The sequence below is a fragment of the Gavia stellata genome, chromosome Z (assembly GCF_030936135.1).
Source record: "Gavia stellata isolate bGavSte3 chromosome Z, bGavSte3.hap2, whole genome shotgun sequence".
Taxonomy (NCBI): Eukaryota; Metazoa; Chordata; class Aves; order Gaviiformes; family Gaviidae; genus Gavia; species Gavia stellata.
In genome coordinates, this window is record NC_082637.1 from 81,082,306 (window position 1) to 81,205,127 (window position 122,822).

At 40.1% G+C, this 122,822-nt stretch overlaps 6 protein-coding genes across 8 annotated transcripts; 4 read left to right on the top strand and 2 right to left on the bottom strand.

Annotated features, from left to right (window-relative positions):
• Positions 1 to 4,079: 4,079 nt before the first annotated feature.
• Positions 4,080 to 21,915, bottom strand: RAD17 (RAD17 checkpoint clamp loader component). Of its 2 annotated transcripts, XM_059833610.1 has the most exons (16): positions 21,848 to 21,915; positions 20,235 to 20,513; positions 18,563 to 18,646; positions 17,707 to 17,863; positions 17,093 to 17,229; positions 15,903 to 15,955; positions 15,684 to 15,809; positions 15,529 to 15,598; positions 14,794 to 14,905; positions 12,256 to 12,450; positions 10,990 to 11,075; positions 10,266 to 10,412; positions 9,606 to 9,752; positions 8,727 to 8,847; positions 7,353 to 7,410; positions 4,080 to 4,927 (listed from the first exon to the last, which is right to left on the bottom strand). In XM_059833610.1, the coding sequence occupies exons 1-16, from the start codon at positions 21,887 to 21,889 to the stop codon at positions 4,660 to 4,662; spliced, it is 2,082 nt and encodes a 693-aa protein (XP_059689593.1). In that variant the 5' UTR covers positions 21,890 to 21,915; the 3' UTR covers positions 4,080 to 4,659. The 2 variants fall into 2 exon arrangements, with proteins under 2 accessions (XP_059689593.1, XP_059689595.1); XM_059833612.1 differs by lacking the exon at positions 21,848 to 21,915 and having other exon boundaries at positions 20,233 to 20,250.
• Positions 21,916 to 22,208: 293 nt separating this feature from the next.
• On the top strand, positions 22,209 to 24,772 carry AK6 (adenylate kinase 6). The gene is made up of 5 exons (XM_059833923.1): positions 22,209 to 22,274; positions 22,782 to 22,874; positions 23,219 to 23,277; positions 23,364 to 23,509; positions 23,659 to 24,772. The coding sequence occupies exons 1-5, from the start codon at positions 22,247 to 22,249 to the stop codon at positions 23,846 to 23,848; spliced, it is 516 nt and encodes a 171-aa protein (XP_059689906.1). The 5' UTR covers positions 22,209 to 22,246; the 3' UTR covers positions 23,849 to 24,772.
• Positions 24,773 to 25,645: 873 nt separating this feature from the next.
• CCDC125 (coiled-coil domain containing 125) lies at positions 25,646 to 46,242 on the top strand. 2 transcript variants are annotated; one of them, XM_059833968.1, is made up of 12 exons: positions 25,646 to 26,086; positions 27,630 to 27,688; positions 29,061 to 29,147; positions 30,032 to 30,109; positions 30,839 to 30,924; positions 33,021 to 33,103; positions 41,827 to 41,942; positions 42,509 to 42,616; positions 44,148 to 44,319; positions 45,656 to 45,789; positions 45,907 to 45,945; positions 46,098 to 46,156. In XM_059833968.1, exons 1-12 carry the CDS (start codon positions 25,816 to 25,818, stop codon positions 46,128 to 46,130), a joined length of 1,266 nt encoding a protein of 421 aa, XP_059689951.1. In that variant the 5' UTR covers positions 25,646 to 25,815; the 3' UTR covers positions 46,131 to 46,156. The 2 variants fall into 2 exon arrangements, with proteins under 2 accessions (XP_059689951.1, XP_059689950.1); XM_059833967.1 differs by having other exon boundaries at positions 45,907 to 46,242.
• Positions 46,243 to 54,679: 8,437 nt separating this feature from the next.
• ZFYVE16 (zinc finger FYVE-type containing 16) lies at positions 54,680 to 82,564 on the top strand. Its single transcript, XM_059833489.1, has 17 exons — positions 54,680 to 54,749; positions 54,939 to 57,118; positions 62,310 to 62,406; positions 63,235 to 63,411; positions 64,251 to 64,402; positions 67,539 to 67,914; positions 68,434 to 68,556; positions 68,651 to 68,806; positions 70,556 to 70,777; positions 72,556 to 72,638; positions 75,174 to 75,278; positions 76,161 to 76,311; positions 77,487 to 77,567; positions 78,147 to 78,309; positions 79,177 to 79,282; positions 79,694 to 79,858; positions 80,754 to 82,564. The coding sequence occupies exons 1-17, from the start codon at positions 54,680 to 54,682 to the stop codon at positions 80,913 to 80,915; spliced, it is 4,569 nt and encodes a 1,522-aa protein (XP_059689472.1). The 3' UTR covers positions 80,916 to 82,564.
• A 356-nt stretch (positions 82,565 to 82,920) lies between these two features.
• On the top strand, positions 82,921 to 96,608 carry FAM151B (family with sequence similarity 151 member B). The gene is made up of 5 exons (XM_059833684.1): positions 82,921 to 82,950; positions 85,006 to 85,171; positions 89,011 to 89,228; positions 90,897 to 91,032; positions 93,215 to 96,608. The coding sequence occupies exons 1-5, from the start codon at positions 82,932 to 82,934 to the stop codon at positions 93,363 to 93,365; spliced, it is 690 nt and encodes a 229-aa protein (XP_059689667.1). The 5' UTR covers positions 82,921 to 82,931; the 3' UTR covers positions 93,366 to 96,608.
• A 7,272-nt stretch (positions 96,609 to 103,880) lies between these two features.
• Positions 103,881 to 105,437, bottom strand: ANKRD34B (ankyrin repeat domain 34B). The gene has a single exon (XM_009815947.2). It carries the CDS (start codon positions 105,435 to 105,437, stop codon positions 103,881 to 103,883), a length of 1,557 nt encoding a protein of 518 aa, XP_009814249.1.
• Positions 105,438 to 122,822: the final 17,385 nt, after the last annotated feature.

The following is a 122,822-nucleotide window of genomic DNA, read 5'->3' on the forward strand; positions in this document are numbered from 1 at the left end:
CCCCAGCCAGAGGACAAGAACAGACTGTGCTCCTGTGACGCAGCCGTGTCCCCAGATCCCCGGGGCAGCTGTGTGCTCCACAGCTCCCGGGTGCTGGAGGAGACCTCAGGGGATGGAGACAGACGTCCAGGACTCCCCATCACATCCCCAAACTGGCAGCTGTGGGGTAAGCGGTAGCCTGTGCGTATATGGAATTCGCTGTCATGCCGCCGTGTAAAGTCCCATGTATCAGCCTGGCATCCACGGCCTTTGTACATGTGCATTTATTTGGAAACCCCTATTCGTTTTGGTTACTTTCTTTTTACACAGACACATTTGTTCAGTATACCCTGTTGAATTAATCACAGTGTAGACTTCTCTGCCGGAATACAAATGTACATACACATTTACACTCCATAAAAAGAAAAGAACACTATATTTTACTTTTTTGGCCCTTCTAACACATTAACAAATAGATAGTTTTGGGAAAACCCCAAATTTTTACCTGGAAATGGGAAAGATATCGCATATACTTTGCTGCTTTCCCTTTTATTGTTGGTGAAAGGGGGACAGCGGTCTTCTGCTGTCCTTAAATACATAATTAATGTCTTTCAAGCCATAAGACTACATGCTTTTTACGTTTGAGATTACTTGATCCTTCTGGTGCAGAATCTGTACCAATGAGAGGGTCAAATAACAGTGAAGTGTTCTGTTGAATAATTTTGTTCAGAAGCACTCCTCATCAGTCCAATTTTTTTCAGTTATTGTTGTCAGAGTGAGTTGAATTAGACCCACAGTGAAAGCTGGAACTTTCCCCCTAAAACATTACAGCTCAGCATTTAGCTGCAGATGTTTATATACAGTCGTTTGTGCACATTGACCACTGTTTTGTTGTTACTTTCCTCCAGGAAATAAAGTCATGTCAGGAGCAGAAGAAATACCTGATCCTTCCTGTAATTCCAAGTCTACCTGGAGCTGCACCTCCTTAGGAGTGTGTATATGAAAAATACTTACGCTTTGTGAACAAAGATTAATGAGTCAGGAAGAGGAGAACAACGTTACGCCTAACCTTGCTGTGTAAAATACGCAAAACTGTTGAAGCAGCTTTTTAATGGGTCTGGCACTCTTCAATTTTAGCACAGTGCTGTCGTGTTTGTCAACTCTGACTCCAAAGAAACCTCAGACATTTGTAACAAACTCAGTTCTGCTGACATTTGCTGTAGTGGAAGAGTTGTTCATTTCAGGGCCAATGGGAATGGGTCCAGTCTAAAGAAATCTACGTCCAGGCGATGAAGGAAAGCAACATGGAGCTGCGCTGAGACCTTGCCTTGATTCCAAAATGCTTTGACAGGCGTTGCACTGATAGGCAGAGAGAAGCTGATGTAAACGTAGGTAAATAAATAAGCATACAAAAACGTATACACAACAAAATAAATAAGCATATACAGGCACATAAAGTGCCAGCTCATTGCCTCTGACAGATTTGCTTACCTAAGGTCCCCCCCCCAGCAACCGCTGTACCTAGTATTATCCAGCACCTCCGACTGGCATGGAAATTGTCCTGTAATCACGGATGATGATTCTTCCCGAGTTGTATATGTGTTTGTCACAGTTGCTCTGATTATAGCAGCAGACTGTATCTAATCGCGTCTTTAAGCTCAGCGACTGTCTCTTGCTGATTGCAAAAGGAAATCAATTCCCTCTATCCAGTAACTGCTCACCACAGCTCTCGAAAACCTTACCAAAGTACTGAGAATTTTTTTGTTGTAGTTTTTAGCCATTTTTCTAGTATCCTGATACTGCCAGTGGTTTCACGAGCTCTTTTTCTAATACACGGGCAGGGAGTTCCCTGGACATTTGCCTATGAAGGGAGAAATGTTTGTGCCTAAGACCTCTTCGCCGTAAAAACATATTGGATCCATCTCCAACTCACTGCATTCCAGTAAGAGAACTACTGCCCTGTAAGATGCAATTGTGCAATTTGAACACAGATGCGTTCACACAAAACGTGCAACACATGTACTTCTGCTGCTGGAGCAGTGCGTCTCACCAGGCTGGCTCCCCTCTGGCATCCATTTGAAACTGAGACTATACAAAGGTGAGGATGTCAGGCGATTGGTGTTAGTAACGGGTTTTGCTGGCAGCGGGGAGAAGAGAACTACTCATGGTTCACTGGATCAAGATGAAGAGGAAATTCCTCTTGAATGCCCCACACAACTCTGACACAAAACAGTGGCATTTGCTGACAAGGGTTTTCCTGTTCAGGCCCCCAGTTAGCAGAATTTTTTAGTTCATCTCTGGAGAACTGTGCTGTCAGACAAGGTGGAAAATGTTCTTCTAAAGAACTGTTCCTCAGAGGAGGGGAAGGCTGAGAAGGCCATGGCAACCAAAGGTGTGTCTTCCCAGCTGGGCAAGGGCCGATGTTGGCATAGGCAGGTGCATCCAGCACTGCGCCTACTCCGTCTGCCTCACGTGTTAGTGAGCTACCATCTGCACTGAGCACACTCTGAATTGCAACTACACATAGAGAGGGTGTGTTAGATGGGTTCAAGCATCAGCCATGGGGGTTTCCCAAAGGCCATCATAGCTGTTGAAATTCTTTGACACACCAAAAAAATACATGTATCTTTCCTTCTTGAGAGACTCCTAAATCACTCCCATCACTCCCATTTGAAGGGCCCTTCTTGTCTTTCCCCTGCCTTGTAATTGGAATAACACTGCTGAGGGAGCCAAAACTGACTCTTCCACTCCCTAGAGAGAGGTAGGAGGGGGGGCTGTAGCACTGACACTCATTCTTGTGCCTGCCTGCAGCTACACAAGCTTAACAGCTGTCAGCACTCCCCTTTGGCTTACCTGGGGATGGATTTAACATGAATTTGGCATTGGCTTTAATTGGGTGCTCACTAGCACTTCAATAATTCGGGGCTTCCATCCTCTTCACACATCTTGCACGCCCCTGCAATTCAGAGGCAAGAGCACAGACGTTTGAGCACAAGAGATTATTAAAGAGAATAATGCATTTTTTTTGGTGTTTTCACGTGAAAGAGGTTTTACACAAATTACTATGAACACTGTGTTGATAGGGGTAAGTCTCTACTATTACAATTTGTAATTAACAAGGCGAGTATTTAATACTGCCCTAGTAAGGGCAAGGCCAACAGTAACGCAAAGCAATTGATGTGAAAGAAACTCTGTTATTACTAGTATTATATGATACTACTGTAAGGAAAGCTGAAAAGATATAAAGAAGTAGCTTGGAGTTTCGCTTGCAAAGTAAAAAAAAAAAAAAAAAAAAAAAAAAAATCGGTACTTCACGCCTTAACATCATTTGCACTGGAGGCCCCACCCCAGGAGCACAGGAGGGGTCAGACGACATTTCAGTGATACACAACTGCAGGAGGCCCGAGTGAAGTGAGTGACCAGCTAAACTGAGTGGTGGTCACCCCATCCAAAGCACCCTGGAGAGGGGGAAAAGTGTTAAGGGGCATCAACAGCCAAAAACATTTTGACTTTGCTCTAATGAGTATAGCTGTAACAGAATTTAAGAATTAACCGAGAAATTTCCCTCTTCAAAATTAAGCAATAGCTATAGATGTAAGACTACACCTGTCCCTTGAGAGAGGACAAATCTGGACTTTTTAATAGCAGCATTAATTCCAAGGTTATGGTAGATGAACACGTATTTTCTTCTACTAAACTTCGGAGGTAAGCAATACAGAAATGCAAAGTTATACATCACACACTCAAAGATGTTTGGTCTGGGTTTTTTCTCACTCCTGTGGTATCACTAGCCACTGCAATGTATTAGATTTATTTGCATGGACCAATCCCAGTTACAGAGAAACGCTGAAGTATTAAACAGTCTATTCAGACAACCACAACACACTTCTTGCGTGTCAGTTACCAAACAGAGGATTATCTTCTCCCCCAGTACAAATGCAACTTTAGAGGAAAAACTGCACACTACACCATTAACTTCCTACAGAAAACAAAAGACAAGAAGGACTTGCGCTTGATTGTTGTATTTTCCCCTAAGTTATGAAAATATCTTTCAAAAAAGAATCCAAAATACATGTTGTACAACATGTATTCAACTTACAAACAGGTAAAAATCTGTGGCAGAGTACGAAACAGTAGGAGTTTTATTTACATCATCAGTATGGGATATCAAACTTCTTACATGTACACTTCAGTCTCTTCTTTCAGAAGGGCCAAGCTTCCAAACAACAATTTTTTTGAAGGTATGAATTTTAATAAAACCTTCAAATGCTGACAACTTATCAAATGTGTACTCAGAAAACACACTGTACAACTGCAAAGTAAATTAAAATGTGTAAAAAATAAAAATAAATTAAGAGTGACACTGCTTATCTACAACCTCTGTCAAACTCATTTCAGTCATCATTTATTATTCTCTTTTTATCAGTATAGATTATTTCATGGCTCAGGAGAGGCAAGCAATAGCTTGTAATTTAGTATTCAGCTCAGGTCTGATCCTGCAAAGTTAAGAGGAAGGTAAGGAGAGCTGTCTTGATGCTGACACAGCATGCTTAGACCTGGCCTCCTAGCCCACCGAAGTAGCTAAAGCAGTACTTTTGTGCAAACCTCACTCTCGTCAGCAAAGGCCTCTGTAGCATATTAATCTGTTCAGGCAAGTCAGTGGTTGGTATTTTGTTGTACTCAGTCACTATCATATTCCTCTATTTTTAATTCGTCTTCCTCCATGATTGCTTGAGCTGCAACAGGCTGAGGCTGACTGCAAGGTAGTTCACTTCCACTACACTGGCTAGAAGAGAGAGGGAATTCATCCGATTCATTCTCATTCGTTCTGTTTTTCTCCATCTGTGCAGCCGTCTCCGTAGCATGCACATCGGCACGGTCCCCCTCAGAGCTAACAAATAAGTCTGGTATCCCAGGATCTTTGTCAGTAAGTGTTTCAAGCTTTAACCTGTAAAATTATCATTGCAACAGTAAGTTACCACAGAAAAAACCCAAACATCTGCTCTCTCACATAGAAGCTGCAATAGAAAAGACTGCCCGTATACCACACAAGTCACCCCCCCGCCCCCCCCCCCCCGCCCTTCACTGATGCTCAACAGCTTTCACATTTTCTGGCAGTAATACCCACCACCATCAATCACAGTTAATTCAAGCTATCTGCATTCTGTGCTTACATCACCACCTTCAGTATTACGTTTTTACAGCTCTGGCCCCATCTTCCAGGTAGAGATACTTGTGCCCAGAACTTAACACCGTACAGCAGCGTATATGACATCCTACAGAAGACACAGGAGCTCCTCTTGGGGAAGCGACTGCCCTACACAGCCTCAACCCACAGCAACAGCAAAATACCGTATCACGTTTGTGCTCCGTCACTCCCCATCACACATTGTTACTTGAATTTTCTTGCTTATCATGGCAGTGGTTTTGCTCAGCTTTTCCTCACACACGTGAACTGCTAACAATTAAGTTACTGACAACAGCCCATGGTACGTTAGACCCTTTCCAAGCACAACCGAAATCCTTTAGGACAGGAAGCAATTTAACTTGAAACAGGCAAATTTAATTAAAAAAAAAAAGGAGTGGAAAGGAAATCTTTTTATATTTTGTAATTTCTTACACTATTTGGACTTCTCAAGCTTTCTAGTATCTCTGTATCAGTATGTTCCCAATATTCCTTCATTATTTTTCCCACTTTACAAGGGAATAATAAAAACTTAACACAGTTACTGACAAAAACTCATCCTGACACCAATTCCACCTAATCAAATACCATGTACTCTCTCCGATGCCAGTTTTCTTACTACAGTACCATTCCCATCGCATTAATAAATATAACGGAAAACAAATAAAATATCCTTATTTCCATTGAAACAGCTACACATAAGTTATTTAATAACACAAATTTTGTGCTTAATAACAAAAAATAAATGATTTTCAGTTAGAATTCCTGAAGGAAGCAAACGCTTACTGAAATACCTACATTTCTCTATACTTCCTTTCCAAAATAGTGAACATATGAAAAATGATTACCATGTTTTCAGGAGAAAGCTAGCCCTCAGATAGAACTCTGAATGACACACACCCAACTTATTAATGCAGATACAAAACATTTATCAATATTTAAAGGTATGCTGCAGACAAAACTCATGGCATTAGGAAGTCTACAATTAATTTCTACAGTTGCAAACATTTTGGCTTAGACTAGGGAGATCGCAAAGAAACACACCACTTTCCTTTCTTCCTGACTAGCAACCAAAATGGCTTTTAATACAAATGTTGGGGAACTGGGTGGTTCTTGGGTAATAGAGCCTTTACCTTACAGGCCAGTATTTCACAGTTAAACTCAGGTAGCAATAAGACAAGAGATAACTATGAGATGCTTTGTCGGATGCCCTAACAGACTCTCTGTCTTGGTTAAGAGATGAAAGAGTTAGTCTCATTCCAGCTAACTGTGATCTTGATCCTTTATTAGAAAAAGACCATCACAATTAAAACTTTTTTTTCTTTCAGAGATATCAAAGTTATAGAAATGTAACGGAGGCTCCACTAGTATGAATGATGCCTAGGATTCAGACGGCTCACTGGAGTCATACCATAGCATGTCATGCCACGTCACCCCATAAGCACTACACAGTCTGTAAGTAGAGCACTGCAGACTTGCAGTTGCAATAAACAGTATTTTTTCAGTATTTAAGACAGAGGAAGTTCCGTAGTTTTATTTAAAAAAATGCATTCTCAACAAAGGTTTACTCTAAGTAGTCTGATAGGCAAAAATGCCACACAAAATAAAAATCAGTGCTGCTACCCGGTTTCAGGGCAAGCGCTTGTTCAGACACTTTGTAGTTCCATAGATATGCAACTGCTTCAAAGGAAATAAGAGTAACTCCCCATTGTACTTTCTTTCTTATGCCTCTAACGAACATGCACGTGAACACAGCATGTTCTATCAAACTTCCAGATTAATATTTTATGTCATGATAAACAATAGACAAAATGCGCTACATTCTTTGCCATCAATTCAGTTTTATTCTCATGCAAATGTTTTTGATTGCAAAAAAAAAATATTTTATTCAGATCATGCACTGGAGAAACATAGATATGTCTAGGACAGAGCTAATAATTGATACAATGGAAAAGAAAGCTAGACAAGGATTAAAAGCAAGACTATAGTTAAAATGTTGCTACTAACACTGTTATGATTAATAGATTTGAACTAGAAAAAGCTTTAATAGGCAAAATACAAAATTATAATGCTGCAAGTGAGGGAAAATGTCACACCATAGATGTACACTGAAGATGTTTCTCTATGCCTCAATATATTAAGAAAGAAAGTCTTACTTTCTTTAACAAAAAAAAGAAGTCAAGTTTACCTCCCAAAATGTCTTTTCAGCGGTAACCTCCCAACGTCTTGGATAAACGCAATCTGAGCTAAGAACAAAGAATCACCAGTATCACATTGGGTAGACCATAACACACATACAATTAAACATACTGAAAAATAAATAATTCCTAAGTTTAGTCAAGTATTCCTGTATATATCTGCAATATTTTGGATACCAAAACACTGTGCGCATGTGTATGTATTTTTTTTCCCCAAAGTGTTTAACACATTACTATAACATATTTACAGATTGCCTAGACATAAAAAACCCCTGACATTCATCAACTGTGTATTTATGAAGTAGAGTTACTATTCCACAGCCTAGAAAATTAACTCATCCTCATGTCATGGCCGTAGTTAAGACATGACGCCTTAATGTAGCATAAGCAACCCAGCTGTCTCAACAGTAATTTTTGCATTATATACCATGCAAAGTAAATTTTCTGCATGAACTGCCTGCTATGGGATTACCTCAGGTTACACATTTTTTTAATGCACTGCAAACTTGGATTTCGTTTACTTTGTCTGGGAAAGGCTTTTTAAAGCCTTTTAAGTCTGTTGATGTTACTGGAAAGGGATCAGTAAGCAATGAAGGTCTAGTTAATATTGCCTGCTAGGTTTCCAAAAGTCTTCTCACCAAATCCTCTAGTAGATTTAAAAGAAGCCCTAAGCCTAAAAATAACAACTTAATTAGTAAAGTTTGATAAATTATTGACGAATAGGAAATGGGGAGAGGGCTGTGAGGTAACGGTTAACTCTTGCAATGGAAAAAAGTCGCCAATACAGTTCTGCAGAGATCTGTGCTAGGACCTGGGCTATCCAGTATATTCTTAAACGTAACCCTGTGAAAAAAGGGGATGAAGAGTGAGATAAGCAGGTTTGTCGATGCCACCCAATTATTAGACAAGCTACTAAGGATGTGGACAGACAGAAAAACTGTGCAAGGACCTTAAGAGACTGAGTGAGAGGGCAACATGATGAAATTCCGAAGTACACAGACACCAGAAATCCATGCAGTAAAAAAAGTGAAAAATTATTTCAAATACTCCAACGTGAGGACCCCATCCTACAGATTTATAAAGCATCACATAAGCCTCACTTCTGCCAAGAGAGAGACTTATTTTAATTCTTTCAGTTACGTAAGTTTTAAAAATGTTCTTGATGTTGTTCCAAACCTAACAGGACAGCTTTAATTTTGACTGTTACTAGAAACATTTTTGGATATCAGCTATATGCATTTACCCCAAGTATTTTTTTTACTGAGGCAAAAGCACAGATAGTACTGACAATTTGAGTTACAAAATTTTTCAGTACGCTTTAATGACAAAAGAGAGTCCAAAATCAAGAGTTACACCCATCTTACCTTGGTTTCTCATTGGATTTGCTAACATAGCAAGATAAGGCAATAGCTCTGTCTGAAGACACTCTGGTGGCAAACAGAAGCTCGAAAAGAGAGATTTTGCAGCAAGGCAGTTTTCTTGATACTGTAAGAGTTGGGAAAAAAAGAAACACAAGTAAAAAACCTGGTAAATCATTATTAATGTAGCTATTCTGTACCGTAAAAGACAGACTTTCTTCTTGCCTGCTGGATGACTACACACAAGTTACTGAAAAATGAGACCAGAAAAAAAAAGGTAAGCATTTAGAGTTAACATCTACAGATCATAAAAATGGTAAATTCCTTCATTTTTGCCTTTTGCTAGGCATTAAAATTTTCAGAAAAATGCTTATCCCTTCCTTATAGAATTCGCCACCTATCCAGGCCAATATTTTTTGCCAGATAAAGCAAGGGAAGTATTAGTTCGAATTTAAAAAATTGCCAAGAGCTTTGGTATCTCAAGAACAAGCGATTTCTGATAAACAAATGAAACATAACAGCAGTAATTTTTTAAACTTACACAACAGTTTAGTGTGATTTCAACTGCACAAAAACTTAAACTTGCTTTTAGGAATACTTTATAGTATTTCAACACTAATTGTGTCTCCATTAACTTAGGATTAAGACTCTCCCACCAGTATGCCAACTTGGACACAGGAATCAGACTTTGTCAGAGGCCTCCGATTTATTTTTCCATTAAAGGAATAATACAAATATAACTTTTCAAGCGAGTGCTTTTTACAAGTAGCTTGTATCAAAAGAGGGTATTTGACAAGTTTAGCACTGTAAGCAAACCTCATCTATACTACGCAATTGTCATATCTTACCAAAAAAAAAAAAAAAAAAAAAAAATCAAGCATTCACCTTCTTATTGATAAAGAACCACTGGGGTTTATGTAAAGGCCGGAACCCCATCCCTCCTTGGTGGTGGGCAAAGGCTCTGGACGTATTTGAATGTATCACGCCTCGGGTAGCCACAGATGCACTGTATTTTTCCATCACAGGCCGTGTCTAAGAGAGAAATCGGGTATTATGTGAGCTCAAGGTCTCTGCACAGCGTATCTCATTTGAACTAAAACACACTCTGTAATTGCAGTGACAGGACACCCCCAGAATAGGTTTATATTACTGCAAAACTTTTACTCAAAGCAGCTGAATGAAAAAGCTAGCTCAATTACTTCAGGGAAAAGGCATACAGACTCCAACACACTTTTAGCATAAATACATTCTACTTAAAAATACTTTAAAGAATATTTTACAAACACTGTAACCCAGTATAATAAAATACTGACAGAAGCCGGACAAAAAGTTGGACTTGCATCTCTTCTACAGTTGATGTACTTTAGCGTTCATTAACAATTCACTGTCACCTATACTGTAAGTTTGAAGTTATATAGCTTAATTCTTATTGAATTCTAAGAAAATTGCCTTCTACCATTCATAAACACTTAAGAGAAAAATTTAGAAGCTCGGTGTCAGAGCATTAAAAAAAAAATTATGTGCGTATAAAAAGATGACACTTACACTCCAGCTACTACAAAGGACATCAGCAGTGCTCAAATATTCACTGGCTCTCACTACATCATCTATATCAGGAAAAAAGTCTACATAGTTCTGGTGAAGGTATAAATTAAACATGCTTCCAGACATATGCGATTTTTCCACAATATCCTGTTTGGAAAAGAAAAAAGTTCAAGTTTTACACAGTACAGAAGGAAAAGCATCCTATAGAAGTTACAATACATTAAGATGGTTAGGGAGCTGGCACACATGATCTACGAAGTGATGCTTATATACGAAAGGGACGTTGATTTGCTCTCAGAGAAGGCTAACAGAGGGGATGGAGGGGCAGAAGCCATTGCTGTCTTCAACCCTCTTAATGGGCAGTAACAGGAAGGTGAACTTGGATGCCTCTTGGCAATGCACAGCGAAAGGTTGAGAGGTAACAATCACAGGCTGCGTCAAGGGAAACTCCACCTTCCACTACAAGTCTGTCAGTGAGGTGAGAGAATCTCTATCCCTGGAGATACTCAAAACTTGACAGCTCAAGAGCCTAGGAACCTAATCTACCTTTGAAGTTAGCCTCCAGAGGTCCCTTCCAGATTAATTACTCTGTAACTTAGACAGATTGAGTACACATGTATTAAGATCAGTGACAAAACCACTGTGCTTGAGAATTTGCATCAATCACTTAGTTTGTTTCGCTTTTTCAAACCAAACTGGAATCAAGTAGTTATTGCAGATGTACCTCAGGCTGAATAAGCAAGGTGTCTCGACGGTATTCTGCTAAGTGAGCAGGCAGCTGAGGAAATTCTAATTCTGACGCTGGTTCTCCTACAAAGGATGTTACAATCTTTAGTCTTTTAGTATCAGAAATGTTGTTACATTTCTGCACATAACCAAAAAAGCAGAAGAAAAAGATACACTTTTCAGACTAATACTCAAAATTAGAATAAAAATTAGATAGGAGCAAGAACAGAGATGCGCAACTGCATGAATAGTAGTTTTCACCTACATCGAGCAGCATTTTTAGCAACTGTCACCTCTACCAGCAACTAGATTACACCATTTTCAGTTCCCAGAAAGCTTTTGATACAGGCATATGTACTTAGTTATATAGTCAATATTATACAGTCAACAACACGTAATTAGTTACATTACACTTCATATAACAAATTTCATCTAATTATTTTCATACTCCCTCATCTCACTATTTCTCCTCAGTTGATCTTGGAACTGATATTGTGAATTATTCCTGAAATGCCAATGGCATTATGGATGCTGATTTAGCTGAGTGCAGATAGCATTAGTTTAGTAGGTACCAAATGCTTATCAATTCTAGTTTTTGCATGTTAAAAAACCAGTACTGTAACCACACACAGGGAGCAGACAGAACCTGAGTGTATAAAAAGTAGAACTTTCAGTAGTAGTAAGGCGGAGAGTATTTGGGAGAGGTGGAAAGGGAGACAAGCTATGACAGAGAAGCAGAAGAGGTTTTCAGGTCAGAACAGAAAGGAGAAAGCACAGATGTCTGTTAAAGGGACACAAAGAGTTGAGATAAACAGGAGGGAGGAAAAGACAGGAGGAGTCAAACCCATATACACAAGTAAAGGAGGCAGCAGCTATGAGGCTGCAGGGCTGCTCTGTAACCTTTAGAAATACAGACTAGTACAGAACATAACCATACAACAATGTCTAATTCTGCACAAAAGCAAATTTCCTTTTGTACAAACCAACAAATGTGGTGGTTATCTGTTTAGCTTTGTCTGCATGGCAGCACACGGACCTAATGCAACTAGAGTTAGGTAATTTCATTACGTACACGTAGTACATCTTAATGAAATGTTTACTTACCTAATAGATACAGACAGCTTTAACACAAACTTTTATTACTGTTTTTAAAGACCAAACATACGAATTAGAGCTTGTCCTAAGCCTTACTTTAGCAAATCTAGATATTAGAAGCTGACATGCTTTGTCCATTGAAAAGAAGAATAAGTCAAAGTTTTCTTACTTTTGCAGTAAATTATTTTCCCCAGAGCATGGAAAAGAAAGATGGAAGCATCTTTGCCACCAATAGCTTGTATCTCCTGGTCTTCTGAAGTACCAGATTTACTTTTCTTTCTTACTTTAGATGCTGCTGCTGCTTCACCTTTTAGCATGGAGCTCCTTTTCTTCCTTGACCAAAACTCTTTCTCCAATGAGCAGTCTATCAATAAAAGCAAAAATACCATGAGGATAAAAAAAAAAGTTTTCTATTCTATTACTACTGCTAATGTTCTAAACAAACAAATAATAATAAAAAGGTTATATAAATAGGGGCACTGAGAGAAAACTCATTTATTAGGAAGACAATCCCATCACATAAAAGAGCATGCTTCACTCCTTAAACCACAGCTAAGGTGCCAAGTACTTTTTTGAATAATAAATATGTCTTTAAATAAACCTAGCATTCTTGCTTATTCATTCTAACTCTGATGCATCCCCAACTTGCCTGTCTTAAAAATTTCTTCTTCATAACGTACAAGTGCAAATATAAGTAAGTAATATTTCAGTTACATTCTGTTCACTTATCAATTTATCTTCTACTTTCATTATGTGTATAATACCCTCACTGAAATATAAGATGGCAAAGAAAACCTTTCATTTAGGTGATTCTTCCAACAGTCTACGAATTTCCACAACGTTTTGAGCTCCAAGGAATAAAATCCTTCTATTCTGATTTAAAACTCAAAAATTTTCACCCACAATTTGATTTACTGGCAGGTGAATGTTTCTTATCGAGCTGAGAGAACTTATCCTTTAAGTATTTATCTTTCTTTTCTCCCACAATTACCATGGATCCATTTTACCCATTAATACTACTAACAAAGTTAATGTATCGCTTGTGTTTACGCATATACACAAGTGAAGAAAGAAATTATATGTATGTAAAAACTAATACTGCATTCTCAGGAGATCAACAAGGAGGTGAGGGGTCTCCAAAATTTACAACATATCACTGGCTGCCAATCATTTACCTATCTGAAATACCTGAACAACTAAAAAACTTCTATTCAACATGAAGGCATGTCTTCTCAATCCGTTACAGAAAATGCAAGAAGAGAATGTTCAGTGTGGTATGACTTGAGTACATGATTCTGAGATGTCATGTACAGAAGCTGTCAAGCCATATGCCTTTTTTTTCCTCCCAAGTTCTCTTTATAAAATCTCTCATGTTTTTACATTTCCAAGGTAATTTATTAAAAATTACACAAACTAGTCATTTTAAGACCATTTCGATTTTCTACAATATGTAGAAGCTACTTAGCATCTGGCAGTGAGCTACTGCAAACTGTTCTCAGGTATCACCACTACTACTATTTATTAACTTAATGGCATTATCATCAAAATGGTTTTACTGAGAGGAATGTTATGTTTTTCTGATTAACATAGAACAATACAAATTTAGTATACTAGAAGACAACATAAGAATTTAGGTTTAACTTGCAAACATGGAAACTAGAAACTTCATTCTCTCCCTCATGTAATTTAACAAACACAGCTAAATTAATTTCAACATACTCTAAAACTCAAACTACAACACTTCCTCTTACAACAAGGACTTGAAACTACATTTAACCCTGTATTCATTCCATGAGCACATTTTCTGTTTGCAAGGTGGGTGGGAGAGAAAATGAGTAAAAGCAACAAGATCATTAATAGCTTTACAACATACAGCAGAAGACAACTGTTGAATTCACTTCCTTATTTCTAGGTTGAATATAAATGCTGGCACCATCCAATGGTTCTTAGAAGGAGTACTGCTTTTAAAAATCACAGATGAAGAAACCAATGTATGTGAGTTACACAACAACTGTTGACTTCCAATGCTTATAAAAAGACATGACAGTAAGTGTCCTGTTTTCTTTCAATGTTGGAACATTTTAAATAATCCCAAACTAAGTCTGATTTAAGCATTATCCAATCAAGTACTCTGAAGACTACTAAAACACTGGCCTTCAAAGTTATTCTATCATAGACTCAATAACTTCACAGTACGTCACACCACCTCACAGCTTTTCAATTTACCAACAGCCGTAGGAACTCCAAAGCAAAATCAATCATTAAAGAAAAGCTGTATGCAAAGTCAATGGGCTATTTCAGAAATGCTTTAAGGGTAGAGATAAGGACATGGAGAAGTACAAAGAAGGAAGTAATGAAAATATCCCTTTCACATTAAGGTTGCATCACAAAAGCTTTGATCAGTAAACACACACCAATAGCAAAGATACCAAGAAGGAAAGAAGGCATTTCATTAATTTACATCAACACAAACGTAGCAGATGTTATCCAGTTTTAAGACCACATATAACAGTCATCAAATGGAACATTTTCAGCTTAAAAAAAAAAAAACCAAAAAACAAACTTTGTGCCTTTTACTCCTGCTCCAGAGCAGCACGTCAAAAATGTTTTGCACAGCTCACCTAGCTGGGCTGCTAGAGTGAACAGAATACCTTTGCAGCAGAAATGGTCAAAACGTCATTCATTTAGTAAAATCATAGGTGTTTACCTTTCATAGAAGAAAACTGAAGACTGTTTATTGCACTTCTTATATCACCTGAACAACCTCTGCAAAGCAACTCCAGAGAAGTTCTATCAAGAGCATAGTTCTTTTCTCTGTGCTACAAGGAAAAGCAACATTCAAAGTAATAAGAAAAAGTAGGAAAAGGAGCATTTTAGTATTAGTCTGGCTGAGGGGACCCACCTCTGGTACACACCATAAACAGAATATATGAGCACCCACCACGTGCTCAAACCCTGTAATACTGCTAACTTTGAAACAGTTAATCCACTTAAGCACATTGCCACATTTTATATAGCAATATCAAAGAGAATAATGCACCTAGCTCTTTGCAAGGTGTCACTCAGTATTAGACTTGGTTGTAATCAAAATAGTTCAGGAATAATACAGGATTTAAGTTCCTGACTTCTATGGCCTTGCAGGATACCATGAAAATTACTTCTACAGCTATTATTTGTTTCATATATACAGTTTCTGTAATAGGCAAAAGAATTTTCAGAAGTAACTTCGAAGACTTAGAACAAGGATCAAGTGGAACTGATCTTAAAAACAAGACCTCGTTCCAGTTTATTCCTTGTCTTCTGTTGGGGGGGGATTGGTGGGGGTTTTTTGGGGGGTCTGCTATCAAAGATCAAGCAAATACAAATAATATATTTCAGATACAGAAGTCTGAAATCTTTTGGTACTTGCACTGCACAGAAGTTACCAATTTTGACAACTTACCATACTAGCTTCTGTTGCAGCTATTCGATTAAGAACTTTCATCATATTTGTTGGTGCAACAGGCTTGAAACTGTTGAATTTCATTTAAAAAAAATTAATTAGTTTCTGACTTCTTATTTATTTCAATCAAATTTTAATGAGATAAAAGATCTCACCTAATATTGGATATACACAACTCCTCTAGAATTTCCGTTGGAAATAGTAACCTCTGGTTGCTGTCTCCACTGAAGTTATCTGAGATTATAAATATAAGGGGACATCTACTTGTACGAACAAATCTCCTGAATTGAAAAATAAGCAAGTATAACAAGAATCAAACTCTAGTTTGCTGCAAGTGGCTAAAGCTAATAATTAAAAACTCATTTGCAACTGACCTGAGAATTTCATGTAGACTGCTAGGGTCTCGATAGAATTGGTTAGGTATGTCCTATTCAAAACAAATGAACTGCCGTCATTACATTCAGATATACATACTCTCTCCCACAGAGTGATTGTTATGACACACTACATTGCTACACATTTTTTCTTCCTAGTTAGCTTGCTTTCAACTAAATTTGAATGTGGCTAACACTGAAGATAACCAGAGGGGAAAAAAAACAAAAGAAAAAAAAACCCAACACATAGTATTTCTTTCTTTCATTACGGAAAGCAATTATCTGAAAAGAAACATTTTCTTACTGTCCTTGTTTCTTAAGAAACCGCGTTGGGTGATTACATTGCCTGCTAGACAGAGTTTTACTCAGAGGATAAACACTCAAGGTAGCAGCTCCACTGAGGAGAAGGGCAGGATATACTACTTGAGATATGAGAGGACCTGCAAAAGGAAGTGACTTTATGAAGAGAAGTCACAGAAAACTATGCTTTGTAAATTCTACAGTACATCACATCACTCAGCGAGAGTTTTTATCTCATCTATTCTTTTTCTTGAAAGTTTACAGACAACTTGACTATCGTAACCTATAAAATTCCTCTGTCAGAAAAAAATGAAAAGCTCAGAAAGAAAATGCTATTGAAACACACTCTTGAGGAAGTAAAAATGAAGTCTTCTCCTGTACCTCCTGTTATGACTTACAAACCCTCAGAGTTCACATCTCTGCCCTAAATAACACCCCCTGCATAAGACCAGGGAATGCTAAATTTCAAATGCTTTCCAATTGTATTAATTCTCACATATCTTCCACACTCTCCTGCATCCTTAAGTAACAAGAATAGTTGGGGTTTTTTACCCTCTTCCTGTTCATATGGATATATATTTCTAGAAAGCTAATCATACAGAAACATAGGTATGACTTTTCAACACTGTTTTGATGTACTTTTTGATACTCTTACTTATTTCTGTACGTAAACCAGTCTCCAATTTCTGCCTATTAGCTTGTATAGTTTAACCACAGGTAGAATTTGGTTCTAGCCTGCTGTAGAGACTCAAGAAGTAATAAAGAACTCATCTGCAGTAAAGCAGATTAACTTTTGGCAACAGCAATCCACCAGCTGAATCTAGTTAGCACGTCAATATCATAATAAAAGGTATTGTTTTCAAAACAAGATTTCACAAGTTTTCACTTACTTCAATAAGAATAAGCTTTTTATCATTTTCTGAGGACTCCCCAAGCATCTGAAGTTTGTTATACTTATTTGCTCTTAATAGAAAGTCTTGAAAGAGAGCTGCTTGGGCCTGACTCGGAAACGTATGAAAAATTGAGTCTGAAAAAGAAAACTAATTAAAAATATGTATTCTATATTATACCAAGAAGAATATAAATACCCACAAGAACTAGTAGCCACCCATGCTATTTTCTGACAGTAGCCACTGAACAGCAGCAGCCAAGCCCTTTGGCAAACACGTTACAAACACAAGAGAATTTTTAAAGGCTACAATACAAATGAGGACCTAGACCAAACCAAACTTACCTATTTTTATTTAATTGGCTCAAATGATAGCCAGGCTATTACATAGCTCTCTGTACTGATTTCAACTGCAAATTATTTTGGAGTTAACACTGTAAAAACCTAAACCCCTTTTCAGGTAAAAGCAGAAGAAAGATTCTTATTAAACAATAAGGATCTGACTTACATGGATGTGGATCTGACTTCATATGTGACCAAGGCACAAAACAATAAAAAAAATACAGAATACAAAAATCACAAAAGTAACTCAAAGAAAAAAATCAAAATACTTACCATGACCAAATATATTTCTTAAGTCTTCTTTTGTAAAGTCTAAAGATATCGGATTGGTCCATTCTTGCACCTGAACGCCAAGATCTTTTGCCAATATTTGTACAGTTGCAGTCTTTCCACAACCAGGAGGACCAGTCAGCAGTAAAACAGAGCCACCCTGCCACAGGGGAAAAAAATAAATCCCAAACATGATAAATAAAGACTGAAAGTTGGCTGAAGATGAATATTGGTTGAATTTCTTCTACAGTTTCTCTAGTAATGAGTCTCTTTTCCCAGTAAAAAATGAGTTAAGTATTTTGTGTTATTAATTTACCTGTTGAGTATTCAGATAGAAAGAGCTAGACCAGAACTCTGAAAGCCTTGCTCTCAGTGTTTAACGTAGCTGTTCAGTTAACTGCACACTGTGTAGACTACCAAGATAATACATACTGAACTAGAGAATCAGGTCTGAAAAACACTAGGCAAGACTGGTAAATGATGCATAACAATGCCTCTTATCAATCAAGAGGTTAAAAACATCCTATTACATCAAGTCAGTGCATCTGGAAATTTGCCAAAATACTTAAAATTAATCTGTGGGAGATAAAATGCAATTACAAGCACACACTGAAGAGGTATGAACTGACTAGATGCTAGAAAATAGTATTTCTGAGCAAAACCAGAACCCACCTCTTAGCAGCATAAGCCCTAAACAAATGTACAAGCTCTAATCTATGTTCTTAACAGACTTCTTATAATGCAATAGATATATAATCACTACCTATAAGTAATGGGGTTTGTCTGAAATTAAAATAAAATTGAATCCAGCTTGTTTGTATGGTTTTATATCTCTAGCTGCTAATTTTAGCAAGATTACCTGCTTTGGCTGCCTCTGAAATATGTGCATTTTTAACCAGGTTTCAACTTCTTCAATTTTCTTCTTTTGCACAGCAAGGTCACTCTAAAACAACATTAAACTACATGAAATGCATATATACACCTCTTGGTTTCTAAGACTGTAATGATGAGTTTCAAGAACAGAATATAGCTGACTAAAACATGTATATTCCAGTTACATATGTTTATGCTATGTAGAAATAAGGGCAACAGTTCAGGCTAATCATGTTAGTCTGTTCCCTCAACCAATGAATTTTCCATTGCTTGCAGTTGGGAAATAATGAATTATTTACTTTAGAAATAATAGCAACATTACAATCTTGCCTGTTTGTGTTAGTATGCTTTATAGCTATTGCTGGTACTTTTTAGGCTGTTCTGACTCTAATACTACACAGATTTTTGGACCTTCTGCAGATCTCATACAGCTGACTTACCTTCTAGCCTTGTAACTCAAATCCCCTCCAGAGACGAGCTATTAAATATTTAAACATAAAATACAAGTACTACAATAACTTAGTTAAATCAACAAGCTAGGACACAGTTAACACACACGCTGTTACCTTTGAAACACACTGTGAAAAAGCTGTTCCACTAACAGAACCAGTGAAGACAGGTTTACTAGAGATTTGAGTCCTTTCTCCTTGAAGCCCTAAAATATCACAGTACCCCACACCCGCAAAGTCATACCTAAGATGCATGAAGCAAGCAAGAGATGATTAATTGCAGTTTGTGCTAAGTACTGTGAACATGTTAAGAGACCAGCTAACTGCTGTCCAGCAACATGCAAGATAATTTCTGTTATCTCTCCCCTCACTACAAGAAGGACACTGAGGTTCTGGAGCGTGTCCAGAGAAGGGCGACGAAGCTGATGAGGGGTCTGGAGCACAAGTCTGATGAGGAGTGGCTGAGGGAACTGGGGTTGTTCAGTCTGGAGAAGAGGAGGCTGAGGGGAGACCTCATCGCTCTCTACAATTACCTGAAAGGGGGTTGCAGAGAGGTGGGTGTTGGCCTCTTCTCCCAAGTGACAAAACAAGAGCAAATGGCCTCAAGTTGTGCCAGGGGAGGATCAGACTGGATATTAGGAAAAATTTCTTTACTGAGAGAGTGGTGAAACACTGGAATAAACTGCCCAGGGAGGTGGTGGAGTCACCATCACTGGAGGTGTTCAAGGAACGTGTGGACGAGGCATTGTGGGACATGGTTTAATGGGCATGGTGGTGTTTGTTGGTTGATGGTTGGACTTGATGATCTTACAGGTCTTTTCCAACCTTAGTGATTCTGTGATTCTGTAATGAGGGAACTAACTCAGTTCCCTCTCTTTTCTTTAGCTGTGGATTTTCCTAGTACTTGCAGCTGTCAGATCTGGCTGAAATTCAGTAACTGGTTCAAAAGTTTAGGAGTGGATGGACAGGAAACAACAGCTCATCAGTAGCTTTGTCTCTTCAGGAAGCCTGGGGAAAAAAATGCATCTCCTACAAATAAACATCTCATTAAAATCTTACCTACAGACAGACAATAAATCAAATTAGTACTTCACTGCCCTAATAAAAGAGAATATACTTAGAACCTGACCAATACAGACTATGAACAGAAGCACAAGATGCTACACTATAACATTACCATTACGTTAACACTTAGAATAAATCTCACACCTGAGTTTCAGGTTTGTATCTGTCTACCCACGGCTCATCTTGAGATTGGCTCCAGTTTTGTCTGGACTTGTTACAAGGCAGATCTACTGAAGATGACTTTGCTCTTTTTCTGGGCAGAGCTTTGGGTTTGCTACTTTCTGGCACAGAAGACAGGTCTTTCTTCTTCTGCTGCCGGTTTCTTCCAGAGTTGCCTTCTAGTGGCTTCACAGGAACTGCACTAGAAGAAATATTTGTGTTTCCAAAGAAGTCATCAAATGAACGTGCCAACCAATCTGTTACCTGGTAAAATACAAACGTTCTGCTATTAATGTAGCACTCTCCTCTCCTTAATTGGGTACAGTTCTCTCTAGAAAATGGGAGGTTTTTTATCAAGGGTATATAAGAATATCTCATAGATTTAAAGAACTTCATTAGCATTGAAAGGCATACTACTAGTTAGCAACAAACATGGGCACTTATGGTTTTTGAATGTATCAATTACACGCTTCTTCAGTATGAAGAAAAAACTATACTTCACACATTGTGATAGAGCATTTTGCGGCAGATTGGCAAATCAGAACAAGTTGAAAATTCTACAAATACACATTCGAAGTAAAGAAATAAATTCGAAACAGAGGTAAGAATGAAAAAATAACATAAACTTATTTACACCATTTTTACACTAAGGTATGTTCATGTTGTGTCTGCATAGTTTTCAGAATATGGCTTATTTCTTTTAGCATTTAGAAAGCAGCCATTTGTGTTTAAAAGATAGAAATAGGCAACAGAAAAGTTATTTACGCAGCACAGTAAAATCAAGTATTATTTGTTTGCTGTGTGAGGAAGCTTGGAGTGCTCTAGAATCAGACTGTCACATGTATGAGAAGTCTGTCTGACAGTGACAAGGAACAAAACTGCTAATAGCATCAATATTTAATTTTGGATTTGACAAGTACCCTGCTAGGACAGGTGTACAAACTTATACCCCAGAGCCACTTTTCAGCCTATCTATGGTCCCAAAATAATATCCCAGTGGTCACATGCTCTCCACTGCTAACAACTGCATGATAAGCTCTTAACATAGGAACCATAACAGGCTACACACTGAAAAACAGTTCTATGAAAATGGGAGTAACAGAATAGACATGTCATCTCCAAGAAGGCCCATGAATACTCTACAGGTTACAGGCCTTATAAATTCATGCAACAGACCATCACCAGACAAGAGATTATTTGAGAGTAAGAGACATTAGCAACTGGGAAAGAGGATTTGTCTCTGCATGTTTGCTTTTAACATTATTCTGGCAAAAACTATTTTTAGTTGAATTCGCATATTTATCATCGGGCCGGGTATCACCGTGTGAGGGGGTTTCCTTTTTACACATTGCACTAGTAAGTAAGGAGATAAACACCTCACACACAGAAAAAAACGCAACTGAAGAGGAACTGCCAACACAGAGACCAAGGAGTTAATTATCGGGCCTAAAAATATTGCTAGTCGGAGCTGCCGGACTCATCCCGGAAGCTGCAGAAACCTGCCTCAGAGCAGGCTTCCGGCGGCAGCGGCGCCCAGGAACCCCTCACGCCGGCGGGCCCCGAGCCCCTACCCCCGCCCCCCCCGTTCCGCGGCCTACCTCCGCCGGCGCCGCCTGCCTTCCCGAGGAGCTTCCAGACATCCTCAGCCCGGGCGGGGCCCATCCGCCGGGCGGTCCCGCTGCGACAATCGGGCGTGAGGGAAGAGCCCCGCTCCCGAGGCGGCCGGCGCCGAGGCAGCACCCGGGCGGGCTGAGGCAGCAGCGGGACGCCGTGAGCCGAGCCCAGCCGGGCCGAGCCCCTTCGCACTAGGCCGCCGAGCGCCTGAGGGGCCCTTCTCCTCCGCCGGCTCTTAGCTGTCCGCGGCGCGCCTACCTGCGTGCCCGCCCGCTGGCCCCGCGGGCAGGGCGAGTGACGCCATCGGCGTGCGGCGGCGGCGGCGGAGGCCCCTGCGCACGTGTCTCCTAGGCGACCAGCGGCTGCCGCCGGCGGCGCGGAGGATGAAGCGGCCCAACATTTTGCTCACCGGTGCGCGGCGGTGGTAGCGGCGGGCCGGGTCCCGGGTCCCGGGTCGGCTGGAAGCGGGAGGACGCCGGTGGTGTCCGGGCCACTTGGCCCCGGCGGGGCTTGCCGGGGGTGCGGGCGGGGACGGCGGCGGGGCCCTGTTCACAGTCCGGGGTGATGTGGGGTGTGAGGTCCCTGTGGAGACGCTGCCGGGCTGTTCTGCTTGAAAACTTCGGCGTTTTCCGTATTACTTAGGGTTTTTAAATGAAGTAAGGTTTACTTTTGCATCATCCCGATTAGAATAACACATCTGCACAAAGTGAGAGTTTTCTCCATAGATTTGGGGTTGTTTTAATCACTAGACATTGCTCGTATTTGTTTTTCTTTGTCATGCCGCCAGTTTCTCCCTTTTTCATCTACGAACTTGCCAACATTGACTGACAAATGCTTCCTTTTTGACTGCTTAGAAGGTTATTTGAAGAGGACATGCTTACTGTTCTTTAACTGTTTTACATGGGGTTTTCTCTTTAGGTACTCCAGGCGTTGGGAAAACCACACTTGGAAAAGAACTTGCGTCAAGAGCTGGGATGACCTATATTAATGTGGGTGACATGGCAAGAGAAGGTGGGCCCTCTTAACAAAGTAGTCCATCAAAGTACTTAAGATATTTTTGTTTTGTGTAACTATGTGCTTGTAGTGCATGTATTATGTATTAAATGGAAAGGCAATTAATTTGTTTCAACAGAAATGTTTTTGGTGGTATGAGTTCAAAAAGCATTTGTGTAACAGTAGCATACTTTGTATTAAGCAATAAATAACAAAATTATCCTGGCATGGATTTGTACACAAAGTGTTCCTTGCTCTGAACACTATCTTTTGTTTGCATCCTCCTGAAGTAAGCATAACAATATAAATAATTTTCATAACTGCTGTTACTTCACAAACTTCCACAAATTATTTTGCTGCAGGAGAACTGTATGAAGGTTTTGATGAGGAATATGATTGTCCGATTTTGGATGAAGACAGGGTGAGTCCAACTTCAAGACCTAGCATTTTTGTATTTTGAATTTCTGTAATTTCAGATAAACTTGCCTATCTTCATTTCTTTTGTAGGTAATTGATGAACTAGAAGATAAAATGAGTGAGGGTGGAGTTATTGTCGATTATCATGGCTGTGATTTTTTCCCTGAACGGTGGTTTCATATAGTATTTGTACTTCGTACAGAAAATTCGTTTTTGTATGACAGACTTGAAAGCAGGTATGTCAGTGGAGTAAATAAGGAGTAAAATATGGTAGCGTGACTTCAACTGAGATTTTTCTAGGGTACAAATTACTGATTCTCTATAGAATATTTCATATTTCTCTGCATACCTAAGACTGTCTCTCGGTACGGTTCTTGTTTTCTAGGGGCTACAAGGGGAAAAAGCTGCAAGACAACATTCAGTGTGAAATTTTTCAGACGCTTTATGAGGAAGCTATGTTGTCATATAGAGAGGAAATTGTACACCAGTTAACCAGCAACACTCCAGAAGACCTGGAGAGAAATTTGGATCAGATTATGCAATGGATTGAGCAATGGATGAAGGACAACAATTGACATTTGGTGAAAAAGTAACTCTGCTGGATTGCTTCCTGGGAGGGTTTAATAAGTGACATTCATAACTCTTGTATGATAAATTAAAATTAATTTTATTGTAATTTGATGCGGCTGGGGACTCGACAAAGGTTCAGAATAGCCAGGTTACAAGGCTTTGGAACAGCCTCTGAAGCACTCTGGGAGAGGCACACAGGAGAACTGACACAAGTGAAAATTCAGCAGTGAACGAAAGGATGAAAATAACACAGTTGCCTTTAGTAGGAGAAATTAGGTTCAATAATTGAGAATTTTTTGGAGCTTATTTATGATTAAACCTTCCCCCCTCCCGCCCCCAAGAAAACTAAATTCCTGATAACTGATGTCGGTTGAGGAGCTTTTGATTTCTAAAGGGTAAAACAGTGTCCTGAGAAGGAGTTAGCCTGTTTCTGATTTGTTAGACTGAAACCTGCTATACTCCACTGTATTCTTGAATGTGGGGATGCTAATGTAGGGTGAGGGATGTATGATATTGTTTCAAGGCTGGTGCTTTATTTTGGAAGGAGTAGAAGTGATGTAGTAAGAGAGATGTTTTAAAATAATCAGACCGAACTTTGGGTATTATGGCGTACGGAAACGTCAGCTATGTCTGCACTGGTGTGAAATATTAAGCAATAAGTTTTCTTTCTCCTTTTTCTCCCAGTATTCTCCATCACCCATCCCAATCATGGAACATATTTATCACTGTAAGTTTATCAAGGAAATACATGATTTGGCAGGATAATGAACCTGCAGTGATTCAGAACATGGTTACACTTAAAATACTGGCAGCCATCTGTTCTAATTGCTTGAAAAGCCTGGGTCCCAGGACAGCATGGCTGTGCAAGGTAGAAATAACCCTTCTTCTCTGAAAAGGTGGCTTGTAAAGCCTTGTGAAAGATTCCGTAGAAAGCGCTTGCTAACAAACTTCTTTTATACACGAGTTTGAATACTAAAACTCTATTTGATTGGAAATTTCTATTGTAAAGAGTATTATGGTTACATATTTAAGATTCTTTTTTTTATTCCAAATATGGTATAGACTTTTTGCGAGATTTACAGAGGAATACTCCATCAGTATAAACCAAAATGGTGAGAAAGCTGGTGTTTCCTTGCAGAATCGGGACCAAATGCTGTGGAAACGCAAGCGTATGTGTATTGCTCTTTAACAGCTGTGGTCAGGATTATTGCTCAAGTGGGAAACGAGGTGGAGGCTGATGTTGTCCGGACACTTCCATGCCAGACACCAATTCTTGAGAACGTGTGGAATGACCGCCTCTTGTAAAGTAAAATCACGTTTCTGAAAGCTGCTTGGGATTTCTGTAAATGCTGCTGTGCTTGGAGGGGGCTGTAGGCAGAACACAGACCTCGATTAAAAAAAAAAAACCAAACCCCAACGCCCCGCTCCACTTGTCGCTCAGTCCCCGCACTGCCAGCAGCCTCCTGGGGCGCTGCCGGCTCGCTTTCCGGGTGCCGGCAGCGCTCCAGCCCGCCCCGGGGCGGGCCCGGCAGCGCCGAGGCCGGGCTGGCGGGTGGCTCGGGGGCTCCGGGCGGGGGAACGGGAGCGGGAGGGGCGGCGGGGGTCAGCGGGCGCGGATCCGCGGGAGCGCGGGTGGGTGGCGGTGCCGCTGCGGGTCACCGAGGCGCTTCCACCCGCGCCGCCGCCGCCCGCCGTGCCCCGCCGGCAGCGGGGGGGTTTCGCTGCTTCAGTGTCTTACCGTGCGGCGGGAGCGGTGTTTCCCGGCAGCCCGAACACGTACTGGAAGCGGCCAGGCACCAACAGCTTCAGATTTTTCACTTTAGTGTTGTTTTGCTGCTTTAATTACGGAGTTTTTCTGTTTTTCTAGATAAAATATTGTTTTGGGGGCGGCATTGTTCATATTGCCAGTAAGAGAAGTGCACTCAATTAAAAAAAAACAAACAGAACCGCAAACAAAACCCAGGAGGAGAAGATGGAGGAAGCAGAAGAGGATGACATGATACGTGGAGACTTGGGAAACGGACTTGGGAGAAGACCTGGAGGTGTTTATGAAGGGGAAAATTTGCAAAACACGTATTCATTTAGATCTCAGAAGGGATCTGGAAAGGTATGCAGTTCTTTCTTGTCAGCAAAGAGAGTGGAAGAAAGTGATGCTGCAGCTCTTCCCAGTTCAAAACGGAACAGTTGTTACGACGGATCATCCAAAAAGCCTACTACTAGTTCCACGCAACAAAATAGCTGTGGTAAGAGTAATTTAGAAGTTCATTATTCACTATGAGAAAAATACCTGTTAGCAAAACTGAGCAATTCAGCTGCTTCACAAGGCGTCATCAGGTTTAATTGAAACCGTTTGCCAAAACACTCTGGAACCTCAGAAGGACTGCAAGAAGTGTGTGTGCGCTGCACGCCTGCTGGCATCCAAAGCGGCCTCAAAGGTTGGTTGGTGCAGCCTGCAAGTCTGCTGTTAGTGCCGCTGGAGGAGATGCTCAATGCCATTGAGGCAGCAGAGGAGTCTCTGTTCCTAGATCTTCCTCCCAAAACATTAATAGCAGAATTGCTTTTCAGTGAATGAGGTTGTGGCCTTTCTTAGTGTAGAATGACCACTTCTAAAGTGTTTAGTTTTGCATTTGAAAGTGACATTTTAGCAGAGAGCATCCTGTGATGGGGGACAACTTTGGTTTTCTCTAAATACATGCATGAAATTGAATGGAATTGTTTGGATTCATGGTTTAAGTGTGCCTTCCCAGAGATTGTAACTAAAGCTTATGGCTAAATCTTCAAAACCCTGTTTGCTATTTAGCTGAAATTTGTGAATTCGTATGGTTTTGAGGTTAAGCAGTTGTTTTTAGAACCTGCACATCTCCGTTCTCCCGGTGTGGCATTCAATTTTTTTGTGAAAACACCACTGTTGTGAACAAAATCAAATAAAGGCAGTGCTGTTCATTACAGTTTAGCTGCTTTGCCTTACATTTTTAGCCATTTTAAGTATTTTGACTGAAGTATTTCCGTGTAACTTACTTATTTATCTCTTTTAGAACAAGCCCCCGCTATCCTCTCCACACACCACAGTACGCTAAGCCATGTAATTATTCTTTATTGGTTTCAGCATCTTCAGTGAGATGTTATGAGAGCAGCATAATTCCTATTGGTTTCATTGCCCTGCTGGTCTCTGTATGATGCTTGTCGTAGATCTAGGTCTTTCACACAGCAATATCCATGAAAGCATGAGTGAAGTCCACATGAACCTGACTTTGATTTAGTAGGAGGCTACATCTTAACATACCTCTGCAATGCTCAGTTTAAGAAAAACAGTACCAGTAGTAACCACTTGTGTAGAGGAATAGTGGGATACTCCAGCAACATACTTTGTCACGGTCTCTTGAAAATTGCCCCTACTTATAAATAGTGCTAGCTGTCGCTGAGTTGTTGTTGAAAAGTTACAATCTGAAAAGAATCAAAAAAAAAAAGGCGTTATTTTTTGAATCAAGATGGCAATGTTGCTGTGGGGTTTTTTTAAAAAGGAAATTCTAAAATAATTATCCTTATTTTAGGTCTCTTTAGAACTGACCTTTTTTCCCCATTTAACTTCTTTAACTGTGAAACAATGTATCTGAGCTTAGTATTTAGGGATTTCTTAAACCTGCTTATTAGCTCTGGAAGACAAAAACCGCAAAGATGAAAATTCACCTTTGCACATTACTGGTTTTCAGGGTAAATCAAATTCTCACATTTTCTTTTGAAATACTGTAGTATCTCATCGTTTAGTATCTCCTGTCAATCCTACAGAACCTAGTACTGATGTGTCAAAAGAAGAACTAAAGCAACAACTTCGGAAAGCTCTAGAGGTTAGTAACTGTGCAAGTGTGCTGCTCTTGAAATCTGCATTTAATGTATTTAATGTATTAATGTATTTAATGTAGCAAAGTAAAGCACAGTGTTAGTTTAGTTGAGGATCTTGTCCGGAGTCTTGGATGGATTCAGGCTCTCAAAATTAGAGCAGTAGTTGGCAGCCTCATTAAATTTTATGCCAGAGTGTGAGGTGCAGTTTATACTCTGGATTTTTTGGCGGGGGGAGGGAGAAGTATTTTTTAAAATGTAGAGAATATTGAAAGGATTGTACTCCTTTTTTAGCAGGTTTTCTTTTTTTATTAAGCTTTGGCCCTGAAAATCTGCAGTCTTTGGGTTTTTAATCTGCATTTTTGTTGAAAGGTAGTTAACTACTACATTTTAATTTTACAGCGGTTAAATGTGTTGATGAGTTGGCATCAGTCCAGGCTGAAAGAGCAGGGTGATCTCAGGTGTAAAAATACACACTTCATCTACACTGTGTTCTTTTACCTCAGGATAGCCCGTGGTAGGTCATTTTCAAGCTGCCTTAGCACGAAGAACCTTCAGTGTGCAGCAAGTTAAAATATGAAGGAACCTTACTCATTTTCAATTAGACAAAACTGATAAATTGCCACTGCTCTGAGATACAATTTCAGTATCAATCACTGAAGTAATAGAACTGGAAGAACTGTGAAAAAAGTTTTGTTTGACCACAAGCAAACAACTGAGTGACCTACACAGGGGTTAAGGAAAGATAAGTACATGAAGCAGTACATTTTCTTTTAGCGCTTGGAAATTGAAAAACTGTTTTCTTCTGAAGGGGGGAATGTTGCATAAAGACATGATTGGCACATACCTGGAGCAGGAATCTGTTTTCTTCTTGCTGTTTTGTTCTGGACAAGTAGTGGTTTTGATCTAACAGTCCTAACATGATATCTGCGCTCTAGAGTATGGATATTTTTTATCCTATATAGTACATTATATTAATGTAAATTTATATTTTAGTATCTGTTTCTAATATCTACTATATTTTGTATCTGCTGCATGTGTTTGCATGCATGTATATTTGCTATTCTGTTCTGCTTACTTATTTTAAAGCTCCAAAGTGTTGGTATATACAACTTCTTTAGCAATGAAGAACTGCAGTATTTAGTGGTTTATTTTCCGAATACACTGGAAGAGAACAGAAAGAATGATAAATACAAGTATTCTTCTTTAAGGATTTTGTGCTAACATGCACTGTTTACATTTCTTTATTGTAAGCAAACTATTAGTCAGAAAAGAACCATATTTGTTTTTTGAAGAGAGCAAATTTACATTGCTGTTACAGTCGATTTTTAACAGGATTACCTTGCTTTTACTCAGTGTATGTATTTTATTTTGCTTCAGGAAGTTGAAATTTTGAAAGTTGAGCTTGAAGTGTCTCAAAGACAGCTTGAAGGAAAAGATGAAGCCCTAAGAATTCTGCAGAGCATGGTGAGAGTTGTTCAGAAATCATTTAGGTACTTAGTGGTAAAGGAAAGAAAACAAGCAATCTTGCCACTCCTCATCAAAACCCCCCAAACCTTAAGTTCTTCCCAGGGCTATAATTTAAAGCATTAAGTCTGCAAGTGTGTACAGACTCGGCTTCTGTTATTTACTACTTGTTCTGCATGGAACCATTGTCGTTATTTAAGAAGATTTTACTGTTGTAGCAAATTCTTATAATTTTATCTTTGAGGATCCTTGAAGTTTTAGCTATTTAACTTAAAGAATAAGGCCTTCTTTCCAGTCCTTTGAAGTAAAGATTTTGCCAGTGCTTGAAATTCTGCTGCAAAGCAGAGATATTTTCAGTTGACTACTCCATCTGTTGTCTTAGAGGAAAGTATGCGTTAAACATTAGGCCAGTCTTTTGTTCACAGTTTATAATACTTTTATTCACTATCACAATGAATTATGTTGAAATCGATTCCTGTTGCCTGCTTGCATAACCCATTTATAGTTCTGCAGTTTCTACCCTCAGACATTCTTGGGAAGTTACACCTCGATTAAAGTATAAGTGTGTTGTAACCAAGTGTTTTAAGAGTCGATTTTGTGGACAAGCCCTAAAGATGACATGATCTCATTTTAAATGATGCTACATTTTTCAATAGAAAAGATTATGGGATTGAAACACAAGTTTGTTATGCAACATAGCTATTTAGTGACTTGAAATTAGAACCCACTGGGACTTACAAGCAAGTTGCTAGTGATTGTAATTCTGCACACTCTGGTTTAACTAAGAATATGAACTTCTCTTGATGTAAAACTGAAAATTCAGCTAAAGCCAAATTAAGTAAACTTAATTGCCGTATTTGACAGAGTTGTGCTTTTTTTTGCAGGCAGTGTTTAATAAAGCCACTAGTCATACAAAAGCAATGCTTCAAAAAACTGAGGAAGAAAAGAGAACTTTAGAAAAGGTAAGGGTGCGTGTTTCCTTCACACCTGTGCAAAAACATACCAGTCCATTGCTATTAATAAGGGGTTATCAGACTGTTTATTTAAATCAGTACAAATCTGCCATTAGTTCCAGTTTTTTTTGAAAGTATTCTTATTCCTTTTTAGTAGAAAGGGAAAATGTTAATGTATCACTCTCTTGATTTAAATGTTTTCACGGTATAGTGTGTACAAATAATACCTGAAAGTTACTAGAGTTCTTTCTGTACTTTCAGTTGGTCTTTGTTGTGAGTTTCACAGGCATTCATAGTGAGTTGCAGTATTATTAGTTATTAAGCTGGAACTTCCCAATGAGTCTAAGAAATGGGTGCCCAATTTTCATAGGGAAGATGGGGAGGAGGAGGAAGGTAGCATTCAACTACTTTGTTAAACTTAGTTTTATGCTTTGTTTCTCTTCCTATGTGACTTTTCCACAGAACAGTAAGGGGACAGGGAAATGTGGCTGTGGGTTTGTTTTTGTTATAAGCCACTACAAGCATTGGTTCATGCAACACAGTCTGGAATCCATAGATTAGTAATACAGAAACTTTTTGGTGTCTGGCACCAAATGTATTTTTAACAGTATCATAGATTGTCATCATCGTTGGTCACCTAGACCTCTGCCAGTGCCAAACTCAGCATCAGCAGTTCCACTTCTTCCTTTCATTGGGAGGCTTGCGATGAACAGCTGCTGGTTTGTTTTGTCTCCGCAGGAAATAAATATTTTGCAATGGGAAATTGAATTTGATCAGGATAGATTTAAAAACATAGAAGACACATGGACAGAAAAGTATGACAGGTATTTGACTTACACTGTGTATCTTTGGGGGTTTTTCTAATCGCATTGAATGCTATATGTCATCTTTCTTGTGTTCCAAGTTTGCTTCATCGGGTTTTCTAAGGGCTTTGTGTTTTCCTAATTTCCTTCCAGATTTCAGAAGATATATTTAATTTTCATGCTAGTCACATTTGTATCTGTTAGTTAAAACTACCAAAATTATTAAGTCTCAATTCTTTAGTATGTATATAGGCTAGCTTTGCTAGGCTGAGTTTTCATTTTCATCCTATTACGTTATTATGTTAGCCAGCTGGAGCCAGACTGTCCTTACTTACTTTAAATGTAAATGAGGCATAGAAAATGTGCATACATGTGGAAATATCATGTGCTGGTTAATCATTGTTTTATTTTCTTCCATCGTACGTAAGTACAGGTAAAGTGGAATGCTTTTGAGAGAGGCTGATCAACTGGTTCTTTGTTTAAGTAAGAGTTACTCTGGACGGACAGCAGGTGTGACTAGGCAAGCAGAAGATGCCAGAGGCACTGAACTAATAACACAATAGCAGACCTTGAAAAATGTGACCAGCAGGCTCACTTATTTAAATGTAGAAATGCTATCTCTCAAGTCTACTCATCAGAGTTACAATTATTTCAGTGGAGGTTTTTATTTGACATTTTCAAACTTAGAATCAAAAGATAAGCCAAAAGTTTACAAACTATGTGTTTGGTTAAGATCTTGTGGCTTGTTCACCTGTTAACTTGGTTATACTTGTCAAGGGATACCTCTTGAAAAATCCTTTGGCTTTCCTGATTTAGAAGATTGGAAGTATAGCCAGGTAGTTTGGAGCAACAAAGCTAGTGTTAACTGTTGAAAGCTAGAGACGTGACTTCAGAAAACTGCAAACCAGGAGCTCAGTCCACTTTGCAAAAAAGGTTTTCTGATATCTGAGACAGCAGGATGAGAAAAATGTGTATTTCCCTTTGTTTATTCAAGTTAAATAATTCAGGGTACTATTTCGTTTTAAACAAAACCGTGAATTTACAGTATGCAGCATTTACTGACAGCTGAAGAGATGCACCAATTAAATTGTATTGCTTTAACATTTAGGTCTTTAGATTGCCACTTTTCTATTCAAGAAGGGAATACTTAAATACTTCAAGGAAAAATGCATTATAAATGCATATTGTATGTTCTCAAGTTGCAACACTTGAAAGTACAGCTGTTCTTGAGAACAGTATAAAGAATACAGGAAGTTTACTTTCTAAAATTAAGACCAGAGCCATGCTGTCACACGTCCAATAACAATTTTGTTCTTTCAAGGAAGCAAGAGATTTCTAGCAAGTGTTTCAGAGGGTCACAATTACGAATTTCTTTGAATTTCTAATGGTAATGTGGTACATAAACTCACCTCTTGTTAAACTCCAAAGTTGTTGGCACCATCTACTTAGACGTGAATGATTTTTTTCAATTTTCTTTTTTAACATTCACTTTAACATACTTGGATGTGTTTAAATTGGTTATGTGAGGGTGTGGTTTCATCAACAAGGTGAGCCTGTTTGAACAGCGTGTGTTATCTGGGTTGCAGAGAAACCTCTGTATGGGTGCAGAGATTCTTGATTTGCTCCCTGCAGAGCCACCTGCAGCCCGGATAATGAGGAGTGACTCCACAGGCGCCAGCCTGGCTTAGCCTGCTTTCTCAGCCTTGGTTCAGTGCCAGTCAGACCAAGCCTACGTACAGAACTTTCTTCAGAGAGTTAGTTAGGAGTAGTTTTAGGTTGCTTTATTGGCCCCTGGCTAGCAGATTTGGATCTAACAACATACTACATATTATTGGTACAGATATTGTTATGGAAAAGTTTTACAATCTTTTTTTCCATAAAAAAATTTTACAAGCAAGGAAACTGCTTGTATAATACTGCATGTATAATATCTTGTCAAACAAAACACTCAACTCTTTTCAGGTTTGTTTTTTTTCTTCAGTCTTTTCAGTAATCCTAATTTTAATTTGCAGAAATATTAGATACATTGTTTTAGCAGGCTAATTTTTTTTTACATTTAAGTGCCCATTTTAAATTTTTTTTTAAAAGATAATACAGCCCTTTTCTAACTTCTACAGGATATATTGTGAAAATGCAGCTCTTAAGGAAGCATTGAAACTGAGAACAGAAGAAATTAAAACTCTTAAAGCTGAAAATGCAAGTAAGCCACCAACAGCTATTCCTTTTCACATACTGTTTCTCAGGAATAATTCAGGATTTAGCTATGAAGGAAGCTTTCTGTGGGGATAAGTCGCTTGCTACTGGCAGCTGGTATTAGTGGATATGCAGAAACCCTCTTTAAACATACAAGCTGTGTTTTTCTTCTCACATTGTCACATGAACTGAAAAAAGCCCATGAAATGATAGGAAAAGTCAGGTAAGCATAGCTTAAAGAGTAGATCAGGTGTGAAAGAAGTATACCTATCTTATCTCATGTGGTGACACCCTGGGTGTGGACGGAGACAACCAGTCACTGCTCCCAGTCGTGTCCTGGAAGGAGGCAACGGCAGCCAGGGGAGCCACCAAAACGTCCTGCCACAATGACAGTGGGCGTCAGAGACTTTCACTTTTAACATACCACTTAAAGATTCCCATAGCATTACTGAAAATTGTAACGAAGAAAACTCTCAAAACCAAATGATAGTTTAGAAAGCTGACGTTGGTTTATTGCAGCGCTGGGTGCATGGGGGATTTCTCCTCCTAACATGCACACCCAGTTAAAATCGTGACAAGTATTTAAAAGAGTTAACAAAGTTAGTTACGCCTACTGGTTCTACCCCTTAGCTAACTATTGGTTAGTATCTTCCTTACTTCATCTTAAAGTTATAGTTCTCTTCTAATTCACCAGGCATGCTCAGAGGGTAGGGGGCTTAACTGGGTGGGGGCTTTTCTAGCTAGGAGGTGTGTTCTTTAGCATTATAATCAGATTATAATGAGACAGGTTAACTCTAGGGCACTATTGTGGCAGTCCATTCTATTTTTCTAAGATTTGTCCTTGTGTTAATCGTTATTACTAGTTAGTAAAGAGTTAGTGAAGACAGTCTTTAATACGTCTGAGTGCCAGGTACATTTGTTATAAACTATCTTCTTTACATTCTTCTAATTCTTCTTACTTGTTTTTAACACTTGTTTTTGACCTTGTTTTTCAAGATGTTCTGTAACATTTCCCCCCTTTGAGACTTATGGATGTATTTTATAATTTCCATAAGTCTCAATCCTTCTTACTTGGATTTCACCAACTAAACAGAAGGTGCTTAATGTTGTCACACATTCTCAAATCTATCCCGTCCTCTTACAACCTGGAAAAAGAAACAGAATATAAAATATTTCAATTCTAACCTGATTATGCATGCTATAATACTATTAATACTATAATACTATCAATATTCACGTAATAATACTATTAATACTATGATACTATCAATATTCTTAATAATTTCTAAGAGCCTTATTGAAGCAATTCTACAGAGAAATCAGTTATCTTATGCATAGTCAATACAGAATCTTCTCAGTGGTTTAGATATTAGTTCACTCTGAAGTTCTGGTATTATCATTATATCAGTTCAGTGATGCAGTTAGGGTCATTAATTGCTCGTATATGATCACAGTTTAGGTTTGGCAACTTTGGCTGGGTTTTTTTTGTTTTGGTGTTTTTTTTCTTTTTGTTTGTGGGGGGTTTTTTTAATTCTTTGGTATCAATCCCTCCTTTTGAAGTAATTAGATTTTTACTACTTGCATATGTTTCTTTCAGTGGTTCTTTTAGTACAGCCTATGCAGATTCTTATAATAATCACAATCACATAAATTACCCCCTCCAACAAGGTAGCTAACCATCTTTTTAGAGACCACCCACCTAATTCTTGGAGAATTTTGTTAAACCAATTATTTTCAGCTACCTCTCTCATCGCTCTACTGTCTTTTGCTACTTTTCTCATTTTGTCTAATTGTTCTTGGAGGTTTCCAGTGATATTTGGGATGTGGATACAGCAGTGTTCTTTGTATAACTTAAGATATGCACACACTCCTTGTTCTTTGACTAATAGCAAGTCTATGGCCAGTCTATCTTGTAATGTCATTTTAGTGTTAGTTTGGATTTGTTTGTTGATAATTTGGAATCCTTTCTGAGTGGCTCTTGATAAGGCTTCCACCTGCCAAGTTAGATTTTCTATTAACATTTGATTTTCTAAAGCCATCAGCCCTGGTAATAGAAAACTTTGGAGTCCCCACATAAATTGTACTGCTGCAGAAGGCTCCGTCCAAATATCAGGGTCCTTTTCTGTCTCGGTATGTCTTTTGATTCGTCCCCAATATTGAGCTTTGATTGCACTATTTTTCCATATAGGACATAAGGTCAGTAATCCTAAAGTTACTTGTCTAGTTATTGTACTAAGTTGTAGCCGGGTAGTCCAATATCCATCTGATGTAACCCAGGTAGTGTAGCCTGGGGATGGAACATCTTGTTTACAATCATTAGTTGAAAAATTGTGGTTTTTACAACGTTTTATCATTGTCAAGGTAGAATTTAGGATTGATATTTCATTATAATTTAGAACATTGGGGCACATCCAATTGGTTCGGCTAACATAAGTAGCCTTCGTTCCCCAATTAAAGCACCAATCCACATTCCCTATATATTTCCAATGTCCTTCCAAAGGTCTAGTCCAAGTTTTGAGTTTTGTTCTAAGGTTAGTACGTTCTGGAATGGTGGTTACATTAGATACTCTATTATTAGTAACACAGAGTTTTGGTACTCCTGTGGCCTGGCGGCCAGATGCTGCCAATGCTATTTGCAGAAGCTGGGCATCTAAGGGATGTGATCCCTTGGGACATTGTTTGGTTTTTTTTCGAGCCTCTCCCAAATACTGTTCTGTTGTCCTCCGATCTCCGAAAAGTAGCATCTTGTAAAACATCGCTTCCTCTCTGTCTTTGTCTAAATAATAAGAGACATTGGCCTGCTTAAAGGCTCCTGTGATGTTGTCATTTTCCTCTAGTAAAGATAAATTTACCGGTATAGTGCCCCACGGGATGGGTTGACTGGCCAAGTGAGGGATCGGGATGCATGCTGTAACACTGGTAAGATTACGTATTTTGCCAAACCCTTGTATCAAAGTTACAATTAGGTTTTCATCTGAATCTATGTTGACCTCTCCATCTGTATCGACTTCTACACTTCCTGACATCACTGCAAGAGATATAACGCAGAACTTCATGATTCCCAAGTTAATTTTAAACGTAAAGGCCCCTCTTGTTTGACTGTCCATTCTGGTGATGTGGCTGGCTGGATCCTGCTGCATTGTATCCATAGTGTGAATCCTTCGAGCTTGACAGCAGTATATGTAGTGAGTAAAATCTGGAGAGGTCCTTTCCACTTCTCTTTCAACGGCTCGTCTGACCACGTCCTCAGATATATCCAGTCTCCGGGTTGGTATTGATGCACGGGCACGTCCGGGGATAGTGGCGCGCTCACAGTGACGTACCTGCGGAGAGAGGACAGAACCCTTACCAGCGAGATAACATATTCTTTCAGGTAATGTTTTCTTACAATTTCAGGATTAACTCCTGTTTCTGTCACCTGACAAGGTTTACTGTGTATCACCTCAAAAGGACTAACGTTTTCTTTAGTTCTAGGCTGGATACGTAGCCGTAGCAAAGCCAAGGGTAAAGCATCCAGCCACTTGGCAAATTTTACTTATCTGTCTTTTTAGGCTTTGATTCATTCTTTCTACTTTCCCACTTGACTGAGGTCTCCATGGGGTATGGACATCCCATTTTACACCTAATGTTTTAGCTAAACTTCGAACAGCTTCCGCTATAAAGTGTGGGCTCCTATCCAAAGATAGTCATATAGGTACCCCAAATCTCAGTATTATTTCCTTAAATAACACTTTTGCTAATTCTTTTGCCATGTTGGTGCAACAAGGGAAAGTTTCTGGCCAGCCTGAAAAAGTTTCTAACATTACTAAAAGATACCAGTGTCCATTTTGCTGCGGTAATTTACCAATAGTCCCCTAATAGAGGACTTTTTCCTCTCTTTGTCACCCCTAGTAAAGGTCTTCGGGGTAAGTGAGGATTGTTCTTCAGGCATAATTCACATTTCTTCATTATGCTTTTGACTATTCCAGTCATTCGCACACTTAGCACTTCTGTTTTTAATGCTTCAACCATTGTTTCAATTCCCCAATGAGTTTCTTGGTGTTTCTTATCAGCCACTTCACACATAATTTCCTGCGTAATTACTACTTGATGTGAAGGAGTCACCCACCACCCTTCTTGGGTTTTATTTGCCAATTGGTTGTCTTCTGGTATATACAGCGGACTCTTAGGTCACAACCTCTGGACCTTTTCTGGCAAAGCTAGCAATATTTGACCTTCAGCTGCTTCTCTCACAGCTTTATCTGCCATACGGTTTCCTATATGCGTTAGGCTGTTTCCAAATTGATGTGCCTTGCAATGCATAATTGCCACTAATCAAGGTAGATTAATTGCCTGTAATAATTGTTGGATCGTTGGCCCATATTTGATTGGGGATCCTTGAGATGGTAAGAGTCCCCTTTCTTTCCAAATAGCTCCCATGAGCATGGACCACTCCAAAGGCAAATTTTGAATCTGTCCATATATTAACAGTTTCATCTTTTGAAAGTTCTAGTGCTCTCAGCAAGGCTATGAGCTCTGCTTTCTGGGCCGAAATGTTGGATGGCAGAGCTTTTGCCTCAATTACTTCCTTACCAGTTACCACTGCGTAACCTGTTTTTTGTGTTCTGTTCCACATAAAGCTGCTACCATCTATGAAGAGGTCCCAGTCTGCATTTTCTATTGGCATGTCTTTCAGGTCAGCTCTGCTGGAATATGTCTGTTCTACTGTTTGCAAACAGTCATGCGTTAATTCTTCTCCACCAGGATCAGTAGATAGGAAGGTTGCTGGATTCAGGATGGTAGTTACTTACAGCTCCACTTGTTCCAGAAGAACGGCTTGATATTTCAGTATCCGGTTTGGTGACAACCAGTGTCTTCCTTTTTTTCTAGCACTGCCGTAACTGCATGAGGCACAAATACAGTTAGTTTTTGACTGAGCATCAATTTTCGGGCCTCTTAGATCAGTAATACTGTAGCCACCACTGCTCAGAAGCATGCTGGCCATCCTCTGCTAACATTGTCTAGTCATTTTGAAAAATACCCACTGGTCTTCTCCGTGATCCCAGTCTCTGGGCCAATACCCCTAGGGCAATACGCAGTCTTTCATGCACAAATAATTCAAATATTTTTTCCAAATTCAGAAGGCCTGGGGCTGGAGCATTCATTAAAGCTTGTTTCAATTTTGTAAATGCATCTCTGCACTCCTGAGTCCAAACAAGGAGGTTTCCCTCCCCTTGTACAGCTTTATATAGGGGTTTGGCAGTGAGTCCAAAATTTATTATCCATAGGCAACACTATCCGGCCATTATGGGAAATGCTCTGAGCTCTTGTTTCAATTTAGGTTCGGGAATCTGACAAATGGCCTCTTTTATTTCAGTTCCAAGACTACGTTGGCCCTTGGAAATAGTGAAGCCCAAATATGTTACTTCCTGCTGGGTGATCTGTGCCTTTTTCTGGGATACCTTGTATCCTGCCAACCCCAAAAAGTTTAGGAGGTCTATTGTCACTTGTATGGAATCCTCCTTGTCACTTGTTGCTAGCAGTGTGTCATCTATGTACTGCAGAAGGTGATATTTTTATTCATCTTTTGCCAAATCTTCTAATTCTTTGGCTAATTGATTTCCAAAGATTGTAGGGCTATTCTTAAATCCTTGTGGTAATGCTGTCCAGCACAAGTGAGTTTTTCTACTGGTCTTAGGGCTTTCCCGCTCAAAAGCGAACAGTTCCTGACTCTCAGCTGCTAGCGGAAGGCAAAAGAACGCATCTTTCAAGTCCAACACAGTAAACCATTTGTGTGTTTCCTTCAGGGTGGTCAAGAGAGTATACGGGTTTGCCACTACCGGGTGAACATCCTGTACAATTTGATTTATAGCCCTTAAGTCCTGGACCAATCTATACCCTTTTGAATGCGGCTCTTTAGTTGGTAAGATCAGAGTGTTGTATTCTGATTGACATTCTTTTAATAATCCAAAATTTACAAATTGTTCTATTGATGGTTCTAATCCTTTTCTTGCTTCTAATTTAATTGGGTACTGTTTCGGTCTTACCGATCTGGCGTCTGGTTTCAACTGGGTGATTACCGGTTCTGCCGCTCGGGATTGTCCTGGTGTTCCTGAAGTCTGTACAAGAGGTGTTACAGAATTTTCAACTTCTTCTGGTATCTCCTGGTATCTCGGCTTCCTTCTGTAACACAAAAAACTTGAGGATCCAAAGCTTTATTTTCAAGAATATGAATTTGGATTTTTCCTTTTTCAAAAGTAATCTGTGCATTCAATTTACTTAATATGTCTTGTCCTAATAGCGGCACAGGGCAATTAGGAATATAGACAAATTGGTGGGTTAACACCCTTTTCACAATTTTAAATTTCAAAGGCTGGAAAAACGGCCAATTTTCTTTCCGTCCTGTGGCACCAATAATTAATGTGCTTTGATTACTCAAATTGGCTTTGCATGTATTCAATACTGAATAAAAGGCCCCCGTATCTACTAAAAATTTTACTTTCTCATTCCCCAACTTTACTATAACCAGGGGTTCTGCTGAGGAGGGTTTCTGAATCTTCCCCCAGTCTCCCTCAGTCTGAATCTAATGTCATCATGTTAACAGCCTGCCCCGGCATTTCCTCCAGGCCTTGTCCTCTTAACTGTGGACGCTCCCTTCTCCAGTGTCCTTTCTGCTTACAGAAAGCACACTGATCTTTCTCCAAGGATGTTCCGGCCCTTTGTGCTTTACAGGGAAACCTTCCCCCTTTCTAAAATCTGTTGTCACAGAGGCACTACCACCATACCCCTCGCTTCTGTGCATCACATATTTAAGAATTATCATTAAAATCCAAATTCATCACACAATCTTTACAAACTTCACTCACAGCAGCAAAAAGAATTACCCACACCAAAATCAAAACCACAATTACAACAACAGAAATCCACATTCATCCCACTCTCTAACATTGTCCAGGCCATGTTTTGCCCGTTACCTCTCCCAATTACTATCCTTACCTCTCAAATTCCTCCTCCTGTTGCTCTTCTTCCCATTTCTCTTTATATTTGCTGCATCGCCTGCCGATGCTACCTGCTGAACAACAATGCTTAGGTGCTTTCTTATTTTCTGCCTCTAGTACCAATACACCACTTTCACTTACAATCAAGTCACATTCCTTATGTATATCATAATTATTCCGCAACGCAAAGAACAAATTCACATATGATATCTCATCCCATTTTCCTTCGTGTCGACAGAACAGCATTAATTGCAACACAGTATTGTAGCTTATACTTCCGATCACGCCCAAACCTGCTCCAGTAGCTTAGTATACACCCCAGAGGAGAGCACTTAAGAATTCCCCCTTCAGTAGATTGTCCAGCTCCCATTATGTAAAATTACCACGTACGTGTGCTCAAGCCAAACCAAAATCCGGATTCTGGGTGTCCCCGTAGTACCGTACGGATTACACAAGATTACACAGTAGTGCACTCCCGATATTAATACCAGCAGCTCAACAATGCATACTAAATTCAGATACAGCTTATTTGCAAGCAACCAATACCAATATTAATATCAAATACAAATACCAATGTCGTTAGTCTCCCAGAGAGCTGTCGCAGAAACTTACCTGACCAGGGAATCGGAGGGCCTCCCCGAAAATACTCCGGTGCGTGCTGGAGTCCTCACAGTTCCTCTGGTCCCTCGAGATTCTGGAGAGCAGGTCTCATTTGGGGTGCCAAAATCCGTTACTGAAAATAGTAACGAAGAAAACTCTCCAAACCAAATGATAGTTTAGAAAGCTGACACTGGTTTATTGCAGCGCTGGGTGCACAGGGGATTTCTCCTCCTAGCATGCACACCCAGTTGAAATCATGACAGGTATTTAAACAGTTAACAAAGTTAGTTATGCCTACTAGTCCCACCCCTTAGCTAACTATTGGTTAGTATCTTTCTTACTTCATCTTAAAGTTACAGTTCTCTTTTAATTCACCACGCATGCTCAGAGAGTAGGGGGCTTAACTGGGTTGGGGGCTTTTCTAGCTAGGAGGTGTGTTCTTTAGCATTATAATGAGATTATAATGAGACAAGTTAACTCTAGGGCACTATTTTGGCATTCCATTCCATTTTTCTAAGATTTGTCCTTGTGTTAATCGTTATTGCTAGTTAGTAGAGAGTCAGTGGAGACAGTCTTTATCTCTAATATGTCTAAGTGCCATGTACAGTTGTTAGGAAGGATCTCCTTTACATTCTTCTAATTCTTCTTGTTTTTAACACTTGTTTTTGACCTTGTTTTTCAAGATGTTCTGTAACAATAGCACAAACTTTGAGATATTCAGCTTGTCAGCTTTATAGTGGAGGTTTTCAAACTGCAAGTTGTGCAGGCGCCTGGCTGGCTCAGATGGCTCAAGCCCCTTTCCCTTATTTTTTGTTTCCAAAAAGCTTTAAAAAGCTGACATACATCATTATTTTCCCAATATGTGCTATTCTAAAAGAGCAGCTGCCTTAGTTCTAAGTGTACAAAGAGATGAGCCCTTAGTACTGAGGCAGAATAATATATGAGATGCTATCTCTCTAAGTGTGTCATTACCACTGGAAAACCACTGAAGGAAAGACAACTGGGATCTGAGTTTCTAAATCTACATAGTCTCATCACATTCCCAAACTGGTGCTTAAACTATAGAACTGCTTAATTTGGGTATAGTTAAACCCAGAAATTAAGAAATCAGAGAAGCAGATTTTTTAATCACTTTCCTTGGTTTATTTCATAGTCCTGAATCAGCAGTGCTTGGAATTCCTTGCAATGCTAGATGTGAAACAACAGAAGATTGTTCAGGAGAACATGTCCTTGAATAAAAGTGACATTACAGATTTTACAGGTCTTGAAGTAAGTATGACTTATATGTTTTTCAAAATGGCTGGTTCAAAGATATGTTTATATTCAAAATATATAGATAGATTTTGCTTACTGATTATTTAACTGTTTCTTTGGACCCATTTTTAGCTCATGACAATATGCCCTTGCGTGCCTGTTAATCAGTTTTCTAATTTGTGGTGTGTCGTGATTCCCATCTTGCAAAGAAAAAGTAGACAGAAGGAGCATCAGGCTATGTTTCTCAAGCCAGCATGCTTATTTTTTAATTCCTAACATCTTAATTCTTAACTCCTATGCCTACTGCTTTATTTTATTGAGAAAAAAAAAACTTCTAATGAGGTCTGCAGGGAGTAGCATACACAGGCCAACAATTTTTGCCTTTAGGTTATCTTGCATATGTCTCACACGTGTGGTTGTGAGGCAAAAGCAATCATGCTTAAAGCTCTTGTAGCTTGCTTCCCCTCACCCTTACACTCCCTTTGTAGTTTCAGGATTTTTTTTGCTAGTCATCCGGCATCTCTTGGATTGCGTTGTGTATGCAGATAGATATTTAACTGGTCGTTTGTTTTGGATTTTAGCTGGCAGTTCTTGGAGCCTGCACCTGCAATACTTCTGGAGGGCAACCTTGTCCCTGTGCTAAAATGGCAGCTGTAACTCGAAAGCAACTTCTTCATCTCAGGCAAGAGGTAATGCTGCTTGGTAGATATGAACAAGCAGAGGAGTGTTTGTGCTCAAAACCAAGTAAAGGCAGAAACACTCTATTGCAGCTTACACAAACGAATGTGTCTTAAAACAAGAACGCATCTCTCAAATAATGTAATGTTTGTTTGTAATGCTTGTAATGCCTTAACTTTTGCTGATATAAAACTGTAGAATCATAGAATCGTTTAGGTTGGAAAAGACCTTTAAGATCATCACGTCCAACTGTAAACCTAACCCTGCTAAGTCCACCACTAAACCATGTCCCTAAGCACCTCATCCACACATCTTTTAAATACCTCCAGGGATGGTGACTCAACCACCTCCCTGGGCAGCCTCTTCCAGTATCTGACAACCCTTTCAGTGAAGAAATTTTTCCTAGTATCCAATCTAAACCTCCCTTGGTGCAACTTGAGGCCGTTTCCTCTTGTCCTGTCACTCATCACTTGGGAGAAGAGACCAACACTTAACTGGCTACACCCCTCTTTCAGGTAATTGTAGAGAGCAATGAGGTCTCCCCTCAGCCTCCTCTTCTGCAGACTGAACAACCCCAGTTCCCTCAGCCGCTTCTCATAAGGCTTGTGCTCCAGACCCCTCACCAGCTTCGTCGCTCTTTGGACACGCTCCAGCACCTCCATGTCTTTCTTCTAGTGAGGGGCCCAAATTGTAATTATGATATAAATCAGATTTACTAGTAAAAAAAAATAAAATCTCTTTCTCATTCTTTTTCCTTCCACTCATATTTTTTTATCTAAAAAAAGGAAAAAACATTCCAAGTGTACACACTCTATAAATGTATGCACGCTGTGAGTGTGGACTGCCACTGACCCTTTTCCTTCCTTCCTGGTAGTGCATTCCACCCCTCCGTCGTGTTGACATCAGCACTCACAAGCCTGCTCACCCAGCTAGGTCAGGAAGCTGCTTTTGCAGAAAACTCTATATTTACATCACGCTTAAATCAATAATGTGATTTTCAAACTCTTAAGGTTTTTAATTTAGTGAAATTCTTTAGTTTAGAAATTTTATTTCTAATTTGTATTTGACTCTGCAAATGTGGTAACCATCCTCGTGGTCCCACTGCAGAAGTTTCAGCTGATTTGTGGATTTGGAAAAGAGGTAGTCATGTCCGTTTTGTACCACAGTTATTATCGCCAGCAGAGATAACATTCTATTGCTCCTTTTGCTCCTGGCCCAACCGGCATGGGACATTAATGCCCTCCTCAAGTTGTTCTGCATGCGCAGAGACAAATAGGCACTGCTGGCAGCTTGTCTGTGTAGATGGGTGGTGATGTGTGCATGTGTGGAAGAGGAAGGATAAGGACTTCAATACATGTTTCAAAATTTATTTCTTAATGTGGCAAGAAAGCACTTTGGTTGGTTTCTACTACTTCCTCAATTATATTTATTTAAAAGTTGTCTGTGTTAATAGTGTCAGTCTGTCTCTTAATATACATTTTAAATCTGCTATTGCTTCCAAATTGCTTAATATACTTTAAATTTTCTCTGAATTAAAACTAGATTGAAAATCTGAAGAAGAGTAAAGATGAAGCTTATATAATGGCAGATGCCTTCAGAATTGCATTTGAGCAGCAGCTAATGCAGAGGAAGGACCAAGCCCTGAGGCTTGCAGAAGTGATAAAGATTAAGAAGGAAACGAAATTTATAAACTGGAGACGTCTGAAAGATGATGGTAACTGGACATGCTATATATCTGTAATGGTTGAATAGAAAAGAAGTTAGCTGACAAGTGACACAGGCAGACTTTCTTACTGTGTTAAATGTATGGTTGTGGTTTAATTGCTGACTGAGGTTTTGGAAGAGTTGAGAAAAAAGGAACAAAGTTATGTCAAAACTGTAAATACGTTAAATGGTGTGTCATGTAGCTGAAGGATTTCTACTGGAAGTTTCACATGTATAATATAGGGTGTCTGTGTATAAGTGGGCTAGATAAGTACTGCTGTAGGTCATTGGAGCTATCAGTCTAGGCTTCTAATGTAACCTTTTTTTATTACAAGTTCATGAACTGTATTATCTGAGTAAAACCATGCTAGAATAAATAAGCTGTTATCCAGGATGACAATAACATTCTGCATATTGAAGATGTTTGTTATGAAAACAGCACAACAAAGCTAGTATCTGGTAAGTTTAGCCTGGCCATTTTAGATGCTACCAGCAATTTAATGTGCTGAGTTTTTCTCAAATGATCTCTATATAAGAGTTAGGGAAGGAGGAGAAATGTAAAAAATACATACTGAGCTTTCACTGAGATACTAAATACAGTACAGTTTTTTATTATGTATGGGTATCTACGTCAGTATTTATTACTCTGTAAAAGAGGAAGAATTCTTATTATCCTTTTCTTCTTCAAGAAAAAGGATAAGGAGAAGTATTTAAGTGCTTATGTCATGGTTAAAACCATATCAGAATTTAGGAACCTCACTTCAAGATATATTTGTGTTAGCCATTGACCTGGAGGTGCCAGGCTTAGAAGTTTGGTGGGTCTTCTAGATTCCTTCAGCGGCCTCAGGACGTAATACTAAAACAGCATACATCTTGAATGTCTGTTTCCCCTATACCAATGTCATTGTTTCCAGCTCTATATCCTGATACATATGTTTCATAATTTTAATGTATTATAATCTTTTTAGAAAGCTTTTAAACAGCTTGCGTCAAAAAAACTTTTTTTTTCCAGGCTACCTACTGTTTAAAAGCAAATTACTACAAGTTATTGTTTAATTAGAGTGTTAAAGTATATTTTCCACACAGCAGAAAGAATTTCATTTTCAATTTGCCCATATATATGACGAAAGGTCTATTTAGCCTTTAAGTGATGCTAAAGGTGGTGCTGCACCTGGTCTGCCATGGTGCAAGCGGTCTGCCATGTTATGCACAGTGGGAGAGTCTGTAGCTCGCATTGCCCTTTTGGAGGAGATCGTTCAGAATCCAGTTCTACGCATGCTCATTTTATCCCAAAATAGTTTTTCTCTTCCTAAGTTCCACAGTTCATGCACTTTTGTTTTCCTTAGGACGTGTCATGTTGCAAGGGAACAAGAGTAATCTGGGGCAAAAACTGTCTAGCCTGCTCTCATCAGATGTGGACTGCAGGAAGGTGGAAGAGCTAGAGAATCCTCATGAAATCCTGAAGATGTTAATAGATTTGGTTAGTATTTCGTTAAACTATTCATCGTGGGTCCTTAGGGGAGCAAATATAACCATCGATTTACATAGACCGCCTTGTTCTTCACTCATAAACTAGTTTCTTTCTCTTTTAAATAAGGTAAACGACAAAGAGGAGGCTCTGGCCCATCAAAGAAAGGTTAGTTACATGCTGGCTCGTGCAATGGAGATGAAAGAGGATGTTTTGGAACAGGATAAAGGAAATGGCATGCTGGGGAGTTGTCAGTACAAAGCCCAGGGGTCACTGGGCCCCGTACACCCCTGCTGCCAAAACCTCTGTTCTCAAAACAGGATGTCTTCAGTTCCCAGTTCAAAAACATCTGAAAATCCAGTAAAAATGCTTCAAAAATCACACTCCTGGCCATCAGAGACTACACGTTGTGAAGAAAATAAACCGCGTGGAAAAGTGGACGAAACTGTAGTGATCTCTATATAGCCATCGGCTAGAATAAATTTATTTTTAAAAAAGGATTGTGTGGAAATGCCTAAAAACGTGCTGTGATTACATCACTGGGGGCCAAACTAGGACAATGCGTTAGCTGATACCATCTCTATTGATACTGTAACAGCGCGGTAACCACTGCTTTGTCGGAACAGCCCGACTTAATCAATGTAACGGTGATTTCCGAACGGTGATTTCCAACAATTCCCATTTCCAGCCCTCAGCTGCCTGAGCCCTCGCTTTTGCCAGCCCCTTCCCTGACCACACGTTATCTGCTGACGCGACTGACGGAGTAAGACTCACGTCACCGCGCAGGGTGACGCCCGCAGCCCGGTGCGGAGCGAGGATGGCAGCCGTGGTGGCGCCCTCTGCCGGCGGGGCGCGGGAGCGTGCGTGGGGAGACGGCGGCAGCCACACCGCCCGCTCCGCCCCCCCCCCCGCCGGCTGGGGCGCGGAGCGCTGCTGCTGCGCAGGGGCGGGGCCGAGGCGGCTGAGAGGGCGGGGCGCCGCTGCGCATGCGCCGAGCGGCGGCTGGGTGCGCAAACAAGGGGCGCTGCCGCCGCTGTCCCGCAGCCGGTGGCGGGGGTGGGGGGGAGCAGTGGCCTCTGAGGAGAACTGCCGGCGGCGGCGGGGGTGTCGCCGCCCGCCCCGCTGCGGGAGCGCGGCGTCGGGTCGTGCGCGGCCCCCTCGTCCGGCGGTCCGGGAGGGCAGCTCTGCCCCGCCGCCTGGGGGTGAGGATGTGGGAATGGGGCTGTCGGGAGCCGCGGTGGGGCCGGGGCGCGGAGGGGGACGCGCGGTCCGACGGCGGTCGCGAGTGTCCTGCCGCCGGACGGCCTCCTCCCGCCCGCAGTCGCGGCCTCCTGGGCCGTCCTCCCTGGCAGGGAGCCCGGGGCTGCCCACGGAGCTGCGAGGCGGGGCGGGGGTCGCCGGCCGCCGTGTGCCGGCGCCTCCCGAGGCTCCCGGCCGGGGCTACGCGGCGGGGTCGGGGTGGGGGGGTGGGCCGCGCCGGGGCAGAGGCAGGAGCTGCTGCGGGTCGGGGGGGCGCGGGGCGTTGCACGGACGGGATTTCTTCGGAGGCGGTCGGCGCGGCTGTGACGTGCCTGTGTGCCCCTGCCCCCAAGGCGGATGGTCTCGTGTTAGCGCTCCCCTTGCCTTGCGCGGTCAGCTGTGTTTGGTAGGTGCTAACTGCTTTTGTCTCACCTGATCTGGCACAGATGCCTGTCTCGAATGAGGAAAGTGTCCTTAGCTGGCATTGAGCACTGAAGTTTATTCCAGGCCTGAAGAAGGGCTTGTGTACTTCAGAACTGATAAGATTGTCGTGAGTCAGAGTAGTTTTGCGCAGTAAGGATTTTACAGGCTCAGTAGCACCAGGGAATGCAGCCTTTGGAAATGGAAGATGGTAATGAAACAAAAGCAAACCCTTGTGGGTTTTTAGCATACAGTTTGCTACTTGCACTGTGGCAACTAACTGCAGTTACAGCACTTCATGCCGTGTAGCACGTGTTCGATTGCTTAGGTGGATTAATTGCCCCTAGAGGTTTAGCGGTATTACTGATGTTTTTGCTTACTTCTGTTCCATTTATGTTGATACAGAGTATAATGGGCATGCTTACACCATACGCTTACGGGCATTAAATGTTTTAAGACATGCTTCTGCATAAACTGGGAAACGTTTTCAGTCTGTATTTAAAAACAAGCTATAATGGCAGAGAACTGGTTATTAGTACATTCTGGAGAAATGAGTAGAGCACAGAAAAGGATCCGGTTGATTGCCAGCACTAGATGCTGTTAGCATCTGGTGTTGTATTGCTGAGGTTGTCTAATACGAATATCTGGTTATTAATAATGCAAATCAGAGGAGAGTATTGAGGGAACACTGATTTCTGTTGAGGGAAGATCTTTCAGACCTAATGTGATAATCATATTCTCATGACTCATTTTCTGATGCTGAGTAATAAATGCTGGTACAACTAATGATGATGGCATTGTGGGCAGTATGTGAGAGATGCGTTTGTTCAGTTGAGCAAGTGGATTCTTCAGCTGTGGGCCTGGCTGCTGATGGTACTGCTGATGTGCTGGAGCACTGCTGAAAATCGGTGATTGTTGACAGGCAGTTTTTTCTGTGTGGTATCGATACTATTTGTTGTTCAGAAGAGCAGTAACAAATTACTGTGGATGATTGAAAGAAAATCTTCGGGAGCTGAAGATGTCGGGATAGAGTTGTCTGATTGGTGTTGGTGATAATATAATGCTGTTGATAGTTTCATTCTTCTGAAGAAATTGTGTTGAACTAACAGAATGTTGCTCTTTAAGCAAGGCAGTTTAGTTTTTTGCTGTGTGCCATGTAAGCTTTTCCTTATGTGTCTGAAAACTTCTGTAACTTTTATCTTCAAACCCTGATTCAGCTAGTAAATTTGCAGTGGCAGCAGTCGCTGCAGTTTTTGGGTTGGATAATATGTTGTCTTACTCAGCAAGAACAATTTTAGTTTTTATTTGATAACATCTAAGTTTTTCACAAAGCATTTGCTCAGTTGTAATGAACTTCCCTGTTAAGTTGATTGCTGATGAACTCCATGTGCAGTTGTACCCTTAATTTTTTTTCTTGCCTGTAGGGCCTGAAGCCTATGGATAGGTGTATGCCCTAGGGATGTTGGAGGGGGTGAGGAGGAGAAAGCTGGTAATTAAATACCCTTAAGGTGGGAGAAGAGGCATACTGTGCTTGATGCAACGCTTCACTTCTATAGCACTGTGAACTTAGATAGTTCTTAATGGTTGTGTTTCTATCAGAGGCTTTGTTCTAGTTATGGTAGTTGCTGGGTGGTAAGCTGGAAAAAACTACTTAAATCCTGCTGTGAGGATAAAAGCTTCAATATAGCTTTCTGCTCAGATGAAATATAATAATTAAACACAATGATGGAGTTGAAATCATGTAACTTTGCAGTGAGCAAAAAGACTTTCCTGATAACCTAAAATTAAGATGGCTACTGTGGTCAGCTTTCTGGAGTGAAGACCTGTGTGCATAGGTGTGTTTCTTTATCTCTGAACCTAATCTTCTGTTGTTTTAGCATGCTCCATATAAAAGCAGGCCTGGATTCTGCAGTGATAATTAGCTGTGACTAGCTGGAGACCTGGTAGTGCCTATATATATTAACACTACAGAGGGTGTTTTTCAGGGATTCTTAAACATCCAAAGGGAGCTTGTCATAAGACGTTAAACTGGTTAGCTGGTAATAATTAAAACATATCCATTTTATTTTACAAGTTATCACCACTGAAAACTACTAACTATTTAGAGAGACTGTATTTGAAAAAAAGAAATGACAGTCCATCCTGTACCTTGGACATTCTCTATCCTAGCAGACTTCTGTCATCTTCTTGTGGTGGGTTGACCCTGGCTGGACACCAGGTGCCCATCAAAGCTGCTCTATCACTCCCCTTCCTCAGCTGGACAGGGGAGAGAAAATGTAACGAAAGGCTCGTGGGTCGAGATAAGGACGGGGAGATCACTCACCATTACCATCACAGGCAAAACAGCCTTGACTTGGGGAAATTAGTTTAATTTATTACCAACCAAAATCAGAGTGGGATAATGAGAAATAACACCAAATCTTAAAAACACCTTCCCCCCACCCCTCCCTTCTTCCCGGGCTCAACTTCATTCTCTATTTTTTTTTCTCTACCTCCTCCCCGCAAGTGGTGCAGGGGGACAGGAATGGGGGTTGTGGTCAGTTCATCACACGCTGTTTCTGCTGCTCCTTCCTCCTCAGGGGGACAACTCCTCGCGCTCTTCCCCTGCTCCAGCGTGGGGTCCCTCCCATGGGATACAGTCCTCCACAAACTTCTCCAGCGTGGGTCCTTCCCATGGGCTGCAGTTCTTCACGAACTGCTCCAGCATGGGTCCTTCCCACGGGGTGCAGTCCTTCAGGAACAGGCTGCTCCAGCGTGGGTCCCCCGCGGGGTCACAAGTCCTGCCAGAAAACCTGCTCCAGCTTGGGCTCCTCTCTCCACGGGGCCACAGGTCCTGCCAGGAGCCTGCTCCAGCGCAGGCTCTCTGTGGGGTCACAGCCTCTTTCGGGCATCCCCGTGCTCCAGCGTGGGCTCCTCCAGGGGCTGCAGGTGGATTATCTGCTCCACCACGGACCACTGTGTGCTACAGGGCACAGCCTGCCTCACCGTGGTCTTCACCAGGGGCGGCCGGGGAACCTCTGCTCCGGCACCTGGAGCACCTCCTCCCCTCCTTCTTCCCTGACCTTGGTGTCTGCAGGGCTGTTTCTCTCACACATTCTCACTCCTCTCTTCTACGGCTGCAACTGCGCAGTTGGTTTTCCCCCTTCTTAAATATGTTCTCACAGAGGTGCTACCACCGTCGCTGATGGGCTCGGCCTTGGCCATCGGCGGCTCCGTCTTGGAGCCGGCTGGCGTTGGCTCTATCAGACATCGGGGAAGCTTCTAGCAGTTTCTCACAGAAGCCACCCCTGCAGTCCCTCCGCTACCAAAACCTTGCCGTGCAAACCCAGTACGCTTCTCCTTTAAATAAGAGTGTGCTGAGAAGTCCCTAGGGGAACATTGGTTTTGAACTGTGGAATATGTGTGTATTATATAGAAGTGATTTATAAAGGGTATGAAACAGTGGCCTGTGAAGTGTTTTTAAATGCACTGACACATGTGCACTCGTTGCACAGTCATCCAAATCACAGTATTTGCTTCCCTTAGGTAACAGTTTTTATGTAGTAGAATTACTGCCTCTGTTTCTTAAGATACTGTCTTTATGCAATTTAAAGTGTAGTATTAGGAGTTTGCCAGAGACCAAGCCTTGTCTGACTGGGCAAATAACGTAAGCAAACCTTTGCTGTTCTCTTTTTTTCCATTTAAGCTTACCTCTTGGAGGCTGTAGAAGGTGAAGAAGGGCATTTGACCAGATATCAATGTGATATAAATACTAACTGTTCAGAATCCTTCACAAGATGGCCCCAGAATAGCTCACTTCAGTACTGTTTGTGTCGGTTGTTCTAGGTACTGGCTTCCTGGGTTCACCATGGTGACTGCTGCCTGACGTAGCAATTGAGAGTTGTTAGTTTTCCACTAAATATATGTGGGTAAGATAATAAAGAATGCTGGTCTTGAAATCAGGGTACAAGTAAAAACTTTGAAAGCTAAGATACTTAAAGTGAGCCTGTTTAGAAACATACCAAATGTTAACCTAGAGAAGTAGCAAGTACTTTTAGTGTGCTTTTTTGTAATATATCAACAAAAAGTATTATTCTGTCTTAAAGCTGAAGAATACTTAATCAACAAAATAAAGAATTGACTGTTAACTGGCATAAAATATTGATATTTGCTAACCCATGTACTTGAAAACCCTTGTGATCTCAGTGTGTTCTGCTAGCTGCTGCTTAAGGAAGTGAGATGTACATAAGGATGAATGGTGTGACAAGAATTGATGACCTGTAATGGTGTAAAATGTTCAGAATGTGACCTGTGTCTATTGATCAATATGTCATCTTTGGTGTATCTCTGGCTGAAGAAGTAGTATGTGAGCACCTCAGCACTTCTCTTGATGTCAGGCCTTGTAGTTTACTCGTACGGTAGACAGTCAGATGTCTTAAGGAAATAACAGACCTAATTCGCTAAATTCGGCACAGTAATCTGTGAAAGTAAATCTCTAAAACTAAATATGAAAGACTTTTTTATAACGGCTTCTGGTGTCATCGAGATACCTGAACAAAATTCATTTCAGAGGACATCTTTGTCTAATTTATTGGTGGTAGGTGTTTGTTTCCTTCATGAACAATTAGGGTTTTTTAAATCAGCAATAATTTTTTTTAAAAACTAGTCAAAATTCTGATTGCAGTAAATTGGGAGATTAACTTGCAGGGCTGTAACTCTGCGAACAGTGTTTCGTGTAGATAATTAAGAGTGAAGCAACCAGATGTACAGATCCTTGCCAGGACCTTGTGCTAGGTTAGTGTTCGTTCCACTTTGGAGACCTGTTTTGGTGGAGAAAGAAGCAAAAAAAATAACTTTGTTCTCCCTCTAAAGTACATGACTTTGTATCTTTTTAGGTCTTCAACCTGGCATCTTGTGGGATGAGGTGAGAGTGGGTGCCAGTACAAACGAAGGCTTGGGAAATGTGTGGCTGGAGAGTGGTGAAGGGCCTGTGACCACCACCCTTCTTGGTCACAGCTGTTAGCCTGCACTTTAGTTGTAACTTAACTTGTACCTGAGTGGTAAAGTTGTATAATATATCCCTACAGAGAATAAAAATCAGTATTATGTATTCTTGATTACCAGTTTTCTCATCATCCTTCAATATATCTAGTTTATATATCTGTTAGACTAATTTTTGACCATCAGTTTTTTTGCTGTCCACAAATACATGCTTTAAGGATGGGATGTGTACTTCATTGTCTCTTAATGAATCACCAAAAGCTGTTAACCTTGTAAAGAGCTCTTAACTGAAATAACTTCCATTTCAAGTTGTAATCTCCCACTTGCCAGGAGGTTGTGAAATGAGGTGATTGTTACAGGCAAGAGCTGTATTCAAATGAGTGTAAGAGAAATGGCATTAAGTATGTACTTGTTGCTATTCGATGCTCATTAGATAGCTGTGTGAGACTTGATGTATGGTACAGTGTGCTCAAGACCGCTGGAGTGACTAATTCATGGCCATGGATATCAATACAGTGGTATATTCAGATTTGTTTATTTTTTGCTTATATATGGGCACAAAGTGCTGCATTAAGTTATGATGCATACTATTTGTTTCACCTTTCTTGTGTTTTGCAGGTCTCTGTTTGAACTATATATTAGCTTTAAAAAGTATTCCTGTCACATGCATATTAATGTGGTAGTAAGTGAATGCACCTGCCCTGAGCTATTCAGTGAGAGGAAACTGTACACCTCAGTGGAGTAAGTTAAGGCATAGAATCTAGATCTGTAGCTGCAGTGTGGCGTAAGTGATCCGAGAGGATTTAGTTATTTCTTTGGGCTCTAAGCTTTGAGAAGAGACAGTACTAGATGGTCAGAGTACATTGAATGGGGTAGGGTGTGAAGTCAGCCAATACAGAGACTAAATGCACTGGTAAGAGTAGAAGGAAAACTAGACAGACCTCCACAGGTCTAGTTTCCAGACATTAGACTAAAGTGATCAGAGTCCCTTCACTTTACTTAAGGGAAGTCTAAATAACATCTTGATTATATGTTCTAGGTAATTGCGCAGTGTGGGCGTTCAGACACAAAGAAGACGTGGAATTAGAAAGCACTTCAGAGTGACCAAAAAGGCATAATGTTAAGTGGCTGGAAATCTTAATTAAACAAATGAAACAGGATGTTTTGCAATAGGGAATGTGATTAATAAATTGCTTTCTGATGAATTGGTAAGTCTCTAAAAAGAGATTTATTTTTTTTTAAATGATTTTGTTTGGGTCCTAGAGAAAGTTAATGAGTTAATGGTTTTTGTGTTTTGAGTAGAATAGAGACGATGAACTGAATTACCATGCTGCGGTTTTTTTTTTCTCCTGGCCTTGGAGGAAGGTTTAAGAGGAGGATTTAAAGGCAGCTCATTGGTCATTGTGGGGGAGGAGTACTGACCTCAACCTGCTTAAACACACTGCAGCTCTGTGTTAAGACGACTGTGTCATACTACACTGCTTCAGCTGGTTATCTGCCTTATAGTCCTGATATATTTTAGGTTTTAGTCTATGTTTAGTCTTACCTGAAACATTTGGTCATAGCTGAAAGTAAATTGAGGTTGATGGGTTGGATAGCTTGGGAGCTGAAAGAATCTGTTTTGTTAAGTGTCACATTCACAAGCTCAGTGTTGAACTGATTGTCAGGTTTGGACTCCTAAAGGCGGCTTTTTTTCTTGCTGGCACTTCTGCCGAGAGAAGGATACTTTTTGTGCTTCCTTCTGCAGTTTAAAGCACAATGTCTGGGATTATGCAAGTATCACTTATTTGAAGAATTCACTTGTGTTGCAAGGGTTAATGATGGCATATTTTGGTTTTTTGCAGGCGAACTGCATGGTGTAAGATATATAGGATCTTATAGTTTGACCCCCCTAGTATCCCTTCTGGTTTTGAACTTCCTGACATTATAATGCCATAGTATGTGCTTTCAGATGTATTTGGTTTCAATAAGGCATCCTCAATTTCCTGATTTAAGACGAATTTTTGAGCATATTGTGCGTAGTGTACTGAGTATACTGTAGAGCGTATTCGGAGTACGTGAAGGCTGACAGTCTGCAGCCCTGTTTGTACTTAGATTTTGTTTACTTGGAGAGAGGAGAAGGTGTTACTAAAAAGAAAAAAATACTCATAGAGGTTGCCTTCTAATAATTACACTTTGTAAACAGCAAAATGCTGTGAATGAAACGCTGTATTTTTCTTTTTAGGTTTAAGAAGGCTAAAGTGTCACTAGAACTGTAACTAGAATGGACAGTTACTTTAAAGCTGCAGTCTGTGACTTGGACAAACTACTTGATGAATTTGAACAGAATACAGGTTAGTTCCTGCGCTGCGTTCTTCTCCAGTATAATAACATTAGTCAAATGACTGTTACCATGGAATTTGAAAGTAATGTGTGCTAAATAAAAGCTTATATTGATAAACAGATGGGATTTAAAGGGAATGCGCTGTGGAAAGAGAGGGGGTTTATAAACTTTGCTTTTTATCTCTTTTTGCTTAAAATAGATGAATATGACTGCTACAGAACACCTCAAAATCCATCTGACACAAAACACCATTCGCTTTCTTCAGTTCTGGATTGCTTACATGTATACCCAACACCAAAGCTGCAAGAGGATGCTAACAGTTTGACTTCATCAGAAGAAATCTCTCTAGCTAGCCACACTGGAACAAGTCAAGCACTTCTGAGTTACTCGCCACAAAATGAGAAGAGTGTTGCTGGACCTGATCTTTTGTCCACTGTGGACAGTGGTTCCTTAAATGAAATTCAGGCTTCAAACCTGGGAAGGTGTAGTATACCTGTGTGTGATCTTGTTAATGACACAGGTAACTTAATCCATTCAGTGGCTGGTCATGAAGCTACTCAGAAGTTGCAGCCAGATGACTTCTGGTACACTGAAGGTTCAATTGGCTTGGGCATATCTTGCATACCTGTTCCTACTAGTGTGTCATCAGCTGGTTGCAGTGGTGTTTCAAGTACAGAGCACAGTGATGGGGACTCAATACTACAAGATTCAGGACATGTTAAATCAGAGGAGATTAATCATTTAGCTTTAAAATCAGACAGTTACGCTGCAGCAAAGATCTCAGATCCATGTGATGATCGACACAGGACGGAATCTGTGAAGTGCAGTGAAGTATTTGATCAGCTCAAACAAACGGCTTGCCTTAATACTGCGTGTGTCCCTGTAACATCACAAGATTCAAATGCATATAGTCCCAAAGATGAGAAAGCTTGCGAAAAAAGCCCTTGTGAACCACAAGATGAAAGTACATGCTCTGCAGTAAGTGAAGAGATGTATGGAAGAAGTGCCACAGAAAAGGTAGACTCAAAAGATGAGAGTAATGTTGAATCCATGCCTTCAGATCTGCCAAAGAGGCCTCAGTTGCACGACAGCTTTGCAACATTACCTGGAAATTGTATTTTATCAGCCTCCTCAGGTCAAACAGGAGCTAAAGTAGAACCGGAAGAGAAAATCGCAGAAGAGAATGTAGGCAGTGAAGAACTTAAGAGCAATGAAATACTAAACAGTGTTTCAACTTCATGTATTTCAGTTGAGGATGTCCAGACCTCACTGTCGTGTCTTCCACGTCCTGTATCTATATGTGGTTCATTAGTTGCAACAGAAGAAAAAGTTAATCCTCCACCTCGAAATGAAATGGTGGAGGTTATTAGTGATATTTTAACTGTTCACGCTGAAAACTCTAAAACTGATTTCTCCGGTAGGGAATCATGCGAAAACACTGACTTGTGTGAACAGGAAGGATATATAGCTAAAATCCATGAGAGTATTGTGGAACAAAGTACAGATGGAGAGAAGTATGGTACTGAGAATGTAATTAATGGCAGTGATTCTGAGCAAATCAAAGCCTTTGCTACTGCTTTTCTAGAATACGAAGCTGAGCCATATGGTGTTGGTATAGACTCTTATTACAGTGAAAGTATGAGCCCAGTTATGGCTGACTTTACTGTTGAAGAGAGTGTTCTTAAAAGTGATACACTAATAAGCGATGCTGAGCTTGATGATTTCTTGTATGGACAAAGTCTTCAGTCCAATGTGTTGAAGTCTTCAGACAATGATAGTAACTTAATGGAAGCTGATGCAAATGAAGGGAATTTAACAAATGTGAACAACCTGGATTTCACAGAGGTCACTGAAGAACATATGCAAGCAAAACTGGAGGAGATAATGAGCATTAATAGTAATCTCAAAGGATCTCTTGCTGCTGATGAATTGGAGTCTGCAACGGAAGAGAGTATGTCTCGTATTCAGGACATGACTGAGGGCGGTAGCAAAGCAGTAGTTTCTAATGTTCATACTGAAGGTGCAAGACCAAAGCAGTTGCTTGGCCTTTCCCAAGGAGCTGCTGGTCAGAGACAATTGAATAGAACAGATGTACTTGAGAGAGAAAACCAGGAAGCCAGTTCTGCTACCCCAGAAGTTGCCCTCTCAGGCACCAACATAAATGTTGGTAAAAATTCTGACCCTGGGCACTCTGGGGAAAGCAGCTCTGAAGCTGGAGGAAATCAAACATCTGAAAATCTCGAATCGCTTAAAATACCTGCAACTCTCTCATGGAAACAACCATTGTGGGTTCCTGATTCAGAGGCACCCAACTGCATGAACTGCCAAGTCAAGTTCACATTTACAAAAAGACGACACCACTGTCGTGCATGCGGAAAGGTGAGTTATTGGAGAGGAATCCTGTGTTACTGAAAGCAAATTAATTCTGACTTACAGATAACCAAAATACAGAAGGGAAAGAATATTGACAGAATTTTTGTAGGCGCGAAGTATTTTATTTGGAAAAAAATTTTTTTTTCCTTCATAGAAACTTAAACTGTTGGAAGAGACTGAGTGATTAAGAAACGTATGACCTATTTTGTGAAAATAATTAAAGGGAAGTACAGAGAATGTTCTTATTTTAGCTTCCATTACTGGCTAGACTAATGTCATACAACAAGGAAGATGAGACAGTGGACTACTTCATAGTAGTCATAGTGAATCAGCTTTTCACTCAGCTTTTAAGTTAAGCTTAAGTATTTAAGCTTAAAAAAATTGAGATGATGATTGGAGTTCAGGTAAGTGGTTATACTAGCTGTAAAACACTGTCCATGAATCTGGAAGGATTTCATTCTTTCAGGAGCTGTAACAGCAGTACCAATGCAAAGGATTTATAGCTTAAATCTGACAGTGTGTTTAGTTGTTATGATTTTCCAGGGGAGTCATCTCAGGGGAAAAGTATGTTACTTTTGTGGGGTGAATGGTACTCATCAACTGAGCAAGTAATCTGTAGAACTTGTTTCAGCCTGTGGTCTTCTGCAGTGAGTGAATAATGTCAAAGCTTATTCTTAATCCAGAATTGCCTTGTGAGCTACTGTAGTTTATACTTGTACTAGTGCATAAATGGAAATAACTGACAATACTAATGAACTTACTTTTCAGTGTTCCTCTGTAAGCTTTATGGTTGAGGAGATAGAGCAAAGACTAATGTCACTGCTTACTAACTTTTTGCATTCCCAGTGTTGAGAGGCATCTGGAGAGGCTTGTGATTTCCCCCCCCGCTCCCCCAGGATGCCTCTTCTAGCACTGTGCATTGAAAGCATAGTACCCATTTACTTCAACTGCAGTTAAGTGTGAACTAAAATGTAGGTCTGAATTTGGGTGCCAAGAAAATTAAGAACTCATTGTGACAATCTGCAAGTCTTTGAACTTAATCACTTGGCAGAATATCCTGTTGAAGTTTTGTAACAGTTTAAAACACAGTTCTCCAGAGTGGGTTTCGTTTTAGTCATAAGACTGACTTCAAGTTCCTGTTTACATTCCCTGTGAAGTTTCTTGCACCTTGTCTAGAGATGGGGATAAAAGCATCCTTCACTACACAGTCCTGTTTACAATCACAAGCTATTAGTGTTGCTAATCTTGTGTGTTAACAGAGAAGCTTTTGGCAGAAAAATAGTGTAATTAGAGGGAGCATCACAATGCATGTTCATTGGGAGAATGAGTGAAGGCAGTATAGGTAATCCAAGCTTTACCGATACTGGAGTGCTGTGCACTTGTAACTGTCATAGCTTTTCTGAATGTGCAACAGCTTAATTTTTGCCTTGTAAGACTTTTTGTTTGTTTTCTTTTAAGACAAAACGTTACTGTTAAAAAACCAAAATATTCCTTGTGGACATGTTGTGGGTTGTTGTGTTTTCACCACTTGGACATAAGGAGACACTGGTAGGAATTCACAGTGGACTTTGTGGACTACTCTGGAAGACAATGGTACAGTTTTCATGTGGTCCTTTTTGTAAACAATGAAAATGGCAACACTTGTGAGCGGTCCCTGCTTTCTCTTCCCATCTGCAGCATTTGTGAGGCCAAACAACTTCGCAGGTTCTTTATTTAGGTGTTTGTCACTTGTTGTGCTACCCTTCCTCTTCCTAACTCAACCAGAATACATTTCTTTGCTCAGCAGCCTCATCTTCATGTCCTTTCCCCTGTTACATTACCTGTCCCTTACTTTGTCTTCACCGCTTGTCTCCTGTGCATTAGGATTAAGCTGCCTCTGTTGTGGAGGAATACCAGTTGCAGAGTACTGCTTAGTATTTGAAGCCCTAAGGTGGATTGTAACTGATGAGCAATTAATCTTCATCAGATACATTCTTAACATCTTTACTGAGCATGTGCATTTTCAGTTGAGGTAGATTACCTGTGACACTAATGCAGAAGCAATTGGAATACTTTCTTTTTTGAGCTCATATTGCACCAATCAAGTATTACTGGTTTTTACAGTGAATTTTCCTACTTAAAGGAGTTCATTTGTAATAACTTAATTTTTTTTTACTCTGTCACTGCTGTTTGGTTTTTTCCTCCTTAATCCACTTTGTTTTTCCTGGAGATAATGAGTAGCAGAAGACTTTTAGTGTTCTTTCCACTTACTTAACTCTGGTCGGGGTAGAAGGCTTCTATCAGACTGAGGTTTCAAAAGATGCCTTTTGTAAAGGCTAATACTGACTCTAGAGTCCACATATAGCTAAAAATGGTGTGACTCTCTGAAAACTTGCAAATTACCCTTGAAAGAACATAAGGGAAAAGTGAGAAAAGCACCAGGTATTTATGGGAACTCTTGCAGAAAATAGCTTTACTAGGTACATAATTCTTTGAATGGGATTGTGCAGGTGTAGTCCAGGTTAAAGATGCACTTTTTTCCCCATCTCTGCTTACAAATAGGCAGTATATATATCCTGTTGGAGTAGAAGAGCATATTCTATTCTTTCAAAGCAGTCTTCAGCAAGCTTTTAAAATACTTTGCTGAAGGGAGCTAGTAACATGAAGACAACTATGCTTATTCTTTCTGATGAAGTTGAGGAGCCTACATGGCCAGCATAGTTCCTGAGCCAGCATTAGTAAATAGCTTGGGAAGCAGTAAGCTCCGGCTTAGGTAGTTGACTGTGAGGTAGAAGAGGCAGCTTGGAATTTCATGACTGATGGCCATTGTTATGGACACACTTGGTGCAGTGCACAGTGCTGCAAGTCACTGGATAAGGAATTGCTCTTTGCTGGTGTGAGACTAGATCATTAACTATTACCTGAATCCTAATGGCAGATTGCAACAGTTATCTTCAGAGATAATATTAAAGCAGTAAAGCAAATTTGACCCAATTCAGGGGTTCCGTCCTTGTCCCTATCACTGCTATTTAATGTAAAATAGTTATGGGATTAACAGAAGTAGGAGTGAATTTGGGAATAGGTGGCACAACCTCAAGTTCTTTTCATCACTCCAGATTAGAATTTTAATACAATATCACTTGTGTTCTCCTTGTTGCTGCTCTTTGTTGTGTAAGTATTGTGGGTTTTGTTTGGTTTTTTTTTTCCAAAGGTTTCTTCACAAAATATTAAGATACAGGCTTGAATATTAGGCTGCAGTGGGTTTAGAATCAGAGAAGTGCCGGGTCATCCACTTGGGTCACAACAACCCCATGCAGCACTCCAGGTTTGGGGAAGAGTGGCTGGAAAACTGCCCTGCAGAAAAGGACCTGGGGGTGTTGGTCGACAGCCGGCTGAATATGAGCCAGCAGTGTGCCCAGGTGGCCAAGAAGGCCAACGGCATCCTGGCTTGTATCAGAAACAGTGTGGCCAGCAGGAGCAGGGAGGGGATCGTGCCCCTGTACTCGGTGCTGGTGAGGCCGCACCTCGAATGCTGTGTTCAGTTTTGGGCCCCTCACTCCAAGAAGGACATTGAGGTGCTGGAGCGTGTCCAGAGAAGGGCGACAAAGCTGGTGAGGGGTCTGGAGCACAAGTCTGATGAGGAGTGGCTGAGGGAACTGGGGTTGTTCAGTCTGGGGAAGAGGAGGCTGAGGGGAGACCTTATCACTCTCTACAATTACCTGAAAGGGGGTTGCAGAGAGGTGGGTGTTGGTCTCTTCTCCCAAGTGACTAGCAACAGGACAAGAGGAAATGGCCTCAAGTTGTGCCAGGGAAGGTTCAGGCTGGATATTAGGAAAAATGTCTTTACTGAGAGAGAGGTGAAGCATTGGAACAGGCTGCCCAGGGAAGTGGTGCAGTCACCATCACTGGAGGTGTTCAAGGAACGTGTGGACGTGGCATTGTGGGACATGGTTTAGTGGGCATGGTGGTGTTGGGTTGATGGTTGGACTTGATGATCTTACAGGTATTTTCCAACCTTAATGATTCTGTGAAGTGTATTTCTTGGAAGAGTTTTCCAATTGCTGTGCGATTGTATACCAGCTGCTTCCAGCTGTGATCTTAAAAAAATTTAAAAAAAACCAATTTTAGTTATTTTGTGGGCACAGGGCCTTATGTGATTAGATCAGCTCACAGCAAGAAATTCTAGGTGCTGCTCTGTTTCATAGCTGAATCTGAGAGAGTATTGGCAAGAGTGGAGTGCTTAGCTGTGTAACATGGGTGTTCCTAGCCATGCGTGGAAGGCTAGTTTGTAGACATCTAAGGGTTGTTTTGGTCCAGCAGAAATACCTGACATTTCAAAAGCTTATGGTATGGATAGGTTATAGTGCAGTTCTGGGGAACAGGATAGGAAGAACCCCTCATCAAAAGCAGACTTGACAGACTTTGTAGTTTGGCCCAAGTTGTTGAGCTTTTGAGATTCTTAATCATAGCATCATAGAATGGGTTGGGTTGGAAGGGAACTTTAAAAATCTGCTAGTCCAGCCTTCCTGCTGTGGGCAGGGACACCTCCCACTAGGTCAGGTTGCTCAGAGCCCCGTCCAACCTGACCTTGAACGCTTCCAATGATGGTGTATCCACAACTTCTCTGGGCAACCTGTTCCTGTGTCTCACCACCCTAATTGTAAAAAAAAATTTCTTCCTTATAGCCGATCGAAATCTACCCTCTTTCAGTTTAAAATCATTGCCCCTTGTCCTGTCACTACAGGCCCTGGTAGAAAGTCTCTCTCCGTCTGTCTTGTAAGCCCCCTTTCTATATTGAAAAGCTGCAATAAGGTCTCCCTGGAGCCTTCTCTTCTCCAGACTGAACAAGCCCAATGCTCTCAGGCTTTCTTCATGGGAGAGGTGCTTCTGCCCTCTGACCATTTTTGTGGCCCTCCTCTGAACCTGCTCCAACAGGTCCATGTCTTTCTTGTTCTGGGGATCCCACAGCTGGATGCGGTAAAAGCCTTTTTAATAAAAGCTCTTTTAGTCTAGTACTTTCCCTTCTCCCCAAACAGAGATGTATTGGAAGATACATACACTAATGTTCCTTTTCTCCTTTCCTACTTCTAAAAATGTGTATGTATGCTTTATATAATGCAATCTGTTTTAGTAAAAGGAGTAAATAATAACAGGCACTTGAGTCAGGAAATACTGGGATTTTGTCTGTAATATTTAATTCAGTCTTTTTCTGGTTCAGGTTTTTTGTGGTGGCTGTTGCAAACGAAAATGCAAACTGCAATACATGGAAAAGGAAGCAAGAGTCTGTACTGGCTGTTATGATGATATTAATAAAGGTAAAAAGTTTTTTTTGAGTAATTGCAGTAATCGTTAAAGAAGAATAGGTAAAGCTTTCTCTTTAACCTTTGTTCTTTTTGAGGAGCTTCACTACTTTAATTGGTGTATGTTTTCCTATTTCTGAGACGGAGGGAGGAAGAGAAGAATTATACCTCTTAGTTGGATTTCCATTCTTAGTTTAAACTTTGAGTAGCAAGCTGGTTATTTTTAATTAAAATAAAAGACTGAATATAAAGTTATGCTATTGGGTCATCTGTGGCTGGAGTCTAGCAAAAATGATTCTCCCTCCACCATAGCCTTCTGTGTGTTTAAAGGCCATACCCTTGCTTGTTTTCACATGTTATTTACCGATTTCATCTAGCTTTCTGTCCTGATATTTTTACAAGTCACTTAACAGTACTACTGTAATTGAATCGTAAGATAACCTTTTCTTAACTGGAAGCTAAGCATGGGTGCTTACAGAAACATCAGGAGAAAAAATTGAGGTCCTGATTGTTAATATTTAAATAACAAGTTGAAAACATACCAGATCTTTATGGAATTGATACATGTATTGCACCAAGATATAGGGATCATATGGTTCAATGTAATCACTGCAACAATAGCAAGGTGTACAAGGAGGTCTACTTCTATGTTAGGAATGAATTAGGCAAATATGCAGGTAGAAAATCAAGAAGTCTAAATTTCTGTACAATAGTTTGCGTTCATTTTTCATAACTAGCTCACAAATTGTGCACTGCTTTTGCAAAGAATCCCGCCCATAATACCGCACTGCAAATGAAATTAAATCACCTGTGAGATCTTAAAAACTAACCACATTTTTTTAGCACAGGCATTTGAAAGGATGATGAGTCCAACTGGCCCTGTCCCCAATTCCAGTATCTCCTCTGAGTATTCTTCTGCTGCTCCACCTTTGGAGGAAGCTCAGATATGTGGTAGTGCTAGCTCTCCTTCACCTTCTGCATTGTTACCTATCTCAGTACTTAAACAACCTGGTATTGAAGGTATGCTAAATGTAGTATAATATATCTTAACACTTTAGGATCTCTTTGGAAAGAGTTGTTTATCGCATCATGAATACATACTTGGTATAGTGGTGGTTTTTGTGGGAAATGGAAACTTGTGAACTGGGGCACTGGAAACTTACTTTTACTTCCCAGTTTTGATGCCATGTATGAGCTTGACCAAGTCTGTTTTAAGTCTCTGTTTATGAAATGTGGATGTTACTTTTTTTTCATTGTCCTCTCTGTTTATACGGTAATTTTTTCTTTTTTTTTTTGTAGCTACTACTTTCATCACTTTTATATAGCTTGGGAGATCTCTGGCTTATGTTGCAACTGCCAGTCCTATAGTAAAAACAAAAAGTAGTTGTTTAGGGAAAAGTTGCTAGGGAGCAGTAGGTGTTCATTTTCTGTATAAATATGAATGATTAATGGCTAAGTAGTGTCTTTGTTCCACTTGTATTGAACATCTGACCTTCTTCAATGAAAACAAATTTTTAAACAAAGGGATAAGCTAAGTTTTTAGACTATATTTCATCTTTTAGTTGCGATATGCACTTCATTCTTAGCTTACTACAGAGGGATGATTGTGGAAGTAGCCTTCCTAATGTAAGGTGTAACTATAGCATGGCAGCTACCTCTGCAAGTATGAGATTTTTATTTTTTTTGCATGTATTTGCCTGACTGGGGACTGGCTGATGTCAAACTGTCTACTTGTGCTTGGTTCCAGTAAATAGATTCTCTATATATTTGGGGGGAGAAGGGGCTTAATTTTTATCCCTTTCAGCTATTAGAACAGTACAATAATATGAAGTCAGTGTTGTTTTCTTAACCTGTCCTAGGGCTGTGCCCCAAAGAACAGAGGAGAGTTTGGTTTGCAGACGGTATTTTACCAAATGGCGAAGTGGCAGACACAACAAAACTTTCATCTGGAGCAAAGAGGTCTTCACAGGACTTAAGTCCAGTAAACCCTGACTTACCAGAGATGCATATGGTATGAATTAAGTGTGTGTAGGTGCATGACTTCCCTCTTGAAATACCTTTGCTTGCTATTGATGGGGCCCCTATGTACCATAATGCGACTTTTGCTTCACAGCTTTTGGAATCTGAGCCAATATTTGATTATTTTTGGGGGGTGGCTGTGAAGTCCTTGGACTGAAATATTCTGTAGACCATACTTCAAAGAAAACCATGTTTGGTTTCCTATGTATGTGAATTTTAAAAACGGTATGGCAGAAATTTTTCCAGGAATTTTTTTCTACATAGCCTTTGAGGTCTGTAACAAGTGGTGTTCCCCAGGGGTCAGTACTGGGTCCAGTCCTGTTCAATATATTCATCAGTGACCTGGATGAAGGGATAGAGTGTGCCCTCAGCAAGTTTGCTGATGACACAAAACTGGGTGGAGTGGCGGACACACCGGAAGGCTGCGCTGCCATTCAGTGTGACCTGGACAGGCTGGAGAGTTGGGCAGAGAGGAGCCTTACGAAATTCAGCAAAGGCAAGTGTAGGGTACTGCACCTGGGGCAGAATAACCCCATGCATCAGGACAGGTTAGGGGCTGACCTGCTGGAGAGGCATGAGAAGGCATAAATGATGAACCAGCTGACAGCTTTCTATAAAATAACTGCATTACTGTACCTTTATTGGCTGAATGGTGACGGGTTTGACATCACAGCAATGCCACTACAGCTCTAAGGTACAGGACGCTGTAGAAGAGTTCTGTACATCTGTTGCAGCTCTGTGGAGAGGAACCTGGGAGTCCCGGTGGACAACAGGATGGCCATGAGCCAGCAATGTGCCCTTGGGGCGAAGAAGGTCAATGGCATCCTGGGGTGCATCAAGAAGAATGTGGCAAGCAGGTCGAGGGAGGTTATCCTCCCCCTCTTCTCTGCCCTGGTGAGGCCACATCTGGAGTACTGTGCCCAGTTTTGGGCTTCCTGGTTCAAGAAGGACAGGGAACTATAGGAGAGGGTACAGCAAAGGGCTACAAAAATGATGAGGGGACTGGAACAGCTTTCTTATGAGGAAAGGCTGAGGAACTTGGGTCTTTCATCTGGAGAAGAGAAGACTGAGGGAGATCTTCTTAGTGCTTCTAAATACTTAAGGGGTGGGTGCCAGGAGGACGGGGCCAGTCTTTTTTCAGTGGTGCCCAGTGACAGGACAAGAAGTAACAGGCACAAACTTGGTCACAGGAAGTTCCATCTAAACATGAGGAGGAACTTTTTTACTTTGAGGGTGGCAGAGCACTGGAACAAACTGCCCAGAGAGGTTGTGGAGTCTCCTTCTCTGGAGATACTCAAAACTGGCCTGGATGCATTCCTGTGCAACCTGCTCTAGGTGAACCTGCTCTGGCAGAGGGGTTGGATTAGATGATCTCCAGAGGTCCCTTCCAATCCTTATTATTCTGTGATTCTGGTTCTTTGATTAACTACTTCTATGAAGGTAGCCTCAGCCATGGTTCTGAAATCTGTCATTAACAACGTGCTTATAGTAGAAGTCTGTGGGGATTTTTTAGTGGCTTGCTATAGTTTACCTGTTGGATTAGACTAACCAGAAGTTGCTTAATGCCCTAGAATACTATATTATAGGGTGCAGCAAAATCTACATATTGCTTCTAACGTGAACTAATACTGAACTGAGAGGGGAATTGGTTTTTTAATAATAGATCATATTCATGGTGTTGAACTAGTTGTGCTTGACAAGAAAAGTACAAAGAAGTGGCATAAGTTTGCTGTGGAAAGATTCGGAGAGATTCTTCATCTGGAGCTCTTTAAAAATAAAACATAGCTCTGAAGCGCTGTCTCAAGTGATGACATAAATTCTATGATCCTAACTGTGTTAAGGAGTTTTTAAAACAAATTAGTAAAGCTAACCAGACCACGTCATTATTATTTGTATATGGAGGATCTGAACAGCCACCACATGTATAGCATGTAAATCTGCCTTAATTAATGAATAATGGGTAGCAGTAAATGTGACTTGATTAAACAAGGAAGGATTCCAATAAGTTGCAGTAATCAAAAGGTATAGCCTGTCTTCCATTTTGGGGGAGGAGTAGGATATTTTCACTTGCAAAAGATGAACCATGTCTAAAATTAAAAGCAGTGTGGACAAAGTGAGTGGGAAGCAATTAGTTGATGGTTCTTGTATGCAGCTTCAGAAGCTCAAACAAAACCACCGTACTGCAGCTCTAAAGTCAAGGATGTACTTTACTAGGTAACCCATAATCCCGAACATGCTGCCACAGGATGTTATGAAGGTCAAGAGTATAAAGTGATATGAAAGACCAGCACACAAGTTTGTGTGGAAGAGGCCAATTTAGTCATCTTTTTGTCTGTGTGTTTGTGGGGTGTTGGTTTTGGGGTTGGTTTTCTTTTTTTCCTTACACATGTTCTCTAAACAGAGGATTTGCTGGAACCTGATGGTATACCAGGAGAACTATTACAGGGCAAGCATAGAGTTGTTAGGTTTTTTCATGTTGCAATGCGAAGCCTTCCCTATTGAGATAGGGTGCAGGTCTAATATACTTGAAAGATGATAGTGCACCTCTTGATTTGTGTTTTTTTGATGACAGCTCATATGCTCATGTGCCTATGCTCATAGCTTGTCATATCCATTTTGCTGGGGGAGCAGCATAGGTTTGACTCCAGACTAGAATTGAATCAGACTGTAAAATGCTAGACTCAGCTATTAGTACATAGTGTAGAAATAGAAATACATTTGCAGTACTCAACTGCGGACCCCGATGATGGCAAATTACAATGATGACAATGTTCAGTAGCTATGAGTGGGGAAACGGTAATACTAAACATATTCCTGGAGGGGTACTTGGTTTATTATTGATAGTGTTACATCTGACTGTTGCATGCTAAAACGACTACTCTGCAGTGCTCTGATACGAATTTTGTGTCACCGAATGAATAAATTAATGATGCATCTTCACCTAATGTAACTCCTAAAGGCGGGGGGGGGGGGAAGGAAGATCCAGGAGAGATTTGGTGGCTTTCTTGTTTAGAGGAAATACATTCTCAGTACTTGTGATAGATTTCTTTCTCTTTTTGCTTCTAGAATGCTAGTAATGAAAGTTTAGCTTGAGACAAGAGTGTGGATTTTTTTTTTCTTCTTCATAGGCTGAAAACCCAGAGGAAGATAACATATTAACTGATGTAAATCCAAAACCTAAGAAAGAAATTGATATTATTACAAGAATGGAGGAATTATGTCCTTCTGTTTCTTCAGATGATGCACAGCAGGCCGTTCCAGGCCAGAGGGAGGTGGTACATAGTTATAAATCTGTAACTCTAGGAACTAAAGAGTGTTCTACTGCGGAAGCTGAGAAGACTAGTTCCAGTTCAGTTGATCAGACTACAAGTGATGTGCCTGTTAGTTCTTCAAGTTACAGAGCACTATGTGGTGTTGAAAACTGTGTTCGTAAAGAGATCAGCCTTGTTCCTGATGGTGATAAACTGCCACCGCTTTTGCTTGCAGTGGGTGAAAAAGGAAAAGGTAAAATTTGAGGAAAATTTTTAGTATTTAAACACCTGATACAAGATTTCTAAATATGAACTTGTGTATATATAAATTGTATTTTAATACAATTCTAATATCTCCTTTATTTGATGCACATTGGATTGTTTGATAATTGAATATGCATTATTAACAAGATCAATATGTTACGAAAAGAATACTTCAGCACTTAAATGCGTTGTAGTAGTGACTGTGCCCATTGATGGTAACTAACAGTGCCAATATATGGATGAGGAGACAGCATATACAATTAGTCAGTAATTACCAAATGAATGATGGCCTTAGTTTGCACCTTTGTTGCAAGTTACTGCTTTATATGTTCCTTGAATCTTAGGGTAAGCTATTCATTGGTTGATATGTAGCTATTCTAAGTTTGAGAATAATTACCACCCTCTTAAGATAGGAGGATGGGACAGTCTTTCATATGCTATGATCTGTAATTCTTGTTTTAAGTAGCTGGCTGTCATGTTGAACTAAATCGGGTGTTAATTTATTTAGATCCTCTAGTGGAAGAACATCCATCTCATCAACAGGTCACCTTGCTGCTTGTGCAAGGAGGTCCTAATCCATTAACTTTCATCCTAAACGCAAACTTGCTTGTGAATGTCGAGCTAATAACTTGTAAGTAGTGCACATTTTTTTTTTCCATTAAATCCACCTTTCTTTTTCTGACTGTAAAACAGCGTTACTGTGGTATCTATCTTTTTAATTAAAGATTCTTCAGAGAAGTGCTGGTACTTCTCAACAAACGGACTACATGGTTTGGGTCAGGCGGAAATTGTTATTCTGTTGCAGTGTTTGCCAGATGAAGAGATTTTTCCTAGTGAAATATTCAAATTATTTATTGACATCTATAAGAATGCAATGAAAGGTATGTAATTTTAATGTCTTAACTTCATAGTATCTTCTTGCTGATCTTTAAAGCTGGAAGTTGATATGTAATTTTTCTTGAAGTATTTCTAAGTATCTAATGATTCTGTTGAAAAACATTGTAGTGTTAGCCTTGGGTTCTAAATAAGCAACAGGAAGAAAAGAATTTAAGTTTCTTTGTTTCATATACTTCTGTAAACATCCCGTTTACAGCTTTGTTGTTGTTGTTTAGTCATATTGTGTTGGTGTCGTGGTTTAAGCCCAGCCGGACTAATCACCACACAGCTGCTCACTCACTCCCCTTCCTCAGCTGGACAGGAGAGAGAAAATATGAAGAAAAGGCTCGTAGGTCGAGATAAGGACATAGGGAGATCACTCACCAATTACCATCATGGGCAAAACAGACTTAACTTGGGGAAATTAGTTTAATTCATCACCAATCAAAATCAGAGTAGGATAATGAGAAGTAAAACCAAATCTTAAAAAAACAACACCTTCCCCCCACCCCTCCCTTCTTCCCGGGCTCAACTTCACTCCTGAACCTCTTCCCCCCCCGAGCGGTGCAGGGGGACGGGGAATGGGGGTTGCGGTCAGTTCATCACACGTTGTTTCTGCCACTCCTTCCTCCTCACACTCTTCCCCTGCTCCAGCGTGGGGTCCCTCCCACAGGAGACAGTTCTCCATGAACTTCTCCAACGTGGGTTCTTCCCACGGGCTGCAGTTCTTCACGAACTGCTCCAGCATGGGTCCGTTCCACGGGGTGCAGTCCTTCAGGAACAGACTGCTCCAATGTGGGTCCCCCGTGGGATCGCAAGTCCTGCCAGCAAACCTGCTCCAGCGTGGGCTCCTCTCTCCACGGCTCCACAGGTCCTGCCAGGAGCCTGCTCCAGCATGGGCTTCCCACAGGATCACAGCCTCCTTCAGGCATCCACCTGCTCCAGCGTGGGGTCCTCCACGGGCTGCAGGTGGATATCTGCTCCACCGTGGACCTCCATGGGCTGCATGGGGACAACCTGCTTCACCATGGTCTTCACCACGGGCTGCAGGGGAATCTCTGCTCCGGCGCCTGGAGCCTCTCCTCCCCCTTCTTCTTCACTGACCTTGGTGTCTGCAGAGTTGTTTCTCTCACATATTCTCACTCCTCTCTTCTCTGGCTGCCGCTTCCCGTTTTTTTTCCCCCTTCTTAAATATGTTACCACAGAGGCGCTACCACTGTTGCTGATTAGCTCAGCCTTAGCCAGTGGCAGATCCGTCTTGAAGTCTGCTGGCATTGGCTCTATCAGACATAGGAGAAGCTTCTAGCAGCTTCTCACAGAAGCCACCCCTGTAGCCCCCCCTGCTACCAAAGCGCTGCCACGCAAACCCAATACAGTTGGAGATTCTGGGTATAAGTCCTTGAGTCCATGGTTTAGGACATCCAGAACTTCATTTGTAGAAGTACAATACTCTTAGGTATGTAAATATTTGAGGTCTGTTAATCAAAGTTCATCAATTGGTGTGTGCCAGAACATGGTACACTTCAGGGTCTTTGGTATTTGTTTGGAAAAACCTAGCTTCGTATTCAAGTTAATTTAGTTAGTAAATATAGAGTGCTTAGTCTATGGTTTTAGATGTCTGTCAGACTTTCAGGAAGATGCGAGATATACTGTATGGCTTGCAAGTCTGTAGGAGACCACTGGTTAGAATAGTTTTCTTGACACTAATGTATTACTTCTTCAGATGTGCAAAGACTCTGTCCCTTTTTCTACAGGAAAGTTAATAAGAAACATGGAAAACATTACTTTTACTGAAAACTTTCTCAGTAACAAAGAGCATGGAGGATTCCTGTTTGTTTCACCAACTTTTCAGAAACTTGATCAGATTCTACCAGATAACCCGTTTCTTTGTGGCATTCTCATCCATAAGCTGGAAATACCCTGGGCAAAAGCTTTTCCAATACGTTTAATGTTGAGATTGGGAGCAGAATATGGGGGTAAGTTTTAACGCTTTAAATAGCTGTATAAGTGTAAAATTCCCTTTGGAAAATACAAGTCTCTTAGAAAAGCAAACTAGAATCATCTTTGCAGTATTTTATATTACACTTGTGTGTGACTGACATTTCATACATGGGAAGCCACCTATTGAGACACTTGGGAATTTACATTGTCCTGCTAGACTCCCTTGATTCCCCCCCACCCCTTCTTAGCTGATGAGAAAGCTAAGAAACCAAAACTGACAGTAGTGAAGTATCAAAGCGTCTGTCTGACTCTTGTCATAGGAGAAAGGTTTGAAGGGAAGCTCACAAGCCCAATTTACAGCTCTGACCAGTTGGCTTTTTGAATTGTTACTGAAATTGAGTATGTTGGCAAAATATTACTGCTTCATAAAATAAACAAACTTACTCCTTACTTATAAAGATTACTTACTAATTAATATATTTGAAATCTCTAGGCCTGTAAAAATGCAGGAGGCATTCTTTCAAAGTGAGGTGGATGGAGAGTATCTAAACGCACACCAGAAGAGCTGGTGCAGTGATGCAACCTCCATGTAGAAATTACCTTCCAGTCTGTTGCAGGCTGATGTGAGCATTTTCTGCTCTTGAGAGATTTACATTGACTATGCTCCATGCTCACCGAAGGAAAAGTATTTATGCAGATTCCCATTGTCTTGAAGAAGAGAGAAAGCTAGCTTGAGCAAGACCTAAAAGTAGATACTGTCCTAAATGCCTTCTAGAGTTGCTTGTGTACTTGCTTGAATAATGCAGACATTTAATTTAGTGATCTAGGCGCTGTTTTGTTTCCTGTTACACTGCTGCTTATGATCTAGAGAGCAGGAGTTCAGATAAGGTGCAGCATGCAGCTGTTGCTTAAGTGGAATAGATTTCAAAAATGTATCATACACAACTTTCCTGACCTGAATGCATTTTTTTATAAATAACCCTACCACTCTAGAAGGTGCAAGTCCATAAGTATGTATCAGTTGCTTGTTTATGGATTTCTTGAGTCAATAGTGGATTTCTAGTGGCCAGGCTTCTATCTGCATGTTGACAAGGCTGGTAGCTTCTTTGTTATTCTTCTTTCTCTTACAAAAGGACTTTTTTTTTCCAATTTTGTATCTTTGACTTCACAATCCTGACTTTGCTATGCTACTTGTTTTGTTTTCAGAAGGCTTCATACTGTGGTGTGTGGTCTCCTGCATCTCATTGCCTTCCCTAATTTCCATCTGCATGTATTTCCCATTGCAGCCATGGGACTTCAAAACGTGTTACTTTGTATGAATATCCTCACTCACTCTGTTCTTGCTTAGCAATACTGTGGTACTTCACTTTCTATTATAGTGTTAACGCAGAAGCAGATGTTAGCCTGTATGGTATTCTTATTCAAGCAACTACAAAGCCTTGCAACCCCTCCCACAGCTGGTTACTCAAAGACTGAACCTAGGATGTTTCAGTCCAGATCACCTATTGCAGGAAACATAGCTGACAAAGCATACGAAAGCAGCACGTCTCTGCCACAAAATTACTGCCACTAGGAGAGTGACTCCATGCAGTGACATTACAGTAGGATTTAACCGTGGGTGGGGAAACGGTGCAGTGGGCTAAAGGACAGTCCGTGACAGAGAATCAGACAGGGGCTCTGGTTCCATTGGCTGGTCAGATACTGAGTTTAAGAAACAGGGGCTATAGCTGAAAATAAAAATAGGTACTTGGATTAGCAAGTCTTACAGTTGTTGATAGGTAAACATGACTTTTTTTTTTCTCCCCCACCCTAGCATATCCAAGTCCTGTAGTAAGTTTCAGGCACCGGAAGCCACTCTTTGGAGAGATAGGACATACAATTATGAATCTGCTTGTTGTGAGTAATTGTTTTTTTCTTCTCCTTTCCTGTTGTAATTTAGATGGTGTAAAATACCGTCAAAACTCTGACTCTTGACAGCGGAGTTACTTTTGGCAAAGGGCTAATATTTTCGGTCTTCATACCTGACTTGAAACTTTCTTACCAAAGAGCACTTGCATGTGAGTTAGGAAAGCTGTCTTCCACGTTATATTGTTATGCATTAGTTCTGGTAGTAAGAACTGGCTTTAAATGAATGAGAAAAATGTTAACATTTACAATGAAGGTGGTAGTAATCATTGTTCAGTTGCATTTTTCTCTTCTAAGCATTGGTGTGATGCAGGAATTCTAGTCTTAAATTTGATGCTTTTTGAACCTGAAGAAGAGTTGACAGGCAGATGCTGTGGTCTAACTGTAACAATAATTACTTTGTCACACAAACATAACCTTACCACAATTAACCAGTCTGACTCTCTTATGTGAAGAATTTCAGGTTTTGGCAAAATCATTGGAGTAAGTTAAGTCTGGAATTTATGCCATTCCCTGAGGAAAAGTTTCTTATTACTCAAATAATTTGATTTAAACTTCAGTAAGCCTGTATTCCTGACCAGTAACCTTCTTCTAATACTTCAGTAGAACTTATCCTTAATGCTGTGACGAAAAGTGCTGTAAAGTTGTGGAAAGAATTGCACATATTATTTGGGTGGCCACTAAATCCTCTTTTAAGAGTCTAGAAACCATTACAGCTGAGGTGAAACTGGAGTCTTTTGCCCCTCTTTCCTTTTTGCCACTGTTGATGTCCATGTCATTACCTAAAGAATCAATCAGAGGAGCTGTACTGTCTGAAAAACAGTGTAAGATTCCTCCATTAAGAAAAAACGTATTTTAATTCCATGACCTAGCTCCCTGCCTGACTGGTGAAGTGCCAGTACCAATGTGGAGTTATATCTTCAGACTTGAGGAATCTTAATTTTGTGCTGCTGATGAAGGGGGCTTCAGTGGAGTTTATTCTTGGCTAGATTAGAGTTACTCTGATTCTTCTTCCTAGCTGTGTTTTTAGTGTCAGCTTGAAGCAGGCAGTGGGAATACATGCTCCTTGGCAGGACTACATCTTTTGATGCAGCAGGAGTTTTAATCATTGTAAGATGAGTGCAAAACATTCCCTTGGTGTTACATTTTTAACTACCTGTGGTGCAAATCCTCAAGTCAAGATCATACAAAATCTAGTATCACACAAGTGGTAGTGGTAAATGGTGGAAGCAACAGGCATCTGTGATGTTTTAGCAATATTGTGGCCAGCAGGAGTGGGGAGGTGATCGTGCTGCTGTACTCGGCGCTGGTGAGGCCGCACCTCGAATGCTGTGTTCAGTTTTGGGCCTCTCACTACAAGAAGGACATTGAGGTGCTGGAGCGTGTCCAGAGAAGGGCGACGAAGCTGGTGAGGGGTCTGGAGCACAAGTCTCATGAGGAGTGGCTGAGGGAACTGGGGTTGTTCAGTCTGCAGAAGAGGAGGCTGAGGGGAGACCTCATCACTCTCTACAATTACCTGAAAGGGGGTTGCAGAGAGGTGGGTGTTGGTCTCTTCTCCCAAGTGACTAGCAACAGGACAAGAGGAAATGTCCTCAAGTTGTGCCAGGGGAGGCTTAGACTGGATATTAGGAAAAATGTCTTTACTGCGAGAGTGGTGAAACATTGGAACAGGGCTCCCAGGGAGTCACCATGGTGGAGTCACCATCACTGGAGGTGTTCAAAAAACATGTAGATGTGGCACTTTGGGCATGGTGTGGTCATGTTGGGTTGATGGTTGGACTTGATGATCTTACAGATCTTTTCCAACCTTAATGATTCTGTGTGTGATTAAGGATATACAATGCCAGTTCAGTTGGAACTTGTAATGCAATGAGATGTGTTCTTAAATATCCTTCTTGTTACAGCTCTGCTGATTGAGGAAGATACTGCTTACCTGGCTCAGCTGCTGACAAGAGCTTTTTCTAACCTTTTTTTGGCCAAGCTAGTAAAGGCAAATTTTAAACCTAATGTTGTTCTTCTGGAATAAAACAGAATAGGGAAATTTTGCAGAAGTGGCTGAGATGATGGATGGTAACTTCTGTCACAGAAAGGTATAAGAAACAGTGCAGTATTCAAGTTACAACTCAAGAAGTCAGAGCTGTAGGGGCTGGGGTGTGAGCCTGGAAACAATCTAGATGGTGGCTTCCATGCTTTGCTTTTCTTTCAGAGAGGGGAGGGTGTTGAAGTATTTTGTTACGTAAAACACTATTAAGGTCCTAATATGCATGAAGTGGCCATAGTCTAAATAACCCACTGATAAGTAGTTAGAGCTACCTTGACAGTGCTATAAATTTCCCACTAAGGTACCCTTCACGTACGTCACAGTAGGAAAAAAGGGATCAGTAAGTCTTTAGCCATCCTTAATGTCATTAGTCTTTAGAAGTCTTAGGGATGTATGTAAAGTACTTTATCTAGGTAGTATTTGTTATAAAAGGTAAGAAAATGATACTTCATTGTCTGCTAATGTAAAAACTTTGTCTGTTATAGGACCTTAGAAATTATCAGTATACTTTGCATACCATAGACAACCTCTTTGTTCATGTGGAAATGGGTAGAAGCTGTATTAAAATACCCCTAAGGAAGTATAATGAGGTGAGTAAAACCATCTTGATGAGCTTTCTAATCCAAACTGCTGTGTTTTTTTATTTTTCATATAATACCTGTCACATCTTTAACATGAGCTCTTTAAGAACCACCCTCTCCTCCTTTTTTTTTTTTAGAGGCTGTATTGTTTTTATTCTGTAATCAGTTTCCAGGCAGTTCTGCAAATGAATTCTCTGTTTGATAGCAGCTCTCTAGATTACTTTGCTATTTGCTGTGCAGTAGACTGCTTGAACTTTAAACTGATACAAGCATGTGATGGGGGGAGGGCATGAAAGTACCTGAACAGACATTTCCTTCTTCCTGGATATGTTGGAAGGTGGCTAATGATGAGTGAAAGGTTGAGATTTAGGGTAAGTGTTAAATGCTGAAAAATCAGTAGTTTCTTCAAAATCTTTTAGCATGTATTTTCAAGGATTATCTCTTACACATTGCCGGATGGTGGTGTTTTGCTTAAAACTTAAAAAAAAAAGTCTTTCTTGCCAGTGTAGTTTTTATTACAACTTGTTTACTTCAGCTTTAACAAAAAAAACCCACACCTACACAGTAACCCCACACCTACACACGCCACAGTAAACTGCACAAGGCTTAGTACATATTTTAGGGCTAAGACCAACAAAACCCCTCAACTCTAATATTCTGCATTGATCAGAGGTACTCAGATTTACTCATCCCTCTCTACTGAATTTTTGATCACGCTTAGTGTTCCTCTAGCTAGTCATGACAAATTGTGTTGTTCAAACTCGCTAGAATTGACTAAGTGAATAATTCTTGGGGTTTGTTTTGAGAGCTGGATTTTTCTAATGTCTTGTAGTTAAAATGAACACTGCATAATGAGATTTGTCAGTTTAATGATAAATTTTGTATTGATAGGTAATGAAGGTGATAAATTCTTCTAATGAACATGTAATTAGTATTGGAGCAAGTTTTAATACTGAAGCAGATTCTCATTTAGTGTGTGTGCAGAATAAGCATGGCCTCTATCACACACAAGCAATCAGTGCTACTGGACATCCTAGGAAAGGTAAGCTGTCTGGTTTGGCTTGTGGAGAAAAAACACATTTCTAGAGCAGAAATGTAAGTTCACTTTTAGGCTGCAAGGAAAATAATACGTATTCCCAGTAAGTTGTTGAGACAAAGTTCAGCATTCAAGCAGCAAAGCAATTTAAATGTGAAATAAAACATTGCTAGTTTATATCAACACTTAGTTACCTTTTACAAATCTTATATTAAATGGAGATTAATACTTTTTCCCTCTTTGTTTCCAGAATTTTATTAATAATACCTTACATTTTCAGTCATAATCAGATTCTTTATGTATTTCAAAATCTAAATTTAGTATTAATGTGAATTGGGCAATATATTTACATATGTAAACAAATAGTCCCAATAACTGAGTGTATGGAAATAGGGTCATAGCAAGTACCTCTATGCAACACCTAGCAAACTGATAGAACCACCAGAGAATAGTGCAGAGGTGCCTTTTAGGTTCTGAAAGAAACACAGCTGTGTAGCATGGCAGTGTGTCTGGGCTGATCAGTCATGCTTTTCAGCAAGGCCTGTTAGTTGGGGGCGAATTCCAGATTGATACAGCTGTACTCATACTGTCTTCGGTGTCAACCTGAAATGTTGTTCTGTGCTTCATTAAGCATAGCTACTTGGTATGATTTTGTTTGAAGCACTGTGTGTAACTATCAAGTTTATGCAAAGGTTTGTAGCATGGAAATTCACTTTCATTATCTTTTCTTTCAGTTGCTTTTAATACCACTGAAAATGATCTAAACTTCAGGAATATCTTCTGTAAATAAATTAAATTTAAAAGTTGAGTGGCATGTCTGTTTTAAAAGACAAAAAAAAATCCTGAACAAAAAAAGCCCTACACCACTGTTCCTTCAAATATGTCTCCTCTTTGTATACAGAACTTTCTTGGCTTGCCTGTGTTGACTTGCTGCCAATATCTGTATTGGCACTGATTGGCAAAGGATACTATATGCACTAACAAAACAAGTTAACAAAGCTGGTCTCTTTTGCCAAGGTCCAACGGGAAAAAAACTCTTCTCACTTTAGAGAGTTATGTTTCATATCATCCTGTCAGTAGTACCATTTTTGCCTGCCTTTTTAAAAATGAATGCAAGTTAAATGTTAGTAATGAAAAACTATGATATGAAGTGGTACTCACTTTATTCCTACTTTTTCTAGTTACAGGTGCAAGTTTTGTGGTGTTTAATGGAGCCTTAAAAACATCTTCAGGATTTTTAGCGAAATCCAGTATAGTTGAAGGTAAGAGTTTTGTCCTATGTGGTTTCTTCTTAAGAGAACTTAAAAATATATATATAAAAATAGCAGCGGTCTTGTGCAAGATCTTTACTCCTCAGTGAGCTAAACTTTTTCATTTCAGGATTTTTAACTTTGTAGAAAACCTATTGCAAACAAGTGCTGTATTAAAAATACATGCTAGTTCACCTATTTGTTTGAAAACATACTAAGTTTTAACTCTTTTTGCTTCAGTCAACACAACTCTTTCCTTTACGGCTGCTTATATCTGATACTATTTTCATTGCCATATTGATAAAAACATACCTGAAGTACATATATTGACACATAAATGCAAAAAAACTTCTAAGATTAGTCTATGATTGATCTTTTAGTCTTAGTTCTGTTGACAAGAAAGGTTTTCATTACTTCCTCTTTCATGTAACATTTAATGCTGTCGTTGGGGGATGGAGACCATTTGATGTGCATTTATTAACGAGCTGTAGGAGAGGGTTGGTCCCACTAGAATTTAAGCCAAGATTCTACTAAGAAACTGTGCTACTCTTTTCTGTAGATAAGTTGGAATTTTAACTGGTTTTCTTCCAGATGGACTAATGGTACAAATAACACCAGAAACGATGGAAAGCCTACGTCAGGCGTTAAGAGACAAGAAGGACTTTAAAATAACTTGTGGCAAAACGGATACAGGAGACATAAAAGAATATGTAGATATTTGCTGGGTAGAAAATGAAGAAAAAACAAATAAAGGGTAAATGTATTACTGAAGGAAAACATCTTAGAGAATTCTTGTTCCCACTTTTCAAATATCCACCTTTAATTACTTGAAATTAATCTAAGGTATTCTATTGAAATGAAGTACTTGATAATAAAACCTGAAAGGGGATAGGATGGTAAACTACCTGCAATCCTCTAGATGTCACTAATAGAACAATTTTGCTTGTAATGCACCGAAATTAATACAGTTTTCTCTGTTCAGGAAGTTGTCAGGAAAAGTGTGGGAACCCTCAGTTTCCTTTGAAAGTCCTCTGTCAAATCAGTAACCACTTTGTGTGAGGATGCAATTAATCCCTTTAAGCTTCCTTGTTGAGGCAGGGCTTAGAAGTGCATAGAGCTGCGCTTGGCCACTCACTGCTTGGAATGCCAGCATTCAACAAAGTAAAATGAGATGCAAGACATCTTTATTGGATGTGATTTGAATGCTTGTTTATGTAGCTTCAATCTTTAATTATACATCACTAACTCAAAACTTGTCTCATCTTAAGTTGTTTCTCAGGCCATGGGCTTGACTTGGTACGCCTTTTTCTGTGGCTTCTCTAACCCATTAGAACAAACAGTGGCTTTACCTAAGATGGTTTATAGCCAGTGGCTTTACCTAAGATGGTTTATAGCTTCTTAAACCTGTAAGATTAGGTTTTTATAAAGTGTTGTATGTTCCCTATCTAGGATATTTCTTTTTGTAGTATCTGTATTTTCATGATGCAAATCCTGTATTACATTTTGTTGTAAAGCTGTTCAAATAGCCTTTAAGGATGGCTAAACATTATTTCATACAAGTTATTAAATCTAAATCATAAAATGATGTTTTAATTGTTAACTATACTATTATCTCCCATAGAATTGTAAGCCCGGTCGATGGAAAATCAGTGCAAGGAACTCAGAGTGAAAAAGTACCACAAAGCAGAGACTTCGAAAGAGAGGGAAAAGTTATGAAGTGTACTGAAGTTAGTAAATTACGTTGTTCTTGAGCCTTTTTGTTATTTTTCAGAATAGTTAAGTGGTAAAGTGATCATACTAAGTGATACTGCTGAAGAAACTAACTTACTTGATGTATAGCCATACTGATAGGCAGAGTGTTCTCTGTAGCTCTTTGATAAGTTTACATACCTATCATTTTTCTCCTCTGAAAAAGACTAAAAGTCTGTTCGCATTGATAACTCTATAAATGTATAATCCAGATATTTCTATGGTCGCTTAAGTATTTTGACTGAATAGATGAGATACTAGAATCCTTTGCCATCAAACAAACATTATGGCTTGCTCTGTTCTGCATTATATGTATAGTGAATTACTCTTTTCCTTACTTCATAATATAACCAGGCTGCTGACTGTCCTTACCCTTTCTGTAATTCCAGGTATACTATTTCCTAAAAGACCATGAACTATCCGGTCCTCTTCATCACCAGTTTGCTAAAGAGATTGCTGTTGCCTGCAGTACTGCTCTTTGCCCACACCTTAACACCTTGAAAAGCAATGGGATGAATAAGATAGGCCTAAGAGTTTCTATTGACTCAGACATGGTAATCTTTCAAGTTTTTATTACAGACACTCCATTTCAACTGAAATCTTTCTTGTAAAGACCTTGGATCTTTTTCTGAACATTTTTAGTTTTTTGCCCTACCCCAGATCCAGACTGAGGATGAAATTTCATGAAGAAGTTGTCTTAATGACTAGTTTTTCTTCAAAGGAATAGTTCTGTTTCCTTATTCTGCACAAATTCCCTAATTGCTGTTTGCAGTAAGCTATTGGTCCTTCCCTAGTTCTGAGTCTCTCTGGCACTCATCTGCCTCCAAGGTGAGTCAGTTTAGAGAATCATAGAGCTAATTTTGTGATATTTTGCTCAAATTATGTAGTTTTCTGCTGGTTTTGCTCCCTAATGTAGCTTAGTAAGGGATATTTGCCCCCAGATCTGTACAGCAGAAAAGGACAGGCCTGCCCAGCTGCGGGTGGAAGAGAGGGAAGGCAAGACTATCCAGCATGTGATGTCCCTCAAAAGGTTACAAAACTGTAGGACAGTTCAGTTCCTTGCCTGTTCTGTGTCACCCTTAACTATCTTTTTTGAGAGAAGCTGGCAATACAGTCCTTAAAAATCTAGTTTTCAGTAGTATATTTTTAAATTAATCTAATAGTAACTGTGATACTAGGATATAATCAGATTGCTCTTGGACATCAGACTGAAGCGGTCTGGGATGCAGAGGATGTGTGGCTCTGTAAACCCAGGGGGAATGTTGCATGCTTCTCAATGGCAAGCCTAATTGTTCATGGCTGACCTCAAAAACCATCCAGTTGTCAGTGTTTGAATGTTATTTTGTCACTTCATGCTAGCTGAAATATTCTTTTACCAAGATACTACACTTTTGGGTTGTCTTGTTAATACAAAAAGTGTTAACACCTACATTAATGTTTTCCTTCCAGGTTGAGTACTTAGCTGGATCTGGGGGCCACCTTCTTCCACAGAACTATCTGAATGAATTGGACAGTGCTCTGATTCCTGTGATTCATGGTGGGATGTCAGATCCTACAAGTCTACCATTGAAAATGGAATTAATATTTTTCATTATAGAACATCTGTTTTGATGAGGCTGATTACAGGCGATGTACTGATTTGCTGGATCTGAACACCAAAGTTATAATGCTACAAACATTAAAAATGTTCGTTTCTAAACCTGTTATGTTTTGATAGATTTTCAGACTGTTTCTTAAAACCCTCAAATCTTCTCTGGTTCCTTTACCACAAAAGAATTGCAGTTTGTAATGTTTCCTAAAGTTCTGAAAGTTTACACTTAATACAGGTGCAGAAGAGGGCAGGTTTTGATACCTCTTCACACAGTTGTAGCATTTACTGTATGTAGTCTAACTTTAAGCCATAGTGTCTTGCCTCTTAACCTCAGATAAATGCATTACTAAAAATTGCTATGGTTAGAGCTAATCTCTATCTGAAGCATGTGCTTTCCATATGCAAATGAGCTAAACACTGAAGTAGAAGCTGGCACAAAACTATTTTCTTGCCATTTGAGATTAAAATACAAGATCTTCTGTAGCTGAATGAAAACTTCATATGTCAGTGCAAAATACAAGTGCACACCTTCTGACACTTGTTTGTGGTCAGCATGAGGAAGAATTTTGCAGGCATGTTTATGAAGATTTTGTAGTTGAAATTTTTAATGTTAGGATGTTATGCTGGTGCTTCAGGAACATATGCTCTGAATTAATTTTTTTAATAGAAAAACTGATTTCTTTCTTGTATTTATAAGGATTTATCTAACTTAAATGGATGCTATTTTTATAAATACTACTATTTTTTTCTTTACTCTGTGTTCAGAAGTCCTGATACAATTTCACCTTTCAAGGCTTAATAAAAAAACAGATTACTCTTGACGTAATCTACATGTAGCAATAAGTCAGACAAGAATTCTGCTCCTGTCTACTGCTTTTGCCACCTCTTAGTAGCCACTTTTATGTTCAGGGAGAATAGATGTATTAAGTGTGAATTTTCATTAACAGATTGATTTCTTTTTTAGTGTACCTGAGGTTCTTGTATAGTACGTATTTTTGGTATCGGGTCATTAAGATCTATTTATGTATTTGTGATGCATGTGATTTGTACTGAGGTTCAGCGAACCATAATTGGGCTTTGGTAACTGTCACACAACTGTTTGTCACGAACAGAACCAAAACTAAATATATACAAGATCTATATTGTTTTCAGTAAAAATGCTGGTACAATTTTATAATGAGACGATTAAAACTTCGATGCCTTCTTGATGCTAATAGGGGATATTTTATGTTTTTGTATCAAAAACAATTTGTAACTTAATCTGCTCTGCTGTTACCTGTGCTTCAGAGTACTGGTTCTAGAAGGGTTCAGGCTTCAAGATCTTACCCTGGAGGAAACTGAGGCTGCATTTAAGCTAATGACTACACCTTCTTCAGAGAAACTGCAGTTCTGGAGAAGAGCAGAAGACCACACCATGCGCAGTGTGAACAAAACATGTCCTTGCTTGAAAACAAGCTGCAGCTGGACAGTCGAGGAAACAACAGTGAAAGGTTGAACAGTAGTTGATGGCTGTGACGGGGTCAGAGGTGGCTGTTGCCCCCGGTGCCCCATTACTGCGTGGGTAAACCGGCTTTGCCTGTCTGTGCGTAGGGGCAACCAAAGGCACAGCTGACTCTGACACTCACCCTGTACTAACTCATTTTAAGTAATGGTCAATAAAGAAAGTTAACTAAAATGCTTGGTCTCTTAGTTAAAAAAAAAAAGACAACGCTTCGCTGGATGTGTCTGGTCGTTGCAGCTTTTCGGGGCTTCTCGCCCTTCCCTTCCCGCCGCAGCCCCGGGCGGGGGGGCGGCCCGTGGGGGTGCTGCCCTGGCTGTGCCCCGGCGGTCCGCCGGTTCCGCTTCCGCTTCCTGCGGAAACCTTCCCCACGTCCCTCGCCGCCGGCGGGCAGGAGCGCCGGCCCTCGCTCCCCTTCCCCGGGCCGGAGAGCGCCGGCGGCCCCGCGGGGCCCGGACCGGCAGCCCGAGGCGCTCGGGAGGCGGAGAAGCGCCCCCTCCCCGCCCGCCGCGGCGGCGGGGCGGGCCCCGGCGAGGCGATGGCGGAGGAGGCACACGGTAAGAGCTGCGCGGCGGGCACCGGGCCTCCCCCGCCGCCGGCTCTCCCCCCGGTCCTGCGGTGGGGCGGCCCGGGGCCGGTCCCGCCGAGGGGCGGTGCTGAGGGGAGGTCTCCCTTCGCGTCGCCGCAGGCGCCTGGAGCGAGCGGGCGGTGGATCACTTCCTGAGGTCGCAGCGCATCGGAGCGAGAGACGGGGCGGCCGTCAGGTGGTTCCACGCCGCGAACAGCAAGGCCCGAGCCGCGGAGGCCGCCAGCAGTAAGTGTGGGCCGCTGCCCGCCTGCCCTGCCTCCGGGTCGCCGCCTCGGCGTTAGCGTTGAGGGTTGACGGAGAGAGGGAGCCTGGGGCTGCGGTGAGGCGCTCCCGGTTTGTCCCGTCCCAGGACAGCTGTCTCTCCCTGCGAACCACCAGTCCGGCATCATGAAGGCCGGCAGGACAAGGTTTGGAGGTGGTACCCTTTTATTAGACAAGCTCATTCAGAAAGACAACCCGCTTCCAGGCGTGCAGGCCCTCTCTCAGTTCAGACCTGCAGATTAACAAAGCCCTTCATCACCTACCAGCAGACCAGAGCCATGGTTACGGAGTCTTGTGGTTTCACGCACTCGAGCTAAGCTTATCTGCAGCGTTGTTCAGTTTATGTGCTTGCACAGCAGAACAGAAACGCTTCTGCTGCAGGTAAAACTGCTTTGTCTGAGGTTTCGTACTGAGGTTAGACCGCAGCTTCCCCGAAATGCCAGCCTGGGCAGCAGTGGTCAAGTTGTCCCTGTGCTTTCCTGTTTGATCTCACGGTAGGTCACCCTTTCCATTGTGGTGACGCTTCTGTTTGTGGGTGTGCTCTGGAAAACAGACAGTGGAAATGAGCTGAGGAAGAGTCCATCCATCTGTCCATCCCTCCATCCAGTGAGGTTCGGTATCTGTGCTGTTAAAAGGGCAGCAGGCAGTGGAACAAAACCTCTTGGGAAACGACCGTAAGTCTCAGGCTGGCTTTGCCCTGGGTGCCTGCCCATCGAGCAGCAGCTGCAGTGCTCTGAGGATAGCTGCTTGTGACAGCTTTGTCAGGGCTGTACTGCACAACTTCTCCCGTCTTCCTGAAAGAGTTAAGGATCCCCAGGTAGTTTTGACCCTATGTGGATGGATCTTCCAGGTCTTTTTAGGATGGTTTGAAATTGTGCAATGTAACACACTGGGTAATATTTCCTGGATTCTATAGGACAGTTTTATTACTGCTTTTCCCCCTATTTTGTTCAAGAAGATTAAAGTATTTCAGGTTATTTGTGAGCAGTTTATTTCAGTGAATTTTAATTTAATTTGTGTGAATATTGGGGAAATATGTAATTTATTTATGTAATTTTGTATGTAATTTGTTTTCTATTGACTGTATAATTTCTATTATCTTTTTTTATTATTATTTCAGTCTAAGTAACTGTATGTATTGAATTCTCTGCAAAACTGGTAGCACTGTCCAGACTCTCGGATACTTCTCATTATAGAAAGCTGTTTTCAAGAGCTTGCAGCATTCCTAAGATTTCCCCTCACTTGTCATGTGTTTCAGCTACCATTTTCCTGGCAAATATTTCTGGCTGGCTGGCTGACTTTATTTTAAAGTTTAAGCTGAGGTGGATTGGTCAGTTTTGAGAACGAGACAAGGGAAGTACTCAGTCTCTGCCAGTGTTAAAATCTTCTGGTCACCTTTTCTCTAAAAGGCTCTGTCTGGAACCCTGTTTTAAGAGGAAAAGATTTGAAATTTAGCAAGAGTGGATTCCCATTTTGGATATACATTTTGCTGTTCCTCTGAAAAAATGTGATTAGTTGGTCAAATCTATCTACAAAAATCAATTTTCACATGCTTGTAGATTTCTAAAGAGTTCAGTGACTAAAGTACCCAAACAAATGCATCTCCGTTGCTTCACAGACAGCAGTTCATACTGGGTGATCTTTGTGGAGTATGTGTACACAGTCCAGTGTAGAAGGACTTGTCTTGCAATTGTTACTCTGAAGCAGACACCAGAACAATTGGATTTGCTCCTCTTAGAGCATTCATTTTTTAAATCAACAGGTGATGTTCACATGATAGAAGCAGATGTTCTTCTTCGTGGTGGCAAGGGAGGAAATGGAGACCCTATCATGGCTCATCCACCTGAAACAGACAGTGACAACACGTTGCAGGAATGGCTAAAAGAGATTGTCAGCACAAGTAAAGGCATCAAGCTGGATTTTAAGAGGTATCTCAAGACAAAAATATTTGTATATTCTTTGTGTTCTGACTAATTAACAATTTTACAGGTAGTGCTAACTATCTTTCGGCGATGATAGGCCAAACTTTTTCTTATTGTGCAATTCAGTGTTTTGCATTCCTACCTAAACAGAAAATACAGTGAAACATAATCAGTATTACTAAATGCATTGCAAGAATAAAAGCTTTGAAAGTGTTTTGAATTACAAATAATGATTTCATATTCAGTGAATTTGTTACTGAGTTGGTATTGAGCAAAGTTTTCCCATCAGGAAAAACTGAAATTATAGTGCCTATCTGGGAAGCTCCTATCAGTTTTCTGCTTGTGCAAAGAAATTGGGAAAGACAACTGACCAGGAGGTCAGGCAGTGGCTCCCAGGCTGCAAATGGGGCTCAGCCCCCTGGCTCTCTCTGCCTGGCAGCACACAGATCTCTCCTGCTGTCATCCAGCTTTCTTGGTGTCTTTCTCTACCACGGAAGGTGAATGAAAGTGTCTAGGTTTTTCAAGGAGCTTCTGAAAAGCTTGCTGAAAAGTCAACTTCTGTTCCAGGTCTGCTGAAGTTCGTAATAATTTAGAAACATCATCCCATACCAGCACGAATATCTTTATTTTCCCAGAGCTTTCTTTCCCCCCTGCCATAAGGACAGCAATTCTGTTTCCTGAGCAGTTCCAATACTAAAAATCTATCGGAGATGTCTCAATTCAAGAATTAGTTGTACTCCTTTGAATATCTGATCTCATACCACATATGATGTGGTGGTAGATTTCTTCAGCATGGTTTGTAATACAAAAAAGTTGTCTTGCTTTTTGTGTAGTAAGGTGCATGTATATTGAAGTAAATTCAGTTTCTTCGGCCTAACTTCTTAATTAAATTTTCAGAGGTTCATTTAGAATGTTAACCATTGGCTGTTTCATTGTCTTTAATGGAAAATACACCTGAAAACCCCATGAGATTGCCTTGAAAAGCTTGAAATGGGATTCAAACTGAGCTGTGATTTTCAGATATACACCTCTGCAACTCCTAACTTTAGCTTTGTCTGAATTTGCATGTACACGGTCTATTTTATCATCAGATAAGATTGTTACTATCAGCAGATAGAGGATCCACCTCCACATTAAGAAGAGCTTCATCAATGCCTAAGTATGCTACAGAAATGCAAAAGAAGAGCTAGACAGTTGTAAAATGAGATTTGTACCTGTTGTTCTGTGTAATGCAGTCACAGCTTTCATGTAAAAGTTCATGAAAATGAAAAAATGTGGGCAGGCTAAATCCTTTTTTTGTTAACAGAATCTGTCTGCCTCGACAGAGAATGGAAAGGACAAGAGAAGCAGACGTTTGTTTGGGTTTGTTTGTTGGCAGTGGGGTTTCTTTCATATTAATTATTGTTTAGATCAGTTTAAAAACATCTACCTCTTACTTTTCCACAAAGAATTTCCAGCCAAGTGCAGTGATTCAAAAAAGCTTTTAAAATTATATTGTATTATAAAATTCTAATTGTATAAAAGCTTTTAGAAAATACAAGCACAAAGTGCAGATATAGTCAAATGAGTGATACAGATTATGATGTTCTTTTGAATAATATTTCTTTGGATGCCATTGCTGAAGTTTTGAAGATTATTTCAACAGCTCTTAAAAGGAAATATTTTGTATATTTCTACTCTGTCAGTTTGATTGACCACATAATCACATTTCCCGCTGGCTTTATCTACAGGAATGAATGTATTCTGCAAAAGGACTTCAGAGTCTCACTTCAAAAATGCCAGAATCATTCAGTAGGGAGCTAGCAATAAGTCTGAATTTTGCAAATGCTGTGCAATAAAAACAGTGCTGTCTGGGTTTGTTTTTGTTTGTTTCAAGAGATGCTGCTTTGGGCTTTTTTCTCTTTATATGATTTTGTACTTTGTAGTAAAAAGGAAGGCATTCCGCTGGCTTTGACGATGACTTGTACATGGGAAAATGTGAACTGTTCTGGCCTCAGACAATGTGAGAAATACTTAAGCCAATAATGTTAACTCAAGCCGTTACTTGCTTTTCTCTAAGATTTGAGCTAATACTTACTAACTGAAAGTATCGAGGGGAATTCCTTCCACTCTGCAGCTTTCTCAACAATACAAAAGTTGAAACGTACAGAATGCCTTTTTACAGGAAATAACACAGGCAGCCCAGGGGACAATTTTTGGCTTTAGAGCTAACCTAATGTAACAGCTGGCTGCCATTCCCAGTTTTGGCTGCAAATCCTGACATGGTTCATCTGACCTCATCATGAGCGAGGTTAGGGAATAACTTGGTACAGAACCATCCCTGCGGAACAATGAGAATAATTGTTTGCCATTTCGTGTCCCTGAACTCACACACTGCTGCAAAGGCAAGCGTCAGCACTGGTGTAAAAGGCTGGAGATAAGCAGCTAGGAATTGGGAAGATACAGTGGCCTTGGAACTGGGAATTGGGAAGATATGGTGGCCATTAACCATCATCTGTGTTGTTCAAACAGGCACCTGTGGAGCCTGTAGCCTGTGGTTTATATCCATGTAAACTGGATCAGCTGTGATCTGCTCCTTGCTCTTCACAGTGTCTTCTCTTCTCCTTCATTCTCCTGGTGCTCCTGTGACACCCAGAGGGACTGGTTTAGGATGTTAGACAGGGAAACTAAACCTGCAGAACAACATGAGGAATTTTCTGTTGGCTCAGCTCTGTATCAGGTCACTACAGGATTTTGAGGAAAGGCTAGAAGATGGCTTATTTCAGAACTTTCCATGACTTGCAGGAGGAAACACAGGTCCTTGCTATTAGTAAGGAAATCACAGCTCTGATCATAATGATTTTAAATTTCTGAATGTAAACATAGAATGTTAATTATTTTCTGTGAGAAAAAATATACTTATTTTCTTGGCATTTATTCCTTTTTCCCATTATTCCACATTACCTTTCCTTCCACAGTACTGCTGTTTCAAAAGTTTGGGTAGGATGGAGAAAGTTTATTGTTTGCTTTCTAGTTATGCTTTTTGTTTTGATTTGAGAGAACAGTGAGAATATGTGACTTCAGATATTTTGTTAAATACTTAAAACTGGTGCTGCATTGGTTGCTTAAGTGACTACATCTCAACTGTAGGATGAACATCTGATGCGCAGAATTCTTCATGCTGCCACTGCTATGCCACACTTTTGAGCTGTGGCAACAACCACTACCAAGGATAAAATGTTCAGATGGGTGCCCTTTCACTCTGTTAGTTGCCTGAAAACGTTTCAGTTTTTGGCTTTTTTTTTTCTAGTGTGGGTGCATCGTCTTGCACAGATATGAAGGCAACTTTCAGTCTGTTAACTGAATCTGAAATAGTGATAAAAGCATTACCACTTAAAGTGCTGTTAAGGTTGGGAGAGATTACTTTCACCCTTTGGATAGTATCTAAACTTCAGGGATATATATAAATAGAATAAATATATTTAAATTCATTACAGTATTTGTGGCTTTCAGGTATCTTCAGCTCAGTGGTCTAATCTAAACCAAAGTGTTAGAGCCTTCAGTGGCTTCCTTTATTAAAGTCCTTCGCAAACATTCAATAGCATGCAAGTCTTAACAGGTTACAAGTTAGAAGAGCCATGAGGTAAGAGCCATGACACAGTTCATATCGGGCAGCAGGGAGATAGGAGTCTTACAGTACTTTACACCAGCAGTAATAGTCACCTGATGGTAGAAGGGGTCCTCAGCATTTGCTTTCTGGCTTACAGGGAGAGTTTCATTAACGTAGCCATCTACATACATACTGTACATTTCCCGTCCTCAATCTGAGTGAGGAGTCTCATCTCACTCATGTGTTATTGGTACAGTCTAGAAGCTGTACGGCCTTCCTTGGAGCTTCTTGAACATGTGAAGCAGCACTTGAGGCGACCCGTTTGGATCAATGCAGACATCCTACCGGGACCTAATGGAAATAATGCCGTCGTGGATGCAAAAGAGTTCCTTGACACTGTCACTTCATTTTTCCCAAATGTAACCTTATCGCTGGGATGGACAACTGGCTGGCACCCTGACAAACACAATAAAGGTAAAGATAGAAAATTTAATGCTTACACTGCTTAGTCTGTTTTCTTCAAATTCATTTCATAATTGATTCAAAATAAGCTATATGCCATTTTCTCAGTTTGAAAATAATAGGGAATGTAAGAAGAATTATTTTCTTTGTTGATGTATGTTTGATAGTGTGTTATATAGCAATTAGTTCAGTGTTTGAGTTGCAACAGAACTGTACAAAAATCTGATATTTTTGTTGTTAAAATAAACTGTTTTGTTCTTCAACTCATTCTAACATACTGAGGAATTTTGGGGGTCAAATTGCTTAAGCCTTGTTTTAGGTAGTCAGCTCCCTGAATCCTGGGAGGATTGGTTTGGTGATCGGAATTCTGGCACGTTTCCTGAAGAAAAACAGGTTAGCTGGAAATTTAAACCCTTATCAGTGTGCTTTTGCAGTAGATAATGGAAATCAAATTGTAGGTCAACATTATTTTTAACATTTCATTTCTGCTGAGTAACTGAATTTTTGCAATAAATTTTGCAATTAGTCGTTATTTTAGGGTCCTTTTCACAGGCTTCCTCTCGTAATTCTCATAGCTGCTTCGTTAGGATGTTCTACTCCAGTGCACATGTATTTGTGTGCAGTAGCATAGTCCCCACCGATATCATCTGTGACCACAATGGCAAAATTATACACCGTTTCAATTGCTAATTACTCATTTAGTGTTGTGCTATGAGGATTTTTTTGTATGTTATACAGTAATTTTATTAAACGGTATAGTACTTTCCCCGAAGTATTTTCAGTGCAGCAAAAAGTTGCTGGAAATATGTATTGGAAATACTGTACTGAGTAATCTTTTTTAATAAACGAAACTTTCTCTCCATTCTAAATTTCAGTTTATGGTGATGCTAATTAAGGTTATACTGTAAGACATGAGAAAAACACCTTATTTGACTGATTTCAACTAAAAGTTGCTGTTTGCCCAGCAAAACCTTTTCTTTAAGATTTGGTGCTTTTTTAGCCTGTCCAGTCACTACACTGCATATGAGTAATTGAGAAAAAAATTGTTAACTGTTATTATTGAAGTTAAGATTTTCATAGCCTGCAGAAATAAAAGAACAGCTAAATACCATTGTAAACAGCTCCAGTGCTTGTAAAAATCTCAATGGCAGGCACTTCAGGTGTTCTAGATTGCTTGATTTTAGCATTTTTTAAGCACAAAATGTTTTATGTGCTTCATTTGTGTATAACTCCAGTCGTACTTGATTAATTCAATTTTTTTTCCTAAATTTTTCATAATGTTTTTGCTTTTAAAGGGTCACTATCAAATTGAAACTGGTCCATATTGAAATCAGTGGCAGCAGTGTTTTTTAGAGAAGGGGCAAAGATACAATTTCCTGATCATTAAAAAATGTCACGTTCTGTAACTATATGTAAAATAACACTGCAGTTACTGAAAATAAAGATTTTCACAATAAGTTTATTTTTCCGTGTTAGTATTGCTTTTCTCCTCCGGGACAATGACATTTTTTATTTATAAACCTTTGGTGATTTCATTTTAGAATTATGTGATTTTCACAAAAGCCGTATTTGCTCTTGTTTTGTCTTAAAACCTAACCATTCTATAAATCATTGTGTCTTTATTTTGATAGAGATTGTATTTGTGAAGAACTATTTTTAATCAAATGGTCTTTACTGTAGGCTATGATTGGATGATGGTGAAAGAAATGGCTCAGATATGCAAGACACTTTCCCAGCCTGTAACTTTCCCCGTAAGAGCAGTATTAGTACGACAGTCGATATCTGAGCTGTGCTGGTTAATCCAGCAGTCGGACAGGTAAGTTTGAGGGCCTTTATTTTTAGCTGCCTTTATTATAAAGGCACATATTTGTTTATATTAAATATAGTACATCTGTGTGTACATACTTACCCCTATTATATTGAAAATATTTTTTCTTGTAGTTTATCTCTTCAGTTCTTGAGTTCCTTCAGTTCTTAAATTGTTTTGTCATACAGAAGTGGTCACTATTCATTTCTTTAAAATAATAAAATTCAAAAAGCCTCTTTCATTACCTATAATAAGTAATTTTAAGTCTTGTGTAGGTTTGTAATCCAGTTCCACTACAAATGTTTCAGAAGACTAATATAGTTAAATAGACTAAACAGTTGGATGTTGCAATTTGGAATTAATTCAATTTAAATACTTACATCTTATATACACTTTTTATTGGATTCAGTATCTATATTCTCTGTAGTAATGTCACTTAAAAACATCAAAGGTGATTTTTAGATTGGAAGTCAGTGAGTTTGCTACGAAGCTAATTAATTTTGCTTGGGTACTTGAAATACTTTCAGTGGTTTCCAAACACTGACTTACATTTTCTTTTAAAAATTGTTCCTACAAACCTGTAACAATTTAATTTAAAAAATTATTTACGTGTAATAGATTGAGAATAAAACCTGCTTCATATGTATTGTCATTTACTCATCTTTTTCACCTGCTCTGCCTACCTACATTTTAATATAAAGTTGTTCCTTAAGCACCAACCAAGGCCAAAGCCCAGGACAGAAAATTTAAGACAATCACTTGTCTGGAAAATTTCTAAGTAATTAGAAACAACAGGATGGACAAATATTAAGTGCTGTTATTCTTGTTTACAATGGAGAATCAAGAGAAAAATTAGAATTAAACATTTTAAACTGGGAAATTAATTTCAAAATACTGTTAATGTTAAGAATATATCTTGTGAATTCTGCCATTCTCAAATATAGCCGCATTGCATAAAAGCTTTTCTCTTTTACCTCAGCTTAAAAATCCTCACTTTTTTAGGCATGATTAGAAGACAGAAAATTCCAGAGCCAGTTTTGCAGACATACAACTAAATTCTGATTTACCTGTATTTTAGATTAATACAATTTTAATAAACAAAGGGAAGAATGAAGTATTTGTCATGTGGAGATTGTGGAGGGTAATGCTTTTAACTTTAAATGATACTTTGAAGTTTTGAGAAGTTATAATAAAGTCTGTGCAATTAATGAGAAAACTGTATGTGATACAGTACAGAAGAGACATTCAGTTAATCAGATGGCATCACTACACATCATTTAGGTGTCAAAACATGGAGTATGAGAATCACTTATGACAGAGATTGCCTCATATTTTCTGTTCTAATGCTCTGCTTTTAACTATTTATTACTTTGTCAAAATTTAAATGCTCAGTCTAGTAGATTTCTTTGCTGGATATATGGCTAAGATTTTTTATTTTACTTCTTGCTATGTTTGGCAGAACAGTTCACGCAAGGACTGGGCTACAGATAAATTGTTCTGGGTAGTGCAGGGTTGTCCATCTTAAAAAATTTGCAGTCCTCCTTAGGAAGTTCTGGCAAGTTTAGCTTTAGGAGCAAGAACTTGAAGGTTGACTGGATCAAAATTGTGTGACTTGCCTCTGTAATGAGGAAAAAAAAATATGGCAATGGAAGAGACCTCTGCAAATTTTAGTTTGCATGTGAGAAATAGAGGTTTATTTAAAGACTATCAGTCATATTCTTCAGCTAGTCTGTCTGTACCAAGCACTCTCTGCGCCCTGTGTGCAAGCTAGGATGTGTTTGAGCATGCCTGTTTCTGGGGTAGCATTTTGATCCAGCAAGTGTTTTTCCCGGTAACTTTAAGTCACTGTGGTAACAATAAGATTTGAGAGACTCTCAGTGCCCTCAGTTGTGGCACAAATGCAGGGTAGGGGGTGATGACTTGCCTGGATGTAGAGGGGTGAGGAAGGCAATAACATACAAACCTGTTAATTCTGATAGTTCATAAATTGTGGTTGCTTAACTTTGAAATCTAAAGGAGATTAAGTTTTTGGTATTTAATTATGTTCCTAAAATTAAGATACCATAGTCCTGAATATTTTAAGGAGCTTATTAGTACAATGTCTTTCTGTCTTACATGCTTTGTCTTAAGATAGTAACATACTCTTTTTTCTCTTTCTCTCTTTTTTTTTTTTTCTGTTTTTTGGATATAGATACAGCCTCACTGTTTGGACAGGAAAAGAAGATGTGTATTCTGTAGAAGATTTGCTTTACATCCGGGAAAACTTTGATAAAAGTAGGGTTTATTATGACATTTTAGAGCCACAAAATTCTGAATTCAAAAAAGCCATAGGAGTAGAATAGTAAATACAAAGCAGGCAAATGTCTGGCCTTATAATACTTAGCCCCTTTAAACATGAAGATTTCCTGTTCAGAGAAATGTATTTTCCTTACCGAAAGAATTGTATAGAACACACCTGTGGTTATCAGAGGAGGTTTTGTATACCTTTTTATTGAAAGGCTTCTCAAATAGAAATTTAATGCCTTTTTCATTGTTACTTACTCATCATATGCATGTTCCCTCTCATTCACCCAGTGGCGTGTGGTAAAGGCTACTCCCATTACCTAAATATTCTAGTACTCTTTCCCTACAAGCATATAAAGGGGAGAACGGCCCCAGCTGATAGTTGTGGACCAAGGTAATTTGCTAACTGTTTTTGTGTAAGCCAAAGTCTATGGGACACTCCATCTCTACTAAAGCCTGTTTTCTCTCTTTATATTGGAGGACAAGAGTCAAGACTGTATTAAGTACAGAACTGTGCCGTTCCCCAAGGGGTTATTTTGTAGCTCATCTTAATACACTCCATTTTTAATGCCATTGCAGTTGATAATGATCTCATTCCTAGACAACAGAAGATCCTGTTTGCTAGGTGTGAAGAGCGGGATCTGTGATGCTACACATTCCAAGGAGAAAGAATGGTTATTTTTACTGAATTAAAACTCAGCAGGTTCTCTGCAATGTGGCAATTGTGCATTCCGCACCATGGCTTGCCTCCATGCTCTCTAAGCCATCAGCAACAGAGTCCTTGTGTTGTGAGCAGGCTGAGTTGGAGTTGAAGCTGCACTGCAGGAGGTGCTGGGGCAAACAGAACCCCCAAAATGAAGAATAATCCTGTCCTGTACATAAAGCACAAAGATGGATTACGCATCAGAGATGGCATTAAAAGAACTATAGTGGTTTATGAGATAGAGAAGTGCTGGTGGTTCTTTAAAGAGTTCTAAACTATATTTTAATTATAACAGGAGTTCTGTAAAATGTTCTGCTGCAGTCTTTCTGAAATCCAGAGGCTCTGAGAATGAAATAGCTGTACAATTATTAGTGCGTACAGCAAAAATTGTACATTTATGTGATAGTATAGTTATTTTCTACATTCTCCAGGATTATGCATTTTTAAACTCTCAGAATATGATTTCAAAAATTTTCAGAAGTTTAACTTCCCTTTGAGAAAAAACAAAATCATTGCAATCCTTATCACCTGCAGGAAGACTCCAACCTATTTCATGTTAAGCGTTTTTTGTCTCTCTTGCTTCTTCATCCCTTAAAATGAGTACAGATACTGAAATCTGTGCAGATTGAAACACAAGCTGTGTATTGTTGTCGTTTGCCAAACATTACAAAGGTTTTTCTCACAACGACAGAGGAGATCTTGATTTGTAAGTGAAACCTGAGAGACGTTACCCTGGCATCTTCTTGCCCACTTCTTCCCATTCCTCTTGCATGCATGATTTTTTTTAAACTTTGATGTTTTACACAACACTGGATAGGCTGTAGTACTGAAGAGTTAATTACAGCAATTTTTGGTTCTTACAGCTTTTTTTTATAGCATTAATACAATTGTGGTAGAAAAGTTAGTTATATTTATTAATCCTAAATCTTGAAATATGATGATTTCGTGCAGTCATTAAAATTCAAGATTCCTTGTTGTTACCTGCAGCTCCTTTGCCAGATTTATCTAGTAATTGTTTTGTGTTATTGAGGGGTAGAGCTTTCATCATTTTTGTCACCTACTAAGATATACTTGGGTAAAATTAGGAAATATTTTTCCAAATACAAAAATCACCTAGTTGTACTTGGAATAGTTAAACAGAGTACTTAATTTAATTTACACTATCAGACAATGTGAACCACATTGTGAAACACCAAAAGGTCAAGTTTGTCAATGTGATCTCTTTTAATGAATTGGGAGGAATGATTTATTTTTTAGTTCACTGTGACAACATGATCTGATCTGAACAGATTTAAACTCTCAATTCTTTATAGCACCTGTTTCTCTGAGCTTTGCATGCATACTTTTATATACCATGGGAGGAAGAGAGATTAACTGTTTCCTAACTGATCATAACTATGGAAAATATTTAAAATACTACGAAGACCCTTTTCTAGCCCAGGTAATTTTGACTAAAACAGGTTCAAGAGCTATTGCGTGAACAGGCGTGCTAACAGTTCTGATCATGAGGTATCCTTTTCTAGATGATCCCACTTTCACCTAACTCCCCTTCAGGGAGAACAGGATATACAAATGACCAAAGCTCCGGTTAAACCAAAGTTACAGACATTGCTTCGAAACTATAGTACATACAATAAACTAGTAGGAAATAGTGTAGTTCAGAGGTTTTTATTTTCTGGGATATACCATTGAACAAGAGGCACTTAGGGGACATCAGCCAGCTTTTGGAATCAAATGCAAAATAGCTACATTAGCCAGAATGAAATTAAGTAAAAAACGTTATCAGCAACTGCCAGAAATATTTTTAAAGGTGCAGAAATCATGGAAGAAGTATCACTGAGCAATATATGTGGATATGACACATATGTTAACAGGGGTATTCAGGTAAAATTAAAAGAAGACATGATCTGGATTACCGGAAAAATTAATTAAGATAACAAGATATGTAAAACTATATTAAACAAAATTCTAGAAATTAATTCCATGAAGCATTCTTGCAGTGACAGAAGGGTTTGACTATATGGTGAATTAGTTTATTCTGTATGGATTGTCCTATATATCTGAATTTCTGTACGTATTCTTTTTTACCCATGGATCTCTTCATTTCCTGTGAAATTGTTTACGTTGTTTATGTCAGTCTGATCTGACTTGCATGTAAATAAATTTGTTCGAATTTGTTTCTCTGTTTTCATGCCAGTCTTCATTCAAATGCTGTCCTTCTAAAATGACATGTTTTAACAGTGGCACTGGTAATAAGATAGCAAAGGTGAGATGAAAGCCACTTATTTATTCTGCTGGAAACAGGGATCTGTGGCAGTTCTATGTTACTCTAGTGTTGCTGTCTTTTTTTTAACCTTCTGGCAGTGTGGTCCTTGTACTTAAAACTTTGTTGAGGAGCTATACATTCTGGCACCTTTGTGGAATCATTTTCTCTGTCAGTGTTGCTTCATGTCTGTTGATATCTTTCAGCTGGGTTTTTAGACTTAATTGTCCTTGTTACGTGAAAAATCTGGTTGACTCTAATGGAATTACGTATTGTTCAGGATGTCCAGGTGAGTTAATTGATGAATAAAACATTTCTAATTTACTGCAAGTGTAGTTCAAGCTTTGTATTTTTCTGTGAATTTGGTGAAACTTACTAAATAGATAAAATAACATGTTACAGAAGAGAAGTGACATCAGTAGTCCTGCACAACTACTCGATAATATCCTGCAGTAACATGTAAGTATACTGATGAAAGCAAAACAGAAGCTGATTTTCTGAGGTTTGTATTGTTTAACCGTGCTGTGCAATCAAAGAAAATGCCCCCAAAGAGGCGTTCATCAAAAGCCGTTCTCCCCATCTTCATCTTCACCATTCATTTGAAGGACTATTCCGTCTTGGCCTACTGTGACTGAAAAAAACCCCGTTCTTTTTCTTCAATTAAAACCTTGAAATTAAAGCCTTTTATGTTTTATTTATCAACCAGCTGTCTGTGATCAGGCCATTTGCTAGTGTTACTACAGATTTATTTCTGCACTGTCCATTAAACCCTCTGTAATGTTTGAGTCCGAGCACTGTAAAGTTTTCACTTGTGGTTTTTATTGTGCTTTGTTTGGATACTGAAGAATTTGATTCCAGCACCTGGTGCATGCTGTCTTTTTCATATCAGCATTGTTTGTGGCACAGCCCCAGGAAGGTATATTTGAACCTTCCAAGTTCCCTTGTGCAGAATCAGGTTTGCATAAACCTCCATTTCTGCAGCCCACCAAAAGGAATTTTTTTATTGGTGATTAAGAAAACAGATTTTTTGTTGTTGCATTTTGATGCTTACAGACATTTATTCTTTAGTTTGTTCTTTTTTTTTTTTTTTTGCAGGAATATCTATTTGGCTATGCAGTGTGATTCCCTGATGCCTTCTGTGTATTAACTTGTTACATTTACTGTCAGTTTTACCAGGAGTTTTTATCTATAAATCTTGTACAAACTTATGTGCAAAAGTAAGGGCTGCTAGATAACATCTAAGCCAGGGTGTTGTATTAGTCTTTAGTTCTTTGCCTCTCTTCTAGGGCTTTGATGGATGAGTTTTGGCGTGTGTCTTTGCAGTGAGGTAAGACATTACTACCTTCTTCTAGCTGCTGTTACTTCTGATACATCTTTTTACTGCAAATTACTGTAAGTACTGGATTATTACCCTTTTAGTAGCATGGCTGAAGAAAATGCTCACTCCGTACTGAAGTTACTCCTAATTGCACTGGGGCATTAAGGTCCATGTTCCCGTACACAGGAGCAGTAACTTCTGGCAGATTACTGCAATAAGCAGCTGGAGATAACATCCTAGACTGCCACAGCAGAGCTTATTCATTAAAAACATATAATAAAGAAGCATTAGTTTTTATTGCACTTTCAGTAAAATTCAAGGTATTTTACTCTATTGTCTTCTGAATTTTGAACATCTGAGTTTTTGGGGCAATTATATGTTGTTTCTTAATATGCTTTGGTTTGGTTCCCTTGAATTTTTCAGTGATCCTTCTGTCATTATAGCTGTTGCTTTCACTGCCTAATTGTGGTTCCTCTTTACTGCAGTAGCAGAAAGAAATTGCATATGCAAATTCATAATCTCAATGGGTATCTGTCCAAGCAGAATTAAAATGTGTAAGGTGTTCTCATTATTGTGTTTTTAAAATCTATGTACAGGTCAAGTTTCTACTTTAAAGTGGACTAGCTTTTGAGAGAGAACTCATGCATCTATGGCAGCTTGTGAAAGTGTTCAAAATTGCTAGCTGATGCCTTCAGGGAAAAAATACGGGAATTAATTACAGTTCATCAGCATGCATCTGCATCTGGATTTCAGAAATTTGAGAATAAACTGGACTGTAACAATTCTAAAAAAAGTACTGTTCAGTTGAAGATCTTAGCATGTTTTTTAAATGGCTGAACATAAATTCACTTTTTTTCCTGGTTGGGACAAAACCTCTGAATCAATGTTAGATCTACAGTGTGGTGCCAGAAAGGAGATGCCATCTTTATGGTTAAATTTAAAATTGTGGGTTTGACTTCATGTTTGTAACTCTGAGTCTTCTGGTGCTTCCTTAAGTGTTGAACTGTTGATACCTTGGCTTCCTGAATCCCAGTTTAGATGAGCAGTATGGCTGAAGCAAGCCCTGCTTTGGCTGGGGGGTCAGACGAGACCTCCAGAGCTTCCTTTCAGCCTAGATATTTTTTTTTTCTGATTTAGTGACACATTTCACCTGCTACGTAGTACCTACTACCATAGAGAATTAATATGGATGCAAAAGGAGTTTTAAGTAATTCTTCTGTAGTTCCTATAGTTTGGTTATTAGAAACTTACTTTCATCGTTGTTGAGCTGTAGCAGATACTTGCAAGGAGTTTGTTTAAATAAAGGATTTGTACAAAGTAACTGCTTATATCAACAGAGTGCCTCCATCCCTAATCGACATCCTCGGGTTCTGTTGCCCATTCTGCACCAGCAAAAAGAAGCAGGCTTATGTTTTAATTGTGTGAAATGCTGAAGCCAAGGACATTCCTAGGAGGTCTGTGCCACCTTGCAACCAGCTACACGCATCGTCGGCCAAGGAGACGCCTGTCTCAGGTAACGGGTCTCCTTTGAAGAACAGGAATTTTGCAAATATATATATATCTTAAAATAAGGTTAACTTCTGTAAAGGAGTATAAGACCTATTGTATTTTTAAAAGGATTAATAGCTGGGTATTTTATCAGAACAATTAATCAGAAAAATAGGAATTTTATCCCTTTCACTCTGGAAAAAAAAAAACCTTGAGTTTTCTTAAGATTTATTCTTAAGATGTACTGGCAGTGCCAGTAATACTTCAAGGTGAAAATGCGTGGCTTGGAAATATTTTAAAACAGGCATTCTTCCCTCTATTCTGGATTTCAACATTAATTATTAAAAAAAAAGCTTGTCCCTTTTATGAATACAGTGTTAATGTTTTTGGTAGGATGGTTGGTTGTGACTTATGTTGGCCTTTCTATAAATAGCCATGCTCTTGTTACACAAATAAAATAGCCAACTAATGGAATAATGGTTTACTAATGTAAGAATCCATTTATTTTAAAAATACCTGATTTTAGTTGGAAAATTAATTAGTTGTGCTGCATAACAGATGCAGAAGGATGAAGGTCTTATTAAGGATTGATGAGAAAAAGCGAGGAATTTAATGGCTGGTTTAGTTTGCTATTTTTCTTGTGTAGCTGCATCAAATTATGGCAGTATTATTTTGGAAGTGTTGCATAATTGTAAAAGACAAAAATCAAAGCAAAGCCCCTCCAAATGCCTTTCTCCTTAAAGCGAAAACAAAAAGTGCAGGAAATGATATTTTGAAAACTGTAATTTGAACACCACACCTTAAACACCACCTTGAAAACTGCTTTCTTACAGCATTCTTCTGTAGTGACTCAGTTATTAAATTTCTTAAACCAAAATATGAAGTTTTTTAAATGATCACTGTTTTTTGTCAGGTCACCACTATTTGTCTAGCAGTTACTTTCATTGTATGGTTTCACAGCATTTTGCAGAGAAAATGAAAACGGAAAGTAGAAAAGTATTTTTCACTTTTCTAAGCTTATCACATAGATTCAAAAAGAGTAATCTCACAAAAAGTGTGTTTTACTGAAAGCTGTAGCATGTGTTGACAGGAATGCTTGCTCACGGAAATGCCACTTCCATTTTCTATAGTTTTAAATGCAAATATTTAAGGATTTAGGTAATTAATCTTTCTCTAACTTAGAGTGGATGAGCTTCACTAATTTTTCACTGTAAGGTGTGAGAACTAGTCCAGATGCTTCTCTCTGGATGGGAAGCCACAGCTCTTAAAAGAAAACTAGCAAAGAAGAAGTTTCACCTTCTGGTGTTTTCTTTATCAAGATGCATAAAGAACACCTGAAAGGTATTTTGTTGTTTGTAAACTTTAATTTGGGGGGGGGGGGGGGGGGGGATTTAACATTATAAATTCACTTCTTGCTTCCCATTCTTCGCTTGAAAGACATGATGGATGACTGGAAAATGATGAGGTTTAAGACTTCAAATATGGCACAAGTGCGTCTCCACTGAAGTGGAACCACAGTAAGCAACTGACAGTCTGAAAGAGCCTCTCTCACACAATACTTGTACAAATTTAGCTATGTTGGATTAAATCTAATTAACTGTTCCCATTCTCCTGTATAGAGACAGCCTGAGAAACACTTATGAGCGAGTACCTTTGGTAGTGACTCAGCGTCTCCTAAGTGGTGTGTCTATTTCCATGTTCCCGGAATGGGGGAAAAAATAACTTTTATTTATGCATCATAACAACATCAAGAGAACAAAACCAAATTGTTTTTCCTTTGAAGGCCACTTGTAACATTGATGCAACAATAAACATTAATGTTAACCTTTCACATTACTTCTGCATCAAAATTACGCACAAAATACTGGCAACACAACAGAAGAACTTAACTTCTCAAGACATTTGCCATTTTCCTCCATTGTCTGAGCATTTTGTGAAAAGTAACTGTTTCAGTTGAGGGAGCAGTAATCCCATATGTGTAGTTAATTTTAAAATCAATACAGCAGGAATCGGGCTTTATACCTTCAGCAAAGATACCAGTTAGAACATCTGATCTGTTAGTTAATTTTTTTCTAAAAAACAATTTGTGTTTTTTTAAAGATACATTTTTAGCTTCAAATATTTAACTTCGCATGAGGCGAACAGACTAAAAATTGCCATTTCCATTTATAGTATCATAAAAACATTTGAAAAGTATATTGTCTGTATGTGGTGTTTGTAGGGACCAATTTGTACCCAGTTAATAATTTAATATTGACGTATGTTGTTCCACACAGTTTCTCTGCCATAAAAAGATTTCCATGTAATCGTTTCTACCTGGTATATGCAGATGTTGATCCAGCAACATCTCCTGAAGTAAGAGGCAGAACCTGAATGGAACCAAATACTCCATCACCTGCACCATGTTTCCACTGGTATTTAATAGCTCTTAAAATGCACATAACTTCACTTTTGGAACTTTCTCATTTTTGGATGCTTAATGTACAAACTCAAGTGTCAGTTGTTTTTTTTTTTAACATAGTGAATGCTTCTTGTTTGTGTATGTGCAGAGACTAGAGTTTGCCAGCCAATCCATAAATGACCGAGAGTCTTCCAGTGGAGGAATAGTCCATCTCTAATTAAAAACCCCAACATTTTTGTGACTGGTACTGATTTCTCTGGAGGGGTGAGAAACTAAACATGTGTGACAATCATCTCCGACAGCGTAGTGCAGCTCACTGTGAGCCTTCCCAGCTGTCACCAGAATGCCACACATCCCAAGTTAGCAGGGCTGTGGCTGGAAGAGGGCAAAGGATACGGCGGCTTTCAAGACCCATATTTTGTGGGGAAAAATTAATTTTGACAATTGCGACACAGATTTGCATCTTTGCTTATTCTAGCTACCGTTGAGAGCTCAGCCAGAGAATCTGATTAACAGTAAGTTCATCTGCCTTCTAGCAGTCATTACTATAGATTGGAAAGATTTTGTTGCAAAATTGATTCCAAGATTTAAATCTGTAGTTTTATATCAGCACTTCATATATCACTCTGTTGTGTAAAGATGTAAATCATACTTCTTTACTTTCCAGATGTCAAATGTTCCCTTCTTCAAAATATGCATATTGTGAACTTTTGGACATTTTAATGTTTTTACATTAAAAAGTATTTACAGAGACTGTATGTTTATCATCCACTTGAAATTGTCTTATACTAAGGGCAAAGTTAAATAATGTTACAGTTATTTGTTAGGCAATGTCAGACTGGGCGAATTTTGACTGAAATTGCCAGAAGGCAGAGAGTACCCACTGTGTATTTTCAGAAAAAAAGTACCTCATTATACAGATACTCACATCAAACAGATACAATTTCAATACAATAAATTTCTGTAAATTATGACAAAACAGAACTCTTTCAATATTTCTCAATCTGTAGAAGATGAGTTATAAAATGCTAAATGTAAAACCAGAAATCAAGCATCTATGGAACATGCACAAAGACACAGTATATGTTTGGAATGGCAGAACACTAAACGGGAGGGAAAAACAGATTTTAGATAGAGATACTTAAAAATATGCAGTACCTTAGAGGCAAAGGAGTGTTTCTCATCTGTAAGAAATTCAGTCCTCTGCTTCAAATTAGGAAAAATGAGGACTTCCATCTCCCAGGTGAGTATCATAGCTGTCAGGTTTTTTTTTTTTAAGTCTGTATGAGCAGGAGGACAGAGCTCTTCCTTGCTCCCAAGCGTGTGTGTGAAGTGTTCTCGCTGATCAAGACAACATCTGTATGTGTCCACCATCTGTACCGTGTCTTGAAAAGAAACCCAGGCCTGTGACTGGGGAGAAGGAGATCCTGCATGATGTGGAGATCTGGGTTTTTATTGGAGTCTGGAATTACAGAAAGTAATGGTCCCTAGTTTAAATACAGCCTCTGCCTCCCCCCACCCTTCCTCTCTTTAAATGAGCAGATTCCAGCAATCCAATAGCTTGAGAAGCCCAAGGTGATTGACGTGCCTAATTGACAGTGCAAGCAGGGTTTGATCATTTTACGTGAGATTATTCAGGACTTCTTGCTTGCTGTGCTGGCTTCTTGATTCAGCTTCCACGAGTAGTGTGCTGAACTTGAGCTCTCCAGTGCTCTGCATAGCATGCTGACTTCCAGTGGGCAGCAAGGCATCTAAAGCAGGCTCACAGTCTTTAGTTGGGATTCCCTTGGCATAGCTATGCATGCAATGCAGCTATGCATGCAATGCAGCTCTGCAATATGAATTTTATTGACTCTGTGTATCATCTGTTTACGTGCAGTAAAGCCACCGAAGCCGGAAGACACTGCCCATGTACATTTGCCACTGCCCACCCTTTGTGCACACTGGTTGTGTCTGGGAGTTCTGGATATTGCACAAATTGGACAGAGTTGGACTGATGTCCAGCAACACAATCAAATGTTTCAAGTTTCCAGATTCCACATCTACCACCTTTCTGGGTGGAGAAAGAGTACATGTTTGGGGAAACCTTGGAGGGATAGTATTTCCAACCTAAAATGAGACCTGCAGTGTCTAGGCCCTTTGCATGTTCAGCCTGTCATGGGTAAGCTTTCAGTGCTGAAGTTTAAAACATTATGAAAACAGTGTAATATTCCTCAGTTTGCAGAACGCAGCATCATAGTTAAGCATATCTTTTCATGTAGTCTCTAAGCTATTTAACTCATTCCAAAGCAGAGACCTTTAAGTTACAGACCTGCTATCTCTTGGGGTATGTATCATTACAATCAGATAGTGCACTGAATATGTACATATTGCAAAGATTTTGTAACCCTCTAATACCGCGTTAAAAATTCACTAATTGCTTAATCTGCTCAGTCTGTAATGACTGCCTCCTTAGCAGCATTTTCGTGGTTTTAGTCTCTCTAGGGAAAGCAGGTGCTGCTGGTATTAAGTGTTTTTGTCCACAAGAAATCATCCCAGAAACCCTGTTTATGAAAGCAATATCTGTAACTGGGGGGTGAGGATTCACATTCAGTGGTGGAAGAAAACCTGGTCTTGTCTGAGCAACATGATCCAACAATAAGGCTCCTGAACCCCGTCTTTCTAGAAGAGCTTGATTTCTCCTACTCAGGACAACAGGAGCCATGTTCTCCAGCACTTCTCTAGAACTTGATAACAAAGAGTGAGATGGAGAAAGAATCTTTTTCTTTCCTGTTACTGACTTACTGTCTTCTGCAACAGCAGGACTTAGACTAGTAGTTAACTGAGAATCAGAGCTGTAGTGATTTGCTCCTAAATTTCTTTTCTGGATAATACTGCTGAGGTTTGAAATGAAGCTGATTTGTCCCGAACTGGCATCCTTACCCATAGAAATCCCACTGGGGTTATGTTTCTCTTCAACATAAGGAGCCTGAGAGTTTATCTCATCATATGATAATTTCCTTGATCCAGTTTGATCAAAGGTTTTCAATAAATGAGCAGTGTCTTTTATGTCAATGCTTTGGTGCCTGGTGATGAATCTCTTTGATAAGGCAAGACTGTTGATTTTAAAAGAGAGCTCTTCTTCTGGAGTAATATCCTGAAGTTCTTCTTGTAAAGAGGCAATTTTATTCTGGTGAAACAGTGATGGAGAGCTCTTTATCCAAGGCTCAGACTGTAGCCGCTGCACTTGTGCCAGCCTGGACACTACTTTTGTTGAGCTGGATTTTCTCGTCGGTGAAACTGTTTGAGACGAGTTGTCCACACTTCGTGGATGATCTGGCTCTTTAAAGCTAAAGAGTGCTTTTTTAGTTTCATTTGAATTTGGAAGTGGGGATGGAGACGTTTTCAGTTCTATTTCCGATGGGGAAGTGCAAGCAGCTGGGGAATGACATTCATCAAGGTCCGCAGGAGGCACATTTAGGTACTGCTTTGTTTTCTGCCTTCCCGATGGGGACTTGTCTGTTGTGATGATAATAACTTCTTTTCCTAGTGCCCTGCAGGCATTAAGAAGAACTTTCAGGGTCTCTTTGTCTTCAGAGTTTATTGCATACACAAGTGCAGAGCAGTTGGAGTGATCTTGCAGGCTTGGGTCAGCTCCACTTTTCAGTAGCAGAGATACCACTTCAGGCCCTGCTTTTTCCAAACAAGCATGCATCAAGGCTGTCTTTCCAGATTTGTCCTGTATATTCGGATCGGCCTTGTTTTCCAGGAGGTATTTAACCATCTTTGCCTTGCTGACACTCTGGGAGTCCACATGTTTTGTCCTACAAGCAACCATTAAAGGGGTTTCACCTCTGTCATTGCTCTCGTTGATGTAGGCGCCACCCTCTAGTAACAGTCTGGTGAGGCGAAGGCGGCTTTGATAGACAGCTCTTATCAGGGAATTCCCCTCCGCTGGCAGCTCCACCGTTTCCGTCATCGCACTTGTCTCACTTACATCTTCCTAGTGGCTGCAAAGAACACCTGGTTTTCAGAGAAAGTAAAGAGCCTGTTCCCTGCACACACACACACACCCCCCCCAAAAAAAAAGGAAAAAAAGATGATTTAAGTGTATTAATTACTCCTGTAAAAATCCCAGTACTTTGTGAAAAGCATATGAAGATAAGGGGGAAAAAAAAAGAGGTATTCCCACCTCCTAGACTTCAAGAAGTGCATTAAAAATATAAAATAATATTTGGGTATAATTATAACATTTATAGATGCTTGAAGTATGGCTGACACTTTTTTTTCCCCTTTTTTTCTGGACTGCTCTTCCTTTTGTCACACTCTGCCAAATAAGCTGCAAAAAAAGTTTAATTCTCTACACTCTAATGGTTTTATACAGACTACACCCAAGTGGCTATGCTACAGTTGTACCGCTCCTGGTTTGCATCAGTGCAAGAAACAAGAACTGAATGAACCCTGCAGCATTTTTTTCATTGATGTGAGATACTGTGTCACAGTCACTTATTCTTTCTCATAAAATGACAATGCTAAACATCTAGAAATTAATGAGGAAAAGAAAGTTCATGGCTCTTAATAAATAAGAAAAGCAAGCATAGTAAAATATTTTTTATGTAAGAAGAAACTGTTAAATGACTGGCAAATAAATGTTCATGTCTTTTATGAAAGTAACTACGTTTGTGGAAGTACACTACCCTCCTTATGCTGCTTTGAAAAACATACTAGTCTGAGTGAAAGATCATAAACGAAGTGATACACAGCCTATCTCACTCATCGTGGGGATCAGTGAGCTGAGAGGAGTCCAGTACCTGGGCAGACAGTATTGGCTCTAAAACAAAAGAAACATTTGATAGCATCAAAGAAAATCTAGAGGTTTCACACACAAAAATCAAGAGCTTAATGTGGTATAAATAGTGAAAGGTCTCATATGAATGTACACCTGCATATATGCAAACAATACAATAAAATTACTTTTATTTATGTCTTTCATGTGCTTGCTTACTTTATGTAGGGAAAATCTTTAGATTAAAAAAAAAAAATATTTAACAGTTGGCAGAGCAATATAATTCCAAGACAAGATTAGACCTGGATATGAAAATTACATTTGTTTATTTACAGTCTATTTCTAGATAAATAAAAAGTGTTTCATTAGCTTAACTGCAAAGGAAATTAATAGAGACTAATTTTTATTTACCATTGAAAGCACTAGTAATGTTCTGGTGAATAACTGAAGAGCAGCAATTTCACTCTGTTTTTCTTCAATACTGGAGTTTTGCTATGAATTCTAAAAAATAAAGGATGGTATCAATATAGTTTTTTCCAAAAGTCCGACAAACAAACAAAAAAAGTTAGTTGAAATACACATGACATTTTTTAATCACATATTCTGCCCTCCCCCCCCCCCATTTTATTTCACTCCAGAGTGCCATGCTCTGCAGCTACAGGTGCTTTTGCTAAGCAGTGTCATTCAGTGGTTTATCAGTCACAATGAGAACAGTTACGGGGCCTCATACATGCAATGTGTTAATTAAGTATTTAACTATTACTTAACATAGTTGTTGTTTGGTGATATGGTGTAATAATGGTCATGTGTAGCATGTGTTTGGGTAAGATACCTCAGAATATTTGGTATGTCAGGAAAAAACACAGGAGGCAAATGCATGAGATGAACCAGCTCACCTTTGGTAGCATTTATTTCTGGGTTTATGGCCCTCACACAGAATCCTTCATTGTGTATGTACTACTGCAGTCCTGTCCTGAGAAATTAAGGAGAATGAAAGAGGGCCAGAACTTCTCTGTCCATCCTCATGAGATTAAATATCCCACTTCCCATCACTGCTGAGAGTGGGGACACCACTGTGCTACTATCATCTTCTTTTGACCATAGTGGGTTTTTTTTTCCCCTCTGTCTTGATAAAACATTTTTTAAAAGTAATTGCATTGAAATTACTTTAAGGATTCATTCCATTATACTGGAAGTACCTAATTCAGTAGTGTCTACCTCAGCTTTCATTGATGTGCAAATCATTATTATGAAATGCATATTTTTGACAAGTAATATATTCAAAGTTATTATCAAGCCTTTTGTAAACGTATCAAATTAATTTGTGCATTTAGGTTTCCAGAAACAAACTTAAGAGAAATATCTTTTAGATAGCACACAAACTGGAATTCTGGTTGTGTTCTCCCTTGTTCTTGACCTACCTGGAAGGCACCAGTGATTTTACATTCCTTTCATATTTATCTAAAGCTCTTCTGATACTTAACTGCCTGCTTTACTTAAGTGATGGCATATAGAACTTCTTACACAAGTCCTTTCATCTGTGGAAATACCTTCTATGGCCAAAAGAACATTAAATATTAAACAGGCACAGAAAGAGAAGAATGCTACTTGAAGTCATGCAGCAGGTCAGTGCTAAAAATGAGACTCTTTTTCTGACATCCAATCTAATGCCTCCAGTTGCTTAAATTCACTGTCTCCATAGACTTTAGCGGGACTATTGATGTGTGCAAGGGTAGAGGAAGCCTAGTCTAAGCCAGTAGTTAATGTTTGGAGCAGATTGTGTAGCCAGGATGTTGTATGAATCTGGCCTGGAGAAAGCCCAAGATGTATTTGTGCAGGCGGGTCAGCAGTTCCAGCGTGCCTGAGATCTCACCAGAGCTTGTGGGTGCTAATAAATTTAATTTCAGAAACCCAACTAAACATTCTATTGGCAGGCTGGGACTGTCAGGTTTGCAAAGCAGGCTGGCTAATCCCCGAAAGAAGGAGCACAAGAACCAGTGCTGCTTAGGTCCAGCCATGTTATTTATAGGTTGATCTACACTTTGCACTGCAAAGGAAAAGGGGGCAGCGTTGGGGCAAAAGAAAGTGGAGAAAGAAAGAAAAAGCAGGGAATAAATATCCACAAATACTTCAGAGTCAGGTACTATATGATTAAAAGAAGTGTTACAGATTTGCAACTGGAACAATATGATGTAGAATACATTCTTAAATGCTGGGAGAAGATAACCATGATTTCATCTGGCGGATCTCTTAATTATGGTACAATGCGCTTGGGACTGTGTCATCCTAAAACGGCCACTATGGGAACAAAGTGCAGCTGGACTTTCCTAAGACCCACACTGACACTGGCTCAGTGGAAATCCACGTGCCACATCTGGACTGGATACAACCTGCTCCAAAAAAACCACAGCTAGCTATTTTGAAGTGAAAGACCACAGTTCAAGCAGATTCCCTAAAAGAGTAATTTATTTTGTAATTCACCACAGATTGATGCTAAACAGATTGGGATTATAAAACATTCCTAAATCTAATTAACTGCTATCTCAGAACTACTACATGTGTTACTGAGATGTCAGGAGTGACACAGCTGCTTTTCAGCTGTGGAGGTAAACTTCTGCCAAGATAGCAGTTTAAAGAATGAGGAACTATGCAACCTAGTGTGTGACACTGAATCATGAACTGGTCTTTCAGATTATCCACAAATTTCTGGTGTTCTTATACACATAATATTCCTGGAACACTCCTTCTATCTAGGAAGAGCTTAATTTTATTTCCAAAAAGCAATATTGTCTTGGGAAGTGCTCTGAGATGAAGTAGCACAAAGCACCTCCTAGTATGAAAATCAATTTCAGAAACCGATGATGATTTGTTTCCAAGAAATAGATAGCCGCTGTTGTGGATTTGTGCTGGGTCCTATCCTGAGGTCAGGCTGGCAAATGTAAGAGTGATAACCCAGAGTCCTATGCTGGTACAGGTCCTGCTGCCATCGTAGTGGGAAAAGCCACTAAAACTTAAAAGTTTTAGCACTTCTTCCTCCAACCCTTGCTTCTTGATTTCGAAATAGCATTTAATTGCTAGGAGAAACTCTCACAGTGTTTTGTTACATCTAACAGCGGAAATAATAGTCACAAAACTGAGGGGGAAAAAGCTCATCGATGTTATAATGTATAAACATGAACAACATTTTCACTGAGTAAAGGAGTGTTATGAATCAATATTCTTGCAAGATATTCCTCGCTTTTGCAACGTGAAAGCCGTATTGTCTGCCCTCTGTGCCTCAGCACTCTTGGAGTCACACAAGCTTTCGCAGTAGTGCTTAGAGAGTCTAAAATCATTCCAGTAAAATTAAGTCACTGATTCTCATCTCTGAAAAAAATGTGCTTACACACTCAAAGGGCATAAGCCTGTAAATACTTTTGTGATACTTTATATCCACATTAACCTTGTAAATTCTCTCAGTCAGTATAACAAGAACTCTGATTTCCTACACTGTCATAAACACGTTGAAATGTATCACATGTGAAAGTAACTTTTGACTAAAATATCACCATTCTGACACAGCCAAAACTTCCCCACCTTTCCCCCAAAGTTGCCAGAATCAAGTCCCATTTCGGAAACCTAGTCTGTAAAGTGCAACTTCCCGTAGTGAAGCATCTGTCTCTTCAGCCTTGCTGTTCTCCAAGGTTAACTGCAGGACAGCCAGGATTCCCTACGCTTCTCACCCGTCTTCTCCCTTTGGATCTGCCACGTTCGTACTTTTGAAGAAAGTTTGGAGAGGTCCAGCTAGCTCATGAAGTACCTTTTTCCTGTCACAGCATTTACCATCTTTCCGAGTACTCTGTCTCATTCGGAGGTATTTTCTATGGTAGCAATTACTGCCAGAGAGTGGTTGGATTGTGGTGGAGAGCAGTGGGAGAGGAAAGTTTTCACTCGGGCTCTACATTAAGGTCAATGTTGTTGTTCACTCGTGTTTCACAGCATCCTAACTTGTAACCTAACGGCTCTAACATTTTTCCTGAGGAAGATATGGAAAAAACAGGACAGGCAACTTCTCTACAGAGGAGTTACAGAGAACACACCTGAAAAACATAAACGCAGGCTAGAAGAGTAAGAATCTTAAAGGCTTTTCCCTTAAAAATTCCCCGAGAGATAAGGGAGTGGCGCCTGAACTGAGAAGAGCCTGACAATCGCTTTGCAAGACAAGCATCCTACGTACAGACCTTCAGTCACCGACCTGAACCCTTCATCAGCATTCTGGCCACCCTAACGCGCTATAAAAAGTTAAAAACCCGCCCCATCCCCTTCGTGTGGGGAAAGGCGAAGGCCAGGCGACAGCGCGCCGGGCAGAGGTGTCGGGGGCGGGCGAGGGGAACGTTTTTACCTGTCGCCGTCGGCAGCGTCTGCTCCTCCCGCATGACGGCCCGCCGGGCGGGAAGGGACGCACCTGCAGCCCCTCAGGCGGCTCTCGGCGAGGGGAGCGGACTGCCAGCGCGCGCGGCGTTCCCGCGCCGAGCCAAGGAACACCCCCGCCACAACGCACGCCGGCAGAGCGTGGAAATTCAGCTTGTGCGCCCACGGACCTGCTTTCGGCAACACCCCGCGGCCGATCCGCCCAGGAGGCACCGGCGCGGCCGCAGGAGCGCGCACACTGAGGCGGGCGGCGAGGAGGAGCGGGCTCCCCGGCAGCCTCCGTCCCGCCCCAAGCGGCGCTGAGGGGGAGGCGAGGAGCGGCCGCCGCCCGGAGCTCACCTGCGGGGCGGGGCGGGGCCTCCCCGCCGGGGCTGAGCGCAGGCGGTGCCGCCGGACCCCCCCCCCGGGCTCCGGCCGGCCCGCGGGGGCGGAGCGGGCAGCGCGGCGGTGCCCCCAGTGCCGGTGGGGCCGGGGGGGGGGTGCGGCGGCGGAGCGGAGCGGAGGTGGGCGGCCGCCACACCCGCTCCTCCTCACACCCCCTCGCCAACTGCCACCCCCCCCCTCAAACCCCTCACAACCACCCCCCCACCACTTCGCACCCCCCCCACCTCCCCAACCGCCGCCTCACAGCCCCTCAAGCCCACTTCCACACCCCCCTCACACCCACAACCACCCCCCTTCACACGCACTCCCACATCCCCTCACACCCCCTTCTGCCAACACCCACTCCCCCTCACACCCCCCACCCCCCTAAATCCACACTCACCCCCCCAAACCAAACCCCCCTCACACCCATACATGCCACAGCCTTACACCCACCCACCACCTCACTCTCTCCCACACACTCACACCTCCTCACCCCCCCACACACCCTCACACCCACATTCACTCACGCCCCTCTCACCCCCTCACATCCTCCCACAGCTTCACAGCCCCGCACCCTTACACATCCTCACCTCCACACCCCCTCGACCGTCCCACCCCTGCACCCTGACACGTAGCCACAGCCACAGCCTCTCCCCTCTCACACCCCCATACCCTCACACCTGTACGCATCCCCATCCCACAGCACCTCCAGTCATCTCCCTCCTGGTGAAGATTGGGCATCTTCCCTCAGCGCAGAGACAACACCAGGATGCATTCGGCTGTACTTCATTTCCTTTACCTACAGCGAATGGCAGCAACAACCCACCTAAGGCCCTTCTTTACCACCTCACTGCTTCGCACCACCCAGGGGCATGAATTTAATGGCATTAACAGGAATCAGCGGAAGGGGAGCCTGAAAAGATGCTTCTTTCAGGCGTACTCAAGTTTTACTCCATAGTAATCCCCAGTGGCTTTGGATGGCAAAACTGCTGAAAGGCAAAAATAAGATATCTGCTTGTAGGAGGACTAAGAGGTCCCAGTTCCCTCACAAGGCTTCTTTGTTATTAAACGATCCTAAATCCATCCAGCTGGTTAATTTTTTTATTATGATTTTTTTCTTCTGCAGGAGTAGTCACAGACGCTGTTGGAGATGAAGGCCCCCATGTCAATACAGGATTACCCGATGTCATGGATTGTCTCTCTGCTGCTTGCTCCATGCCAGAAGCAATCTGGTCAAAGCCTTCCAGGAAAGACATTTTCTTCTTTCTTGATACTTGACATTGCCCACCAGCAAACAAACCTGGCAGCAATTAAGTCTCAGTTCCTGGGATTTTCTTGTGTGGCAGGCACGTGAACAGTTTATCTGCAACACCGCTTTAATGCAACATCACTTTATACAGATTTGTTTCCTGAGAGGTAGGTTACATTATGTTTTCCAGAATCAGCCTTGGAATCAGCCTAGCACCCAACAAGCTTCAGTAAGAAAAATTTATTCCAGCAAAGCCAAGGTGTAGGCTCTTGACCACAAAATCAGAAAAAATCTGCAAAATAAAAAAATTCTGTCAAATACTAGAATCAATCTCTTCTCACAGCTGCCACGTAGTATTTCTCTGAGGTTATCTTAGCTCCTTGGGTCCCATTTGTCTAAGCTCATTGTCTCAGAGGAGTTCTGTTACTACTGGGGGCTTTCAGGTTGCTACCAAAATCCTATGAAATTCCGAAGAATGGTGAAAGAACCTTCTTGATTTTCATGCAAGTTTAGGACACCTTCACAGAATCACAGAATGGCTGAAGTTGGAAGTGACCTCTGGAGGTCTTCTGGTCCAACCCCCCTGATCAACCAGGGTCACTTGCCCATTATCATGTCCGGACATTTTTTAATGTCATAAAGGATGGAGACTCTTCAACCTCTCTAGGCAACCTGTGCCAGTTAGTCACCTTCCCAGTGAAAAACGGTTTCCTGATATTCAGAGGGAATCTCTTGTTTCAATTTGTGCCCATCACCTCTTGTCCTGTCACTGAGTATGACTAGAAAGGGCTTGGGTCTGTCTTGTTTGAACCCTCCTTTCAGATACTTGTATACATTGATAAGATCCCCCCCCGAGCCTTCTCTTGTCCAGGCTAAGCAGTAGCAGCTCTCTCAGCTTCTCCTCACAGAAGAGGTGCTCCAGTCCCTTCATCATCTTTGCGGCCCTTTGCTGGACTCTCTCTAGTATGTCCATGTCTCTTGTACTGGGGAGCCCAGAACTGGACACAATACTCCTGGTGTGGCCTCACCAGTGCTAAGCAGAGGGCAAGGATCACGTCCCTTGACCTGCTGGTAATACTTTGCCTAATGCAGTTCAGGCTATTGTTAACCTTCTTTGTGGCAAGAGCACATTGCTGGCTCACATTGAACTTGGTATCTACCAGGACCCCCAGGTCCTTTTCTGCAAAGCTACTTTCCAGCTGGGTCGCCCCAGCATGTCCTGCTGCCTGAGGTTGTTCCTCCTCAAGCGCAGGACTTGGCACATCCCCTTGTTGAACTGCTTGAGGTTCCTGTCAGCCCATGCTCCAGACTGTTCAGTTCCCTCTGGATGGCTGCATGACCCTCTTGGCATATCAGCCAGTTCTTCCAGTTTTGTGTCATTTGCAAACTTCCTGAGGGTACACTCTGCCCCATCATCCAGATCATTAATGAAGATATTAAACAGGACTGGATCCAGTATTGGCCCCTGCAGTACACTGCTCATTACTGACCTCCAACTAGACTTCGTGCCACTGATCACCACCCTCTGGGCCTGGTCGTTCAGCCCATTTTCAACCCACCTCACTGTCTGCTCATCTAGCCCATACATCAACAGCTTCTCTATGAGGATCTTCTGGAAGACAGTGTCAAAGGCCCTACTGAAGTCCAGGTAGACAATCTCCACAGCTCTCCCCTCATCTACCAAGCCAGTCATTTCATTGTAGGATGTCATAGTGTTGGTCAAGCATAACTTCCCCTTGGTGAAGCCAAGCTGATTACTCCCAATCACCTTACTGTGCTACAGTCTTGTTTAGCTGCTTGGCGCCTCTCATGATGCTTATGGAGTATCCTTAAGCACACCTGCGAATGACAGGACTTCCTGCTGATAGCCCCAATATTCCAAGGATATTTTCTTGGAATACTGATTCCCACAAAAACATGCTGTAACAGTTCTACACAACATTTTGCAGAAGTTTTGACTGCCTTTTGTCATGTTAACTTTTTCTGGTGGCGACGTGCAGATGATATAATAGACGTGGGAACTGCAGCAACTGTCTTGTCTCCCTCGCAAACACTGTTAATTGCGTGGGCTGTAGTGCTGTTATTGTGCAAGGTCCTGTACTCATCCATTTAAAAAGGCAGCTGCTGCCTCAAAGACATTGTTGTCTTGGAGTATAATAAAAGGCAACAGGTGAATGTGGCAAACAAACAGGGGAGGTGAGGGCAAAGTAACAGTGAAACAATCCATCATGCTTGGTGTAATAAGTAGCAGTCACAGGACACCAGCACCTTTGATGCTATGAAGGGCTTTTTTAGGTATCACAGGAGAGAGAAGTTTCTGGAGGAATGTGACGGAGATTTATGCTGTTCTACTTTTTAAAAGTGCATGACAGGATCGCTTAGATACTGGCATGACTAAGAGCTGGCTGAATCGTATGAATAAGCCACTAAGACAAACAACATCCCAAGGGCAGGTTATTCACTTACTCTTTAACCTTGTCTTTCAAAAACGAAGTTGGGAGAATGTCCGCAGCCTTTTCCTTTTTTTTCTGCGGTGTGATTCTAATTATCTTTGTTTTCTTTTACTCTCTGCACCTCACCCACATTGTTAATACTCGGTCTTTGCCAAACAGTCTCGGAAAAGCATGTATATTGAACACCCACTCTTCAGGAAGGTTACTGTTCTTCTCAGACCTGTTGTTGTGTGAATTATGTAAGATATGGAGGCGGTGTACACTTGTGTATAGTTCATCAATCCTACTGCTGGAGCATCTTTGCTTTTGCGGTTTCTGCAGCTCTCATGTACGCTTTCTTATTCCGCCTTCCGTCCTTGCCTGCATTGTACAGTTGTGCTTATGATAGCCGACATAAATCTTTTACATAAAAAAAAGTGTATTGCACCAGTTCTTAGAAGAGCACTTTTACAAAGATAATTAGATTTTCTTATAAATGTCACAATATCCTCCCTTTTGGGCTACTTTTAATTGGATATAAAAACAACTGTTGGTATCAAGAAGTTAATTTTTATGTTAACAGTGAAGGAGGGTGGAAAACCAGAGCAGGGAATACATCAATGCAGTGCAAAGTTTATTATAAAATACAAAAGATGTTTCCATATGCACACAGCTTATTAGTTTGTCATACTTCTTGGTATCCCTCTCAGGATCTCTACCAACCCAGCCCTCTCCTGTATTTCACTGGCAGTTGGGCTAGCTAGATATCTACCAGGGGAAAGTTTTATGGTCACAGAATACTAATATTAATTTTAATTGACTAAAATGTTCCACTGCACTGATTCTTGATATACTTTTGTCCAAATACAGGCAGGCATACAGTAAAACTAAAGAAACATACATACTTAGTTTTCCAGTAGGCAGCTCAACATCAATCCAAGAAAAAAAAGAAGCCCAGAGCTGGACTGCAGACCTTGAGCCCAGGAGCCTTGTGTTTGGGAAGGTGGTTTCAGAGCTTAAACCCCAGGCTTTGCAGCTGGGAGTCCAGGCACACCTGAGAGCCCTGCCTCTCCTGGCGCTGCCAGGGTATCCAAGCGCTATCAACCACAGCAGGGCACCTTCCCCGGTCCTTGGGGATCCTGGGACTCGACTAAGTTAGTAATTCCATTTTGTTTATGGAAAAAAAAGAATGGAAGTATTGTGAGTGGATCTGAAACAAAACTGTTTTGAGATTTTGCTTTCCATAGGAAACTGTAAACACTTTGGTTGTTACGTCTGTTTGATACTGACCAGCCTTAGCCTACACTAGCAAAAACTGATTCAATTGAAGAAGGAGCCTTGATTGCTTACTATATATAATGATTTATATATTAATGCATTTGTGCGTAAATTGTTGAACATGGTGTAACGTAATATAAGTAATTCTAGTAATTCTATTATTTTATTATGTATTGGTGCATAGATTTTTTTTTTTTCAAAACTGTGAATAAATGGAAAAATACAAGAGCATAATTAACTTGGTTTAGTTGTGGCGACTGAAAAAAAACCACCCTGAAATTAATATTATTATACACTAGTTTGGTACCTTAAAAATACATTTTAAAACATTATGTACAGAGGCAGATGTTTACTGTGCTAGAACTGTTTGCTGAGAGGAATGCAATAACACATTGTAAACAACAGTGTTTCTTAAAAATACTTTTATTAAATGTAACAGGTACAGCTGCTTGCTTGTTTAAAATAATGAAGTGAGATTATGCTAGTGATCTAGAGACATCACCAGAGAGGTCTAAAAGAGAAGAGAGAAGACAGAGGCAGTAAGCAGAGTACAGAGAAGCGCTGCGGTTTTTTTCAAAAATAATAAGCAAAACCAAACAGAAGAAATTAGGCCTCCATTAACTCTCACAAAAAGCCACAACTCTGCATGCACTATAAAATCTAGAATAACACTTCATTATTTTATTGGCTTGCTTTTGATTTTGAGATATACCTGATATTGTAATGTCTTTGCTAACACACTCTGTTGGGTTGATCACATCAGGTGAGAGCACTGAGACAGGCTCGTTTCACATTTAGCCTGGTATTACTTCTTTGGCTTCGGTGAGGTAATGCCAAAGCCGAGTTTTCTCCTGATTTCTGTCAGGCATCTTTTAATTATCTAGTTATGACACGCAGTCTTCTTTCTGGAACAATATGCTCTCTGAAGTGTTTGATGTATTTTTGCTAATTCCTTCAATTAAAAAATTGACTGTGCGTGGGAATTGCTTTTGCGATACTTGCAGGAATAATTACGATTGGTGAGGGAACAGGAGTTCTTCAAAAAATTTTAGAGAGTATATTGCACTAAAATGTCTTGTTCCATGGACACAACCATTTGCAATGCTGCAAAACACAAGTGCTAGTTTCTGAAGTGTTGTAAATCACCAAGCTCATGGGATAACTCTCCTTTGCCGGTGTTCTTATTTCCTCTCATGTGAATCAGATATTCCTAACACAGTATGTGAACATCTGTAGAGTCAATTCTTTCTCATAAATGTGTTCAGAAAAATTGAAAAGAAATTGTGAAAGAAGTTATTTTAAAATTATTTGCCATTATAGTGTTAGGCATATTGGTAAAGTAAGAGGGTAACAAAGCATGATCTCTGCCATATAACAAGGACTTATGTCAATATAGATTCCTGATCATAGTACTTGTTTTCTAATTAGGATGAAAAATCACGTAACAGTTCAAGACATCAACTGCTACTTTCTCTGCTTGCAGGCTTGTTTGAAATTCATATACTAGTGATGGTCAATACCAGATGAATCTTTCATGATACTGAAATCTTTCATGCATACACTCACAGTTTTGTTACAAAGCTTTTTTTTCCCCTGACAGATTTTTCCTCATTTTTTGAGCAGACCAAGCCATCATTCTGCTGTAACTTGAAGGATATGGATTTCCTTCATATAAGGATAAATAATACACAGAATGAAAGCAATCATTATTAAGTTGTCTGTACCCTTTGTGCACTGTAGTAGTTTCTAAAGGAATCTGAATTATATACTAGAAAAAATACATAAGTGAATTCCGCAGTAAACAATGGTGTAACCACTGTGTGACAAAAATAGGAGAATCTACATGATTCCATCTGAAAGAGAATTGTAATTTGATGGAGGACACTGAGACTCAATACTCTGAAGAAATCAATTTTGACTGACTGAAATAACAATATGCACAAAAGTACTTAGCGAGTAAAGAACTCCAGAAGAACGGATTGCCTTTTTATATGATCAACAACTGAACAAACATGAGAAAAAATTAATTTAAACTTAATTAAGACAGTTAATTCTTTCTAAACTTAGGTATGTTAAATTGATGAGCTTTTCCACCTAGGACTTTCGATGGGAACAGATCTAAATTTTAACCTTTCTGAACAAAACCTAACAAGATGAGGTATAGTGATTAAAACTCCCTTCTTGCGCTTGTGAAAATGAAGCTCTCTTTCCAGCTGATTTCATAAGAAACAGTTTTCAGGAGCTTTTTTGCCGTGTATAATAACCTACTGATGCAGCATTGAAAAGTTCAAAAGCTTCTGAAGCACTCCTTAGTACAACTGCATGAGCTCCAGTGGAATTCAGTGGTTGAGTTGGCCTGATCTAATTTAAGTTACTTACTCATACTTGAGTCGTATATTTAATATTTTTCTCTCTTCTGTTTTTAATTACTGCAAGAATGGGAATGGGATGTCGTAACCGAGCGAGATATTCCACTCGTGGTTTAGAGCAGGCATCCTCCCCAAGCAAGTGTTCTGGGGTCTGTGAGGTGTGCTCCTCTGTGGAGCGTGTCCACAGACAGCTCATGTCAAATTATTCCAGGTTTTAAAGCTGCTCATCTAGATCTAGCCGAAGCCAGTGACGACACGGCGGCTCCTGCTTGCTCACCACTGTCCATCACTGGGTGTTACTTGCCCCACAGCTGCATCAGTGGGAAGGATCACCTGAGTTTTTCCTCTTCCTTTTAGGCAAACCCACTTTGTTCAGCTGAAATGCCTCTTCAGTGGATATTTCAATGAACCCATCTGGCTCTGCTGGAAGTACATTAGGCGTAATCCCTCCAGCCAGCTGACAGGTGGAGCAGGGATCTCCAGCAAAGGACTGGTAATTCATCAATTAGCACAGCTGTCTGAAACAAGTGTGAATGTTCCCAGCAGGGCTTTGTGAGGAACGCTGTGAGTTCAGAAGAAGGATGAACATTAAAGCATGTTACTTCTAAGGAGCAAACGCTCTGTTTTTGTGCAAGTGTCCCTCTCAATTAAATCAATGACGCAATTTATAGCCAAAGTGACTTCTATATAATGGTTTGTTTACTGAAAAAGATTCTGTTTGGTATTAGGAGCTCATTAAACTGAACTGCTGAAGGAAAAGACATTGATTTCAGCTTTCGTGAGTAATGGTGTACTGTCCATTTCTTGTTCTCTCAAGTTCTGTATTTACTTCTTTTTCTGTCTGTTTTTTCATAGGAGACATCATTCAGCAAAATATTTAATTTCATACCTAAAGCTTTCCTTAACTAGGTAAATATATGGCCCGATTTCAGGAAAAACACTTACTACCACTTAATCAGATACAAGCACATACTTAAGAGCAGTCTATTTGAAGTATGTACTTTCCTTGATCAGAACAATTGTCTGAATTTCTGTAAATTTCCAATCCAACAGGACAGCTGAAGAGATAAGGGACAGAACTGAGAGGACTGTAGCTTAAGGACTGAAGGCAATACACAACTGCTGTAGCCAAGGCCATTAAATGACATGTGCAAAGCAAGTTTTACATGACGATATAATCTACTTTATTAAACCACCCAATTTAACTGGAGACAAACAGGCAAATTTTGGAGAATGTCTTGAGAATGTAACCAGAATAAAACTCTGCCTGAGAGCTTGTCTGTTCTTTTTCCAACCACATCAATTAATCTAATAAAAGGTTTCTTGTACAAATTTTACTTTGATGTTATGCGAAAGGAGACAGAATGATCTGCAGACAGAAAACAGAGGAAAGAATAAGCCAGGATCACCCCAGAGCTGGCAGAAAGCAAGTTCTAATAATTGAAGACCGAGAAAAATCGGCATGTTTCCCATATGCAGTCCCAGAAGCGTATGTTGTCCACCAAGAGAAGCAGATTATCAGCCTGGGCACAATGCTAACCCTTGGGCTACTGGGTGCTCTGGGGTGGGACTCCTGCTTTAAAAATGTAGTGCAAGCACTTCAGAATAGGAATCATAGCTGAGGATTTCTGTGTAGCTGATGAAGGCAGTCACACAGACATCCAAGTCCTGAAAATCCTTCACTAATGTAATACTTTGTCACAGCATCTTACAAGTGCTAAACCCCACAGCAGTTTGAATGTGTTTCCTTAGTAATTATAGTTACAGGGCAAACTAACACAAGAAAAAGTGTAATCCTTCTAGGAAACATCAATTTCCTCTTCTCACCTCTCTTTCCCCATTTCCACTCTTTTGTTCCAGAACCTGCCTCTTCAGAAGATTTTTTTGATTTTCTGGTCAGCCTACCCTGACTTGGTAGGCTTCATTCCCACAGCCCTCTTGGGCAAGCAGAGACAGTTAATGTACAACTGAGTAATGAGGGAAGTATCTCCTAGTTTCATACTTAGCCAAGCTTTGTCACCTCATTTCTCACCTCTAGTCACCTCATTTTCTGCGCTGATTAACAAACAACCCTTCCCACAGCTTCTCCCCTCTTTGAATCAGCTACTGCCTGCTCATATCTTCGTCTTCTGTTAGCATAGCTTTTGAACTACTCAGAATTAGTTTGGATTTAGGTTTAAGCCTTTGGCAAATTAGCTGTAGTCTGATGAAGACAACATGGTTGTCCGGTCCCAATTAAGATCTCATGTTGAGTGCTCTTGATGCTCTCCTTAGGTAACATGCATAAGCTCATCACTGCCATTTTCCCCTTCCTGTTTTCCTCTGGTGTTCTGTATATATACTAATAATACTGTTTGCTAAATTAGGAAATTCGTATTATTTAGTGTGTACCTTTCTTCTCCATCGATTGCTCTCCATGACAGAGATTTGTTGTTGGAATGTTCCCAATTCTGTCCTTGAATACACCGCGGCCGTAATGCTACTGGTGAGCTACTGAAAACATCAGCTTTCTACTGCCAAATGGAAATTGCTGTCCACTGCCAGGTAAGAGAGATAATGAGCAATAGACAAGCAACAGAAACATTAATGGTTTGTTTTTCACCTCCTGTGCAGACCCTCTGGTTTTAGCTATCTTGTTAAAACTAGTATTATCCTTAAAAATTAAATTTTTCATCTGTTTAGAACACTTTGTTCCTGGGAAAGCATGAATGAGGGGGATTAAATTATATCTGTACTATACTTTTCTTGGTGATTGGTAATTATATCGTCACTCATGATGCTATTCATTGCACTTAGCTGCATGGAACTGGGGAAAAACATGACATTTCTCCATTCTAGACATAATGAGAATCTATGGCTTTTCACAGAATCACACATCAGTGAGATACAGGAGTAAACAAAACGTGGGAAAATCGTATTTGGAACAAAGGATTTTTTCTTCAAGCCATAGTATAGAATATTTATATTTCCCTTGGGAAATATAGATGGGGAGGTAACAGGTGCAACACCCAATTTAGGTGAACAGCAAACACTTACTTTGTACCTGTTGCTTTTTCAACAAACCTGTCACCCAGCGAAGCATCCCTTTTGAAAAAGGCCCATACAAATTCCAGCTAGTAACTCTGGCCTTTAGAAGAAAAGAGCGACCATTTTTGTTGTCTCAGTTTTTGGACAAACAACCTGAGGTGTCTTTAGAAGGGCACAGATTTAAAAAAATGAGCAAAGTAACCATCCTCTAGAAATAATACACCTATCAGCAAACAGCCTTTTTATGTGCTTCCTGAACACGCGGACTTACACCTTTCTGCCTATCCATCTTCTTGAAACAGTAAGCATCTAAACTTGCAGTGTTTGGTGTACCTGTCATTAGGGTGAACACACTTCTTTTGGACCCAGCTTCACTGCAATCAAATGCATTTTCATAATTCTTGATTGGAATCTGTACGGCATACGGAAAAGCTCTGATGCAAAAGGTGCTGTGCAAATGCAGCGCTTTTAGTAAAATAAAAACCCAAACCAAAACTGCATCTTTTTGGCAGAGTGGCATACTGAAGAAACTGCATCATTAGTATGTTCTGAAAAGTTTTAAGTACGACACTGCTGTGTTATTTCAAAAGTCCTCATTTCCACGAATCATAAATTGACTTAATTTGTTGTAGAATTTGACAAGTGAACATTGTTAGTTAAATCTGGAGAGAACTAAGTCAGTCCACAAAGAGTCAGAGTAACTATTTATGTTCCCAGGAGGCTTGTTTGCATCCAAGTTAAAGTTCTCTGAAACCAAAGTGGTTCTACAAAATGTTTTGGCCTCAGTGAACCGTATCTCCTGCAACGTATGCTTAGGCAGAAATTTTCTATCATATGTTCGTGCCAGTATCACAGCGTAAGCTAACATTGCATGAAGTTTTTGCTTCCACTTTTAATAAACGTCAGTTGTCATAAACACAGTACTTTGGAGACTAGCTGTGCAGAGCTTTCAACAGTGACCTGTTTTTTGATATTAACTGGTACATATTAAATGCTTTAGGGAGGTTATTTTCTCTTGTCAGGGTCACTGTGACATATCTTTTTTTAAAAAATAACATCCTGCTGGTAACAGTCTTTTTCCTTCCCTTTCATGATGTGTTGGCAAATTAAAACTCAGGAGACTTTTTGCTGTATTATGCAAGGATATAACTTTGTTGTTTTAATCTTTATCAACTGATGTAAAGTCAGCACACATGGGGCAAGAAGATCAACACAGGAAAGTACTTACATTTTTAAGAATGCAAAAGGAACACAGAGAAAACTGAGACAACCCAGAACAGTTGCTGCAAAAACTATCTTTTTCATCAGTTAAATGTCATAAATTGCCATGGAAAATTCAAGAGGTGTTCTTATCTGAAGTGTTTTTCTCCTATCAAAGAGGTTTGGTTTTTCAAAAGCAAGCAAAATCAAGGTTTAATATTCTTTTAGAAAACCGGGCACTATTACA

Bases quoted from the DNA above. Each gene is read 5' to 3' on its own strand.
- ZFYVE16 (XM_059833489.1), top strand. From the start codon at position 54,680: ATGGACAGTTACTTTAAAGCTGCAGTCTGTGACTTGGACAAACTACTT. The intron at 67,915-68,433 runs GTAAAATTTGAG...TAATTTATTTAG, and splicing joins AGTGGGTGAAAAAGGAAAAG to ATCCTCTAGTGGAAGAACAT. The intron at 79,859-80,753 runs GTAATCTTTCAA...TTTTCCTTCCAG, and splicing joins TTTCTATTGACTCAGACATG to GTTGAGTACTTAGCTGGATC.
- FAM151B (XM_059833684.1), top strand. The intron at 85,172-89,010 runs GTATCTCAAGAC...TTATTGGTACAG, and splicing joins ATCAAGCTGGATTTTAAGAG to TCTAGAAGCTGTACGGCCTT. The intron at 91,033-93,214 runs GTAAGTTTGAGG...TTTTGGATATAG, and splicing joins TTAATCCAGCAGTCGGACAG to ATACAGCCTCACTGTTTGGA.
- AK6 (XM_059833923.1), top strand. From the start codon at position 22,247: ATGAAGCGGCCCAACATTTTGCTCACCG. The intron at 22,875-23,218 runs GTGGGCCCTCTT...ATTTTGCTGCAG, and splicing joins GGGTGACATGGCAAGAGAAG to GAGAACTGTATGAAGGTTTT. The intron at 23,278-23,363 runs GTGAGTCCAACT...TTTCTTTTGTAG, and splicing joins CGATTTTGGATGAAGACAGG to GTAATTGATGAACTAGAAGA.
- ANKRD34B (XM_009815947.2), bottom strand. From the start codon at position 105,437: ATGACGGAAACGGTGGAGCTGCCAGCGGAGGGGAATTCCCTGATAAGA.
- CCDC125 (XM_059833967.1), top strand. From the start codon at position 25,816: ATGGAGGAAGCAGAAGAGGATGACATGATACGTGGAGACTTGGGAAAC. The intron at 29,148-30,031 runs GTGAGAGTTGTT...TTTTTTTTGCAG, and splicing joins TAAGAATTCTGCAGAGCATG to GCAGTGTTTAATAAAGCCAC. The intron at 41,943-42,508 runs GTAAGTATGACT...TTTGGATTTTAG, and splicing joins CAGATTTTACAGGTCTTGAA to CTGGCAGTTCTTGGAGCCTG.
- RAD17 (XM_059833610.1), bottom strand. From the start codon at position 21,889: ATGTCTGGAAGCTCCTCGGGAAGGCAGGCGGCGCCGGCGGAG. The intron at 17,230-17,706 runs GTAAGTATTTTG...TTTCTTTTTCAG, and splicing joins AAGAAATATATTTGGTCATG to ACTCAATTTTTCATACGTTT. The intron at 8,848-9,605 runs GTGAATGCTTGA...CAACTCTTACAG, and splicing joins GGTTCTTTATCAATAAGAAG to TATCAAGAAAACTGCCTTGC.